The 123,892-nt window shown below is 50.0% G+C and overlaps 6 protein-coding genes and 1 long non-coding RNA gene across 15 annotated transcripts; 3 read left to right on the top strand and 4 right to left on the bottom strand.

Annotated features, from left to right (window-relative positions):
* Nucleotides 1-13,979: 13,979 nt before the first annotated feature.
* Nucleotides 13,980-19,698, bottom strand: CRABP2 (cellular retinoic acid binding protein 2). The gene is made up of 4 exons (XM_033197223.1): nucleotides 19,413-19,698; nucleotides 15,254-15,432; nucleotides 14,921-15,037; nucleotides 13,980-14,450 (listed from the first exon to the last, which is right to left on the bottom strand). The coding sequence occupies exons 1-4, from the start codon at nucleotides 19,480-19,482 to the stop codon at nucleotides 14,400-14,402; spliced, it is 417 nt and encodes a 138-aa protein (XP_033053114.1). The 5' UTR covers nucleotides 19,483-19,698; the 3' UTR covers nucleotides 13,980-14,399.
* A 16,978-nt stretch (nucleotides 19,699-36,676) lies between these two features.
* ISG20L2 (interferon stimulated exonuclease gene 20 like 2) lies at nucleotides 36,677-43,713 on the bottom strand. 4 transcript variants are annotated; one of them, XM_033200668.1, is made up of 4 exons: nucleotides 43,356-43,713; nucleotides 41,853-42,758; nucleotides 39,239-39,439; nucleotides 36,677-38,218 (listed from the first exon to the last, which is right to left on the bottom strand). In XM_033200668.1, exons 2-4 carry the CDS (start codon nucleotides 42,600-42,602, stop codon nucleotides 38,105-38,107), a joined length of 1,065 nt encoding a protein of 354 aa, XP_033056559.1. In that variant the 5' UTR covers nucleotides 42,603-42,758; nucleotides 43,356-43,713; the 3' UTR covers nucleotides 36,677-38,104. The 4 variants fall into 4 exon arrangements, with proteins under 4 accessions (XP_033056559.1, XP_033056564.1, XP_033056562.1 ...); XM_033200673.1 differs by having other exon boundaries at nucleotides 41,853-42,719; XM_033200671.1 differs by having other exon boundaries at nucleotides 43,260-43,410.
* Nucleotides 43,714-44,051: 338 nt separating this feature from the next.
* RRNAD1 (ribosomal RNA adenine dimethylase domain containing 1) lies at nucleotides 44,052-52,516 on the top strand. The gene is given in 9 exon segments (XM_033200667.1): nucleotides 44,052-44,112; nucleotides 44,115-44,161; nucleotides 47,454-47,578; nucleotides 47,744-47,936; nucleotides 48,449-48,511; nucleotides 48,856-48,999; nucleotides 49,503-49,984; nucleotides 51,286-51,470; nucleotides 52,199-52,516. Coding segments are annotated over 9 exon segments (1,422 nt in total). The 3' UTR covers nucleotides 52,321-52,516.
* A 351-nt stretch (nucleotides 52,517-52,867) lies between these two features.
* Nucleotides 52,868-56,818, bottom strand: MRPL24 (mitochondrial ribosomal protein L24). 3 transcript variants are annotated; one of them, XM_033200680.1, is made up of 6 exons: nucleotides 56,489-56,818; nucleotides 54,084-54,327; nucleotides 53,905-54,000; nucleotides 53,595-53,698; nucleotides 53,208-53,338; nucleotides 52,868-53,099 (listed from the first exon to the last, which is right to left on the bottom strand). In XM_033200680.1, the coding sequence occupies exons 2-6, from the start codon at nucleotides 54,264-54,266 to the stop codon at nucleotides 52,963-52,965; spliced, it is 651 nt and encodes a 216-aa protein (XP_033056571.1). In that variant the 5' UTR covers nucleotides 54,267-54,327; nucleotides 56,489-56,818; the 3' UTR covers nucleotides 52,868-52,962. The 3 variants fall into 3 exon arrangements, with proteins under 3 accessions (XP_033056571.1, XP_033056570.1, XP_033056569.1); XM_033200679.1 differs by having other exon boundaries at nucleotides 56,570-56,818; XM_033200678.1 differs by having other exon boundaries at nucleotides 56,611-56,815.
* An 852-nt stretch (nucleotides 56,819-57,670) lies between these two features.
* On the bottom strand, nucleotides 57,671-82,915 carry HDGF (heparin binding growth factor). 4 transcript variants are annotated; one of them, XM_033200676.1, is made up of 7 exons: nucleotides 82,790-82,915; nucleotides 71,145-71,273; nucleotides 60,860-60,936; nucleotides 60,571-60,709; nucleotides 59,726-59,911; nucleotides 59,218-59,444; nucleotides 57,671-59,021 (listed from the first exon to the last, which is right to left on the bottom strand). In XM_033200676.1, exons 2-7 carry the CDS (start codon nucleotides 71,154-71,156, stop codon nucleotides 59,015-59,017), a joined length of 648 nt encoding a protein of 215 aa, XP_033056567.1. In that variant the 5' UTR covers nucleotides 71,157-71,273; nucleotides 82,790-82,915; the 3' UTR covers nucleotides 57,671-59,014. The 4 variants fall into 4 exon arrangements, with proteins under 4 accessions (XP_033056567.1, XP_033056568.1, XP_033056565.1 ...); XM_033200677.1 differs by lacking the exon at nucleotides 82,790-82,915 and adding an exon at nucleotides 73,986-74,217; XM_033200674.1 differs by lacking the exons at nucleotides 71,145-71,273; nucleotides 82,790-82,915 and adding an exon at nucleotides 66,864-67,362.
* Nucleotides 67,535-76,349, top strand: LOC117076796. The gene is made up of 3 exons (XR_004434477.1): nucleotides 67,535-67,672; nucleotides 73,242-73,398; nucleotides 75,073-76,349. It is a non-coding gene; the product is annotated as an uncharacterized LOC117076796 (long non-coding RNA).
* Nucleotides 82,916-82,986: 71 nt separating the features above from the next.
* PRCC (proline rich mitotic checkpoint control factor) lies at nucleotides 82,987-118,761 on the top strand. The gene is made up of 7 exons (XM_033200666.1): nucleotides 82,987-83,689; nucleotides 98,822-98,869; nucleotides 102,833-103,399; nucleotides 109,149-109,244; nucleotides 112,429-112,572; nucleotides 115,056-115,121; nucleotides 118,318-118,761. The coding sequence occupies exons 1-7, from the start codon at nucleotides 83,222-83,224 to the stop codon at nucleotides 118,402-118,404; spliced, it is 1,476 nt and encodes a 491-aa protein (XP_033056557.1). The 5' UTR covers nucleotides 82,987-83,221; the 3' UTR covers nucleotides 118,405-118,761.
* Nucleotides 118,762-123,892: the final 5,131 nt, after the last annotated feature.

Genomic DNA, 123,892 nt, shown 5'->3' with positions numbered 1-123,892 from the left:
GTTCCAGGATGAGTTAGATGTGGGGATGGAGGGAGGGGACAGGGAAGACTCCCAGGTATGTGGTTAAACCCTGGGGAAGGGGAGAGATAGTGGCATGGGGGAGATACAGCAACTTCCAGATGTGCAGCTCTAAGGTTGAGGGCTGGGATAGAGATTTAGAAGGATGATGCCTGGTTAGGGTGGATAAAGGGCCACTGTGAACATGGATGAGGTCGCAGAGGGTAAGGGTAAGGGTACAAAACAACAAGCTGTTCCCTTCTAACCCTAACTCTCTGAGTCTGTGGGGTTTTTTGTTTGTTTTGTTTTTGAGACAGAGTCTCACTCTGTTACCCAGGCTGGAGTGCAGTGGCGCAATCTTGGCTCACTACAACCTCCGCCTCCTGGGTTCAAACAATTCTCCTGCCTCAGCCTCCCAACTAGCTGGGATTACAGGTGCGTACCACCATGCCTGGCTAATTTTTGTATTTTTAGTAGAGACGGGATTTCACCATGTTGATCAGACTGGTCTTGAAGTCCTGCCCTCAGGTGATCCGCCTGCTCGACCTCCCAGAAGTGCTGGGATTACAGGCATGAGCCACCACTCCCAACCTGGGTCTGTGGTTTTGATGAGCAACTTCAGAGAGGCAACCTGCCCACTTCCTCACTCAGCGCAGGTCTCTGTTTGGCAGAAGGTAGTGGGGTCTGCTGGGGCATGGCCACCAGGGGCCATTATTGCCTCAAGAAAAGTTACATTCCGTGGGAAACAATTTTTGAAAACCTTAAGATTTGCATAGTGAGACAGGTAATACCATCATCATTATCATCCAGTTTTCTACCTGAGGAAACAACTCAGAGAGATTGAGTAACCTATCCAGAATCACACAGCTAGAACTTGAACTTCACTTCTGACTCAGCCTGTACCTCCCCCTTTCTGGGAAAGAAGACGCTGTTGGGGGATCAGAGGATGAATCAGAGAGGAACTAGTAGGGAGCCTTCAGTATCTTTGCCATCCCTCATGCTCCTCCTACCATCTCACTCAGGGCCAGCTTAGCCCCGCTGGAGCTAGGAAATGGCCAGCTCTGGATTCAAAACCCTCTCCCTAGGTTAAAATCTAGTCTTCCTATTCCATCACCACCCACCTACCTGGTTTTTGGGAGAAGTAAATAGAGAACTAAAGGCCAGGTGGGGCTGGGTTGGAGCTGAGATTAGGGGGCTAAGGTTAGGCTGGGCTGGGCTGGGCCGCCAGGAGAGGCGGAAGCTGAGGTCTATGTTTGGCAGTACCTCAGTGCCCTCCCACACTAAGCTCCCATTAGGGAGCTGACTGAATGTCCACCCTTATGCTAGCCTGATCACATCTCCAGGACTGAGTGTGGCTCTGAACACCCCACTGAAGGAGGGCACAGATACCACAGTGTGCCGACGAGTGAAAGATGCATTATCCAGAAGCAGTGTGGCAAAGCTATTAAGAGTACAGGCGCTCGCCAGGAGTGGTGGCTCACGCCTGTAATCCCAGCATTTTGGGAGGCCGAGGTGGGCAGATCACCTGAAGTCAGGAGTTTGAGACCAGCCTGGCCGATATAGCGATACCCCGTCTCTACTAAAAATACAAGAAATTAGCCGGGTGTGGTGGTGGGCGCCTGTAATCCCAGCACTTTTGGAGGCCGAGGCAGGAGAATTGCTTGAACCTGGGAGGCAGTTTGCAGTGAGCCAAGATCGAGCTGTTGCACTCTAGTCTGGGCAACAAGAGCAAAACTCTGCCTAAAAAAAAAAAAAAAAATGAGCACAGGTGCTGGAGGCAAACCTGAGTTTGAGTTCTGCTGAGGCACATAATCTTTCTGAGTCTCAGCTTCCTTATCTATAAAATGGGACAATAATACCCACCTCATCTGAGCAGAGAGCAATCACCCCGTAAGGGGCTGTCTATCTTATTCAAATTCCCCGTGCCTGATCCTCCAAGGTACTCCATGTATGCTTGTGAAATGAATACATGAATGAATAAAGGGGTGTCTGGGTTGTTACCGACTGTGCTGCTGTGAACGCTCCTGCCTGTGCTCCTGGGCAGATGCACATGCCCATTTCTCAGGTGCGACCTGGGAGGGAATTGCTGGTCGTAGGGAAAGCACATCTTCAGCTTCACCTCATAATGCCACATTGATTTGTGTTTGTTTGTTTGAGATGGAGTCTCGCTCTGTCACCCAGGCTGGAGTACAATGGCACGATCTTGGCTCACTGCATTCTCCACCACCTGGGTTCCAGTGATTCTCCTGCCTCAGCCTTCTAAGTAGCTGACAATACAGGCCCCCGCCACCATGCCCAGCTAATTTTTGTATTTTTTAGTAGAGACGGGGTTTCACTATATTGGCTAGGCTGATCTCGAACTCCTGACCTCAGGTGATCCACCCGCCTCGGCCTCTCAAAGTGCTGGAATTACAGGCATGAGCCACCATGCCTGGCCTTAAAATGTTTTTTGTTTTTTTGTTTTTGAGATAGAGTTTCACTCTTGTGGCCCAGACTGGAATGCAATGGCGTCATCTCGGCTCACTGCAACCTCCACCTCCCAGGTTCAAGTGATTCTCCTGCCTCAGCCTCCCAAGTAGCTGGGATTACAGGCGTGCACCACCATGCCCAACTAATTTTTGTATTTTTAGTAGAGATGGGGTTTCACCATATTGGTTAGGCTGGTCTCAAACTCCTGACCTCAGGTGATCCGCCTGCCTCAGCCTCCCAAAGTGCTGGGATTACAGGCATGAGACACCACACCCAGCTTAAAATGTTTTTTAAAATAGAGAGAGGTCTCGCCACTATGTTACCCAGGCTGGCTGGTCTCAAATTCCTGGACTCAAGTGATCTTCTCTCCTCAGTCTCCTACAGTGCTGGGATTACAGGTATGAGCCACCATGCCCAACATGCAAAAATATAGTCAAAAGGCAAAATAACAATAAAGAGAATGGAGAGGATAGTGGCTCTGACTTGGGAGGAAGAAAGAGATGCCAGCAGGGGCCAGGTGCAGTGGCTCACACCTGTAATCCCATCACTTTGGGAGGCCAAAGCGGTCAGATCACTTGAGGTCAGGAGTTCAGACCAGCCTGGCCAACGTGGTGAAACCCCATTTCTACAAAAAAATACAAAAATCAGCTGGGCGTGATGGCAGGCGCCTTTGCCTGTAGTTTCAGTTACTCGGGAGGCTGAGGCAGGAGAATCGTGTGAACCCAGGAAGCAGATGTTGCAGTAAGCCGAGATCGTGCCACTGCATGCCAGTCTGGACCACAGAACGAGACTCCATCAGAAAAATAATAATAATAATAATAATAATAATAATAATAATAACAACGAAAAGAGAGAGAGAAGCCAGCAGGGAATTGATGCTTGGGAGCTGTGGGGGCTTGCGAGGCACACCACCATCTGGAATGTGATTATTGATCGAGTACATGAACTATTTCAAAATAAATAAAACCTAGAGTGGGGCCATCTTAAGTGTCTAAAAGGCTCTTGGGTAAAAGAGTTCAGACTTTTCTTATATGGTTCCAGGAGGCAGAACCAGGTCTGAAGGATGGAAGCTACAGGCACCAATTCCAGCCCAAAGGAGCCAGTCACAATACTTGTCTCTGTCCTGGAACAAACTGCCACCAGAGGGAGTGAGTACCCTGTTCCTGGGTGTTCAAGCACAGACCAGATAACCACTCTTGGGAGATTCATTTTGAGATCTGTTCTAGAGGCCTGCTGGCTTCTTGAATCCCAGGAACTCTAACAAGCTGGGAGTGAACAACAGTCCATCTTGATCTCCGGGCTCCCCTTCTGTCCTCTCTGGAGAGCTGCAGTTTCCGCCCTTAACTATTTCCAGAGGCCTGGAAATGAATTCCAAGAACCTCCCTGGATTGTGGGATCTAACAGAATGGTGTGGAATCACAGAGAGGAAGAGGCAGTGGGCTCTAGACCACCAACCCCTCGCCTGGCCAAGTGGGAGAGGGGTCTCAGGGCCCAGACTCAACCTGGAGGCTCAACCACCAGCAGAAGCAACTTCTGCTCAGCGCCTCCTCCCGGCAGTGTTCTGAAGTCCTGCCCCAGCCAGGTGACATCAAGGCTAGGCTCCCGCTCGACCCCTTGGCTAGGTGTGGTGTCTTGAGAAGCCACTAGGTGGAGCCAAGACACTGAGGCTCTCCTCCCATCCCTTTTCTGAGATTGGGGGTCAAGCTGTCTTTCTGCAGGGAGTCCAGGGTCTAGAGGGATCGACTAGGAGAGAATGTGAGCAGAAGACATTCAGGTGAGTCAACTCTGAGGTGAGTGGATGAACAGTAGGAGAGGGAGTGAATTGGGAAGGGATGTGTTACTCTGCCCAGGACAGCTGGGGCGAGGGGGAGGTATATTTATCTCCTGAGCTGGTGGCATTAAAAATAACCAGGGGCCTGGGTAACTCAAGCTCCCCAGCCTCTTATGCTGGGTGGGGGCCATGAATGGGGACTGGAAAGGCAGAGTGAGGAGGAGGCAGAAGATGGGGCAGGAAAGGTCTTGCATGCTGCCCTGCCCCCCAGCCGAGGCTATTGCATGCCAGGGACTGGGCTGGCTGGAGGGGGGTGCACAGAGAGAAGGAGAAGGGGAGAGGGGAGCCAGGCAGGAACAATTCTGGCTCCCAGCCAGCTGCTGAGAGTTGAGTGGGAGACTAAAGAGAGAGGAGGGAAGGGGAGAGAATGAGGTGTAGAGAAGAGAGAAAAGAAAGCTGAGAGAGGTGGAGAAAGTTTTCCCACTTGTGCGCCCACAGCACTCCCCACCCCAGTCCCTGAGCCCCTTGAGAAAAGAAGCCTATCTTCTGGGTTTCATCCCCTTGAGAAGTTACAGTGACAGCAGGAGGCACTTAAATTAGCCTCCAGGAAGGACTTCTCTGGAGGAATATGGGCAAACCCTGGGGAGAAGTGAACCAAAGAAGGTTGTGGGAGGGTGGACTCTCTCTTTCTGAGACTCAGCTGGGGTGTGGAACGTGTTCTTGCCCTGAGACTGGGTGCTCGACGGGATGACCTCACCTTTCTGCTTCTGTGTTTCCACAGCTCCTTGGTTGGTTTCTGCATCAGGGGCTGTGATGACAGAAGGACAATTGCAGGAAAGCTTCGATGAAAGATTGAGCCTTTATTTGCAGCTGTGAGGATGGGGACTGGGGCTGAGACCCAGGCAGCCTGCAGGCAGCAGAGGCTGGTGATGGCCGAAGTGGGTTCTTCTGGACACCCGTCCCACAGTGCTTGCTCTGGAGGTCCCGTTCTGGCTCCAGAACTTGCAGGGAGGTGCGGGAATGGATGCGCTTGGCAGACAGTAGGAGCTTGGAAAATACTCCTCAAGGGATGGAAGGCTGAATGAAAGCTCTGGAGTGGGAGAGTGCATAGGTCCTGCTCACTAGTGTCTGACATGGAGCTGATGCTCAGCAAATGTTTGTCAAGGGACTACATGCTGCCAGCCTGCCCAAGGCCAGGCTAACAGGCCTGGGTCCTTCTTTGCACGCACCCCAAGTGAATATGAAAATAGTCATGACACCTGTGCCTGTGTCTTGGGTCTCCTTCTACTCAGGCACGTCCTGGGATGGGCTGGGATGGACTTAGGGGCTGGTTGGGCGGCTGAGGAATCTTCTGGGTTCCCCCTTCCGGCTGCAACCTGCATCAGGCAAGGTGTCTCCTCCTCCCCATGCAGCTCTCGCTAAGACCTGGGTGTCCTGCTCTCAGGATCCTCCTGAAACCTTAGTTCATAACCCCTCACCTGAGCCTAGAGGACCCCACACCTGTTCTGGCCTCATCATCTGCAGCGGGGAAGGACAGGAGAGAGGCCCAGCACGGGGGCAGGGGCTTGCCCACTCCAGGATGAGAGGTGGGAATGTAGGCTGTGGGAAAGACTGACATTTCTTTCCACACCGAAGAACCCAGGCCCCTCGCTGGAGAGGAAGAGGGTGCGGGGGCTCTAGCTGACACCAGTTGGGACCAAGCTGGTTTGTACTGAACCCAAGCAGCCCCTCTTCTGTGACTAATGATTCCCCTGACACCTGGGTGACCCCCAAGCTGGCCGCACCCCTTTGTGGTCCTCCAGTTCGTTTCCTCTAACACAAAGGCGAGGCAGGATCCCTGAGATCCCTTCCTTCTGGGACTCTGCTCTCTGGTTCTAGAATTCCCAGCTTCTAAGATTCCACCTTGGGGCGGTGGAAGGGAGGACTCCTTGCTGAGGACTGTGCAGCTGTCAGGTTTGAGTCACCAGCTTGAGTCCCTGCCTGGCCTGACACACCCGCTCACCTCAAGCAGCGGGGGTGGGAGCTGAGGCTCAAGTCTAGACTCCTCCAGACGCCCCCAGATCTGCCCTGACAGCTTCCAGAATTGCCCTCCTCTCTGCCTCTGCCATTGGGTCTCCCCACCACCCCCAGCGAGCGGCTGGATGCATGGAGGAAGCTGGAGAGGCTGACCAGCGCTGCAGTGGGCCAGGACAGGAACAAGGAGCAGCCCGCTGTTTCTGGGGTGCAGGGCAGGGACAGAGGGCAGCAGACACGTGATGAGGAGGGAGAAGAACAGAGGAGATGACCTTTTAAAGTCCCTTCCCATTGGAGGAGCGGGGGCTGCATCTCCAAAGGATGAAAAAGGGACCAAATGTCATGGGAAATGAATGATGGGCCAAGAAGAGACCCGGTGCTGGGGTTAAGTGGGGTCAACCCTGTCTCACCCGACACCCTTCAGTGCCAGTGACCCTGCCTTTGAGAGCGATTGATGAGAGCAGCTGCAGGGAGCCTGTGAGGAGTGGGGAGGGGGCTCAGGAAGGGGAAGTGGGGGGAAAGGAGCAGCCCAGCTTCTGGGACACCCAAGGAAAAAGCAGGGAGGGACCCTGACTCCTACAAGGGTGTTCTGAGGAGCTCTTCTCTTTGAGTGTAAGTGGGGATGGGCAAGACGCTCTAGAGAGCCAAGTGTCATGGGAAGAGAAGTAAGTTAGACAGGAGAGGAGGGGGAGGGCGCTCCTAGGTCCCATCCTTCCATAAAGAGCCATGGGTCTGACCCCGATGCAGGGGAAACCAAGTGTAGGCAGCAAGGATGTGTCCTCGGGGCTGCAGGAAAGTGGCACTGGACCCTGGGAAAGATGGTAGGAAGGGGCTGCCTGCAGCTGGGTGGGCCTGCAATGGGGAGATCTGGCCCTGGCTAGGGGCGGGGGTGCTGTCTTCCTGCCAGGTTTCTGCCGCTGCCTGGGAAGAGCCCAGCCCAGAGATTCTTATCCAGGGCAGGAACAGAACTGGTTTCTCGACTGGCAGCGCCAAGGGGGACAGGGCAGGAGGAAGCCAAAAGGTCGGGAGGGCAGTGCCAGGCCCAAAGGAGAGAGGTGGGACGCCCTGGCCAGGGGACCTCTTATGGTCACTAGAACAGCAGCTTCGACCCCCTCTGCTGGGGCCCCATCGACCTGGCCCATCCAACTTATTTGCCTGTGACTGATTCACTTTCTACAAAGACTCAGGGAGCCCCTCCCAGGCCCCCCACTGCCCCTCAGCCCTGTCCTCCTTTTTCCTCAGGTGCGACTGGCCCAGCCAGGAGAAACACCTGGTTGGACTCAGCTCCTCCCCTCCCCACCTCCCACCACACTTGAAGGCTCGAGAGGTCATTGGGGGAGGGGCAGGGGAGCCTCAGCGGTGGGGAGCTCTGAAGACTGTCCTCAGAGCCTGCCGCCTTTCATCCCCCGCCACAAAGGGGCCAGCGGCCACATGCCCATCCATCTTGCGCCTGTGGCCATCCTTAAGCAGCTTTTTGTTGGGACTTGGGGTCAGAGGTCCTGGCCAGTACGCCCTGTCTCCTGGGACCACCGCCCCTGGGGCCCTTTCGTCCCCCTCCTCCCCTCCTTCCGAGTGTCTCAGGATCTCCCCACTTTCTCCTGTGTCACCTCTCCAGTCTCCTCCCTTTCCTCTTCTCCCACCCAGTCTCCTCTCTCTCTCTCTTTTTTTTTTTTTTTTGCCTCTCTCTTCTCTCATTTTCTCTCTGTGTGTCTTTCACTCTGTCTGTGTCTCTCATTCTGCCTCTCTTTGTCTCTGTCAGGGCTTCCATCTCTGGTTCTGCGTCCCTCCTTTGGCGACCCCTGTAACTCGGCCCTTCCTGCCACACGTAGGCATGAAGTTGTCCTCTGGTGCTGGGGTCTCAGAGGCCCCACTGGGCCCTGGGCTCCTTCTGGGCTTTGTCCTCTCTGGTCTCAGCTGTGCCCTGAGCATCACTGGGTTTTGATATCACTGGGCCTTTCTATCAGCTCCATACTCCCGTCTCTTTTGGGGGAAGAAGAGGGATCGGCCCTGCCTCAGTTTCCCTAAGATGTAGGTGCAGACTCTCCCAGTGCCTGTCAGGATCTGCCATGTATGTCAGCCTCCCAACCCCAAGGGAGAGTCATTCTCTTCCTGCACCCCGCTCCCCTCCCCGCTTGCCTTGCCCTTCCACCTTCTCTGGGCCCCCTTGCTCCAGCTGTGGCAGGACTGGAACCATGTTTTGGCCTCTCCTGTGGTTGGGCTCTGAGAAGCTTGGACTTCAGAGGAAAGAAGCCTCTCTGCCCACAAAGATCTCACAGAATTTGGGGGCACAGGCAGGAGGTGAGAGCTGCTGTGCCTTTTCTCCCAAACGCATTGCTGAGTAACAAAGGCCCAGGTAATGACTGAGGAGCCCAAGAGGGCCTGGGGTGGAAGGGGAAGCTGGAGGGACTTTCTCATGGCTGGGGCCAGGCTGAGCCAGCAAGGTGAGGTAGCCCCTCCCTGATCCAATCTCCCAGTCCATAACTGTAACTGTAACTTGTAACTTCCCTGTCATCTCAGGCTGGCAGGCAGGAAAGTAACTGGAGAAGCAGAGCCAGGAAAGGGAGCAGTGCCCGCTCTGCACTCAGGGAGTCTCCCATCTCAGGGATGAGACATAGCCTCTGCCTTCAGGGAGCCCCCAGTCTGAGGAATGAGCCCCAGCTCCTGCTCTCAGGATCTCCTGGGAAAAAGAAAGAGGGCTCCTCTCTCTGCCTTTCTCAATAACTTTGTTCTAGAAAGAGACAAACTAGGCAGAGAAATAAGAGCACGTGCTCCAGACAAACAGAAAGAGAGAGTTTTAGCCTCCAGAGTCTAAGGACGTGGGGAGTAGGGAGCCAAGCTGAGGTGGGAAGGGGTAGGGGGAGCTGGGTGACCTGGATATTGATGAGATGGAGCAGGGAATCTGGAAGGAGGTGAGATGGGAGGCGGTGATGCAGAAAGGAGGAGAGGAAACAAACAAACAGGCCGGAGCGCGGTGGCTCACGCCTGGAATCCCAGCACTTTGAGAGGCTGAGGCGGGCAGATCGCTTGAGGCCAGGAATTTACCAGCCTCACCAACATGGCAAAACCCCTGTCTCTACTAAAAATACAAAAATTAACTGGGCGTGATGGTGCACGCTTATATTCCCAGCTACTCAGGAGGCTGAAGCAGGAGAGTTGCTTGAACCTGGGAGGCGGAGGTTGCAGTGAGCCTAGATAGCACCCCTGCAGTCCAATCTGGGCGACAGAGGGAGACGCTATCTAGCTATCTAACTTTTTCTTTTTTGAAATGGAGTCTTGCTCTGTCTCCCAGCTGCAGTGCAGTGGCGCGATCTTGGCTCACAGCAACCTCCACCTCCACCTCCCGGTTTCAAGCGATTCTTCTACCTCAGCCTCCTGAGTAGCTAGGACTATAGGCGTGCGCCACCACGCCCAGCTTATTTTTTATTTTTTTATTTTTTTGAGATGGAGTCCTGCTCTGTTGCCCAGGCTGGAGTGCAGTGGTGCGATCTTGGCTCACCACAACCTCCGCCTCCCAAGTTCAAGCAACTCTCCTGCTTCAGCCTCCCAAGTAGCTGGGACTACAGGCACGTGCCAACATGCCCACCTAATCTTTATATTTTTGGTAGAGGCAGGGTTTCATTGTTGGCCAGGCTGGTCTCGAACTCCTGACCTCGTGATGCGCCCGCCTTGGCCTCCCAAAGTGCTGGGGTTCCAGGCGTGAGCCACCGCGCCTGGCATTTTTTTGTATTTTTAGTAGAGACAGGGTTTTACCATGTTGGCCAGGCTGGTCTCGACCTCCTGACCTCAGGTGATCTGCCCGCCTCAGCCTCCCAAAGTGCTGAGATTACAGGTGTGAGCCACCATACCCAGCCCACTTTTTTTTTTAGATGGAGTCTTACTCGGTCTGCCAGGCTGGAGTGCAATGATGTGATCTCAGCTCACTGAAACTTCCACCTCCCAGGTTCAAACGATTCTCCTGCCTCAGCCTCCGAGTAGCTGGGATTACAGGAGTGTACCACCACACCTGGCTAATTTTTTTTTTTTTTTCTTTTGAGACGGTGTCTTGCTCTGTCACCCAGGCTGGAGTGCAATGGTACCATCTCAGCTCACTGCAACCTCTGCCTCCCGGGTTCAAGTGAGTCTCCTGCCTCAGCCTCCAGGGTATCTGGGACTACAGGCACCCACCATCACACCCAGCCCATTTTTTGTAGTTTTAGTAGAGATGGGGCTTTACCCTGCTAACCAGGATGGTCTCGATCTCCGGACCTCGTGATCCACCCGCCTTGGACTCCCAAGGTGCTGGGATTATGGGCGTGAGCAGCCGCACCTGGCCCTTTTTTCATATTTTTAGTAGAGAGGGTTTCACCATGTTGTCCAGGCTGGTCTCGAACTCCTGACCTCAAGTGATCCTCCCATCTTGGCCTCCCAAAGTGCCAGGATTACAGTTGTGAGTGCCCAGCCCGGGAGAGTCTATCTAAAAACAAACAAACACAAACAAACAAACAAAAAGCAGGCATCCAGAAAGACTCTCAGCAGCCAGCTCAGCGGGCTTCATGTTTTCATTTCTGAAAACAGCCCCGCCAGCCACCCAGTGACCAAAACCAGAAGCCGCAGAACCATTTTTCACACCTCTCTTTCTCTCATCCTCTCACCTCCCGGCTACACATCACTGTGCCCTGCACCCGACTCTTTCTACCTTCTGCCTGTACACTTCACCAGCCTCCTGCTGGCTCTTCCTTCACCCATTTCTCTAGCCCCTCTCCACCTCAGTGCCAGAGGGAACTCCTAAAAACACACATGCAACGCTACCCCCTTCAAAAATCCTTTGATGGCTTCTCATTGCTCTTAGAATAAAGAAGTACTTGGCGTGGCCTTCAGGTTATGCAAGATGGGGCGCTGGCCACCCCTCCAGCCTCCCTGCACTCCAGTCAAGCCTCCGATGCTTGGCTGCCTCCAGGCTTTTAGCCTGTGGTTTCTGCTCCCCAGAGCACCTTCCCCTCTAGTTTTACTCCTCTACACACCTCCTCTCTTGCCGCCTCTGCCCATACCCAGTCTACCTGAGGTCTGCTTTATTATTCTCTCCCTCGTCCTGCTTTTTCTTATAGCCCTTACCACAATATGCAATTATGTATTTATTGGTACACTTATTTTTAAATTATCTTTCCCGACTAAAGCTCTGTTTTCCCTTACAGGCCCCATGAGGGTGGAGAGCTTGTCTGTTTGATTCATTTCCGTGTTCCTAGTACCTAGCAGGTGCCCAGCTCCTACCTAGGAGGCTCTCAGGAAACAATATTGGATGAGTACATGAAAAAGCCCCTCACCTCCCCCATCCCACAGTCAGAGAGGGGACTTACTTGCCCAAGGGCTCTGGACACTGTCTCCCTACTCCCTGACCTTGGCCCTCTGCCCTCAGCGGTAGTGTGTGGCTTCTCATAGGGCGGGAGTGGGAGGCCCTGGCCCCAGGGCACCCTGGTACTGCAGGGAGAGGAGGCTCATAGGCTATGAAGCGTGACCACTGACTGTCAGCACTGATGGAGAGAGAGGCTGCTTAGGGCTACACAAGGAGCTAAGCGTTGGAGAAGCGCTGGGTGCCAATGGGCAGAGGATGACAAACCACGCAGTGGGTCCTTCTCAGAGGAGCAGATGTGGCAAGGGGAGGGGCCATGGCTTAAAGAGGCTCCAATACTGCTTTGGATTTTATTCGGGGCAAAAGAAAGGGCTGCAGTTAAGGTGAGTTTTTATTTGGTTGTTTTTTAAACAGGGCACTGACATAATGAAAGTTTTGTTTTAGAAGAATCCCGTGGCAGAACTGTAGAGGGTGGGTGAGAGACAGGACCATCACTCTCTGAGGGCTTCCTGTAGCTAAGTGCTATGTGCTGAATGTGACTTATTTTACTTAACTCTTGTAACAACCCAGCGAGGTATTACTTAGAATTGCTGATATGGATTAGAAACCTGAGACTCATGGTGACCCTCTTCACTGGAAAACTGTCCCTTCCCATTCCTTAGGATTGAGGGATTGTCACAGTGCCCCACCTGTCCCAACAGCACCTAGTCCAAGGGATGGTCATGTGACCAAAGCAGAACAGAGTTGAGTCTTGGAATGTAGAAAATAGGGACCCTGGGTCTCTCTCTTTTTTTTTTTTTTGGATCTCAAACTGTAACTATGTAAGCTTAGGGCATCTGAAGGCAATTTCCCATGACTTGGAGAAAACCATGTGATAGGATTGAATGTGACTGATACACAAAAGAAATAGATGAGGTCGGACGCAGTGACTCACGCCTGTAATCCCAGCATTTTGGGAGGCCGAGGCGAGTGGATCACCTGTGGTCAGGAGTTCAAGACCAGCCTGGCCAACATGGTGAAACCTTGTCTCTACTAAAAATACAAAAATTAGTTGGATGTGGTGGTTCGTGCCTGTAATCCCAGCCACTTGGGAGGCTGAGGCAGAAGAATCACTTGAACCTGGGAGGCAGAGGTTGCAGCGAGCCAAGATTGCACCATTGCTCTCCAGCCTGGGTGACAGAGTGAGGCTCCATTTCAAAAAAAGAAAAAGGCCGGGTGCGGTGGCTCACGCCTGTAATCCCAGCACTTTGGGAGACTGAGGCAGGTGGATTACGAGGTCAGGAGATCAAGACCATCCTGGCTAACAAAGTGAAACCCGTCTCTACTAAAAATACAAAAATTAGCTGGGTGTGGTGGCGGGCACCTGTAGTCTCAGCTACTCAGGAGGCTGAGTCAGGAGAATGGCGTGAACCCGGAAGGTGGAGCTTGCAGTGAGCCGAGATTCCACCACTGCACTCCAGCCTGGGCAACAGAGAGACTCTGTCTCAAAACAAAAAGAGAGAGAGAGAAAGAAACAGATGAGCAGGATGTATGGACAGGGAGAGGTTGATGACCATCATTGAAACTATGGATCCAGCCATACCTGAAGCCAGATCCAGCTGGAGCTTCCTAGTACATAAGCCATTAAATTATATTACTTTGTGTTTTAAAAACACAAAACAACTGGCTGAGTACAGTGGCTTGCAATCCAAGCATTTTGAGAGGTTGAGGCAGGAGGATCGCTTGAGCCCGGGAGTTTGAGACCTGGTGTAGACCTGAGTGTGGAGGCTCAGGGAGAGGGTTGGAGGAGGATCCAAGGGACCTGGAAGATTTAGAAGCCAGAGGCAGAAGGGCATGTGGGATATTGAGGCAGGGAGGAAGGATGGTAGCAGAGATGGCTTGTCTCGGACACAAAGGGCTGACAGGCAGGATGAGACCTCTCACCCAAAGGCCCAGGCAGCTGCAAGGCCAGCTTGTGGGTGTTGATGAGCTCATCTGGAACTATGTGGGAGGCCAAGGCCAAGCCTGGGGTCACCCATGGGCTGAAGTTGGAGAGGGAAGCAAGAGCTGGAGGAGGAGGAGGAAACTGTCACCATAATAGAAAACATGGGAGAAGGTGGGAGTCAGCTCCTCAGAGCCCAGTGCCCCAGCTGAGAAGTCAGGAGGAGGAGGCCCTGGTGACCTTGGAGGCCAGAGCAGGACACCAAGGAGGGACCTTGGAGGAGGGAATGTGGAGGTGAGGCTTGTGGATTCAGCAGCAAATGAAGGGGTGGTGGTTAGCAGGGTGACCAGAAGAACTGTTCCCTCCTGTCGTGTAACTCAGTTCCATGCTATAGAAACATAAGTCTTTCCCACACTACATTTCAGAGGCAAGGTTGAACTCAGGTGACTTATCTACCCCCTGCCCAATGAGCCAGAGACAGGTTTTATTTTTTTAAAACATTTTAATAAAATTAACAAATAAATATTCTAAACTGTATAGGCTACAGGGACAAAGGGTAGAAGCCAGAGGGCCAGTCTTTCCTGCTCAGGCCCTTAGGTCCCCTTTCGAGAGACCCTGGTCTGGCCTGGTTTGGGGCTAGGACTGCTGACTTGGGGAGGCAGGGAGTGAACCCGGAATGGGTGATCTGGGCTCTTGCAAGCCATTCCTCTTTGTTGGTGTATACGGGAGGAGAGAAGAGGTCAAAGAAAGCAAGACCTTGCAAGAGGCATCCCAGTGACCCCTAGAAGTGACTGGGGTAAGGGGAGCACTATCCTAGAAGGGAGTGGGAGGGAGGGGGCAGTGAAGCAGGGCGGTGAGCCTGGCCAGTGGTGGGCTCTGGCCGCCATTCTACCCGTGGTCACTCACTCTCGGACGTAGACCCTGGTGCACACAACATCATCCGCCGTCATGGTCTGGAAGGACAGAAGTAGTTGTTAGCCTGAGAGGCCCCTGGGGTCCTGTGGCTTTGGAGGGGAGGGTTGAATGGAGGTACTCTGCTCAGCCTCCAGGTCCAAACCTGCTTCTTGGCTCAAGACCAATAGACAGGAGCTGGTCCCAGAATACCCAGGTATCACTGGAGGGAGGATGGTAATAGAGCCCCCGCGGACTGTCCTCCTCCTCAAGCCAGGAAGATCTCCCTGGAGAACTGCTGGGACGCCTCAGTACATGCCCTTTGCTTTGCATAAAAGGAACACCAACCATTTCTAATTCACACAGGGCACTGTATGGCATAGGGACACGTTAGTTCTGTCCAAGCAGTCCCATCAGGAGGGTGCGGAGTCAAGCCATGGCTGTTCTTGAGTCTCCTGCACCCTGGGGTCTCCCAGAGAATCTCGGAAGGTAGGGCTGGGTTTGCTATTAGTGGGGAGGAGGCAGGACTTACCAGGATCAGCTCCCCATCATTGGTCAGTTCTCTGGTCCACGAGGTCTTGGGGCCCTCTCCCTTCAGGAGCTTCTGCTCACAGACCATTTTATTCTCGCTCTCCCATTTCACCAGGCTCTGCAAGAGACAGGTGGCCAAGTGAGCTGGGCCCATAGCAGGCGCAATGCAGTGACAGGGATAAGGGAGAGAGCCCTTTTCTAGCCCCCACCACTACCTAGGGATTTTCCCTAGTGGGAACAGAGAGAAGCTAGGAGTTAACTGCTAGCCTGGAAAAAGGTAGATTGAGAGGCAGGGCAATGATGCCATGACCGTGGAGCCCCTCTTGGCACTCACCTTACAGGGCCTCCCATCCACAGTCTGCTCCTCAAACTCCTCCCCAACCTTGAAGTTAATCTCTGTGGTGCGCACGGTGGTGGAGGTTTTGATGTAGAAAGTGTCTCCCTCCTGTTTGATCTCCACTGCTGGCTTGGACGCTGCAGCCACAGCAATCTTCCTCAGCATCACATTCACCCCTGTGGGGAGAGTGGAGAGGCTCACCTTTTGGGGGGCTTTGGGCACCTCTCTCCCACCCTCCCCATGAGACAGTTGGAGCAGGCTGATTTGTGACTTGCTTGGGGTGGGTGTGTTGGGGGGTGCATCTGCCTGGTGCCTGGGTGTCTAGGAAAGTGCCTTGAAGGAGATGGCAGGCGGTGCAGCCCTGAAAGATGAGGGGGTTTAGGGAGGAGAGGGAGAGAGGCAGTGGCCTGCCCCTGGGGGTCCTGTTCCCAGCTGTGGCCCCACCTTGTTGAGTCAGCAGGCCTGGATTGGGCTCCCCAAGTCTCAGCTCTTCAGTCCCGGAATGTCCAGGGGCAGCTTCTCCCCAGTCCCCTACCCAACAAACATCCTGCTACTGGCTCTGGTTGTCTCTGTTTACTTCACTTTTGGCCTTTTGTCTACCCTGTTGACAGCTCATCGGAGTCACTGGTCTGTACTCCTGGCCAAGCACAGGCCAGGCCCCATCACTCATGTCCTGGGAAGTAGGAGCCATTTCCCTCTCTGCCCTATCTACCCACCGTATCTAGTGCTAGATAGGTCTTCATTTGCCCAATTTCTGTCCCATTCAAAAATGAGGAGCAGAGATTCCCAGCAATGAAAGAGGGCAGGGGCAGCCGCTTCCCTCTACAGAATGGTCAGCAGCCTGGGAAGACAGAGGCTTTGGAATAAGGTCATTAGGCTGTGATTTCCTCCTGGCTCAGCCCCCTTGCAGGCTGGGTGACCCTGAGCAAATGGCTTAACCACCCTGAGCCTTAGATTCCTCAATTGTAAAATGGAAATAACAGCTTCTTAAAAAGCCGGTCAAGATTGGGTACAGTGGCTCAAATCCCAGGACTTTTTGAGGCCAAGGCAGGTGGATTGTTTGAGCTCAGGATACCAGCCTGGGCAACATGCTGAAACCCTGACTCTACCAAAAAAAAAAAAAAAAAAGCCAGGGCTGGGTGCGGTGGCTCATACCTGTAATCCCAGCTACTCAGAAGGCTGAGCCAGGAGAATTGCTTGAACCTGGGAGGCGGAGGTTGTAGTGAACCGAGATCATGCCACTGCACACCAGCCTGGGCGACAGAGTAAGACTCTGTCTCAAAAACAAAACAAAACAAAACAAAAAATGTCCAGGCGCAGTGGCTCACGCCTGTAATCCCAACACTTTGGGAGGCCAAGGTGGGTGGATCATCTGGGGTTGGGAGTTTGAGACCAGCCTGACCAATGTGGAGAAACCCCATCTCTACTAAAAACACAAAATTAGCTGGGCATGGAGGCACATGCCTGTAATCCCAGCTACTCAGGAGGCTGAGGCAGGAGAATCACTTGAATCTAGGAGGCAGAGGTTGTGGTGAGTCAAGATCGTGCCACTGCACTCCAGCCTGGGCAAAAAGAGCAAAACTCTGTCTCAAAAAAAAAAAAAAAAAAAAAAAGGCCAATTGGAATGGTATGTGTTTAGGACTCAGCACACACAGTGCTAGGCATATGCTTAAGTTTTCAGGAAACGGTAGCTATTATTGTTGGTATTATTTTTACTGATAAAAGGAAGGCAAAGGGTCAGGTGCCATGGCTCATGCCTGTAATCCCAGCACTTTGGGAGGCCAAGGCAGGAGAATTGCTTAAGCCCAGAAGTTTGAGACCAGATTGGGCAATGTAATGAGATCCCACCACTAATAAAAAATAAAAAATAAAAATAAAAATAAAGGAAAGCAAAAAGCTGGGGTTCAGACAAAGCTCCCTTCATTAGGCACCGTGCTCATCTGCCCTTCTGGAAGACTCCCATATCCCTGTCCCCTCAAGGGAACCCCCTCTGCCATGAGAAGAAGGGATAGAAAAGGAGCCTGCCCTTCCTGCTCTGTGTGATGTGTCCCCTACTCCAGGACCCCCCTTTCCCCTCACAGGGTCTGGCTATCTCATTCAGCCTCTGTGAATTCAGACTCTGTGTGCACCTCCATATCCCAGCCCAGATTGGACCCTTCTCTCTGCTCCCCCGTTATTAACCGAAGTGGGGGAGGTAGGAGACAGCGTCCCTCTGAAAGGAAGATGTGCAGAGCAGGGGGCCTCTCTGGATGGGCTCCAGGTCTAAGCTCTACACACCCACCTCACCTGGCCTGATCTGCCGCGCTGTCCTGGAGTACAGCCAGGGATGCACTAGGTGGGGGTGAAAGGGCCCTCCACCAGGCAGCAGGATTTCCCTACCCCTGATCGGGCCAACTCCCTGGCCCTCCTCCAGACCTGGGTTCCTAGAGAAACAAATCCCCTTTCCCCTCAGCGCCAAAGCATACCTACCCTACTCCAAATAGAAGAGAGAGGGAGAGAGGAAGCCTTGTCCCTGGGGAGCCCAGGACCCCCATAGTTGGCTGCTGAACTCTTGGGTCTAGGGAGAAATGACTGAAGTCCCCAAGTCTTATTGAGATGGACCCTTGACTAGAGCTAAGAGGGGTGTGCCAGGACCGAAGTTCCTGCAGAGGCAAGGCTGGGTTCGGAGGAGACATCCCTTCAGCGAGCCCCTGGTGCCTGTGGAGCTGGGGGCCCAGCTCAGCCGGCCTTGACTGGCTCAGGACTGTGTTTGTGTAATGGATCTGTTTTTAATCTCCCCCCTGCAGGGCCTGAGGAGGGCACGTGGCTCAGAGAGACCCCGCAGAGAGGACAAACAGACTGAAGAGGGACAGCAGGATTGGGGCCTTGATTCTTACTCTTCAGCTGGGACCTGGGGGTGTGCCAGGCCACCACCTCATCCACTGGGGACAGGAGCCAGAATCCAGAGAAGATGAGGAGGGAGTAGCATCTAGGCTTTCCAAAGAGAAAACTTCTATCTTTTCGTCTTTAAGTTCAGCAAGGACAGAGCGAGAAAGACTGATATGACTCCAAGAAGTATTGTGGTTAGATCGCAGGAAGAACCAACAGCAAGGAATGATGGAGATTCCTGCTCTCTCTGCAACATTCCAGACCGTTCTTAGATCCAGACTCACTCCTATAGTCCAGGGTGCCCTCCCTCCCTACCCCCTCGCCCAGCCCAGCCCAACTAACCTCTCTCTGTTCAGTGCAGGAATTGAAGGCAGCAGGCCTGTCCTTACGCTCCCAGTGACTGGGGTCCTTAACTATCGTCCATCTCTCCCCCAGAGCCCCAGATGTCTAGCCCAGTTGGCCCAGAGAGCACACAGAAAGTGGGCTGGGAAAGTGGGAAGGGCAGTCTGGACTGACTTTGTTTTCCCCACCTTTGACCAACACACCCAGTTGGGCTGCAGCTGATCTAAGATGTGGGGAGGGAGGTGGGAACCTAGATTTTTGGAAATGTGGGATTGGGGTTTCACACGAAACCATTTGTTGAAATCCAAGAAAGTGATAATTATCCCTAGCGATTTTAGAACTCTGGAGCTGCTCGCTGTAGTAAAATACTTGTCTCACAGATGGGGGGTAGGGAGAGCAGAGTGGAAAGTGCAGACCCAGAGGAAAGGGGAGCTCAGGGGGCGCTGGGGCGGCAGATCACCTGGTAGGCAGAGCTGGACGCCTAGGGGTAATGAGCCTGCTCTGGGGATTGGGTTACCGAGGGGGGCACCGGGAAGGAGATTGGAATGTCTCCGGGTGGCTGGGCAGGTTAGGGAACCGGGGTCCCAGTCTGGATGCAGGGTTCGTGGCTCCACCAGCCCGCAGCTTCCGAACTGCGGACAGCCAGGTGCCTCGGCCCGCCGAGTCCGGCCGCTGAGGCCAGCCTCCACTTCCCCCAGAGGCCAACCTCGCGCTTCTGGTTTCTACGTGATTCACAGGCTGTGAGTCACCGCAATGCTGGCACCGTAGGAGAAAGCGGGATTTAGGCGTCGTGCCCAGCGCCCTGGGACCCGGACGCCTGGCACGTTTTTCAGGGATGCAGGCGCCCAGTGTCTCACGCCCTGTGGTCCCGCTTTCTTTTTCATCCCCACCTTCGAGGACTCCAGAGCCCCCCTTGCCCCACCTGGGTCCTCGAACATTTCCTTACCCAGCACTTTGAGCAAATCCTCGAAGTTTTCCGATCGGATGATTTTCCAATTGCCAGAGAAGTTGGGCATGGTGGCGGCGCGGGTGGCGGTCCCCTTAGACCCCTAGGCTGGAGCACTGGACACTGTCTTTTAGTCAAAAGAGACGTCGCCGTCGCCGGGTCGTGAGGTTCAGGAACCAAGTTACGACCAGGGACAACCCCAAAGCTGGCCTGGGCTCCAGCGCGGACAGCTTTTATACCCTGTGCGGAACCGCCCCTGCCCAGGATTGAAGTGGCCCCGCCTTCCGCTCCGCCCCCTCCCCCACTCGGGGGGGCCCTGCGCCCCCGCCACCAACCTCTGGATCTAGCCGGTGTGTGGGTCCAGGCTTCTCTGGGGACCGAGATAGCCTTCTCCTGCGCTAGTGAGTGGATGGGGAAGCGGACGCAAAGCCTGCACTTGAATTGCGCTGTCCGCCTAGGCGCTGGGAGCCAGCTTCGGGCGCAGATGCTCAGGGTTCGTGTATGGCTGTCCCCCACCCGAGTTCCTCACGTCTCGCCTGTTCGCCACTCATCCCCAACCTGACTTGGTGCATTCAACTCCTTGGCGCTGGACACCTGGCGACCCCACCCACCGGCGGATCCCAGATCTTGAGCCGTAGCTGACCGGGGGAAATGGGCAACTGAGCCCTGGCTCCATTGAAGCCTGAACTGGATCCAGTGGGACCACTTCGAACTCAGAGAGGGGCGGGGGAGCTCCGGGGTTCTGGGGGATTAGGGAGCTAAGTGAGGCAACGGCGCCCCCTGCTGGAACAACTCGGAGAGGCTGGACGGGGGTGGCACGGTCCCCCCACCCCTCCACCCTGCTTCGGGCTCACGTAGTGCCTGGGGACTCTGGAAGTAGTCGCCAGGTGACTCGCTCCCCTTAATGCGCTGGGCGGACACTGAAGGGTTAAGCAGGAGCCCAGGGAGCGAGGCTGGGAGGGCAGAGGTCACAGGCAATCACTTGATGCGAGGTCTTTATTAAAGCTCTTTCTCTGTCGCTTACTCCCCAGACCCCGAGGGGGTCTCCGTAGGCGGAAGGGAGGGAGGCGGGGACAGAGGCGCGGAGCCCTGGCGAGCTGCGCCGCCACCTAGATAGGAGGGAGGATGGGTGCCCGGGGAGAAGGCGGAGCAGGGTCTCAGGTGTCACCATCCTGAGCTGTAAAACGGGCGGAAGGAGTTACCTCCCCTCCCTTGGCGAGCGGCTTTGAAACGGGAGATCAAAGAGGGTGGGAGGAGGGCAAGGCTTCCTGCGGAGACCCGAGTGGGAGTGGGCGAGACCCCAGTGGAGATGGCAGGGAGACGGAGAAACAAAAACTGAGGTCAGGCAGGGAGCCTCGGAGACAGGCCTGGGACCTGAGGCCGGAAACCGCAGAGGAGCGGAGTCTGGCGGGATGCAGTGATTGGAGCCAAAGGAACCGTCTCGGCGTGTCCAACGCGGGGGGCCCTTCGGACCGGTGGCCCTGGGCGAACCGACGCACGTGGTCCTGCTGCATCCCATCCCCCACCCTCCCCGGACTCTCCCTCCCAGCTCCTTCTGAGGCGGGAAGGAAAACCCCACATCTGGTCCCAGCCCTGGGTCCCTGCCCCGGCCCCTCCTCGCCAGCGTGGCCAAGGGTGGAGCAGGCAGTCTCTCTCAGATCTCTGAGCCCTTATGCTTAGAACCTAGGAGGGATCTAGGGAGTTGGGGGCTTTGGTGGGAGCTGGGGAAGAGTCCGGAGGAAGATGACCAAAGGAGAGGGGCCAGAGTGACCTCAGCATTGAGAACTGAAGGCTGGAGAATGTACTGGGGGGGTCGGGCCTCCGGGTTGCAGAGAGGGAAATCTGCAGAAATGGGTGGGTGAGAAAATAAAGCAGCTCGGCTGACTCCGCAGCAGGAGGGATGGAGATTCCACTGCAGAAAGGACTTCTCTATGGGGCCCTGCCTGCAGTAGCCAACAAACTGAGATTTGAAGAAGGGAGCTGAATACTTCAGCCTGGGTTTAGGGGTCCAGGTTTTGTGTGGGAGAGCTTATTTGGGGGTGTTTGGGGGGCCTGGGCTTCTGGAAGGAAGAGGGCAGCAGGTCAAGGAGCTCTCTGAGGAAGGACAGACAAAAGCAGAGGTGGTGGAAGGAAGTGGGGTTGGGGGGGTCCCTGGAAAGTGCTTAGGACCTGGGGTTGCAGGCACAGCCTGAGCTCCTCCCCCATCCTCCCTGCTCAGCAATGCTGTAGGTAAAGGAGGGGGATTAGGCTCTGACAGTGAAATCAGGCTCCTGGCCAAAGGGATGAGGAGAGGCTAGAGGAGGGAACATGGTGGAAACCAGACTCCTGCTGCTCCTCCTTCCCTTCACTGCCCCCTGCCTCCCCCACCCAGGTCATTATGTCCGTCTCCACACCACCAGCCCTCTCGAGCCCCCAGCCAGAAGCGCCCAGCCTCCTGCTCAATAGGCATCCCTCCTCCCACACGACCAAAGGACCAGTGCACTCTCCCCCACAGCCTTGTCAGTGACTAAGGATGTTAAAACCTCACCCAAAAGATGGTCACCAGGATGCAGGAACAGAGTTCATAGGAGGGGGTGATTGGCTCCTCGATGCTAGAGCAGGGGAGCACAGACTGAATGGCTTGGCTGAGGCTGTTGGGGAGGCTAGAGCCAGGGAGTGGGGCTCCCTGGGGTGGGGGCAGGGAGACCTGGGCCCACTCTCCTCTCCTCACTTCCCCACTCCCCCCACCAGCCCACCAGCCATGATTTCCAAAGAGACATAAGTAAGACAAAGGGAAGTCGGGCTGGGAGAGGAATTCTTTCCAGATGTTAGCATTTGCGGTTTGGCAGCTCTGGGCCTGAGTTGCAGCTCCAGCCCTAGCATCCCAACCCTGGCTGAGGGAGGTAGGTAGGGGGTCTAAGCAGGATGCTGAATAGCTGAGGCTGAGGTCTCACCTTCTAGCAGCCCTGTTACCCCAGAGAGCAGCAGGCGTGGAGGGTCCTTAGGAAAGATGCTGGGGAAGGGAACTTGGGGAGGCTGAGGGGTGGGAGATGAGAGAGTGGAGGGGCTTGGGGGAGGGGACTAACCAAGGAGGATGGAGATGCCTAGAGGCAAGGAGCAGGGGCTAGGACCCTGGAAGCAGGCAATGGGGAGGAGCTGCAGCCCTCATCAGCCACTCAGTCACAAACAACTGGCTTTAATTTCCCGCTGGGATCAATAAGGAGAAGGAATTTCCCAGTGCCTCTGGCCTTTTAATTATGACCAAATCTGCTACAGATCTGCCCAGCGTGACCCTTTGCAGGAGCTTTAGTCATAACCCTCTTGGGCCCCCCCAGGAATCTGGAGACTCAGTGAGGGGAGGGTGCAAACTTGATGAGAAAAGCTGGGGGTGGGGCAGAGGTGGGATAGGTAGGGGTGGAGTGAGGAGGAAACAAGCTTAGAGACTTAGGAGAGCAACATTCTGGGGCTTTGTTCCATGGTGGTGTGGCTAAAAGGAAGGTGGCTGGTCTTACACCTGAAGGAACAGAGATGGCCAGGACAGGGCTCCTGGATGGTGAAGAGTGTGAGTGGCTGTAGATGTGTGTATAACTCAGGGGTCTAGGACTTGCGGAGAGGAGACCCCCCTCCCCTCTCCATTACTTCCTTGAGGCTAGCAGGGAGAAGGAGTGACCACCCAGCCCAGCCGCTGGAGAGGGAAGAGTTGACTGGGGATGGGAAGTGTGGGAGAGTGATTAAGCCCCCACCCTCACCCCCAACCGGGGCCATGAAGATTCTCTGGCCAAATTCAGCATTTGGAGAAGAACCTCACCCTGGGCAGTGTTATTTCATCTGCTGGGTCAGAGAGTTTGTTGGCTGGAACGCATGTAGAAATTAAACCCAGGTGGGGCTAGACACCTGGGTCTCTGCTACTCAGCGTAGGGGCAGCAATGAATTCGGGACTTCTACAGAATGCAGGGAAGTCTGAGAGTAGGAGAGAGGGGCTGGGAGCAGCTGGGGCAAGAGAGTTCTGTCTCCTGGCCACCCTGAGCCCTCAGGATTCCACTTAGCACAGAGCACAGACTCAGGCAGGCTGCCTCCCAGTCTGGCCTGATCCTTGGTACAGAGCAGAGTGCTGCTTTCTTATCTCTCTGGGTTCAGGAGCTCAGCCCTTTTCAAGTCTGAGAAGGCCAGGCTCTGATTTGCCCCAAATGAAATTGTCCTCGCAGCAGTATACATAGGAGTTAGGCCTGAAAAAAGTTTCCAGCAAACTGAAGTGCAAGCAGGGAGAAGGGTCAGAAATCTAGAAAGGAGGCAACTCATTTCCCAGAAACATTTGGATGCAGGAGATCATGAAAACTAGGGATGGTTAGGGTAGAGAATCCTGAGTGACCTGGGGAAAGGGGTAACTGGACCCAAAGGCAGGGGATGATAGTAACCTCCAGGGCCAGCCCTGAGGCCTGGCAAAGAGAGGCAGGTGTGGCCAGGTAGGGTCAGGACCATAGACTGGGAGGAGGGGGCTGACCAGTATGACAGTCAGATAAGGAGAGGGTCTGTGCAGCACCCAGGTGGCCAGGTGGTGCCTCTGACTTTGACAAGAGGCATTGTGGGCAGACCAGGGAGGATCTGCACAGCGCCCAGGCGGTGCCTCTGTTGTTCTTGGCTCTGCCACCTCATTCCCAGCTCCAGCTGCCAACGCTCTTCTCAGGGCTGGGCTGGGCTGCTGAGCCGCGGGAAGGGAGAGGGAGGAGGTGGGGATGCACTGGTTGAGGGCTTGTCCAGACTGGGTTTCAGTTCCCTGGATGGAGAAGTCAGTCCACGCAGTGACTTGACCTGCAGTTAAACTCCTCTTGGCTTTTAAGATCCAGTTTCTAGGGCCGGACCCCTCCACCACTCCCACCCTTCACCCTGCACTGGCCTCTTAACCCCTGGCAGCCCAGGGCAGGAGGCCAAAGGTGTAGCCATGGCAAGTTTGGCAAGCTGAACACATGGGTTCATGTGGCACCTAGAAGTGGCCAGCCATAGACAAGGTGCACAACCAGCTTGCCGCCTTCGACCCTGCCAGGGTGCTAGACCTGGGGAACACAGGCCACGTCTCAGACGCCTCCTCTCCCACCCTCTGAGGATGGGAAATAGAAGATCCAGGGTCTAGGCACCTTCACCTTCCCCCCACCCCCTGGCACTGAGATGATCTGGAGTTTCTGGAGGAAGAAGGAAAAGGTTGGGTGGGGAGTGTGCTGCAAGCGGGGTGGGCACTGGGCCAGATAACTGGATTCTGGGATTCAAGAGGAAAGAGGCAAGAGGAGAGGAGAAAGGCAAGGTCCCAGAGAAGAGGAGACTGAGAGGGGTGCAGGTCTGGGTTTTGAGGTTCTATGTGGGGACAGAAAGAGGATATTGGACTCACTGTCCCTAGGAGGCAGGGTAGGAGGAGCTAATGGCTCAGCGTCAGGACGGTGGTCAGCCAGCTTGTGCAGAACTCCTCTCCAAGGCTCCTTGGGGCTCCCATTTCCCTCCTCTCAAGTCCCCAAATGCAGCTCTTGTCTCCAGACAGTGGCACCCAGCAGCCATCCCCCAGCCTACTTCCTAGGGACCTGTGGAAATCAGATTTCCTAGGGGTTCCAGGGAGGAGGCTGGGGTCCCAGAAGTTGGGAAATAAGGACCAGCTTCCGGCCGGGCGCGGTGGCTCAAGCCTGTAATCCTAGCACTTTGGGAGGCCGAGACGGGCGGATCACGAGGTCAGGAGATCGAGACCATGCTGACTAACACGGTGAAACCCCGTCTCTACTAAAAACTACAAAAAACTAGCCGGGCGAGGTGGCGGCGCCTGTAGTCCCAGCTACTCGGGAGGCTGAGGCAGGAGAATGGCGTGAACCCGGGAGGCGGAGCTTGCAGTGAGCTGAGATCCGGCCACAGCACTCCAGCCTGGGTGACAGCGCGAGACTCCGTCTCAAAAAAAAAAAAAAAAAAAAAAAAAAAAGGACCAGCTTCCCCAACCTCTGGGCCTTCCTGCTGCAGACCAGACCCAGGACTGGCAGCCAGGCAGGCCCTTTCCTTGGGGCCAGTGAGTCAGACTCCAGGGAGATAGTCAGAGGTGTTGGGGGATTTGAGCAGAATAAAGGAGGGCCCCAGGAGCCCAGACTCCTGGTCCCCGCCCCCACCCTCCCATCTTGAACTAGCAGGGAATTAAGAAGGGATACAAGAGTTCAGAGTCTGGTCTCTTAGCCAGGCTAGGGCCTTGTCCTTCCAGTGACCCCCCCACCCCCACCCCTCCTTATAGCAGGGCTGAGAGATAGGCGGGCGGGGGAGGCCCCAAACTGACCTAGCCCTAATGGTTTTCTCTGGGCAGCATGAACAAAATGGGAAAAAGATGTGTGAGGTGGGAAGCTCTGATTTCCTTTCCCCTGCAGGCGCCAGCTCTGGAAAATGTTAGCTGTCAAAGAAAGAGAGACTGAACAGTCTCCCACCTCCCCCTGCCCAGTACTCCTACCCCATCCCATCCGCCAGGGCCCCCCAGCCTGCCTGGATTCCCAAAGGGCACTGAGCTAAGGCCTGTGAATGTCAGAGTTAGCCAGGCTGAGGATGCAAACCCCCCCTCAGGAAGCCCCCAACCTCTCCCTGCCTGTGATTCCTCTAACAACCTGGAGCTAGGCATCCCAAGTGGGTGCTTTGGAACTTGAGGATCCGCAGGGACACGTCCCTGGGGGATCAGAGGAGCCAGCAGCTCCTGAATTTCACAGCTGCCAAACTCCTGCCACAGTCTCAGCCTCCTAAATCCCAGAGCTCAGGGACTGTCAGTGCCAGGTTTCCAGGTTTTCAGATGATCTGGGTATTTGTTTGTTTGTTTATTTTTTTGAGACAGTCTCACTCTGTTGCCCAGGTTGGAATGCAGTGGCACAATCGTAGCTCACTGCAGCCTCGAACTCCTAGGCTCAAGTGATCCTCCCACCTTAGCCTCCTGAGTAGTTGGGACTACAGGCATGCACCACCATGTCCAGCTAACTTAAAAATTTTGGTTTTTTGTAGAGATGGGGGTCTCGCTATGTTGCCCAGGCTGGTCTCAAACCCCTGGCCTCAAGCAATCCTCCCACCTCGGCCTCTCAAACCGTTGAGATTACAGGCAGATGTGAGCCACTGCACCTGGCCTGATCTGGCTATTTGGTGGATCAGTCTTCCCACTGAGCCCACAGTAACTATCCTAGAGAGGGAGCCCGCCAGTTCCAGGACACTCACTGGGTGCATCTTTCTTGTTACTTGAAGGCACTTATGGTCTCTGTGGGCCAAATCTCCTCATAAGGTCTCTGACCCTCAGGTGCTGGTCTCCCAGGAGTCCCAGGGAATTGATTCCAAAGCTGGGAAGAGGCAGTTCCTGCAGTAGAGTGGAGGGGGAGAGAGAGAGAGAGAGAGAGAGAGAGAGAGAGAGAGAGAGAGAGAGAGAGAGAGAGAGCATGCTTGTGCACAAAATACTATGCCCTTACCCCAGTCCTGGCCCCCTTCATTCTCACCTGAACTCCACCCTCCTACAATTCAGGAAACCTCTCCAAGAACTACCCATTCTGCCAGCCCAGCTAGGAGGAGAGCCAGCCACAGCCTTGGGTCTAGAACTGCAGGCTGGATTGTCTGCCTCTGCCTCCCTATCGGCCCTGGTGTGGGCTCCCTCTCCCTCCCCAGATCCCAGGGCAGGGACAGTCAGTTGCCTTCTTCCTCCTTCAGTTATGGTTTGGATCCCTTTCATGAAATCTTTCCAAAGAAGCGACCAAGCAAGATTCCACCGGGTGCAAGGGAGTAAAAGACCTGACTTTTAAGGAAGCTGCCTCTGGCTTCGGGGAACCAGATGATTGATGATTTACATTTCTGGTGCTGCTATGTGCTCTGGCAGGCAGGGTCAGGGTCACAGACTCGGGCCTGGGAAATGAGTGGCACTTACTCTGGGCCCAGTACTGTGAAAGAGTTTCCATGTGGTGTCCTGGGTGTGTCTGATTCCAAAGTTTTGCTTTTAAACACTTCAGAATGGAATTTGGTTGAGCCTGGAAGAGGATTAAGGTGTGCTTGTCTTTCCATGCCAAATTCTTAAAAACACCTTCTCTCTCCACACTTCCCCACCTCTCCAAATCCTATGCATTATATGTACTCTTTGAAAGAAAGCATAGAGGCTGCACACGGTGGCTCACGCCTATAATCCCAGCACTCTGGGAGGCCGAAGGGGGTGGATCATCTGAGGTCGGGAGTTCGAGACCAGCCTGAGCAACATGGAGAAACCCCATCTCTATTAAAAAATACAAAATTAGCTGGGCATGGTGGCACATGCCTGTAATCCCAGCTACTCGGGAGGCGGAGGCAAGAGAATCATTTGAGCCCAGGAGGTGGAGGTTGCAGTGAGCCCAGATTGCGCCACTGTACTCTAGCCTAGGTGACAGAGTAAGACTCTGTCTCAAAATAAATAAATAAGTACCTAAAATAAAATAAAATAAAAATTAAAAGGAGAGGCCAGCTAGGTGCGTTGATTCACGCCTGTAATCCCAGCACTTTGGGAAGCTGAGGCGGGTGAATCACTAGGTCAGGAGTTCAAGACCCAGCTGGCCAACATGGTGAAACCCCGTCTCTACTAAAAATATAAAAATTAGCTGAGTGTGATGGTGCGTGCCTGTAATCCCAGCGACTCGGGAGGCTGAGGCAGGGGAATCACTTGAATCTGGGAGGCAGAGGTCGCAGTGAGCCAAGATTGCACCACTGCACTCTAGCCTGGGCAACAAGAGCAAAACTCTGTCTCAAAAAAAAAAAAAAAAAAAAGCCGTTGTGCGGTAGCTCCCGCCTGTAACCCCAGCACTTTGGGAGGCTGGGGCAGGCGGATCACCTGAGGTCAGGAGTCTGAGATCAGCCTGGCCAACATGGTGAAACCCTGTCTCTACTAAAAATGCAAAAATTAGCTGGGCGTGGTAGCGGATGCATGTAATCTCAGCTATTTGGGAGGCTGAAAGCAGGAGAATCACTTGAACCTGGGAGGCTGAGGTTGCAGTGAGCAGAGATCACGCCATTGCACTCTAGCCTGGGCGACAGAGCAAGACTCTGTATCAAAAATAAATAAATAAATAAATAAATAAATAAATAAATAAATAAATAGGAGAGTGACACAGCCCTGGTTGAGGCAATTATCTCTGGCCGGGAGAGCTCAGAACTCTTTAGTCTTCTCAATTCTTCCTATACCTCGGTTGTCCTCTTAGAAATCCCTTCCCCAAATTCTATTTTTTTTTTTTTTTGAGATGGAGTCTTACTCTGTCACCTAGACCGGAGTGCAGTGGTGTGATCTTGGCTCACTGCAACCTCCGCCTCCCGTGGTCAAGCGAATCTCCTGCCTCAACTTCCCAAGTAGCTGAGATCACAGGAGTGTGCCACCATGACCGGCTAATTTTTGTATTTTTAATAGAGATAGGGTTTTGACCTGTTGGCCAGGCTGGTCTGGAACTCCCAACCTCAGGCGATCCGCCTGCCTCGGCCTCCCAAAGTTATTGGATTACAGGCAGGAGCCACCAGGCCCAGCCACCTACCCCAGATTATTTTTTATTTTGTATTTTTTTCAAGACAGAGTCTCACTCCCGTCGCCCAGACTGGAGTACAGTGGCGCGATCTCAGCTCACTGCAACCTCCGCCTCCCAGGTTCAAGCGATTCTCCTGCCTCAGCCTCCCGAGTAGCTGGGATTACAGGCACACGCCACCACACCCAGCTAATTTTTAATTTTAATTTTAATTAATTAATTTATTTATTTTGAGACGGAGTCTCGCTCTGTCGCCCAGGCTGGAGTGCAGTGGTGTGATCTCTGCTCACTGCAAGCTCTGCTGCCTCCCGGGTTCACGCCATTCTCCTGCCTCAGCCTCCCAAGAAGCTGGGACTACAGGCGCCTGCCACCACACCCGGCTAATATTTTTGTATTTTTAGTAGAGACTGGGTTTCACTGTGTTAGCTAGGATGATCTCGATCTCCTGACCTCGTGATCTGCCTGCCTTGGCCTCCCAAAGTACTGGGATTACAGGCATGAGCCACCGCGGCTGGCCTCCCCCAAATTCTTTAAGGGTCATGCCATGTGCTCATTGTGTCTTCTCCTTTGCTGCATCTGCGCAGCTCCAGGTCACTGCGTGTCTACTTCAGCTCCCAATCTTTCTCTGCTTCTAATCCTGCAACCACCAATGGACCTTCAATGCTTACTCAACATGGATGTCAACTACTTTGTCTCCATTCTGTTTGACGCTGGCCTCTGGACCCGCACCCTGTCCTTCCATTGTAGCCTACATAGCCCAATCATGTAAACTCTCCCTTTCTACAGCTAGGCTGACAAGTGATGCTTAAAAAAAAAAAAAAAATCACGATCAACTTGCAGTGCCCCTGCAAATTCAGTTTCTGACAAATCAGGAATTCAACATTGTTCGGCAGCCTTTCCTTAAGTTCTTGGTCAGCTCACTCTCCTGTTCTTCTTGAAGCCCTCTCCAAGCTGTCTTTATTCTTCTCAGTTCATGACCCATTGGCTTTCTCCTCACTCAGCAGACCACTCTGCCTCCAACTGAATGCGGTCAAGGTCACTAGGTGATAATCACTTTATTCCACCACCACCCAGAAATATATGTATCTGCCCTTACCCTTTCCTCTTTCCTTTCTTTCCCAGAAGATAAGGTGTCCTTACTGCTGGCCAAGGCTAAGCCTGGGATCCTTCCTGTCTACTCTTTCAGGATCTACTGTAGCATTCATTCACCTGCCCCTTGCCCAGCCACATTATGATCCACTGGCTCCATCCCTAAGTATCTTCAGGTCTTTGCTCCTATAGCAACCCTCACCTGCTTCCCTCCAGAGCCAAGAAAGAGCAGTCCACACCCACTTCTCTCCTTCCCCACTTCCAGTTTATCCCCCAACCCACTGCAATTGAGCTTTTTGCTACCTTCCCAACTCCCACCCCAGACATTGTACAGAGGAGGGGCTACAACAGACCCCTTTGTTTGTTCTTACCTTACCTTACTGACTTCTCCATGAAGTCTGATCTCCTTCGTCCTGGAAAGTCTCCTTCTTGGTTGTCCTCTTACCTGTCTGCTAGCTCTCTCTTAGGCCTCCCTACTTCCAGAAGCTTGTAAGTCCAGGTGTCCCCCAAAACTCTGATTTTGACCTTCTGCCCTTTTTTTTTTTGAGGTGGATGGAGTCTTGCTCTGTCACCCACGCTGGAGTTCAATGGTGCCATCTCGGCTCACTGCAACTTCTGCCCCCCGGGTTCAAGTGATCCTTCTGCCTCAGCCTCCTGAATAGCTGGGTTTACAGGTGTGCACCACCATGCCCAGCTATTTGTGTTTTTAGTGGAGACCATGTTAGCCAGGCTGGTCTCGAACTCTTGACTTCAAGTGATCTGCTTGCCTCAGCCTCCCAAAGTGCTGGGATTACAGGTGTAAGCTACTGCACCAGGCCAACCTTCTGGTCTTTTTTTTTTTTTTTTTGAGAAGGAGTCTCGCTCTGTCGCCCAGGCTGGAGTGCAGTGGCCGGATCTCAGCTCACGGCAAGCTCCGCCTCCCGGGTTCACGCCATTCTCCTGCCTCAGCCTCCCGAGTAGCTGGGACTACAGGCGCCCGCCATCTCGCCCGGCTAGTTTTTTGTATTTTAGTAGAGACGGGGTTTCACCGTGTTAGCCAGGATGGTCTCGATCTCCTGACCTTGTGATCCGCCCATCTCGGCCTCCCAAAGTGCTGGGATTACAGGCTTGAGCCACCGCGCCTGGCCTGGTCTTCTTTATATACCTTTCCTGGAAGGCTTCATCCCAATCCAAGTCTTCCATCCCCCTGCTACCCTGTTGTCTTTGAGCCTTAGTTTCTAGCCCCAGATCTCTTTGCTATGCTAAGCTCCAGTCTAGTTATCCAGCTGCTGACTGGATATCTTCAGACAGCTCAAAGTCAACCCAGTAGAATACCCAACACATCTTCAAAATCTGCAGTTCTCTCCAGCATATTCTCTATGTTGGTGAATGGCACCACTACTGTTTACTCACCCTCATTCAGAAATATCAAGTCAACTTTTTTTTTTTTTGAGATGGAGTTGTGCTTTTGCTGCCCAGGCTAGAGTGCAATGATGTGATCTCCACTCACTGCATCCTCCGCCTCCCGGATTCAAGTGATTATCCTGCCTCAGCCTCCTGGGTAGCTGAGATTACAGGCATGTGCCACCATGCCTGGCTAATTTTGTATTTTTAGTAGATATGGGGTTTCTCCATGTTGATCAGGCTGGTCTTGAACTCCCAACCTCAGGTGATCCACCCGCCTTGGTCTCCCAAAGTGCTGGGAGACCATGAGCCACTGTGCTTGGCTCAAGTCAACCTTTTATCTCTTGCCTTGATCTCTGTCTTATTTTTATTTTTATTTTGAGACGGAGTCTCGTTCTGTCGCCCAGGCTGGAGTGCAGTGGCGCGATCTTGGCTCACTGGAAGCTCCGCCTCCCGGGTTCCCACCATTCTCCTGCCTCAGTCTCCTGAGTAGCTGGGACTACAGGCGCCTGCCACCACACCTGACTAATTTTTTGTATTTTTTAGTAGAGCCGGGGTTTCACCGTGTTAGCCAGGATGGTCTTGATCTCCTGACCTCGTGATCCACCCGCCTCAGCCTCCCAAAGTGCTGGGATTATAGGCGTGAGCCACCGTGCCTGGTTGATCTCTGTCTTATTGATTCTACCTCCTCAGTGACGCTCAGATGCATCCTCTTGCTTTATTGATTGAGGCCTCCATCATTGCTTATAAAAATTATCCCAACAGAATTCATCTCCCGGGCCTTCCTCAATCCAGCTTCCATTTGGTTGCCAGCATCATCTTCCAAAAAAACACAGATCGGATCAGATCACTGCCCTGCTTGAAATCCTTCAAAGTCTTGGGATGGCACTTGCCACAGTGCACTGAAAATAGTTTACTAGTTTCTCTTCTTCAGGTTGCTATAAGCAACTCAGGGGCAAAGACAATGCCCATTTCCCTAGTGCCTAGCACAATGCCTAACACATAGCAGGTGCTTAATAAATATTTCAGTGGCAAGATTTCAAGTCTTGTGTTAACAGAAGAGCAGGGCAGTGGTTAAGAGCAGAGACTTCAGATTGGCAGACCTGGGAAGTCTGAGTGCCAGCATTGCGAACCTCCAGCTATTTGGCCTGGGAAAGATTTCTTATCTTTTGTCAACCTGTTTCCTCAACTGTTAAATTACAATACCACCTACTTTACAGAGACTGAGATAACGCATCTTTTTATTTATTTTTATTTTTGAGACAGTCTTGCTCTGTCGCCCAGGCTGGAGTGCAGCGGCGTGATCTTGGCTCACTGAGCCTCCGCCTCCCGGGTTCAAGTGATTCTCGTGTCTCAGCCTCTCAAGTAGCTGGGTTACAGCATGCACCACCACACCTGACTAATTTTTTTGTATTTTTAGTAGAGATGGGTTTCTCCACGTTGGCCAGGCTGGTGTTGAACTCCTGGTCTCAACCATCCACCTGTCTTGGCCTCTCAAAGTGCTGGGATTACATGTGTGAGCCACTGCACTGGACTGAGATATTGCATCTAAAGGGGTTAGCACAGTGGCTGGCACAGAGAAGCACTCAATAAATGGTTGCCATTATTATTATTATTGATGATAGCAACCATCAGTTAAATATCAAGGTTAGAAAAAAATCCCAGGATTTTGGCACTAGAACCATTAACACTCCAAAAATTAAAGTGACTTATTCGTGTCACAAATTTAGCAAGTGGCAAAATCAAGTTTGGAACCCATTATCAATGCAAAGTAACTTTTTTTTTTTTTTTTTTGAGATGGAGTCTTGCTCTGTCGCCCAGGCTGGAGTGCAGTGGTGCGATCTCGGCTCACTGCAAGCTCCGCCTCCCGGGTTCAAGCCATTCTCCTGCCTCAGCCTCCTGAGTAGCTGGGACCACAGGCGCCCGCCACCGCGCCCGGCTAATTTTTTTTTTGTATTTTTAGTAGAGACAGGGTTTCACCGTGGTCTCGATCTCCTGACCTTGTGATTCGCCCGCCTCGGCCTCCCAAAGTGCTGGGATTACAGGCCTGAGCCACCGCACCCGGCAGCAAAGTAACTTCTTTAAGCTGTCAGCTCTTTGGTGAAAGTGCTTTGTGACCTACATTACACCCAGACTGTGGATTCAGGATATTCATAGAGGTACCTGGCACATCGCATTCTTAGGTGTTTGTCTCTCTAAACTTGCACTTGGGCTAATGTGCCTTGGGGCAAGGTCATAATTACAGTACTGTTGATCTTTCCTATTGTTGTCCACTGTAATTATCTATTAAACTAGTAATCAACTGATTCCTCCTTGGAGCCTTCCCTAGATAACTTTTTTTTTTTTGAGACGGAGTCTTGCTCGGTTGCCCAGGGTAGAGTGCAGTGACACGATCTCGGCTCACTGCAACCTTCGCCTCTTGAGTTCAGGGGATTCTCCTGCCTCAGCCTCCCGAGTATCTGGGATTATAGGCAGGCGCCACCATGCCTGGCTAATTTTTTTATTTTTTAGTACAGACGGGGTTTCACCATGCTGGCCAGGCTGGTCTTGAACTCCTGACCTTGTGATCCGCCGGCCTCAGCCTCCCAAAGTGCTAGGATTACAGGCGTGAGCCACCGCACCTGGCCTTTTTTTTTTTTTTTTTTGAGACGGAGTCTCGCTGTGTTGCCCAGGCTGGAATGTAGTGGCTCGATCTTGGGTCACCGCAGGGCGATTCTCCTGCCTCAGCCTCCTGAGTAGCTGGGACTACAGGCGCCTGCCACCACGCCCGGCTAATGTTTTGTTTTTCTAATAAAGACGGTGTTTCACTATGTTGACCAGGCTGGTCTCAAACTTGAGACCTTGAGATCCACCTGCCTTGGCCTCCCAAAGTACTGGGATTACAGGCATCAGCCACTGTGCCTGGCCAATCACTGGTTCTTAAGGGTAGAGAGATGAGTAGTGCTAATACCTAAAATCTCAAAATACATGCTCCCTTCCCCGTTTGAGAACTGCTTTGTTATGTGAAGTTTTAGACTATCACAAGTATGTTCAGCAGGATATGTTCTTACACTCTTGTCTTTTCCTAGTCTTACTTGTAGCAGAGGGTCTTTTAGTATTAGAAAACTTCATTATGCCATGAAAAAAATATTACTAACAAAAGCTTACATGCTGTCATGCATTTGCTCCACGCTGAAAGACCTTAGATTTGTTTTAATTACTTTTTTTTTGAGACGGAGTCCTCACTCTGTCACCCAGGCTGCAGTGGGGTTCAGTGGCATGATCTTGGCTCACAGCAACCTCTGCCTCTCAGGTTCAAGCTATCCTCCTGCCTCAGCATCCCGAGTAGCTGGGAATACAGGCATGTGCCCCATGTGCCGGGGATGTTTTTGTAGTTTTGTATTTTTAGTAGAGATGGGGTTTCATGTTGTCCAGTCTGGTCTCAATCTCCTGATCTCTGATCTGCCTGTCTTGGTCTCTCAGCATTGGGATTACGGGCGTGAGCCACCGCATCCAACAAGACCTTAGATTTAAGGCAAAACAGGACTTGCTGACTGGGGTTCAGGCAGCAATCTACAATAGGGTTTGTCCACTATCAACTGAAGTCAGGACAGAGACAGAACAGGAAGGGGATTGAGGTACAGGGGATTCCAGGCACCCTTGCTAGGTAAGCTGGGCTCTGACAAGGAAGTGTGATGACGGTAGACAGTTAAGGAGTTGCCTGCAAGGTCTTCTGGTCTCCCAGGTTTCTCTTGGTGAGCAAAAGTAAGAATGAGTTTTTTTTTTTTTTGAGATGGAGTCTCGCTCTGTCGCCCAGGCTGGAGTGCAGTGGCACAATCTCGGCTCACTTCAAGCTCTGCCTCTCAGGGTTGACACCATTCTCCAGCCTCAGCCTCCTGAGTAGCTGGGAGTACAGGTGCCCACCACCACGCCTGGCTAACTTTTTGTTTTTTTTTAGTAGAGACAGGGTTTCACCATGTTAGCTAGGATGGTCTTGATCTCCTGACATCATGATCTGCCTGCCTCGGCTTCCCAAAGTGCTGGGATCACAGGTGTGAGCCACCGCGCCTGGCAGAATGAGCTCTTTTCAACATTGGACTGAGATCAGGTACTTTTGTTTTGAGGCTGTAGCAGAGTCATGTGCCTTTTTAGACATGGGGTGTGGGAGTAGGTGGATCATAAAAGCCAGTTGCTACTTCACCAAGACACATTCAAAGCCAGGTTTTTTTTTTTTTTTTGGTAGAGATGGGTCTCACTATGTTGCCCAGACTGGTCTCAAACTTCTGGGCTCAAGCCGTCCTCCTGCCTCCGCCTCCCCAAAGTGCTGGTATTACAGGTGTGAGCCACTGCACCCGGCCTGACAAAGCTAGTTGTTTCAGCTAAGAAGTACCCTAATGAGAATATCACAGTTATCTTCATTTACTGATTACAATGTAGTTAAGAATTGCTTCCATGTGTGTATTCCTACCAGTTTCTGTTGTGGCCTCCTTGCACTATTCTCACTTCTTGCTGTGCAAGGGTACCTGGCACCCTTTTGTGAAGTCATGGACATTAAATATGTTGGGCCCCACAGGAACCAATTTGCTCAGAGCATAATGGCTGTCTGTGCAACAGACCCCACAGTGCAGGCCACAAGACCACGTCTGGGTCTGGTCTGGTTGCAGGAAATTCCCTTCTATAGGCAGCTGTGACTGTGACTCTGGCCCCTGGAACCAGACCAGCCACTCAAAATGCAAAAGTCCTGGTGCAGACATGGAGTCTGCATTCTCTCAAGAAAGTGCAGATAATGATCCTGGACACAAGGTCAGACTGGCGACTCTTTCCCAAGATGGGGTGTGTACCACCAAGAGCTGGCAGCAGGACCAGGGTGTCGTCACCAAGCACCCTTTCTCCCCTGCTCTGCCCCTCCTTCATGCCCACTCTCTCTACCTCACTCTCCTGGTCACATACCCTGTGTGTGGGGGGCCAGGAGTTGCATGGCTTGGGGTGTCATTCTAGGTGTGCTTGTTAATTTTTTAAAAAATTGAGATGGGGTCTATTTTGCCTAGACTGGATTTAAATTCCTGGGCTCAAGGAATCCTCATGCCTCAGCCTGCAGGGTAGCTGGGATTACAGGCATGAGCTGCCATGCCCAGCTCTGATGTGTCGTAGGGATGAGGACAAGGCACCGTATGTGTCACATGTGTTTGTGGCTTGGTCAGTTCTCAGTGACTTCCAGGAAGGGCCCCAGTAGTGTCATCCAGTGACCCTGGAAATCCCCTAAGGAAACTACAGCCCCACGATACTTTGTGATAGAGCTATTTAACATAAAGAAGAAACCATACATAATTGCTTTTCCATTATAAAAATTTATCAAGGGAATAATTTGAGTTTTTAGAGGCTTGGTTTAGCAAGGTAAAAAAGACAACCAAATTATTAAAACACTTTATAAATTATTTTAAAACCTACCAATTGGGGCCTAAATGAAATAAACCCCCTATTACCTTAGGAAAGAGACAGCTTTCCTAAATCACAAAAGTTGATTTCCAAGCTACACTCTTACTTTTCATGCCGTGGAACCCTAAGGAGAACTAAAGCTCACCAGCGATGGCTGCTCTGGAAGTCAAGGTGGGAAGAACAGGCAATATCCTGACACAGGCTAGATACAGACTCTGAGCCAAAAGCAGAGTTTGTGACATGGAAAGGGACCACACAATTTTTTTTTGTTTTTGAGATGGAGTCTTGCTCTGTGGACCAGGCTGGAGGGCAGTGGCACAATCTCGGCTCACTGCAAGCTCTGCCTCCTGGGTGCACGCCATTCTCCTGCCCCAGCCTCCCGAGTAGCTGCGACTACAGGAGCCTGCCACCACGCCCGGCTAATTTTTTGTATTTTTAGTAGAGACGGGATTTCACTGTGTTAGCCAGGATGGTCTCGATCTCCTGACCTCGTGATCCGCCACCTCGGCCTCCCAAAGTGTTGGGATTACAGGCGTGAGCCACCGTGCCCAAGAGGGACCACATAATTTATTATCCAACAGGACACTTTTTTTTTTTTTTCTTGGAGACAGAGTCTCACTCTTGTCACCCAGGCTGGAGTGCAGTGACGCAATCTGGGCTCGCTGCAATCTCCGCCTCCTGGGCTCAAGCAATTCTCCCGCCTCAACCTCCTGAGTAGCTAGGATTACAGGCGCCCCACTAATTTTTTGTATTTTTAGTAGAGAACGGGATTTTGCCATGTTGGCCAGGCTGGTCTTGAACTCCTGACCTCAGGTGATCCACCTGCCTTGGCCTCCCTAAGTGTTGGGATTACAGGCGTGAGCTACCACACCTGGCCCCAACCAGAACACTTCTGAGTGTGGAAGAGGATGCTGTTAATTACTCAAACCAAAAGGCATAAAAGGAGACATATGTCCACCCAAGTGATAAGGCAGTTTGGGAAACTACATTTCCCAGTATGCCCTGCCCCTTGAAAGTTAAAAATCTTAACTGGCACAGAGCACGCTGGGACACCTGTGGTTAGCACCATTTAAGAAGTAAACGGTACAGGGCTGGGTTCTGACGTGAAGGCCTCCCCCTTCCATGGGAAACTTAACCAGACACAGGACACAACACCTGAGGTGAAATTTCAATGGGTATTAAGTCTGGGGTAGAGCTTTTCTCTCTCCACAAATCTAGCTTCCAAAGATGTGGAGCTGGTGGAGCTGTCCATTGGTCCGCTGCCCTGTTTCTCCTGGGCGCTGCCTCTGCCTCCCCATGTCACCAGTATCCCCACTGTCACTAGTCTTTAGGGGGATTCTGGGCTAGGTGCTCTTCCCACTCGACTTCAACCAACTTGTACAGCTCCATGGTGGCCTGGGCATCTTCCACAGAGGAATGTCCGCTCTTCCCAACCTGAGCAAGCAAGGAAGACAAGAGTATGAAGCAACAAGAAACCGTTTCTTCCTTTCCAGTGGACTCTGCACTCCTCTTTCCCCTGCCTCCGCTACACCGTTTCTTCCGCAGACAGAAGGCTACAAAGACAGAACTCTGGTGGGGCCCTACTCCTTATGTAATTTCAGGGGTTCAACTCCTAGAAGTCTTTTTTTTTTTTTTTTTTTGAGACGGAGTCTCACTCTGCCCCCAGGCTGGAGAGCAGTGGCGCGATCTCGGCTCGCTGCAAGCTCCGCCTCCCGGGTTCACGCCATTCTCCTGCCTCAGCCTCCCGAGTAGCTGGGACTACAAGCGCCCGCCGCTACGCCCGGCTAATTTTTTTGTATTTTTAGTAGAGATAGGGTTTCACTGTGTTAGCCAGGATGGTCTCGATCTCCTGACCTCGTGATCCGCCCACCTCGGCCTCCCTAAGTGCTGGGATTACAGGCGTGAGCCACCGCGCCCGGCAACTCCTAGAAGTCTTTACCACTGTCTACTTCAGTCCTTTCTGTGGCAGTATGTATAAACCGTATTAGGTTCTGTAGAGCCAGAACATACCAGGTCAAAGACAGGTCTTCTGAGTCTTCCACTTTCCCTAGTTCCTTAACTGCTCTATGTGATATATGTCCACACCTTCCCGCCAGATGGGCCACCCTTTGCTAAATGATAGCATGTAAAATATGAGCAGTCCTTGCATCCACTACATGGTCTCTTAGACCACCACTGCTACCTGCTTTCTTCCTTACTTAGGGTTTTATATCTACTTATGACTTTTTCCCTTTTCCAAAGCACACTTAGAAACATTCTATGAGGTAGACAACAGGAATTATTATCCTGTGTACAGATGGAGAGACACTACTGGGCCCTTCATCCAAAGCTCTTCCCATCACAGCAGCCCATCTGGAGCTCTACAACTACAGGACTTCTGGGATCAGAGTCTTGCTAGGGACATCAATGAGAGCCATGTCCAAGATGGGGACGGGGGATGTGGGGAGATGCTACCTGGATATCCCGGTTTAGCAGCTTCTTGGTGAGATGCTTCAGAGACATGGTGGCATTCTCCGGGCAGTCAGCCTTCCGGTTGAGGGGGGGTATATGGGAGGTGTCACGGGTGAGGGACTTGGGGTGAAAGTACTGAAGGGCTTTGAAGTCGTTGTGGATGGCATGTCCCACCACTATCTTCCCTGTGAGTATCTTCAAGATCTGGAACAAGTGCGGAAGAGAGTGGTGAGAAGCAAGACTGCAGTGGAACCCCTGCATTCTGAAAGCCCAACGGGACCATCAAACCCTTCTGGATTCTTTCACCAACTGCCCACCTCTCTATCCTTGAAATGCTCACTCCCACAAGTTTTCTTTCTTCTGGAATCCACTTCCTCTTCCACAGGTGATTTCCATGGTATACCCTGTTTGGACTCATACTGCCAGTGGCTCTTTACCTTCTTATTGATCTCCACCCCATGACATTAATTTGCCTTCAGTCCTAAATGACACTCATATTTGAGATGTCCATGTATTTAGTTCGGTTCTGGCTTGCTACATGAAGTCCTTTAACTATTACCATTATGCTGGCCTTAGACACATGGCTGGGACCATGGCCCCAGGGAGGCTAACAAAAGCCCAAAATTACATGCAATTAGATGTGTATGGGTACTAGCGGAAGAGAATCTGTGGCTTTCATCAAATTCTCAGAGTCTACAAAGCACAAAAAATTAAGAATCACGTACAAACTAAAGTTGCAGAAGGAACTTTATTCACACTAGTTTTGGAACCAAGTAAAATAACTTCTCAATATTTCAGGAAACTTTTTTTTTTTGAGACAGAGTCTTACTCTGTTGCCCACGCTGGAGTGTGCTGGTGCGATCTTGGCTCACTACAACCTCTGCCTCCCAGGTAGCTGAGACTACTGGCATCCACCATCACGCCCGGCTAATTTTTGTATTTTTAGTAGAGACGGAGTTTCACTATATGGGCCAGGCTGGTCTCGAACTCCTGATCTCAGGTGATCTGCTCGCCTGGGCCTCCCAAAGTGCTGGGATTACAGCTGTGAGCCACCACACCTGGTCTTCAGGAAACTACACGTCACTACACCTAGCCATTTTAGGCTCTTAAAGCAGGAGGACATGCTACCAATGAGGACCACCAAAGAACATGCCACAGGCTCTGAAGGTCATTCTCAAAATGAGGTTCCAAACAGGTTTTCAACAAAAGTGACAGATCTGCATAGCCTCCCAAAGGGACCCCCTTTGAAGGGGCTAGGCTCATCTGGACATACCTTAGTCCCATAACCCCAGCTTGGCACTGGGGAAGTGCTTTATGATGAAAACCTGACGTAGTCCCGTGAACTAGATATTTAGTTACTCCTGACTTCACCTACTTACTGTCCACCACCACCTTCATTTCTTATTAACCTCGACATATAGCCCTCATCAAAGCTGGGCAGATTTGCTGTCTCAGACCCGTCCCATCTTCCGCCTCTCCTATGCCTTTGCTCGGCTGTGCCCCTTTGTGCCCAGGATGTTTAACTCTTCTTTCCGTCTTTTCTAAAATAGTCAGTCACCTCACCTCTAACGAACCTTCTCCAACTGACCGCACATAAGGCACTATGGGAACAGCGTGTCCAGAGAAGGCAGAGTGTGGACCTGAAACTGCAAAGACGTGGACCAAGGGCGCCCTCCGGCGGCCTCCTGAGACCAGCAGGCGCCCCTCTTGCTCTCCCTTCACTTCCTCCTTTCACCCCTCCTAGCTCACTCTCCTTTCCTGTTTATGCCTTGTGCTCCCAATAACCAGCACAGGGCTAGAAGTTAGATGACAACCCGAAGTGCTGGCCCTCTGCTGTTTATGCCCTTCACTGGTTACCTATTCCAGTTGGACAAATATACCCCAGCTCCTCCTGTCAACTTTCTGCCCTCTCTTACCACCACCACTTTCCGCACTTGCCCCAAGTTACTTTTTGCTTGGGAAGAGCTCTCCACCTTTCCTCTCTAAAGCTTAGGCTCCAATTCACAAGGTTTTTCCAAATCAAGCCCTTTCTCCTGACACTGATGTCTGTAGCTCTGTCCAGTTACATTATTTGCTGTTATTTCTCTATGCAGATTCTCAGTTCCCCAGACCCAATTTGGAACCTAAAATTGTTTGTTTGTTTGTTTGAGACAGGCTCTCACTCTGTCGCTCAGGCTGGAGTGCAGTGGCAGTGGTGTGATCTAAGGCTCACTGCAGCCTTGACCACCTGAGTAGCTGGCACTACAGGCATGCGCCACCACACTTAGCTAACTTTTTTGTAGACGAGTCTCGCTTTGTTACCCAGACAGATCTTGAGTTCCTGGGCTTGAGCGACTCTCCTGCCTCAGCCTCTCAAAGTGCTGGGATTATAGGCAAGTGCCACTGCGCCCGGCTAAAATAGGTCTTGACCAATGAAGTCTGTGACACCAGCTAATTGTACCTTCCTGACTTTCACGGCTCCTTCCACCGACAGGGGGCCTTCTTCAATAACTGATAGATTCTCCTCCCTCCCTCCACAAACCTTTGGTGTCTTCCCATAGTGATATCCTTTGCTGAAAAATGATTTACACCTCTCTCCATCCACCTCCCTGCCACCATCAAGCCCCATGCTTCTTACCTGGCCTCGAGCAATCTTGAAGGGTGTGGCATTCACCATGTGCTGCTTTCGGATACCACTCCATCTGGTTCGGTAGTCCACAATGTGGCAGGGGGGAAGAACGTACTCATCATAAAGCACATCTCCGTTATAGTTGACAATGCTACATCGAGCTAAGGAACTAACATGCCCCTTTGGTCCTGTGCCCACCATCTCACAGTCAATTGCCACCATCTTCTGTGGCAACTTCTGGGATATTCCGGAGCATTTATTCTCTGAATGAGCTTGGGTGGAGTTCTGTGGGGCATTCTTCTGAGGATGGTTCTTCTTAGAGGATTTCTTCTGGAAGCCCTTCTTCTGAGAGCGGGTTGGGTGGCTATTGATCTTTGGAAGGGCACTCTGGAATTCCCCCAGCAAATCTACTTTAGCAGCAACAGAATCAGCCTTTTTTGAAGGGGCAGGGGTCAGCCAAGACACTGCAGCTTTCTTGTCCAGGGGCTGTCCTGACCCATTGCTGCAGGCAGCTGTCTTCTTCTTTTTTGGGAAGGAAGGGGTCTTCCAAGTGCCATCCACCATAGGAGTTTCCCCTTTCTTTGGAGATTCAGAGTGCAACTTAGGTGCCTTGCTAGGGGGTTGGTTCTTTTTACTCAGAAAGCCTCTCCGTTCTAAGAGCCTCCGCTTCTTGACAAAATTTCGGTGCTTGGCATTTCCTTCTAATGCCTTTTTGGGAGGTGGTTCCCCAAAATCCAGATTGAGCAGTAAAGTAGACATAGGGACAGTGGGAGGTGGAAGAGCAGTTGGGAAGAGTGGCTTATGGATGAAAAGAGGATGTTGGACTCATTCTCTGCTGAATCCTACTGTCCAACATGTGGAGGTCTGTAGTACACCCTGGGGAAGAAAGTGATCCTGGTGATTGAGCTCCTAGGCCTGGGAGAAAAATGAGGTAAGATCGATCGATCTCCGTAGGACTTATGGAAGGAAAGACATCAGAGCAATCTCTCAGACAGAGGGGAAATGAAAACATAATGGAGGGAGCATTGGTGTTAGCCAGCAAGCCTGGATTCTAGTGAAGCCCAATTCACCAGCCGTTTGGTCTTAGTAAGGTCATTACCGCGCTCTAGGTTTGAATCTCATTTGTAAAATGAAGGGACTGGAGGGGCCCATAGAGCTCGAACCCTCTATGAATCTAAGAGGCCAGAACACGTTAGCTCTATACTCCGCCTAGGAAGGGAACATCTAGGTATGCTCGAAAACAGTGAGAAGTATGGCGTAGATAACCTCTGGGCTACCCAGGCATCCGCAGCGTGACCCACGAATAGAGACACAAATCCAGGTATCCCTTTCCCTTGGCTCCAGGACGGAATTGGGGACAATCTCCACATGCACCTCACCCAAGTCCTCCCAAGCAAGGACCGTGACACCACCTACCAGCGGGGGCGTGGGATCGAGGCTCGAGGCAGCCCACCTGGATAAGCATACTTCGGTCCCCCGGTACAGATCGTCCTCTCACGCTCACAAACCTACCTCCCAGATGGGTTTAGCTAAGGCCGGAAGCGTCCAGAGCCGGATGCGGAAATCGGTGCGCGTCGACGAAGCCCGGGAAGGCAGGCGCGCGGGTTAGAACGCGCCAGAGGTCGGCGCGCGCGCACCCGCACAGCCCCGACCTCAGGTAGCGAGGCCAGTGATTCGGGGTGTGTGAGGAACGGCAGTGGCGGCGGAGGAGGGGGCGGCGTGGGTGGGGGCGGGGGCGGGGGCGGGATGCGCTCCCCGGCCCCTCTAGCCCCGTGGTGATACAACGCGAAGGTGTGGGAAGGCCGCGATAAACCGGAACTGCAGCCAGCCGGACACCTCCGGCTTCACTTCCGGAAAAGGAGAGGCGTGTACGGGAAGGGGCGGGAACTGGAACTTGGCCCGCCTCGTTGTGAGCTGACCTCCGCGGGACGCTTTTGTGGCGTCATTGCACTGTTACCCCGCCCTACGTGTCTCCGACGCTGACACCTTCGCACTGTGAAACGTCGCAACCTGTGACCTCTTGGGGGCGCCTCAAGTCTTCAACTGCAGCATGGGATCCCGGAAAGGCAGCGTCGGAGACTGGACCCAAAACTCTTCCTGTTTTGCCTGCAGAGCTGAGCCCCGTCCGGGTCCTGCACCCGCGTGGTACTGACCCTGGATCCCTGTTCACTGCGTTCTCGCTTCCCGCGCTGCCTTCTGGACCGCGGGATGCCGGGCATCTCCGCCCGAGGCCTCTCTCATGAGGGGAGGAGGCAGCTAGCTGTTAACCTTACCGTGTCCTGGCGCTCTACCGTTCCATCCTGGATGCCTACATCATCGTGAGGCCACAGGGCGTGGGTGGGGTGTCTCTGGTCGTGTGGTTGGCTAGGTGTCCACGTCAGGGAGAGAATCTGGAGAATTAGCCTCTGATCTCTTTCCTTCTATGAGTTTCAGTCTTTTGTCTGTACAAGGAGTGGTTAAAACTGGAGTGATCCCTCCTTTTTATTCAGCTGGCATAAATAATATTTTTTTTTTTTTTTTTTTTTTGAGACGGAGTCTCGCTCTGTCGCCCAGGCTGGAGTGCAGTGGCCGGATCTCAGCTCACTGCAAGCTCCGCCTCCCGAGTTTACGCCATTCTCCTGCCTCAGCCTCCCGAGTAGGTGGGACTACAGGCGCCCGCCACCTCCCCTGGCTAGTTTTTTGTATTTTTTAGTAAAGACGGGGTTTCACCGTGTTAGCCAGGATGGTCTCGATCTCCTGACCTCGTGATCCGCCCGTCTCGGCCTCCCAAAGTGCTGGGATTACAGGCTTGAGCCACCGCACCCGGCCTATATTTCTAATACCTTCCTAGATTATTTTTGTAATCTTCCCAGATCCAAGGTAATAAAATGCGTGGACATTGGAACCATGCCGCAACTATGTTCAACTCTTCTTGGAGCATGTGAGGTGTTCCAAGAACACACATGTTATTCATCCAAGCTTTGAATAAATTCGTGGTTTTCTGGTATAGTAGACAGGCCTGCCTCTGGAATCAAAAAGGCTTGGTCTGGAATCCTGCCTCCCCTATGATGTTAACCTTAGGCCTCCCTAACCCCCAACTTGTCCTAGCCTGGGTTTCCTCAGCTATACAATGGATCCCAGTCTGAAGGATCATTGTGAAGAGTAAATGAGAGAATGTGTAAATGGCACCACCATCCACTGAATTGTTTAGACCGCAAACCCAGAGGCCATCCTTGATTCAGCGCTGTCCTTCATTGATCCACAATCCAGTCCTTCAACAAGTCCTCTTGGCTCTTGTCTTCGGAATAGATCCCAAATTCATCTATTTGTCCCCACCTCCATTGCTGCCACCCTAAGCCAAGCCACCATCACCTCTCTTCTGAACTACTTCCTAACCGATCTCGCTGTGTGCTTACCTCTGCCCTGCCATAACCAATTCTTCACTGAGCAGCTAGATCGATAGCATTGAAATGTAAATCTGATTACGACAATCCCTTGCTTCCTAGATACTTTTATGAAATCCTGATTCCTTACTATTATCTATAAAGCCCATGATCTGACTCCTACTGTCTCTTCAACTCTATCCCATTTTATTGTCTCACACATTTCACTGTGCTATACCTCTGCTGGCCTGATTTCTGCTCTGCCAATATGGCAGGCATCTGGACCTTTGCACTCACTGATCTGCCTCCACAGAAAGGCAATCGCAGAATGGTTAAGAGCAAGGACTCTAGAGTAAAATTGGTTTCAAATCCCAGCTCAGGCTGGGTGTGATGGCTCATGCCTATAATCCTAGCACTCTGGGAGGCAGGTGGATTGCTTGAGCTCAGGAGTTCGAGACCAGCCTGGGCAACACTGTGAAACCCCGTCTCTACTAAAATCCAAGAAAAAAAAAAAAGCTGGGCTTGGCAGCACACGCCTGTAGTCCAAGCTACTCAGGAGGCTGAGGCAGGAGAATTGATAGAACCAGGGAGGCGGAGGTTGCAGTGAGCTGAGATTGCACCACTGCACTCCCGCCTGGGTGGCAGAGTGAGACTCCATCTCTAAAAATAAATAAATAAATAAATAATCCCAGCTCAGCTATTTGCTAGCTTTTGGACGTGGGCAAGTTACTTAAGTGCTGTGCCTGTTTCTACATCTGTAAAATGGGGGATACAAAATAATACCTACCTCAAAGTGTTGTTTAAAGGATCAGATGTGTTAATACATGTCAAATGTTTACAATGGTGTCTGGCAGAGGTGTTAAATAAGTGTTTGCTATTACCTGTATTTTTTTTTTTTTTTTTTGAGACGGAGTCTCACTCTGTCGCCGGGGCTGGAGTGCAGTGGCCGGATCTCAGCTCACTGCAAGCTCCGCCTCCCGGGTTTACGCCATTCTCCTGCCTCAGCCTCCCGAGTAGCTGGGACTACAGGTGCCCGCTGCCTCACCTGGCTAGTTTTTTGTATTTTTTAGTAGAGACGGGGTTTCACCGTGTTAGCCAGGATGGTCTCAATCTTCTGACCTCGTGATCCGCCCGTCTCGGCCTCCCAAAGTGCTGGGATTACAGGCTTGAGCCACTGCGCCCGGCCGCTATTACCTGTATTTTTCTTTACGTTCCTAGCACCTATTCATCATTCAAGTCTCAGCTCAAATGTCAACTCGTCAGACAAGTCTTCCCTCATCATCCTATCTAAAGTAGTCCTTGCCCAAACTCTCCATTACATTACTGTTTCATTAGTGTTTTGTCTATGTGACATATGATGTTGTCTGAAGTTTTGTTTGTTTGTTTTGGTTTGGTTTTTTTGAGGCGGAGTCTTGCTCTGTTGACCAGGCTAGAGTGCAGTGGCGCGATCTAGGCTCACTGCAGCCTCTGCCTCCCAGGTTCCAGCAATTCTCCTGCCTCAGCCTACTGGGTAGCTGGAATTACAGGCGCATGCCAACATGCCAGCAAATTTTTGTAATTTTAGTAGAGATGGGGTTTCACCATATTGACCAGGCTGGTCTCGAACTCCTGATCTCAGGTGATCTGCCCACCTTGGTCTCCCAAAGTGCTGGGATTACAGGCGTGAACCACCATGCCCGGCCAAAGTTATTTTTTTAATGTAAACTCTGCAGGAGCCAGAATCTTGTCTCAGGTTCACTGTTGTAGTCCCTGAGCCCACAGTAGAGCTTGATGTATAACCAAAACACAGCCCCAGAATTTGTGGTGGACAAATGAATGAATAAAAAGACACCAGTGTCTGGCACATATAATGGCAGGTTACTAAGTGTTAATGTACTCATACTGTGTGTCAGTCACTCTGGTAAGTGTTAGGGATGCAGATGGGAAGATTCCATCCCATCCCTCCTCTTAAGAAATTCAGTTTAATAGAGAAAACAGACATACATAAGTGCAGAAATTGCTAAAAGAAGTGTGTCCAGAATGCAATCTGGACTCCAAGGAAACAGAGTTAAGCCACTAGAGTCGGGAGGCTGGAGCAGACTTCAGAGAAGAACTGACTTGGCTGAGTAGGAGGTACCTGCCAGTTACAGTGGCCCTATGTGGCAGCAGTGCTGGGAAGAGGCAGGCGGTGAGGTGTGGAGTTGAGAGTGGGGTGGGAAAGAATGGAAGTGGTAGTAGCTTGCTGATTGCTTCTCCCCTTCCTCTGTAGGAATTTTTCACAGACAACCTATGGGACACACTCCCTTGCTCATGGCAGGAAGCACTGGATGGACTGAACCCACCACAGCTGGCCACAATGCTGCTGGGGATGCCTGGGGAAGGGGAGGTCGTCAGGTATGGGCTAGAAGGGCCCTGTGCTGGGGAACTCAAGGCTTTGAGCCCTGCAGTGAGCGTATTGCTCAGAGTGTCTCATAAGGTCTTCCTGGGCCTTGGGTTGTAAACTGGTGCACTCAGATGCGATGGGACTATTCACTGGAGGCCTGGGCTGGACTATCTCAGGTACAGGTCAGTGTGGCCACTCACCCTGCTGGCCCTGAAGTCCACAGCCTGTGCCCTGGCCTTTACCCGGACGCCTGGCTTTCAGACCGCCTCAGAGTTCCTGGAGAACCCCAGCCAGAGCTCCCGACTAACAGCTCCATTCCGGAAGCATGTCAGGCCCAAGAAGCAGCATGAGATCCGGAGGCTGGGAGAGGTGAGGAGATGGCTGGAGCATGGGTGGTGTCTGGGAACCCAGGGACTCCTTAAGCGTGGCTTACAAAGATGTGTGCCCTTTCCTTGACATGCAAGGCCAGAGGCCCTAGACATTCCTTTACCTCAAAAGATATAACTATAATCATATTTTGATCCTGCGGTTCTTTTTCATCCTTTTGTGGGGTTAGTTGGTAGCTAGGTCTGAATCACAGTCTCTTTCCTTTTCTCAAATCTCCATAATCTGCTCGTGGCTTAACACAGGGTTCTTGTTCTGTGGGGGAGATTGAATCACTGACCTGTAAGGCAAGGAGAGTGGGCCTGAACCTGGATCAGGTCCACTCTCCTTGCTTCCACCCTCACCCCTATATCTTTCTTTCCAAATCTGTCATCACATCCGGGGCACCCTGTGTCCATCTTTCTCTGTCATCTTTGTCTCCTCCACTCTCCCTCTGGGTGTTTGCCCCAGGAGTCAAGAACGAGTGGCCAGGAGACCTTTGTTCCCTCCTCTTTCAGTTGGTGAAGAAGCTGAGTGATTTTACAGGCTGCACCCAGGTTGTAGACGTGGGCTCAGGCCAGGTGAGCCAGAGACTTGATGTACTGTTTTTTTGAGTCATGGGGAGATAGAACACCTGGAAGGCAGGTTTTTGGGCCACAGGCCCAGCGAGGCAGGTGTCAAGAAGCGGTGGAACCAAGCAGGGTAGATTTTTTTTTCTCTTTGCATAATTTTTTTTAAGCCAGTCAGATTTAAATGGGGGAGTTATATACCAACTTAAGCCACACTGATGTTAGTAAGTTCTGTAGGGTAAAATTTAAGCCTTCTGTCGGGCCTGGGACCCAGGTGTCGAGGTTACCCCTGGGGAGGGTGACAATGGATACAGCACTGAACAGGGCTGTCTCCATCTTCCTCCTCGTGACTCCAGGGCCATCTCTCCCGCTTCATGGCTCTTGGCCTGGGGTTGATGGTGAAGAGCATCGAAGGGGATCAGAGACTGGTGGAGAGGGCCCAGCGCCTGGACCAGGAGCTTCTGCAGGCTCTGGAGAAAGAGGAGAAGAGGAACCCACAGGTAGGCCACCCCTTCCTGCGACCTGGACTGTGGGAGGAGGGGCTGCTTGGCTGGAATTGAGCACAGAGGCTGGATTCCATCTTTCAAGTTTCTCAGCTTGAAGTGGTGTGGTCCCTAATTTCTATTACCTCTTTCCCAAGGTCCCCCCTTCCCCAGTGCCTCCCTGTATCTCAAAGTTACTTTCTATTTACAAAGTGCTTTCCACACCAATGTATACTTCTCCACACCAATGTATACAACCTGTGAAGTGGCCACTCAGGTTTTAGACTCATTACAAATCAGAAAACTGGGTCTCAGAGATGAAAAGATGTACATGGTGAATGATAGGTCCAGGATTTATTCCATCTCCTGACTTGTGGTCCAGCCCTCTCCCACACCCAGCTTATCTCCCACGTTCCTCCTTGGGGAATAACATGGAGGACAGATCCCTTCTTGTGGCCTGAGGTGGCCTAGGGACAGCAAACAGACTTCCCATCTGCCTTTGTCCTTTCCTGCCTCCACAGGTGGTCCAAACCAGCCCTCGTCACTCCCCACACCATGTGGTTAGGTGGGTAGACCCCACAGCCCTGTGTGAGGAGCTTCTGCTTCCACTGGAGAACCCGTGTCAGGGCAGGGCCCGCTTGCTGCTCACAGGCCTCCATGCCTGTGGGGATCTGAGTGTTGCCTTGCTGAGGCACTTCTGCTGTCCTGAGGTGGTGGCCCTGGCCTCAGTGGGCTGCTGCTACATGAAGCTGAGTGACCCTGGCGGCTACCCACTGAGTCAGTGGGTGGCTGGGCTGCCTGGCTATGAACTGCCCTACAGGCTTCGGGAGGGGGCCTGCCATGCCCTGGAGGAGTATGCTGAGCGGCTACAGAAAGCTGGCCCTGGCCTCCGAACTCACTGCTACCGTGCAGCACTGGAGACAGTCATCCGACGGGCCCGGCCCGAGCTCCGTCGGCCAGGCGTGCAGGGTATCCCCAGGGTCCACGAGCTCAAGATTGAAGAGTGAGGTTGGGGTACGGGGGTGGTGGGCAGTGGAGGGGAGATTTCTAACTGGAGATCTTCCGCCCTCACTTTCAGCATAGCCTAAAGAAAATCTAAGTATACCCAGAGGAGTGATTTGGAGTTCTCTGACCAGGGTACCTTCTCAAAATTTAAGACAGTTGTCCCTCTTTTATCAGGAGACTAACAAAGAAACATGAAGTTTTGGCTGGGCATGGTGGCTCACGCCTGTAATCCCAGCACTTTGGGAGGCTGATGCGGCCAGATCACCTGAGGTCAGGAGTTTGAGACCAGCCTGGCCAACATGGCGAAACCCCGTCTCTACTAAAAATACAAAAATTAGCCAGGCGTGGAGGCACGCGCCTGTAATCCCAGCTACTCGGGAGGCTGAGGCAGGAGAATAGTTTGAACCCAGGAGGCGGAGGTTGCAGTGAACTGAGATTGTGTCACTGAACTCTAGCTTGGGCAACAAAGGAAGACTGTCTCAAAAAAAAAAAAAAAAAGGTTTTTAAATGCTAAAAATATGGCTAGTTGGACAGAACTGGCTGAAAATGTTTAAATCAATTTACTGTTGGACAGACAGCTCACAGCCAGAGAAACATTCAAAAATACACAGCCAGGTGTGGTGGCTCATGCCTGTAATCCCAGCTCTTTGGGATGCCAAGGCAGGAGGACTGCTTGGGGCTGGGAGTTAGGGGCCAGCTTGGGCTACGTAGAGAGATACCTCTGTACAAAAAAACATAGACAGGCATGGTAGCTCATACCTGTAGACCCAGCTACTTGGGAGGCTGATGTGGGAGGATTGAGGTGTTTGAGACTACAGTGAGCTATGATTGCACTGCTGCTCTCCAGCCTGGGTGACAGCAAGACCCTGTCTTAAAAAATATATATTTGGGAGGCTGAGGCGGGCAGATCACAAGGTCAGGAGATCGAGACCATCCTGGCTAACACGGTGAAATCCCATCTCTACTAAAAAATACAAAAAATTAGCTGGGCGTGGTGGCGGGTGCTTGTAGTCCCAGCTACTATGGAGGCTGAGGCAGGAGAATGGCGTGAACATGGAAGGCGGAGCTTGCAGTAAGCGGAGATCATGCAACTGCACTCCAGCCTGGGTGACAGTTTTTGACACTCCATCTCAAAAAAAAAATGTGTATGTGTATGTGTGTGTATATCTATATATACATATTCATGAAAACGCATATTAGGGTAGAAAATAAAGCAAAGTTGGAATTAGGAACAAAGTTTAAGTGTGAGGTGACAGTTCTTAAAACCAAACTGAGTGCTGAATGTGACTGATCCCACAGATATGTGCAGCGGGGGCTACAGCGAGTGGGGCTGGACCCCCAGCTGCCACTGAATCTGGCTGCCCTTCAGGCCCACCAGGCCCAGGAGAACCGTGTGGTGGCCTTCTTCAGCCTGGCTCTACTGCTTGCCCCACTGGTGGAGACGCTTATTCTACTGGACCGGCTGCTGTACCTTCAGGAGCAGGGTGAGGGTGGCCTACAGCAGGGACCCAAGGACTATAGTGACTGGGGTTCTGGGGCTCCTTCTCCAAGTCCCAGCTCCAACGTCTCCTGGGCCCAGCTAATCACTATTGTGATCCTTGGACCCCACCTTTGAGTCACTAGTGGATTGGGAGTAGGGGATTTGTTAAAAAATTAAGAATCCAGGCTGGGTGCGGTAGCTCATGCTTATAATCCCAGCACTTTGGGAGGCCAAGGTGGGTAGATCACTTGAGGTCAGGAGTTCAAGACCAGCCACGGTGAAACCCCATCTCTACTAAAAATACAAAAAGTAGCCGGGTATGGTGGTACACGCCTGTACTCTCAGCTATTTGGGTGGCTGAGGCAAAAAAATTGCTTGAAGCCAGGAGACAGAGGTTGCAGTGAGCCAAGATTGCACCACTGTACTCTAGCCTGGGTGACAGAGACTCCATCTCGAAAAAAAAACCCTGAGATTCCTATGAAATCAGCCTCTGGTGAACCTCCCTAAGGTGCATGTTAAGCAAGCTTCCCAGGCATCGAGAACCTACAATGCAAGAGGACTGTCTCCCAAGTCAGTGCCTTGGGAACCTGTGTTCCTTATGGAGAATGGGGTCTCCTTAGCCCCACTGGATCCTCCCCCATGGGGAAAAGGGGCTATGCTTACAGGCCTGGGCAGAAGAGGCTGAGTGAGTTTGGTTCATTCTTCCCCTTATGATTAAGCCCTTTCTTCCAGGTTTCCATGCTGAGCTCCTGCCCATCTTCAGTCCTGAACTCTCTCCCAGAAACCTGGTTCTGGTGGCCACCAAGATGCCCCTGGGTCAGGCTCTTTCTATTCTGGAGACCGAAGACAGCTAATGCAGCCTGAGGACACATCTCAGACCCCATCATCTGAAAGTGCCCAGATAGCACAGTGGCAGAGTACACCTCATACAGAGAAGCAGCATCCTGCATCCTCCTGAGTCGTGGTTCCTTCAGTTTCATCCCCTTTCTCTCCCTCCATGGATTATGTAATACAGTGTAAAGTTTTAATTTATTAAAAATTAGAAATGTTTGTTTCCTTCCCATTTCTGTAGGTAGATAAAAGGAGACGCGCACCCTCCCTGTGGCACTGCTGCAAGGGTGCTACAGTTAGGACTCACACGCCACTCCCCACTGGCCTTTCTAGCAGGTGGTGTAGGTGACAGCTTCTGTTACTCACAGATCTCCATGGAGGGGACTTCTCTACCCCACTTTGGCCTCCAACTCAGAATCTGCAGGCCCTGCCCCTTGGGAGGGCTGCCTTAAGGCCAGCTAACTTCCATCCAGGTTCTGTCATAAACTCAGGGAAGAAGCTCCTTTCCTTCAGTCCCTGAGAGTGTGCTGGGATAAGGGGTGCCATTCTATCTCACAGCAGCCGTAAACAGGACTCATAAACTGCTCTTTATTGGCATCTGAAAAAGAGGTGCCTCAGCCTTCAAGGCTGGGACAGAAGTTGGGGAGGAGCTGTTCTCCCCGGGCTCAATACCAATAGACCTTCTTGTATTTCCGAGTCTCCTTGATCCCCATGGCCTCCATCACCTCCTCCTGTAGTGTCTTTAGACGGGGCACGTAGGTTCTTTCTAAAGCATCTTCCACTGATGTGTCTTTGGGGCCATCTGTTAAGCCAGAGGAAAGGACATGGGTGAGAGGGCTTGCCAACTTTGATTAATGTCCCCTACTCTCACTCCTAGCACCCACCCCTGACCTTCCTGCCCCTCACTCACCAATCCACGTTTCAGGGACGATGCCATCAGCTCTGGGAAATTCGGGTTTAGGGATAATTCTCCCTGATCGTGTGGAGACTCGTACCCGCTCTCCTGCTTCAGTATATCTCCACTCAATCTCAGTGGGTTTCCTGGTGGATAGAAGAGGTGAGCCTGGCCTATGAGCCGGTTTCCTGCCACCCTCCAACCCAAAAGCAGAGTCGAGGGTTCAAAACACCAGGGTTACCACCGTGTTTCTCCACCTCTGTGTTGGGGTTACCCGCAGGCAATCATGTCCATGAGATGGTCCCTCTCAACCTCCAGAGCATCCAACCCATCATTCCCATTGGACAGCACTTTGTGGACCCAGAGGGTGAGAAACCCTCTGCCCAGAGCCCTGTCGCTTGCCTGTCCATAGGATCCACAAGTTTGACCTGGCGGTGGAGCAAGGGGGCTTCACTAGGGATCATGGTTCCTCGGTAATCCATGGTCTTGCCAATGTAGCGGTAATGCTGTCCAAGAGGGGAGTGTCAGAAAACAAGGAGTGTGAAAGGGGTTTGCCCTTGCTACTCAGTGCATTCAGCCCCAGTTGAAAAGTAGAAGGTTCAGTAATGCCACCATCCCTTCAGCCAGTCTCCTGCCACCCTGCGCTGCTCGGAATGGAGAGGGACAGATGAGACGGGCTTCCCAAGCATCCCCATCCTCTCTCTCCACTTACTGTGTTCAGCCCTCCCACGACCACCCAGTTTCGCTGCCGGATAACTTGAACCACTTTGCCCTGCTTTCCGGCATCCTTGCCTTCTAGGATCTCCACCTGTGGGAAGACACGAAGGTTAGGGAGGGGGATCCTTGCCCAGGAGATTCCCCATCACTCTATGCCCTGTATGAGGCTCTCACCGTGTCCCCACGGAACAGATACCAGTCTTCATCAGAGATGGGTTCCACAACTACTGGGCGCCGCCTGAGCCATGGGGGGTTCTTCCTCTTGTCTGCCAAGGAGCCTGGGGGGCTCATCCCATAGCGGTAATTGGGGGGCAGAGTGACCTTGGATGCCAAGGCCAGCAGGGCAGAAAGACGCATGCCTGGAGGCTGTAAGAAATCCCTTTGCCAGCAAAACGCTCAGAAACCTTCCTTGTCAGCTCTGGGTAGATGGATAGAAACGGGAGCAAAGAGGCAAGGGAAGGAACATTTTTTAAAGCACTTACTGTGTTGCTCAATGGACCTCATCACATTGAATATTCACAAGAAGTTATCATCTTTATAGATGAGGAAATAGAAAGGTCAAGTAACTTATTTATGATTACAAAGCTACTACATTGGAGAATCAGCATTCAAACCCACATATGTCTATCTGACTTCAAAGTCCAAAAAATTCATTAAGCACAAGGGCCATGTTATCTATCTCAAGTTCATGAATCCAGAGCTTGGCACCTAGTAGGTGCTTAACAAATACTAAATCAATGTATGAACAGCAGGATAGGAAGAAAACAGATGGAACGCTGGCATACAGCCAAAAGGTAGGCAGTTGTAAGTCAGTGAAATGAACAAATAGGTAGCAGAAATAAAAACGGGGGTTAAAATGTCCCTATCCCACTTACAATTCTTGTCCTTAAACAGGAAATAACCACTCCTCCCTAAGATAGCTCCTTTTCTAAAGGAAAAAGACCCAAGGCCAGACTCTAGAATTACTGAGTCCTAAACTTCCCAACTAAGTATGTGCTCTAAACCACTCAATTCTCAACTAACGAGGTAGTGAATGAACTGAAGACATAAATGGTAAGTGCTTCAGTTTACTGAATACTTGCAACTTCCCAGGTGCAATGCTAGGTGCTTTCCTGTATCTCATTTAAGCCTAAGGACAACCAAATGAAGAAGTCACCATTAACCTCATTTTATAGATAAAAATGAACCTTAACTTCAAAGACAAATAAAGATACTACAATGGCATAAAGAGCCCTGGACAGGGAAGTCAGATCACCTGGGTTCTACTCCCTGCTCTACCATCATCTTACTGTATGACACTAGGCAACTTTATTTATTTATTTTTTGAGACGGAGTCTTGTTCTGTCACCCAGGCTGGAGTGCAGTGGCATGATCTCAGCTCACCGCAACCTCTGCCCCTCAGGTTCAAGTGATTCTCCTCCCTCAGCCTCCTTAATAGCTAGGATTACAGGTATGTGCCACCACGACCCGCTAATTTTTTTCTTTGTATTTTTAGTAAAGACAGGGTTTTACCATGTTGGCCAGGCTGGTCTCCAACTCCTGAAATCAGGTGATCCACCCGCCTTGGCCTCCCAGAGTACTGGGATTACAGGCACAAGCCACCACGCCCAGCCGGCAATTTAACTTTTGAACTTCAGTTTCATCATCCACAAAATTTACAGGGTTGTAGGTGTCATTTAGATTATTTAAAATATTTTAACAAAGCAAGGTGCAAAGTAATGTGAGTAGTAGTATCCCTTTGGGGTAAATATATGAATATATATTCCAGCACAGTTATATTTATGGAAAGGAAACAAGAAACCAAAGTACTTGTTTTAGGGGAGAGGAACTGTTTGGGAGGTCTGTTAATTCCATTTTGTTTCTTCCCATAATAACGTTTGCATTTTCTAACCAGGTGCACTTAAAAATATGTATTAACGGGTTATCTGAACAGTGAGATATTGGGTCATTTTTCTTCTTTATACTTCTCAGTATAAAGCCCTGATGTTATTTTCGGAAAAAGAAACAAAAACAAACAAACAAAAAAAACCCTGTTATTTTCAATTAATGCTGATGGGCCTAGTGTTCCTGTGAGTATTCAACAAATGCTTAGAGAGGACTACTATATGACAAACCTAATGCTGGGAATTTCATTGCTGGCATTTGGTCTTCACATTGCCCAGTGAGGGAGGTGAGGTTGCCAGATGCATCATAAAGTCCCTTTTACAGATAAGGAAATCAAGGCCTGAAAGCCGGAGTGACTACCCTGGTTCATACAGTTTGACAGGAGCAGGGCCAATCTTAAGACCCAAGCCTCCCGCGTGATTGCTGCAGGGAGTCCCTTCACCTCAGTCATTCCAGGTCTGAACCACCCCAGCCCAGAGCAGCTTGCATGCCCCCGATATCCTTCCCTTCTTTCCCTCCACAATCTGGAGATGCTGCTGGTAAGCGTCCCGCAGTGGGGCTTTCCCTGCATGTTCTGGAGGCGCCGTGCAATATAGCGGGGACGAAGGTCTGCCCTCTCAGGTCACGGCTCCAAAGGCTTCCCCCACCAGCCTCATCCCAGACAACGTCAAGGCCTAGCTATCTTCAGCACCCACCCGCTCCAAACTTCCGGTGCAAAGAAACCCTGGGGAGGCGACTGAGCCATGGGCAGGGAAAAGATTAGGCTCTTCCCGCACCTGCCTCTCGGAAGAGCACCTCCGGGGCGGGCGGCCCTCACCTCCACTTTCCGCGGCACTTCGGATGCTCAGCACATGGGCCCTCAGCGTCCCCTCCCCTGCCACGCCCGTCGACTTTGTGGGAGATGTAGTCCAAGTGTAAAACGGCGGCTCAACCACGAATCTGATCTCTCAGCATGCTGGGAGTTGTAGTCCGCCGCTAGAAAGCTGAAAACAGGAAGTTTGGCGGGGTAGGAAATCAAGGAAACCAAAACACACCATGAAGCATGTTGGGAATCGAAAGGCAAGCTGGTTAGGGCGGCCCGCCTGGCACATTCCCGCGCATGCTCTGCGTGGAGGCCGCTGGGAATTGTAGTTTCTAGAGAAGAAGGCTCCATTTTCTAGGTGGTTCTGGCTTCCTGTTCAAGGCGAAGGGCCGCCCTTTCCAGACAGGGTTACAGCCAATGCTCTCCCTTACTTTCTCTGCTGGAGTGGGGGCAGGGCAGATTCAAAAACTGCCGGTAGGCTTTCTAGAGAAAGGGATGAAACGTGGGCCCTTCCAATGCTAGTAGCCGATCTAGTTACAAAATGTCAGATCTGGAAGGAAACAGAAATGATCTAAGCCAGTCATTCCACCTAACTCGGGGAGTACTATCGGGATTTCACCCTACCAACCCCCTCCCCCTACCACCCCATCACCAGCTAAGGGTGGCAGGTGCCCCTAGCATTAGCAAGGAGAAAGGGTTATCCTATTATTTGACTTGACCTTTGGGGTCAAAGTTGTTTATACAATCAGCCTCCAAACTCCCACTTCATCTTGGGCTGTGGCCCTTACTGGCATCCTCCCACACCCCACTTCTTGTGCAAACCCTTTAAAAAAAAAAAAAAAAAAACTCTCCCAGGTGCGTTAAACAGTGGCTGGGCAGGAAAGGCAGAATGAATGGTGTGGTTTATTCTAGGACTCTACCCACAAGAAGTTTGGATTTCCAAATGCCTAAGAATGGAGGAAGCTGACACCCTCTACCTCAATCTGAGATGATCTGGAAACCATTTGCATTCCCTTACCCCACTTTCTGTCTTCAGTTAACCAATACGCCCCAAAGAATCAGTCAGAATCCAATATAGTAATCAACGGGTTTTATTTTCCTAGAACTCAAATCATCTACGGTTCTCAGAGCTAAACTTCCAAAGCTACAGTCAGCAATTTTTCATCAGAGCCCAAGGGAGAGGGGCCAGGGTAAAAGAGACGAGACTGTAGAGAGGCATAGAGAGAACAGTAGGAAGAGGGTGGGAGAGGGCACTTATTTCTCTCTGTCCTCTCAGTGGGTTACAAATCAGATCTGGTGACAACACTGAGGGGGCCAGGTCAGGGTATGTAGATGAGAAATGACACTGGAAGGAACACCAAAGCCCCAGCTACAAAAAGAAAGTCATCAAGCCCCAAATAGAAGGGGAGCCTCCCAGTGCACCTCAGAAATGGGGGCAACAATGGGGAAGGAAGGAGCAGAATGGGGAGCACACAAAGGGTTAGGGGTCTTTAAAATTTTTTTTTGTAGTTTTCTTTTATTAAAAACATTTCCTAAAAAATGTGTCTTTTCTTTTATGTCTGGGTGATATATATGACTATGAGCTGGCCTTGAGCACTGTGCGGAGAGGGAAAAGGACAGCTAGGGGTCTTCCCAAGCATCCCATTTCTGGCTTCAGAGATCTAAAGGGGGACAGATGCTCAATACTCACACCCAAATGGGTAAAGTCAACCCTTCAGGTCTCAGGTCCTTGGCCCAAACAACTAGGAAGCCCCAAAGTCTTTTGATGATTAACTACAACTCCCAAAACTCTTGGGTCGGCAAAAGGAAAAAATGGGTGTTGTTAATCATCAAGGATTTATGGAAAGGAGCCCCTCCCCTACAAGCTGTTCCACTTTCCCTGAATCTAGGCAGCTGGGATAATAGGTGTAGCAGGGGACAGGAGCTCAGGAGGAGGCTGCCCTCCTGTGCTGTCCCTATGCCCCATTTGAGGATTGCCCCTCCCAGGCCCCACAAGCCCACCCTGCTGTTTATGCTCCATCTTTTCCATTCCTACCCCTGATCCAAACCCAGAGTTCCAGAATGCCTAGGAGAGTGGGAGAAGGGTGTCAGGAGGTGGGAAGAGTTGTCTCAGGCCCCAGCAGAAGCCTGGAAAATAGCTCCAAGCGGAAGGAACACAATGGCCTCATCTCATTCCAGGGAGAAGACATGGCTCTGACTCAGATCATAGGAGAATGGGGACCTAGAGGTGAGGGCCAGGTGGTCCGCCCCATCCAGGTCAATCTCCATGGGCTGGGCTTGGAGTGGGAAAAGTGAGTGGAAGAGGAGAGCAGGTTGGGGTGGGAAAGGGGTTCCCAGTTTGCAGGCCATGGCCAGTTTCCCCAGTAGCACCCAGACAGCAGCAGGAACAGGGTGGGGGCTCCTCTTGAAACATTGGTGGCTACAGGCTGTGAGGGAGGGTTGGAGGGGAGAAGGGTTAATGGTGTGGCCTTGGCCTGGCCTTGCCCCAGCCAGTGCCCGTCTCCTAGGAGAGCCCACCCCACCTCCCCAGAGGCTGGCCACTGCAGGCCCTCTTCATCCTCCTCTCCGAGAGTGACCGGCCGTCACTAGTCCAGCTGCCAACGGGTCAGGGGGCTCACTCACCTCTCATGATCTCTGATGCCTGGGGCCTCAGCATCTTCCTTGGCAGCCTCTTCCTCTTCCTCCTCCTCTTCTTCTTCCTCTTGGGGAAGCCCCCGGCCAGAGCCGGGCTCAGAGGGGGTGCTATTCTTTTCCACCTCCATAGGAAGGGGCCTCTCGCCCTCTAAGGTGGCTGCCTCCTTCTCCTCTCCTTCAGGGTTTTCTGCCTCCTTGGGACGTTTAGGAGAGTCCTAGGCAGGATCGACAGAGGAAGCGGGCTGAGGCTGGAGAGGGAGGCCACCAGCCACCCACTCCTCTCCTCCAGGGCTCCTTCCCAGGCTGACACCCAGTCCTTCCCTAGCCTTACTAGCTGAAATGACTTCCGTGTCCCATCTCGTCAGCTGGGGACTCCCCAAGCTAGAGGCTGGATCTACCTCTCAGACTGGACACCCCTGAGGTAAAGCCCTGCTCTTGTGGGATACCCCATGGGGAATGCTGAGGGGGGCCCAGGCCCTAGGCAGGCAGCAGTTACCTCCAGCAAGTCCCCTGCTCTCCTCTTTAGCGCTCCCTTCTCGTTCTTCTCCTTGGCTGGCTCATCAATGACCAGCTTCCCTTCCTCGTCGCTGCTGCCCTCTGCATTCCCCTTCTTATCACCGTCACCCTCTGTGGCTTCGGGCTCGGGTTCAGGCTCTTCCACACAGCTCTTTTTCTGGGAGGACTGCAGCAGAGACAGCACAGGCTGAGTGGCACCAGTCGCTGCCATGCTGGGCCCCCTCCCCAGACCCTCCCTCGGCCACTCACTCCTTCCTTTTCCCGCCTCTCCCCCACCCCCACCCAGGTGCCCAGTCTCACGAGTGATTTGAGACCCACCTCTGTCGGATTAGCCCCGGGGTAAACCCACTGGCCGGGCAGGCAGGGCTCTGTGCAGGAGGGGGGAGGGCTGGAGCAGGAGGCAAAACCTCGGGTCAACTTCTCCCAAAGGGAGCTAGGACCCTTTCCCCGCCAACCCCCGCCCCCCACCCTCCCGCCTCGTCCTGCCCGGCTCACAAGCACCTCCTCCTGGAAGCCTTCGTGGAAAGAGTTAAGGCCGTGTCCTATACTCACACTGGGCCCAACAAAGGCCTGTCCCCACTTACCGCCTCCATCCTGTTCTTGCCCCCCAGACTGCTGCCTCACAGTTGTCCCTAATCACAACTACGCCACACAGCCCAACCCTATCCCCTCTTGCAGGAAGCCCCCTTCCCACCACCCCGATTAGCTCCTACCCTGAAAGCCCTGGAGTTTCTGAAGACTAAGCATCATCTGTGGGCCAGGGGCTGCCAGAGCCCATGGCCACATCTGCTTTCCAGGGGGTCTCTGGGGCAGGCGGTGGCTCACCTGATAGCCGGAAGCCTTGACGGTAGGGTTGTTCTCGATCTCCCACAGCCCCTCGCTGAACCCTTTCCTCTTGTTGGGCTTGCCAAACTTCTCCTTGGATTCCTCGTAAGGGAAGAGGTCTTTGGGGCCCAGGAATGCCCTGGTGAGAGATGGGAGACTGTGCTCTCAAGCCCCTCACTGCCCCTGAGCTGCACAGCCCGACATGAAAGGGGTACCAACACCACCTCTCCTTCCCCAAAGTAGTCCGCCCGGGGCTCTCCCGACCGATACCCCTTTGGCCTCCACTCACGTCTCGTGGGTCCCGAAAAAAAAGACTTGGTATTTGTTGGCTGTTGATTTCATGGCAGCCTCGGGCATCTCGTCAATCTGGGGTGAGATGAGGGGGTGAGGTCAGCTAGAGTCCTGAGGTTTTGAGTCTGAGGCAGGGGTACTGACCTCCAAGGCACATTTATATAAAATCAGACTGAGAGGGACCCAGGATAGTCAGCCAGATGGCTTTTGGACCATTTCTAGCAGACACTTTATTCAAATGTCAGACATGAACACCCAACAGAAACCCAGGAATCCCTCCCTCTCCTTCACCAGCCAGACAGCACCCATTTTGCCTCCCAACATGTCTCGCCACAAAGCCCCCTGACTTTGCCATCACCTTGGTCCAACTACTGTCATCTCTTGCCTGGACGAAAACCACTGCCTCTAACTCTTCTCACAATCTCCATTTTCCACAATCTATTCTCCACAATGCAGCCAGAGTGGGCCTTTGGGAATGTTGGTCCAAGGATTTTGTCCCCTTGCTTCAAAACCCTTCAATACCTTTTAAGGACTCTAGGGCCCACTTGTTCACCCCTTCTGCACAATGGCAAGATCTGAATCCCAACTCTGCCCCCACCTGTATGACTTTGGGCAACTTACTGAACCTCTCTCTGCCTCAGTTTCCTCATCTGTAAAAGGGAGACAGTCATAGTACTAAAGCTATAGGGCTGTGAGAATGATATGACCATAACTTGGCACATGGTACATCCTACACATCATCAGCCTTTCCCAGTACACTGTCCTTTCCGCTCTGACCATGGTTCTTGCAGCCTCTAATACTCACTCACTCCTGATCATCCTTCCAGCCTCAGCTCCGCCATTACTTCCTCCAGAAAGCTTCCCTATCACTCCTGGCCTGGCTGACTCGCTAGGTAAAACTCTTTCCTAAGACCTCCCCTTTACAGTGCTTTCCCAGTTCTAATTTTACACTGATTCGTATTATTATTTGACATCTATGTAAACTACCTGGACTAGACCAGGCCCAAGGTCAGAGACCAGTTCTGCTTTTATCTGCAGCACGGTGCTTAGCATAAAGTAGGTATACAATTATTTACTGAATGAATTTATCAAACAGATAAAAGCAAGCTGCTCTCGCTGAAGTGGAGGGGTGAGGTTAAAGAGCTGGCTATCCAACACCCGCCGAAAGGCTTCTAGGGAACTCTGAAAGGCACACAAACTCTCATTTTACAGATGAGGAAACAACCCAGAAAACAAGTGATTTGCCCAAAATAACACAGCAAGTTGTTGAGGACCAGGTCTTGGACTTAGATCACCTGACTAAATCCCCTGCCCCACGTGTGCCCGTGGTGAGGAGTGCTGTGGTGAAGGTGAGAGGTGCAGAAGTCTGAGGTCAGGGAATCCAGAGGCAGTGGCCTCACCAGCCTCTCCCAGATCAGGCCTGGAAGCCCAGGACAAGCTGAGCCAGGGGTGGGTGGGGGGAAGATGGGGCGGGTGGGGACTACAACTCCCAGCAGCACTTGCAGCAGCCCCAGCAGCCAGGCTTCCCGCCGGACAGAAGCCAGGTGGCCATGATGACTGGGGCCCCAGGCGCAAACAGGAGGGACAGAAAGGCCAAGGCAGTGATTAACACACAGAGACAGGGACAGAGGGCCCAACTGGGGGCCTGGGGAGACAGGGTGGATGGGAATGAGCTGAGACACACCCAGGAGAGGGGGTGGGGGCCTGGGCATGAATCTGAGGGGCATCTTGCCCCAGACTTGGAATCTTCAGACTTTTGGGCACCTCCCTGCTTGCCCCGTGGCCTCTGGGGACAGAGGTCCAGCCCTTCCCCCCAGGAAGGCCCAGCACAAACTGGGCCCTTCCCACAACCAGGAGACACCGGGTGTGAGAGCAGGGGGTGGAAAGGCACGCAGCTCCCCCCACAAACACGATCCCCATCGCCATGACAACCCAACCCCGCCCCTGGGGCCACTCAGCAACAAGGAATGTGACTGCCCCTCCCCCCTCCCCGGGCCTTCTCTCCGGATTGGGGAGGAGGGGACACTAACACACACCCCACCCCCAAGCCTGCAGTCTGGCACCTGGGTCCCCGGCTGTGCTGGAAACCACAGCTAGGGCTGGATTACCGCTGCAGGGGGTGCGGAGAGGAGGCGGGCGTCCTTCTCAGGAAGCCAGACCTGGAGCAGGGGCAGAGGAGCCAGTCCTCAGCCAGGACACCTGGGTCCTGTTACCAGCTAGCTCCCACCCTCCTCTTAACAGGGGGAAGCAAAAAACAAAACGAGCGCCCCTAAGGCTTAGAGATCCCATGAGGCAGGCATAGGACAATAATAGCAAACGCTTTCCCTAGGCCTTTCTTCTGTGGATCTGTGTGCACCCAGAACCAGAGGTGGAGGTGGGGACTGAAGGGTCTAAGACTAGGAGTCCAGCAGGGGACTTAGAGCTCTGCATTTTCAGCACCCACACCTGAGCCAGGGCATTAAGATGCCCACAGTAAATGTGTGATGCAAGAGGAGAAACTGAGGCTTCGCAAGAGGGAGTGGGTGGGTGAAGGGTCAGAAATAAGGAGAAATGAAGTTCTTTGCAGACGCACAGACTGCAAAGCGGCTACCTGGCCATGGTCTCGTGCCATCCGAGCTTCCCATGGAAAGCAAACTCAGAGGCAGATAGCTGAATAGTGTGGCAGGGGACCCAGGAGGCCACCAGCTGCCTAGCCCCAGCAGTGGGGGAGAAACAAAAGAACCAAAGGGATTAAAAATAGCATGAGGCACACCAGATATGCCAGCCCTGCTGACTTCTAGCTACATAAAGGATGGGTCTAGAGGGAAGAGAGAGGAAGACGGACCCGAGCAGATAGGCACCTCCCGCAAAGCATCATCCCACCTGGCTCCCTCACCTAGAGTGTAGGCACTTGTGAGGGAAGGGCCAGAGGAGGTGTGCTCTTTTCACTTAATGGAATTCCTAACCCTTCAACCAAAAGGGGAAAAATCCCTTCTACAGTGGCACCTCTATTCCTCAAGCTACAAAGGAAATGTCCTTTCTTACATTTGGAAGTGGAGGATGGTTCTTCCTAGATGTAGAGGATATGAGGTCTCGGGGGAGCCCTGTACCCCAGTACAGACATCTGTCTTCCAGGCGGTGCCTTTATATCCAGGCTGTGACTCAGAACAAGTGAGTCAAAGCTAACTGGGTCAGGGTGGCGCCAAATAGTGCTGGGGACCCCACTGTACCCCCTTCACTAGCCAGTAATAGGGGAACTCGGCTACCTCTTAACCATTCCAGATTCAGGCAAGTTGCTCCTTCTCAGGCCTTGCATTTGCCGGATTCCATCAGACAGGCTTGAACACATAAAATACCAGCCTCCCAAGCCACAGACACTCTCTGAGGTCCAAAGAGGAATCTGAAGTTTTCAGGTAGAGTGGGGAAAGAGAACTGAACACCTCTCCCCCAGCCTCAAACTAAAAACAGACTCAACACTTAGGAAGGCAGCAGGGAAGGCTAAGCACACACTGGCTGCCAACCAGGGTTCTGACCACCACACCCAGGGCTGAGGCCCAACCTGACCCAGGAACCGGAAAATCTGGGGCAGGAGACAGTTGGGGCCAGGAAAATGTGGCAAGCCCAAGAGGCAGAAAAGAGAAGGTACAGGGGGAAGGGGCACGGGGAGGAAAGACGGGTGACCTGGTGCCCAGGTTTTCTGGGACTGTGAAACAGGAAGCAGCCAAAGGAGAAAGGGACGGGGGGGGGGGGGGGGGGGGGGGGGGGGGGGGGGGGGGGAATCTCTGAAGTATTGCAGGTTGTTAAGTACTTGGAGATCCCCCAGGAAGTTAGGCAGGCGGAAGAGGGAAAGGAGAAGGTTAAGATGGAGTCACACCATCCTTTCAGGCAGGTCCTGCCTATCATGTGGCCCCTCTGGCCGTGCTCTCTCTCAAGCACTGGGCCCTTCTAGTTTCACCCAGAATCACCCATCCTCCTCAGCAGAGGGGATTGAAGAAGGAAAATCCATGCACGGGCATTCTTTATGGCTGAAGATTCGGGCTTCCTATGAGATGGGGGAGTCAGTGAGGTTCCCTCTTCTCATCCATCTCAGGAAGGGCCCCTCAGGCTCTGCCTCTCTAGGGACTAAGACACGGTCCAAGGAATGGTGAGGAGACTTGAGGTCTGTTCTTTTGGAGTACAAGGGGACTGTGTCTGTGAGGTAACAGCCTTGGGTGTAGCCCTCCCTGCAAGTATCACAATCAAGAGCCGGAGACAGGCAAAGTGTGGGGTCCTATTGCTTTGAGATCCAGTCTGATCTCCCTACCCCAGTTCTAACTTTATCTAAAAGGTCCAGGCCTCAACAGAGGAAGAAACGCTGCCTCCCCTGTCCTTCCCTTCTGTCCTGGAGGCCCAAAGTGGAGAGGAAAAGGATGGGATCCCTAGTCCCAAGGACTGCCCTTACTCCAAAGGCCACCAGAAACTTGAGGTCTTCCTCACAGGCGCCAGTGTGGGTCCTTCTGTGTCCCTACCCCTTTTCTCTCTTACCGGATGCAGAAGGGGTTCCCTGCAACCTACATTCCAGCTAACACCCCCTCCCCAGGGCTTATCCAGCTTCTGGACTTTGTCCCACCCTCAGGAGGTAGGAACAGTAGAGACCTGGGTTCAGTTCTTGTCCTGCCCACCAGGGCCTTGGCATCTGGGCCAAGAAGCCAGTGGGGTCAAAGGGTGCAGGGTAAAGTACACGAGAGTTCGCACACGGAGAGTCTCACTTCTCTTTGTACTTCACTCCCATTAGCAGAAGCTGGTCCTCATTTGATCCATCTGAAAGTTTCAGGGAACCAGGAGCTGAAGGCACGTGGGATTAGGCACACTACTAAGGAGTGGGTATAGAGCGAGGAAGGGTCTCTGAGTTTTCTGAGTGGCCCCAAAGTTGGCCTGATACCCTGAATGAGCCTGGGCCAGACAGACACAGACTTACACTGAGAAGAGCACCCCAAAGCCATGTAGTCCTTCTGCCCTTGGATTTCACTCTACAGCAGTCCTGCTCTCTAGGATACTGAGTCATGCCCTCGCCCAAAACCAAAGGCCCCTCTACACCAACTTTAAGTGCCAAGTGCACTGCCCCCACCCTCACCCCCACTCCTTTCCTCCAGCAACTGGCAACCTCCCATCCTCCTTACTTAACCTGTCTCAGTCCTTAGGGGAAACATGATGAGCACACCAGGTTCGGCTGCAGGGCCCCACCCTCCCACCTGGCCAGGTGATGGGGTTGTGGGGGAGCTCATACTGGCGGGCTGAATCAACCACATGGCAGAGACTGCGCCGTTCTGGCGGAAGATCTTCACATCTGAGCCAGGGAAGGAACTTGGGCTCCCCCAACCCCTACTAAGAGGCAGTCTGTGCTGGATTTCCTAATACCACAAGGGAACCTGTCACCTCAATCCTAAATTTGAGTTAGCAACATATGGAGGAATATTTCTGTGGAGCTGAGGGCTGATGGGTTCTGACGGATAATTTCCAAGCCAGGTAGATCCCCTTACGCCGCCCCCAACGATCCTTCGACCTTCTCAACTTTAGACCTCTTACAGATGCCCCAAACCAAAGTTTCCTAGAAACGAACTCCGCCTTCATCTAGCCCTCTCCGGGTTGGGATCCTTCTTAACCATTTATCCAGGAAGATAAGCGTTTGAACTGGGGGCGACAATCAACGAACAAACTGGGGGGTCTCTAAGGGGGTCTTAAGAGGGGTGGTGGCGGCGCCTGGGGTCGGGGGAAGGAATAACACGACTGGTCCAAAGCCAGACTTCGCGCTCGAAACCTCTGGGAGTATGGGGGCTGGGGGCGGAACTGAGCACGCGGAGCCGGGGGCCGGGAAGTGACCGGCGCCCTCGGATCCCCACGCCGTGCACACGCCACTACGCGCGGACACCGTGCCCGCCAGGTGTCTACCCCCACCCCCGCCCGCCTCCACCATTATATAACCGGCGGGTGGGCTTGGAAGCTACAGGGAAAGAGTCGGAGACCCACAACACCCCTGCCCCCACCTCTGCCCGCGCCGCGCGGAGCGCTCGTGCCCTTCCCGGTGTTATGCAACCCAAGCCCGCAGGGGGTTGGGGGCGGCGGGCCGCGCAGCTCACCCGGGCCGGCCAGTGTGGGTAGCCCTTCATCTTGGCGAACACCAGGTCCCCGCATTTGTACTCCTTCTGCCGGTTGGATCGCGACATGGCGGGGCTCCGGGCGCCCCGGGCTCCGCGCCGGGCCGGGAAGCGCGAGCCCAAGTTTGCGCGTGCGGCGGTGGCGGCGCCGCTCCGCTCCGGCCCTCGCGCGGCCCCCGCCTCGATGGTGGCCCCCGGCCCGAGCTCCGGCGCTGCCACGGCGTCTCCGCCCGCGCGCCACACGGACGGGGCGGGCGTGGATCGGGTCAAAGCTCCGGCGCGGTGGGTGCGCGCTCGTGCAGTTGTTTGTGTTTGAAATTCAATTGCTCCCTCCTCTGCGCGAGGCCTCTTCCTCCACCCCCCGCCCGGTCCCCACTCCTCCTCCTCCTCCCTCCTCCCGGGCCCACTCCTCCTCCTCCCCCCGCCCCCCCGCCTCGCGCTCCCTCCCGCGGCGGTTTGATGCGTGCAGCTTCTTGACGCCCAGGGCCTGCCACGGCCCAACGCCCAACCTGGAGCCGCCTGACGGCGCGTGGCGGCACAGGCATAAGGAGCCGATCGCCGAGCTCACCGAGCAGGCTTTGTGTCCCCGCTGTCGGTGGGTGCCCGCCCGCCCGGGAGGAGCTGGCGCCCGGCTGGACGGAGCGGCCCCCGCCCTTCCCCTGACTCCGCGGAGTGCTCACCACCGCGGCCCCAGCGCAGTTAAGTGTGGACGTCTATACGCGGTTTCCGCCTGCCCTCTGCTCCATCTCAATCCACGAATATATTTACTGGGCACCCTCGGTTCTTGGCAGTGTGCTAGGCGCCCAGGGCGAGAGGAGTGGGCACCGTGTCGCTCCGCGCACTGGGGTCTTCCCTGGACCCCGCGGTGCTTACCGTATGTGGGGTGGCCCTGGAAACGTCGGGGATTTGAGCCCTACGTCCGCCTTTGCTAAGGAGGAAAGGCTTGAATTTGGTAGCCAGGAGATGGCCAAGGAGTTGAGGCACAAATTGGCCACCTTCCGGGTGCATTCGATCTCGTTTCTCTACGCTACTGTCTTGACCAGGAGACTTGGACTCAATGGCCAGTTAACCCCGCAAAGATGAGCTCAGTTCTAGTGGGTTACAGTATAATGCCAATAAACCCAACCCTTTCAGTAAACTGTGAAGACTGAGGGGCCAGGTGCTACCTCTTTTAGGAGGTAGGGAGGGGGGTCTGGGAAGGCTTCACAAAGGTGGTGACTGAACTGGGCATTAAAGAATGAGTAGAATTCTGCCAAATTCTGAGAGACTACATTTTGGCCTAGGTGATATGCTAAGAAGTGATAGAACCAAAACTTTAACTTAGGTCTCTTCCATTACGCTAAATAAGACTTTATTGTAATTACGTCTTTGATTTGCTGTCACTATATTTGCCCACATTCCAGACACCTATGTTCCCTTAGAAATAAGATATTTGGATCTTATGTTACAGCATTTACATGTCCTTAAAATTTAGCAACAAAATATGCTAGGTTTGAATAGGTAAAATATGCACGTTTTTCTTCCCACGTTTCCTGATCCTATTTCAAAGCATATGCAAAGTCTCCCTGCAAGGAAGTCCAGGATGTAGCCAAAAGTTCCAAATCCACATCCTACCCTACTGTTCATCAGTCCTGAGAACTTGGACAACCTCCTGGACTCTGAGCCTCAGTTTCCTCTGCTGTAAGATGGGATAACATGACTGCCCTGGTAACTAACATCAGAGGCGTAGAATGGCTGCTTGTCATTAGGGGATGCCTGCAGTTGTTCCCGGAGTCCTGCATGACACTTGGCTGTCCTTATGTCCATGGCAATATGTTTCATAACTTTTGCCTTTATAACAGTGTGGCCTCTCAACCATAGTTCCCCTTGTGATAAGAGGCACACCAGGCTGCCGGCACAGGAGGGGCATTCTGGAAGGTCCTATTGCAAGAAAACAGCCAAGCAGGCCCTCAGCCACAAGCTTGTCGATTTGTTTCCATAGCACATTCAAACTTGTTGCAACAGAGCAACTAGGTTCTAGTTGGTGTTTACAATGCATTCCATTTTGAAATGCAGTCAGTGTAATAGTCCAGATTCTATCAGGCTAATCTTTTTGTTAGCAGAGAATCTTGTCACAAGTTCTTGAAGATGTTTCCAGATTAAGTCCAGCATCAGGACAGGTTTCCTTTAACTGTCTAAGTGATTATTTTATTCTATCTATCTATCTATCTATCTATCTAGGACAGAATCTCGCTCTGTTGCCCAGGCTGGAGTGCAGTGGCGCAATCTTGGCTCACTGCAACCTCTGCCTCCCGGGTTCAAGCAATTTTCCTGCCTCAGCCTCCTGAGTAGCTGGGATTACAGGTGTGTGCCACCACGCCCAGCTAATTTTTGTATTTTTAGTAGAGACGGGGTTTCACCATGTCAGCCTGGTTTCGAACTCCTGACCTCGTGATCTGCCCACCTGGGCCTCCCAGAGTGCTGGGATTACAGGCGTGAGCCACCATGCCCGGCCTAGGTCATTATTATAAATATGCACAATTTCAATTCAACAAACATGGTTTGTTTGTTTAATTGTTGTTGTTTTGTTTTGTTGAGACGGAGTCTCGCTCTGTTGCCTGAGCTGAAGTGCAATGGTACAATCTTGGCTCACTGTAAATTCTGCCTCCCAGGTTCAAGCAATTTTCCGGCCTCAGCCTCCTGAGTAGCTGGGATTACAGGCATGTGTCACCACGCCAGGCTAATTTTTGTATTTTTAGTAGAGATGGGGTTTCACCATGTTAGTTAGGCTGGTCTCAAACTCCTGACCTTGTGATCTACCTGCCTTGGCCTCCCAAACTGCTAGGATTACAGGCGTAAGCAACTGTTGCGCCCGGCCAACAAACATGCTTTTAAACTATTTTCCAATTTGGTACACTCAATTTAGTAAAAAGCAAGAGCCCTTCCCATTTCTCCATTTGTTGCATTATAATAGCCGGTTTGGAAGTGGAAATAGGCTTCTAAATTCTTGTTGCAGCAAAATCTCTTGGGCCTCTCATTCAGTTCACCATGCAGATGCTGGTTGCAATAATACAACCAGGGTTCCCTTTGTTGCAGTAATCTCCCAGGCCTTGGTTGCAATTTAATATCCAAGTTCTCCTTACAGTAACATCATCAACCAACTCGCAGCTGCCCCTAACAACTAAGCCAAGAGCTGCAGAGGGTCAGTTACACAGGAGGGCATAAGCCTGCTTCCCCTGGGATTCACATCTAACCTAGTGCTTTGCAGACGTTAACGTGCAATCAAATCACCTGGGAATCTCTTTTTAAAAGAGTAGATTCTATGCCGGGCACGGTGGCTCACGCCTGTAATCCCAACACTTTGGGAGGCCAAGGCAGATGGATCACCTGAGGTCAGGAGTTCAAGATCAGCCTGGCCAACATGGTAAAACCCCGTCTCTACTAAAAATACAAAATAAAAATTAGCTGGGTGTGGTGGCAGGAGCCTGTAATCCCAGCTACTTGGGAGGCTGAGGCAGGAGAATCACTTGAACCCGGGAGGCAGAGGTTGCAGTGAGCTGAGATGGCACCATTGCACTCCAGCCTGGGCAACAAGAGTGAACCTCCATCTCAAAAACAAAACAAAAAGTAGATTCTAATTCAGGAGGTTTGGAGTGTGTGCATTTCTAACGTGCTCCAAGGTGCTGTTGCTGCTGCTTAGAACCATCATTTGAGTAGTAAGGGTCTAAAACAACACAACTCACAAGCCCTCAACCCACCAGCCCAGGTTGGAACTAGTTTACAAATGTCTCAGTGAAATGATTCTGTTGATGCTGGTGCGCACTTCTATATTTATGTGGGGAAAGAGGTCAGGACAGAAGTTGAGGGACTTGGGGCCCCAAAGCAGATAAGGTTGTGGGGTGCAGATCTGGCTCTAGGATCCTGAAGCGAGTCTCTGGATGAGGTCAGGCAAAATGGTGGCAAACTTATTTCTGTACGGATCAGGAAGTTGCTGACAGGAGCAGAGAGGTGGAGTTTACTGTAATGGGGGAAGGGGTGGTGTAGTGAAAAGAAGCTGGTTTGGCATGTCAAGGGACTTGGTTTGAATCCTGCTGGCCGTTTACTCACGTTAGGGCTTTGGGTAAATTACTTAACTAGAATTTCTAAACAAAATTTTCTTCCACTGTGAAAAATGAGAATATAAAACCTCACCTGCTCATTCATAGGTTCAAAGGAAATGTCCACTTCCTTCCCTTTAACTCCCAACGGAGTCGAGGGGTTTGGCCCTCAACACTGTATGACCTGCTCACATCACGAACTTCTTGGCCCAAGTTACACCCTCTGTAAAATGAAGAAGAGAAGAATGGTTAGATTAGACCAGTGGCTTTGAAAACTGTGCCTCCATTGCCTACTTCCACCCACGCCACCCAAAATAACAGAGCAGCCCTGCCTTTGTGCATTCTATGTGGAGTCAGAGTGGTTGAGAGTATGGGCTGTAGAGGTAACAGCCTGAGTACTGCCACCACCACAGACACTTTGTGTGTAACTTTAGGAAAGACACTTAACTACCCTGAGCCTCAGTTTCATTTCCAGAAAACGGGTTGTAATTAGGATTGAATGAATGAATACACTGAAGTTCTTTAGGCCCGGGTGAGGTGGCTCACGCTTATAATCCCAGCACTTTGAGAGGCCAAGGTGGGTGGATCACTTGAGGTCAGGAGTTTGAGACCAGCCTGGCCAACATGGGGAAACCCCATCTCTACTAAAAAATACAAAAATTAGCTAGGTGTGGTGGCAGGCCACCTGTAATCCCAGCTACTCAGAAGGCTGAGGGGAGAATCGCTTGAACCTAGGAGGTGGAGATTGCAGTGAGCTGAGATCATGCCACTGCACTCCAGCGTGGATGACAGAGTGAGACTAGGTCTCAATACATAAATAAATAAATAAATAAATAAATAAATGAAGTTATTTGCATAGAGCCTGAGACATAATGAGTGCTTAATAAAATTGGTTATCACTGTATTTATTGTTATATTAGATTTTGTGTAATATTTGGTTTGAAAAAAATGGATTCCTTCGCAGTAAGCTTCTGAGGTACTGGCATTATGCCCTGACAAAGCTGGCAGTACCACAGTGGGTGAGGGTGTTTAGGATGGAGTTGGGAGTCAGCTTACTTGGGTTTGAATCCCAGCTATACCACTTGCCAGCTGTGTGACCTGCAGCAAGTTACTCAACCGTTCTGTTTCTCAGTTTTCTCATCTGTAAAGGGGGATGCTGCTAAACCAGTTAATATATATGATATATGTAAAATGCCTGGAGCAGTGCCTGGCCCATGGCAGATACTATTAGTTACCATGTGTTAGCTATAAGCTGTTAGTATTATAGTATTAGCTATTTTTCTTTAAAATGCCTATGTTTTCTAACTCCTCTGTATATAGATACAACATAATTAAAAAGTTTTTTTTTTTTTAAAAGATGGTCCTTTTTTTTTTTTTTGCCTGTTGCCCAGGCTAGAGTGCAGTGGTGCAATCTCATCTCACTGCAATCTCCATCTCCCATGTTTAAGCAATTCTCCCACCTCAGCCTCCTGAGTAGCTGGGATTACAGTTGTGCTGGGATTACAGTTACACGCCCAGCTAATTTCTGTATTTTTAGTAGAGACAGAGTTTTGCCATGTTGGCCAGGCTGGTCTTGAACTCTTGATCTCAGGTGATCCACCTCCCTCAGCCTCCCAAAGTGCTGGGATTACAGGAGTGAGCCACTGCGCCTGGCCGGATTCTGTTTTTTAGAAAAGGGAAAATTGGAAGAGTTATTCTCTAAGTCTCTACTGGCCAACACGTGTGGCCATTTACATTTAAATTAAAGGCCAGGCAAAGTGCTGTAATCCCAGCACTTTGGGAAGCCAAGGCGGGTGGATCACTTGAGGCCAGGAGTTCAAGACCAGCCTGGCCAACATGGTGAAACCCCATGTCTACTAAAAATACGAAAATTAGCTGGGTGTGGTTGAGCACAACTATAGTCCCAGCTACTTGGGAGGCTGAGGCATGAGAATCACTTGAGCCCGACAGGCAGAGGTTGCAACGAGCCAAGATCATGACACTGCACTCCAGCCTGGGAGCAAGACTCTGTCTCAGAAAAAAAAAAAGAAAGTTAAATTTAATTTGACTAAAATTAAGTCCAGTTAAATATTCAGTTCCTTACTTGTACTGGCCACATTGCAAGTGTTCAGTGGCCTCATATGACTAGTATAGCGTATATACAGAACATTTCCATCACTGCAGTAAGTTCTATTAGACACCTTTGTTCCAGGGCAGTGGCTGTCGACTGGAGCTGCACATTGGAGTCACTTGAAGAATGAAAAGATATGGCCGGGCACAGTGGTTCATGCCTGTAATCCCAGCACTTTGGGAGGCCGAGGCGGGGGATCACCTGAGGTCAGGAGTTCGAGACCAGCCTGACCAACATGGTGAAACCCTATCTCTACTAAAAATACAAAAATTAGCTGAGTGTGGTGGTGTGCATCTGTAGTCCTAGCTAGTCAGAAGGCTGAGGCAGGAGAATCACTTGAATCCAGGAAGCAGAGGTTGCAGTGAGCCGAGATCGTGCCACTGCGCTCCAGCTTGGGCGACAGAGTGAGAGTCTGTCTCAAAACAAACAAACAAAAAACCCAGAGAAATAAATAAATAAAAATAAATAAGGTTAAATAATTAGCTGGGTGTGGTGGTGGGTGCCTGTAATCCCAGCTACTCAGGAGGCTGAGGCAGGAGAATCACTTGAACCCAGGAAGCAGAGGTTGCAGTGAGCCGAGATCGCGCCACTGCACTCCAGCCTGGGCGACAGAGTGAGACTCTATCTCAAAAAAAAAAAAAAGTGCCTGAGTCAGACACCCCAGAGTTAGATTTAATTGCCATAAAAGGATTTGGCCAGGAGAAAGACATGAGTAGAGGTGAATTTCTAGTAGTTTTATCTGGCAGCAGTACAGAGGTGGAAGGGCCTGAAGTTGCTAAGCCAGGAGAGGGAGGACAGCAGCAGTCCTGGCTGAGTAACGTGTACCTGCATGGGGAAGGGACTGTGGAGGCTCCTGAGGAGTTGTATTCCTGGGTTCTTTTTTCAGCTCTTTTCAAGAATTGTGGTGACAATGAATGGCTCCTTGGCCCTCAAAGGAGAGATCTTCACCCTTAGTAGGGCAGGAAGTGGTCAAAGCACCTGAAGATCTTCATGAGTTCCAGGCCACCATCTTTAAAATCTGGTTTAATGTTTTGGGTAGGTAATACATGCCAATGATGCAAACTTTAGGAGGTAAAGGGAGTGATTTACTGAAAAGTCATCTCCATGTTACCCCTCTCCCTTACAACCCAGTTTTCTCCTTAGAGGCAGAAATATTACTAATTTTGTGTATATTCTTCCAGTAATATTATTTCTAATTTTCAAGCAAATGCAGAGTATCTATTTCCTTTACACAAATTGTGACACACCATATACACTTTGCTCTTTTTTACTCAGCAATATATTTTGAGACTCCATATTAGTACATAAAGATCCACCCCATACTCCATTCTTTTTTTGTTTTATTTTTTGAGAAGGAGTCTCGCTCTGTCACCCAGGCTGGAGTGCAGTGGCACGGTCTCCGCTCACTGCAGCCTCCACCTCCCAGGTTCAAGTGATTCTCCTGTCTCAGCCTCCCGAGTAGCTGGGATTACAGGTGCATGCCACCATGCCCGGCTAATTTTTGTACTTTTAGTAGAAACGGGGTTTCACCATGTTGGTCAGGCTGGTCTGAAACTCCTGACCTTGTGATCTGCCCACCTCAGTGTCCCAAAGTGCTGGGATTACAGGCGTGAGCCACCACACCCCACTGTGCCCTGCCACCCCATTCATTTTAATGGTAATAGTTTATAATCTTTCTGTATCATAAATTGTTACTTTACTTGCATCCCAGGACTGGAACTATTACACATTATTTAACCAGTCCCCTCTTGATGGGCATTTAGGTTGTTTCTTTTGGTAACACAGACAATGCAGTAGTAAATAATACTGCATACATTTCATCTTATTCAGGAATGAGGATCTCTCACCATTTTTCTTTCCACTTTGCAAAGTGAAAAAGATATACGGCCATTCATAGCAATATTGTTTGCAGGAGTTTGCTGACAAGCAGTACTGGAAGTAACTTTGCTGCCTATAGACAGGGGTGCCATATGTTAGATGAGAAGCCCACCATTCTGTACAGCCACAGCCCCCAGGTATGTCTGCATTCCTGTGGTCCCTGGAGATTAAAGTAATGTGATGTGCAGCCAGAGTCAGGCCAACAGATTTGCCATGGCTCTGAGCATGCCTGGTCATACTCTTCAGCCCTTTCCCACAAGGGTGTTGCTGGTGAGATACTGGGGACAGAGGCCTGGGGAGGAGAGGACTCAGGAAGGCATGTGAGTGAGGAGGGGCCAAGTCCTCTTTTCTGGACTAATAAGATTGAGCCCTCTCTCTCAGGGTAGAGGTAGCCTCCCCACATGCTGGGCAGTAGCTCTGGCCAGGCTGGTGGAGGCTGATTGTGGTTCTGTAGAGGACAGATGGCAGGGTGGGGGCTGAAAGGCCATTTCTGCCACCACATTGCCTATGGGCTCCGGGCTTCACTCATTCACCCGGTCATTCATTTATTCACTCTCACATATATTCCTTGGGCATTGTTAGGTGTGTGCCAGGCCCTGGATGAGTGTTGGGGGATGGGAGTAGTTCTAAAGATGACAATGACAGGTGGCTGGCCAGGACGAGAAAGAGGCTCATCCATGAATCCTTTGCTCTTCAGCCCTGGGGCCTGTCAGTCACCCTGACACACCCTGATCCTGGTCTGACTTCATCGTTCCTGTTTGTGAGGTTTTATTTTTCTCCAAATTTTATCCTTCCCTGATCTCTCCTTGCTTTTTGCCCCCCAGCTTTTTTTTTTTTTTCCACAGTATCTTTAAAATTCAAAGTATACATGGAAACCAAAATAAGATTATATCAAGAGGCCAGGCGCAGTGGTGCATGCCTATAATCCCAGCACTTTGAGTGGTTGAGGCAGGCAGATCGCTTGAGCTCAGGAGTTCAAGACCTGGGCTACATGACAAAAATGTTTCTACAAAAAAATACAGGCAGGGCGCAGTGGCTCACACCTGTAATCCCAGCACACTGAGAAGCGGAGGTAGGGGGATCAGCTGAGGTCGGGTTTGAGACCAGCCTGGCCAACATAAACCCTGTCTCTACTAAAAATACAAAAATTAACTGGGTGTGGTGGAACATGCCTGTAATCCCAGCTACTCGAGAGGCTGAGGCAGGAGAATCACTTGAACCCAGGAGGCGGAGGTTGCAGTGAGCTGAGATTGTGCCACTGTACTCCAGACTGGGCAACAGAGTGAGACTCTGTCTCCAAAAAATAAAAAATAATAAAAAGCCCAGACGCGGTGGCTCACACCTGTAATCCCAGCACTTTCGGAGGCCGAGGCGGGCGGATCTCGAGGTCAAGAGATCGAGACCATCCTGGCCAACATGGTGAAACCCCGGCTCTACTAAAAATACAAAAATTAGCGGGATGTGGTGGCACGTGCCTATAGTCCCAGCTACTCGGGAGGCTGAGGCAGGAGAATTGCTTGAACCCAGGAGGTGGAGGTTGCAGTGAGACGAAATCGTGCCATCGCACTCCAGCCTGGCGACAGAGTCTCTGTCTCAAAAAAAAAAAAAATTATTAAAAAAAATAAAAAATACAAAAATTAGCCGGGCTTGGTGGCAATGGGTCTGTAAGGTCCCAGCTACTCCTGAGGCTGAGGTGGGAGGATTGCTTGAGCTGGGGAGGTCAAGGCTGCAGTGAGCCCAGATAGCGCCACTGCACTCCCACCTGGATGTCACAGTGAGATCCTGAAGGAAAAAAAAAAATATATATATATATCTCAAGACACTAAAAAAACTCTTACAAATCAATAAAGAAAAGGACAAACAATAGGAAAACAAATAATTACATGAACAACAGTTTCATATAAGGAAAAAGAAAACAGGTCGAGCATGGTGGCTCATGCCTGTAATCCTGTAATCCCAGCATTTTGGGAGGCTGAGGCAGGAGGATTGCTTGACCTCAGGAGCTCAAGATAAGCCCCGTCAAGAGGCTGGTAGCCTCTTTAGTGAGACCTTGTCTCTACTAAAAATAAAAAAATTTAGCTGGGCAGAGTAGCCTGTTTGTTTTATCTCTATTATTTTTATTAGAGGCTTTCCTCAATATATAACCCTTGATTCCTGCTCATGTATAACAGCAGTGGGCTAGAAAAGCCACTTTGTACCTCTGAGTACCTGGCTGGGGCTTGTCATACTAAAAACTTTACATCATGGCCAGGTGTGGTGGCTCATGCCTGTAATCCCAGCACTTTGGGAGGCTGAGGTGGTCGGATCACCTGAGGTCGGGAGTTCGAGACCAGCCAGACCAACATGGAGAAACTCCGTCTCTACTAAAAATACGAAAAATTGGCCGGACGCTGTGGCTCATGTCTGTAATCCTGGCATTTTGGGAGGCCAAGGTGGGCGGATCACGAGGTCAGGTAATTGAGACCATCCTGGCTAATATGGTGAAACCCCGTCTCTACTGAAAATACAAAAAATTAGCCAGGCGTGGTGGCGGGTGCCTGTAGTCCCAGCTACTCAGGAAGCTGAGGCAGGAGAATGGTGAACCTGGGAGGCGGAGCTTGCAGTGAGCTGAGATCGCGCCACTGCACTCCAGCCTGGGCGACAGAGCAAGACTGTCTCAAAAAAAAAGAAAAACCAAAAATTAGCCGGACGTGGTGGCACATACCTGTAATCCCAGCTACTTGGGAGGCTGAGGCAGGAGAATCATTTGAACGTGGAAGGCAGAGGTTGTGGTGAGCCAAGATCGCGCCATTGTACTCCAGCCTGGGCAACGAGCGAAACTCTGTCTCAAAAAAAATAAAAGAAAAACCTTTCTATCAGGGTGATCTGGTTGGGAGTTTGTAGGGGGAGTCCCTGGTATCAGACTCTAAACATTGATTCTCAGCATTTCCCAAGGCCACCTTGGTTCTCAGCTCTCTTGGATGTGCCCAATTACCTCTGGTGCATCTCTTTTCCACCTTCCAAAATGTTGTTACTGTGTTGTCTTCTCTTCTGAACTCTCCATCTTTGTGGGTTTAAGTTTTTCAAAATGATCTTTAATGCCTTTTCAAAAAAATCTTTTTTTTTTTTTTTTTTTTTTTGAGAGGGAGTCTTGCTCTGTCGCCCAGGTTGGAGTGCAGTGGCGCGATCTCGGCTCACTGCAAGCTCCGCCTCCCGGGTTTACGCCATTCCTCTGCCTCAGCCTCCCGAGTAGCTGGGACTACAGGCGCCCGCCACCACTCCCGGCTAGTTTTTTGTTTTTTGTTTTTTTTTTTTTTGAGGCGGAGTCTCGCTCTGTCGCCCGGACTGGAGTGCAGTGGCCGGATCTCAGCTCACTGGAAGCTCCGCCTCCCGGGTTTACGCCATTCTCCTGCCTCAGCCTCCCGAGTAGCTGGGACTACAGGCGCCCGCCGCCTCGCCCGGCTAGTTTTTTTTGTATTTTTAGTAGAGACGGGGTTTCACTGTGTTAGCCAGGATGGTCTCGATCTCCTGACCTCGTGATCCGCCCGTCTCGGCCTCCCAAAGTGCTGGGATTACAGGCTTGAGCCACCGCGCCCGGCCCCGGCTAGTTTTTTTGTATTTTTTAGTAGAGACGGGGTTTCACTGTGTTAGCCAGGATGGTCTCGATCTCCTGACCTCGTGATCCGCCCGTCTCGGCCTCCCAAAGTGCTGGGATTACAGGCTTGAGCCACCGCGCCCGGCCCCAAAAAATCTTTACTGATGTTTCAGTAGGGTTTTAGGAGGGAAACATATATGTTTGTTCATTTCATTCTCTTTTACTGGAAAACTTTTATTATGATTACTTTCGAAAGGGTCATAGACGTACCAGTTACAAATTTCTATTCTTTTTTTTTTTTTCTTTTTTTTTTTTTTTTTTTTTGAGTCGGAGTCTTGCTCTGCCACCCAGGCTGGAGTGCAGTGGCCGGCTCTCAGCTCACTGCAAGCTCCGCCTCCCGGGTTCACGCCATTCTCCTGTCTCAGCCTCCCGAGTAGCTGGGACTACAGGAGCCCGCCTCGTCGCCGGCTAGTTTTTTGTATTTTTAGTAGAGACGGGGTTTCGCCGTATTAGCCAGGATGGTCTCGATCTCCTGACCTCGTGATCCGCCCATCTCAGCCTCCCAAGTGCTGGGATTACAGGCTTGAGCCACCGCGCCCGGCCCCAAAAAATCTTTACTGATGTTTCAGTAGGGTTTTAGGAGGGAAACATATATGTTTGTTCATTTCATTCTCTTTTACTGGAAAACTTTTATTATGATTACTTTCGAAAGGGTCATAGACGTACCAGTTACAAATTTCTATTCTTTTTTTTTTTCTTTTTTTTTTTTTTTTTTTTGAGTCGGAGTCTTGCTCTGCCACCCAGGCTGGAGTGCAGTGGCCGGCTCTCAGCTCACTGCAAGCTCCGCCTCCCGGGTTCACGCCATTCTCCTGTCTCAGCCTCCCGAGTAGCTGGGACTACAGGAGCCCGCCTCGTCGCCCGGCTAGTTTTTTGTATTTTTTAGTAGAGACGGGGTTTCGCCGTATTAGCCAGGATGGTCTCGATCTCCTGACCTCGTGATCCGCCCATCTCAGCCTCCCAAAGTGCTGGGATTACAGGCTTGAGCCACCGCGCCCGGCTTTTTTTTTTCTTTTTGAGACAGAGGCTTGCTCCGTTGTCCAGGCTGGAGTGCAGTGGCGTGATCTTGGCTGACTGCAGCCTCCGCCTCCCAGGTTCAAGCAATTCTCCTGCCTTAGCCTCCCAAGTAGCTGGGACTACAGGCGCATGCCGCCACGCCCAGCTAACTTTTTTGTATTTTTAGTAGAGACGGGGTTTCACTGTGTTGCCCAGGCTGGTCTCGAACTCCTGAGCTCAGGCAATCTGCCCGCCTCGGCCTCCCAAAGTGTTAGGGTTACAGGCATGAGCTACCACGCCCGGCCTAAATTTCTATCCTTTAAAATTTTTATTGAGACAGGGTCATGCTCTGTCACCCAGGCTGGAGTGCAGTGGTGCGATCTCAGCTCACTGCAAACTGCAGTCTCAACCTCCCAGGCTCAAGCGATCCTCCTGTTTCAGCCCTCCCCAACGAGGTGAGACTACAGGTGCGTACCACCAAGCCCATGCCCGGCTTTTTTTTTCCTGGTTTTTTTTTTTTTTGTAGAGACAAGGTTTTACCACGCCTGGTCTCTAACTCTTAAGACTCAAAGGATTCTCCCACCTTGGCCTCCTAAAGAGCTTGAAGCTGGGCGGCGGAGGTTGCGGTGAGCCAAGATTGCGCCACTGCACTCCAGCATGGGCGACAGTACAAGACTCTATCTCCAAAAAAAAAAAAAAAGAAAACATTTGAGACAGATCCCTGTCCCTTAGGGGCTTCTCTGCAAGGTGGCAAGATGTGTTGACAAACAACAAGGACAATCATTTCTCTTAGCTCTAAATCATTTCACTGTGTGTTAATATCAGGCATTTCTCACAGAAGTAGGACAGGGCTCCGTAATACTTCATTCTTTTTTTTTTTTTTTTTGAGACTGAATTTCGCTCTTGTTGCCCAGGCTGGAGTGCAATGGTGTGATCTCGGCTCACCACAACCTCCACCTCCCAAAGTGATTCTCCTGCCTCAGCCTCCTGAGTAGCTGGGATTACAGGCGCCCACCACTGCACCCGGTTAATTTTTGTATTTTTAGTAGAGATGGGGCTTCTCCATGTTGGTCACTTTGGTCTCGAACTCCCAACCTCAGGAGATCTGCCCGCCTCGGCCTCCCAAAGTGCTGGGATACAGGCATGAGCTGATGAGCTGGCACGCCTGACCTACTTTATCCATTTTTCTTTCTCTCTCTCTCTCTTTCTTTCTTTCTTTCTTTTTTTTTTTTTTTGAGACGGAACGGAGTCTTGCACTGTTGGCCGGGCTGGAGTGCAGTGGTGCCATCTTGGCTTACTGCAACCTCCGCCTCCCGGGTTCAAGCAATTCTCCTGCCTCAGCTTCCCGAGTAGCTGGGCTTATAGGCGCCTGCCACCGAACCCGGCTAATTTTTGTATTTTTAGTAGAGACGGGGTTTCACCATCTTGGCCAGGCTGGTCTCGAACTCCTGACCTCATGATCTACCCGCCTTGGCCTCTCAAAGTGCTGGGATTACAAGCGTGAGCCACCACGCCCGGCCTACTTTATCCAGTTTTCAAAGGAGGAAAGTGAGACTCAGAGAAGTGACGGCACAAAGTCACCAGAGTACATTGGGGAACCTATATTTGAAAGCAGGTTTTAGAAATCAGCATTGTGCAAGGCATACTAGCTGTGAGGTAGGACTTGATGGTCTAGTTTCTCAATGTGGTCCTCAGTGCCTGGTTTGCAACCAACTGAGGAGTTTCTTACAGACCCAGGCTTCCAGGCCCCACCCACATCTACTGAATAGGAATCTCTTAGGCTAGATTTCAGGAATTTATATTTTTCAGAAGCTTTCCTAGTGATGCTTATGCACATCAAAGTTTGAGCACAGGTGCACACACACGCAAAAATGCTCTGGCATCCAGAGCAGGGAGGAGATAGCTCTAAGGAGCCTTCATGGAGAAGGCAGCATGGAGTTTTGTCTCTGAAGGCTGGAGAGACTGGGGAGGAGGGGCCCCATATCAGGCTCGTCTGCTAAGAGGATTCAAGCTTGGGCCTTTCACTATCTCTCTGCATTGTGGTCATCATTGTCCTTCCTCATCAACCTTTCCAATTTTCTCTTCAGCCTCCTCCCAAAACTTCAACAGCCTTTTCTCTGACTTTGCTCAGTATAATTTTCTGCAATCTGGGAACAGGGAGATGGTGCCCACACAGAGATGGATTAGCATGTAAAGGACACACACATATAGGGCAGACAAGTAGAGGGCACTCAGTCACAGGCAGACAGGAAGGGGCAGAGATGGGTAAACAAGAAAGGGATACAAAATGACAAGCGGACAGGGAAGGACAGGCGCACAGCAGATCATTACAAGCAGACATAAATGGGCTGGAAAAGGACACCTATAAACATGGATGGAAAGGAAGAGCACTTACAGAGACAGATGTAACAAGGTCACACCCAAAGTCATAAGAGACAAAACTCACAGACGTAAAGGAATGCAAAGGACCCCTGCAAATGGATAGGTGGGAGGCACACCCAGGTAGGACGGACTCAAGTGATTCCTCAGAACGGTAGCCCTTTACCCCACTGAGCTGAGAAGGGATTAACCTCAAGTACCTGGCCGGGGCTGCCAGGGCCTTGCCCATCTTTGTCTCACTGGTTGTTGCAGAGGGAGGCCAGGCCCCAGGCTCCAGGGTAAGGTGTGGTCCTGGATGTGCACCCCAATCCTGGTGAGGGAGATCACCTCCTCCTTCTTACATCACATTTATTTCAAATCTTAGATACTTATTATTGGGCCTGCAGCCTCGCTTCTTTCTGGCTTGCAGCCCAATTTCGTACGGGTCCCTTGGGCCCTTGCTCTTTTTGGGATGTTTTATTCTAATTACCAGCCCCAGCCGGGAAGCTTCACCAGTTCATTTACAGATCAGTTTCCCTTTAAGCAATTTTCCCCAATCCGCCAGCTTCCCAGACTCCCTTTCGTTCCCGACATCACTTGCAGTCTCTAAGAGCACCACATCTCCCAGAAATCTTAGTGGCCAAGGGGCTACCCTAGGGAACTTCAAGTACCGAAATGCTCTCTTATCCGTCTCGGTGACTGCCGTAGTGACCGGTGGGGCTTGTAGTCACCTCGGAATTGTTAGGCGACGAAAAAAACTACTCACCCCAAGTGTCCCTGCGTCAGAGGCGGGTTTCTCTTCTGTCTCTCTCTGCTCTCGCCTAAATCCTTCCTCGGACTGCAACTCCCGCCGTGTCTTGCGCTGAGATCCCTGCGGCAAATAATCGGGCTGTGGCCAAAGTGTTCTCTGGGAGTTGTAGTTCCTCTATTGGTGAGGCAAGGAGGAGGCGGAGTGACCCGGCGGCCATTAGCTGTGTGTAGTTGCCCGGGACTAGGAGCTTAAGTGAAGAGGGACGCCTTGTCGGTGGAAATCAGCCGTAGCCATGAGCTTCTGCCGCGGCTAGCCCTAGAGTACGGAGCAGGTGGACTTTTCGATTCCCCGCCCCGCCGGGTGGCGGGGCCTACTAGGCCTCCGGGCATCCCCGGTCTCAAGTAGGCCTCATCTGCCGGCAAGGGCGCCCCAAACGCGGGAGGCGCCATGTCGCTGGTTGCTTACGCCAGCAGCGATGAGAGCGAGCCGGATGAGGCTGAGCCCGAGCCGGAGGAAGAGGAGGCGGTGGCCCCTACATCTGGGCCCGCTTTAGGGGGCTTGTTCGCTTCTCTCCCTGCGCCCAAGGGCCCGGCCTTGCTGCCTCCGCCCCCTCAGATGCTGGCCCCAGCCTTTCCCCCGCCGCTGTTGCTTCCCCCACCCACCGCAGACCCCAGGCTTCAGCCTCCTCCCCCCTTGCCCTTCGGCCTGGGAGGCTTCCCCCCACCTCCAGGCGTGAGCCCGGCTGAAGCGGCGGGAGTTGGGGAGGGACTGGGATTGGGGTTGCCCTCGCCCCGAGGCCCTGGCCTCAGTCTGCCCCCTCCAATTGGCGGTGCCGGTCCCCCGCTGGGGCTTCCCAAGCCAAAGAAGAGGAAAGAGCCCGTGAAGATCGCGGCGCCGGAGTTGCATAAGGGAGATGTGAGTATCCGGGGAAGGCACCCCCAAACTGTCCATCGGGTTTGAGTCGGCATGGACATCGGGTTTGAGTAGGAGGGACATGTGGAGATTTCGGAACTCCTTCCCACAAACGCATCCGTGGATTCAAGGCCACTGGAATCCTCTTATAATGTGATTAATTGAGCTGAAGTTGGTCAACTTCGGGGAGTTTGGGTGTTTGCCCATGTGGGTTTCCTGAAGCTGGGCTTGCCTGCGGAAGGCCACATGTCATCATCACCTGGTACTGACCGGCCTAGGGACACTTGGATCCGCTCCCCCTCTTTGCATCTTCACCTCAGTCCGGCTTTTTCCCCTTTCCTCCTACTGAGAACAGGATGAAATCTGGCACCTGAAGAATGACAGGAGACAGGGCTCCTGAACCTTTGCCGAACATCTGGGACAAATCTTTTCCTTGTCTCTGAACTCAAAAACATCAGGCCTGGAGGAAAATAATAGTAATCTTGGATTCTATTTTTGAGGGGAGTTAGAGGAGAAATCGAATATTTGTTGAGTGCAGATCATTTGCCGTTCATTGGTCCCTTCTTTCAATTATTACAGAGCTCTGGGAGGTAACATATTATTGTTTTACAGATGGGAAACAGGTGTCCAACATGCACGATTTTACCTGGTAAAGGGCAGAGTGAAGATTAAGGTTCAGTCTCTCTGAACCTCAGATCTGTGCCTCATTTTCACCATTTAGCCATAGTCAAAGCTAGGTGAATTAGGATGCTTGGGTACTGTTTCTAGAAGAGGCAGCGAGTCTTACCTGTTTCTATATGTGACAGTGGAAAAATACAAGGCTTCTTCTGGAGTGAGGGCTTTGGAGATAAAGGAGAGATTTAAGCCTGGGAGCAGGTACTGCTTAGAATTACTTACCAGAGAGAAATTCATTGCCTTTGCTTTTCTTCAGACTCCCAGCTCTGCCTAGGAGCCATTTTCATTCTTACCTGCTGTTCCTTAAATTCCTTCCCTCAGATATTCTAATATTCTCTCCCTCACCTCACTTGGCCTAAAAGGCCTGTTTTCTGTGAGGACTTCCCTAGCCTGCTATGTATGTATGTATGCATGTATGTATGTATTTATTTTTTTGAGACGGAGTCTCGCTGTGTCGCCCAGGCTGGAGTGCAGTGGCGGGATCTCTGCTCACTGCAAGCTCCACCTTCCGGGTTCACGCCATTCTCCTGCCTCAGCCTCCCGAGTAGCTGGGACTACAGGCGCCCGCCGCCACACCCGGCTAGTTTTTCTCTATTTTTAGTAGAGACGGGGTTTCACTGTGTTAGCCAGGATGGTCTCGATCTCCTGACCTCGTGATCCGCCCGCCTTGGCCTCCCAAAGTGCTGGGATTACAGGCGTGAGCCACTGCGCCTGGTCACTTTCTTCCATTTTATTTTCCTCTTCTTTCACACCTAAGAGTCTGTCATCCTAAGTCTAGGATCCAAAAAAAAAGCCTTTTATTGCTCCATGGAAACTTACCTTGGCTTTGATTTAACCTGGAACAAGGAAAGATCCCTGAATGAGACAAATAAAAACAGTCTACACGGACATGGAAAGGCTCATTTCTAGCGCTGTGAAGGTAGCATTATAGAAAGTTGGGAGAGGATGTAGAACCTGCCATTTAGGTTGGCTGAGGTGGCAGAAAACTCTGAAGACTCCTTTGTAATGCTTACCCTCCTTTGTAAGCATTCACTAAATTTCTGAAGTGAACAGTGACGTGGCTAATTAAAGTCCTAGCCCTTGCTGGTTGAGTTTCCCATTTTTGTTCTGTTCAAGTTGGTCTTTTTGTTCTTGGAACAGGTAATTCCTGCAGAAAGGTAGCCTAAGAATGTTCAAGATGGTCAGGTGAGGGTAACCTTTGTCTTTATTTATCTTTTGAGATGTAGTTTCACTTATTGCCCAGGCTGGGGTGCAATGGCACAATCTCGGCTCACCGCAACCTCTGCCTCCAGGGTTCAAGCGATTCTGCAGCCTCAGCCTCCGGAGTAGAGTAGCTGGGATTACAGGCATGCGCCACCACGCCTAGCTAATTTTGTATTTTTGGTAGAGACTGGGATTTCTCCTTGTTGGTCAGGCAGGTCTTGAGCTCCCGACCTCAGGTGATCTGACCACCTTGGCCTTCCAAAGTGGTGGGATTACAGGCGTGAGCCACTGCGCCAGCCAACCATTGTCTTTAAAAGAGCTGTGCCCCCTCCAGTTCTAAGGCCCTCCGGTTCTGAGCTCTATGTCTTACACTTAGTAGGCTCTTAGTACGCAGTTGAAAGAATGAATTAGGTTTCCTTAAGTAAATAATTTCCCTTTAGAGTTTGGTGGTGAAGTAGAAGTAATTAGAAGTAATTAACTCTCAGCCATTTCATTCAATTGATATGGAGCTCTTTCTTTGTACCTGGAGCTAAGAATGTGAACATGATACCCCCAGCCCAAAAGGAGCTTATGATCTACTGGAGAAAACAAAAGGAAATAGATTTTAGATAAAGGCAGAGAAGGACCGGGATAAGCTGGTGCCATTGGAGTACACCTAGTGGGCATTAGTCCAGTCTTGGGAGGTTGGGGAGCCCTCTAGGGGGAGATGTCTAAGCAGAGATAAGGCTGATGAAAGGGTAGTATGGGAGCAGCACAGCAGAGGAAACAATGTATAAAAGCTTGGAGGACAAAGAGCGAGAATGCTTTCAGGGAACCTCAGGTGAGTTAAGCTCAGTGGCTGGAGCATTTGAGAGGGTGGGGAGAGAGGCTGAGGCCAGATAATGGGCCTTGGATGCCATGCTAGGGTCATTCTACCTTATTTGGGGGTAGTGAAGACCCCTTAAAGGCAAGAAATCTCTGATCACAGAGTGGTGAGGAACTTGGAGAGAGCAAGACTGGCAGAATGTGAGAGGCTGGTGGCCTGGATGATGAACTAGGGGATGGAGCGAACTGGAGCATCGAGATACATTTAGGAGGGGGAAGTGATAAGACTAGAGGATTGATTAGATGTTACACTAAGGAGAGGATTCAAGGTTGACCCCCACTGCATTTTGCCTCAGGCAGCTGGGGGGTGGTGTTGCTATTTATTGAGGGAATACAGAAGGCAGAGCAGATTGGGGGTTAGATTTCATTTGTTGCAAGTGTTAGAAGCCAACTCAAGCTAGTTTAAATTTTTTTTTTTTCTTTTCTTTTTTAAATAAATGGAGATGTTGTCTCGCTATGTTGCCCAGGCTGGTCTTGAACTCTTGAGCCCAAGCAGCCCTTCTGCCTTGGCCTCTCGTAGTGCTGGGATTACAGATGTGAGCCACCATGCCTGGCCTTAAATGGCAATGCATCATAAATATACTGTGGTACCTCAGAAGGAACCTGCATCAGGAACCTGAGATCTGTTGGGGATCTCTACACAGCTGTTCTTTGCACATTTGATTCATTTTTTTAAAAAAACTTATTTTATTTTAAAATTTTAATATATTTATTTATTTATTTTGAGACCAGATTATGAGACTGGTTAATTTTTGTATTTTTAGTAGAGATGGAGTTTCACCATGTTGCCAAGGCTGGTCTCAAACTCCTGGGCTCAACTGATCTGCCTGCCTTGGCCTCCCAAAGTGCTGGGGTTACAGGTGTGAGCCACTGCTCCTGGCCTTGATTCATTATATCTCTGCGGATTAGCTTCTTAACCTTTGTTGTAGGTGAAAGATGGCCACCCACACCTTGGTTTTTATTTCTTTCCTTTTAGAGATTGGTCCCGATTGAACTACGATGGTAGTCTCAATTCTGGTTTTCTTGGAGTGAGAATTTGGTTGCTTTGATTTGGGTCATATTACCCAATCATCTGCAATCAGCGTAGTACCAAATTCTCCCTCCAGGTGTATTCCAAAATTAAATTCAGTCAGTTTTTGATTTTTGTGAGGAATTAGGAATGATCCATAGAATGGATAATCATCCCTTCTTTTGTCCATCTTGCTGTGACCCAAGCTACATTGGTTGATTTCATAGGCTCAGGGTAGGCAGACTTCCCCTAGCATATGAAAAACCAAAATCAGAAGAATAAGTCTGCTGGAAGAGTTTTCTATCATATAATGCGTATTCCAAAGCACACAGAAATTTTAGGGTTATCTGGGTTAGTATTTATCACCACTTTCAGATTGTTTACCCAGATAGTAGAAAATTTGAAGCTCTGAGACAGATTTCACTAATTTTTGTCACTTCTAGTAGCCAAATAAGAATTGCCTGCAGTGGATTTAGCTAAGTTTTAGCACTAGCTAAAGGGAAGGGAGAGTTGCTTATATGTGTAGGGCACCTGCTTAATGTCTGACACTTACCTTTAGTTTATAAAGAAGAAATCAGGAGTTTAGAGAACAGAGGTGATTTGCCTGAAAACACAGTCTGTGGGTAGCTGCGATTGTATTTGAACCTGGATGAGATTTGTTGTGTTTATCAGGGTGTCTATTGAAAACATAGAAGGAAGAGCCTGGGGCAACCAGAAAGCAGAAAGCAATACAAATGAGGAGTGCAAAAATGGGAGTGAAAACGGTATCCTAGCAGCAGGTACTTGAGACTTAAGAGTAAAAAAGGTTGCCGGTCGCTGTGGCTCACGCCTGTAATCCCGCACTTTGGGAGGCTGAGGTGGGCCGATCACGAGGTCAGGAGATCCAGACCATCCTGGCTAACACGGTGAAACCCCATCTCTACTAAAAATACAAAAACTTAGCCGGGCGTGGTGGCGGGCGCCTGTAGTCCCAGGTATTCGGAGGCTGAGGCAGGAGAATGTCGTGAACCCAGGAGGCGGAGCTTGCAGTGAGCCGAGATGGTGCCACTGCACTCCAGCCTGGGCGACAAAGCGAGATTCCGTCTCAAAAAAACAAAAACAAAAACAAAAGAGTAAAAAAGGTTGATGAATCTAGCAAATGGGGATAATAGTAATGATTAGGGTTTGGAGCCCCCAGGTGTGGGGCATAGGGGGCGTCTGTTCTTGGGTTATTTCTTCCTTGGCTTTTAGTCCTGGCAGCTAGTGATTGCTTTTTGGAGAGGGAGTGTCTCAGAGCCAGAGCCTGGGAAGATAAGAGAGAGGCTGCCATGGGGAATGAGGCTCTGATAGATTAGCAGATCCCACAGGACCTAGCTTAATGGAAAATGTCTGTTTCCGTTCTTGCTCAGCAATCTCAGGGTATGTGTGTCTCGTCACTCTTGGCAGCTGGAACAGAGAGGACAGTGGTGGCCATTGAGGCTCAGGTTCTCATGAGGCCAAGAAGAAATACAGTACTTTCTTATTAACAAACTCAGCAGTTTGTTCCTCAAAACCAATGTGTGCCTGTTGTGGCCGAGGACACTCTCACCCCTGGATGCTTTGGTGTTTCTAGCATTGCCCTTCTTCCTTGATCTAATGGCACAGACCCACTCAGATGGCCATTTGCTGGTCTTTAGCACTCTCTGGAAGTTGACTCCACAACCTCCATTTAATATACTCCTGAGGAAAACAGGTTGGCAGTTCCTCAAAAGGTTAAACAAACAAAATGATGATCCACCAATTTCACTCCTAGGTGAAAAGAATCAAAAGTGGAGATTCAAACAGATACTTGTTTTTTTTTTTTTTTTTTTTTATTGAGACGGAGTCTTGCTCTGCCGCCCAGGCTGGAGTGCAGTGGCCGGCTCTCAGCTCACTGCAAGCTCCGCCTCCCGGGTTCACGCCATTCTCCTGTCTCAGCCTCCCGAGTAGCTGGGACTACAGGCGCCCGCCTCGTCGCCCGGCTAGTTTTTTGTATTTTTTAGTAGAGACGGGGTTTCACCGTATTAGCCAGGATGGTCTCGATCTCCTGACCTCGTGATCCGCCCGTCTCGGCCTCCCAAAGTGCTGGGATTACAGGCTTGAGCCACCGCGCCCGGCCTCAAACAGATACTTGTACGCCAGTGTTCATAGCAGTAATACTCCCAGTAGCCAAAGGTGGCAACAACCCAAGTGTTCATCAACAGTAGATAAAATGTGGTATGTGCACACGTTAGGATATTATTCAGCCTTGAAAAGGAATGAAATTCTGATAGGTGCTACAACATGGATGGACCTTGAAGACATTATGCTAAGTAAAGTAAGCCAGTCACAAAAGGACAAATATTGTATACTTCCACTTATATGAGGTACCTAGAAAAGTCAAATTCATAGAGACAGAAAGTGGAATAGCAGTTACCAGGGGCTGGGGGTAGGTGAGGATAAAGAGTTACTGTTTAATGGGTGCAGAGTTTCTTTCTTTCTTTCTTTCTTTCTTTTTTTTTTTTAAATGAGACAGGGTCTCAGTCTGTTGCCCAGGCTGGAATGTAGTGGCTTAATTATGGCTCACTGCAGCCTCTACCTCCTGGGTTCAAGCAACCCTCCTGCCTCAGTCTCCCTAGCAGCTGGGACCACAGTAATGTGCCACTGTACCTGGCTATGTTTTTAAAAAATTTTTTTGCGGGGCATGGTGGCTCATGCCTTTAAATCCCACACTTTGGGAGGCCGAGGCGGGTGGATCACGAGGTCAAGAGTTCAAGACCAGCCTGGCCAAGATGATGAAACCCTGTCTCTACTAAAAATATAAAAATTAGCTGGGCGTGGTGGCACATGCCTGTAATCCCAGCTACTCGGGAGGTTGAGGTAGAGAATTGCTTGAACCCGGGAGACAGAGGTTGCAGTGAGCCAAGATCGTGCCACTGCACTCCAGCCTGGGTGACAGAGTGAGACTCCATCTCAAAAAAAAAAAAAAAGCCAGGTGCGGTGGCTCACACCTGTAATCCCAGCACTTTGGGAGGCCGAGGTGGGCGGATCACAAGGTCAGGAGATCGAGACCATCCTGGCTAACACGGTGAAACCCCATCTCTACTAAAAATACAAAAAATTAGCCGGGCGTGGTGGTGGACACCTGTAGTCCCAGCTTCTTGGGAGGCTGAGGCAGGAGAATGGTGTGAACCCAGGAGGCGGAGCTTGCAGTGAGCTGAGATTGCACCACTGCACTCCAGCCTGGGCGACAGAGCGAGACTCTGTCTCACAAAAAAAAAAAAAAAAGAAAAAATTTTTTGTTTGTGGAGATGGGGGTCTTATGATGTTCTCCGGGCTGGCCTCAAACCCCTGGGGCTCAAGTGATCCTCCTGCTTCATTTTTCTTTCCTTTTTTTTTTTTTTTTTTTTGAGACAGGATCCTGCTCTGTTGCCCAGCCTGGAGTGTAGTGGCACAATCTTAGCTTACTTCAGCCTTGACCTCCTTGGCTCAAGCAGTCCTCCCACCTCAGCCTTCTGAGTGGCTGGGAGTATAGGCACATGGCTGATTTAAATTTTTTATTTTTTTATTTTTTGAGACATAGTCTCATCTGTCACCCAGGCTGGAATGCAGTGGCATGATCTTGGCTCACTGCAACCTCCACTTCCCGGGTTCAAGCGATTCTCCTGCCTCAGCCTCCTGAGTAGCTGGGACTACAGGTGCCTGTCACCATCCCCGACTAATTTTTGTATTTTTAGTAGAGATGGGGTTTCACCATATTGGCCAGGCTGGTCTCGAACTCCTGACCTTGTGATCTGCCCACCTCGGCCTCCCAAAGTGCTGAGATTACAGGCAAGAGCCACCATGTCCGGCTAATTTTTAAAATTTTTTGGTAGAGATGAGGTCTGTCTACAGTGCCCAGACTTGTCTCAAACTCCTGGGCTCAAGCAATCCTCCCATCTGGGCCTCTCCAAATGCTGGGATTATAGGGGTAAACCACTGTGCCTGGCCATCCCTGCCTTGCCTCATTTTTGAAGTTGTTATTTTAGTGTTCTGTTTAAGGGAGTCTGTTGTTTATGGTGTGTCATGAGATGATTTATAATAGGGGTCAGTAGAAGTTTTATATAAAATGTTTGGGCTGGGTGCAGTGGCTCATGCCTGCAATCCCAACACTTTGGGAGGCCAAGGCAGGTAAATTGCTTGAGGACAGGAGTTTGAGACCAGCCTGGGCAACAGAGTGAGACCCCACCTTTTATCTCTACAAAAAAATTTAAAAAATAAAATAGCTGAGCATGGTGGGCAAATGTCTGTAGTCCCAGCTGCCTGGGAGGCTGAGGCAGGAAGATTGCTTGAGACCAGGAGTTTGAGGTTACGGTGAGCTATAATTGTGCCACTCTACTCCAGCCTGGGCACAGCAGAGCTAGACCATGTCTCAAGGGAAAAAGGTGTTCAAAGAGAAGAGTGATTGTGAGTAGCCATAGCAATCCTCTAAATCTAGAAATAGACTGTTCCGAAGTCTTTGTACAGGTTTTTTGTGTGTGTGTGCTTTTAAACCATAGACTCAGGTTGTCAGTATAATGGAAACGATCTGTGACATTTACAGAGAAATTGAATTTTCTTTCCACCTTGGATCTGGCCTTCAATTCTATTAGCTGTGGGACATTTTGCCTGCTACAGTCTCACAGTAGCCACTTTTTGTTTTTCAAAGGATCTGAAAAATAAGAATATGCTTGTATAGTTTTATAAATGTAATCATCTTAAATTTGGATGAAATTTGTTTATTTCAGATTGTTGCCATTGGACCTGTTGCCTAAGGATGTCAAAGTTAAAACGTATTTGGGGACTCCATGAAAACCTTGTATACCCCATAGTGAGGTGGTTCTGTGTGGTCTGCCAGAAAGGAGATCAGTCTTTATGGTCAAAAGACAAGAGAGATGGTCAGGAGTCTATAAGGGGCAGTGAGAGTTAGTTTAGAACAGAGAGAAAATGTAGAAAATGCTTAGGTGCCAGGTGCTTAAGTCTTTTCTTGGGTGAGTTTAATATCTTGGCAAACCAGAGAAAATAATACTTTTTGAACTTTGTTTAGAATTTTAGTTTGTATCATTTTCACTGACAGTAGCTCCTGTGGTTGTGACATGGGTAAGTATTATTTGCACCTTAGGCTTGGGGAAGTTAAATAGCGGGATCCCTCAGCCAGTAAGGGGCAGAGCTGAGACTCAAAGCAGTGCTTCTGATTTTGTGCCTCATGCTCTCTCAGCTGTGTTGTGTGGGATCTAGTGACTGTGAATCTCAGACCTGGACAGCAGACAGCTCAGTGTGGTGTTCCCGTAAAAGCACGGGCACCGGAACTGGTTCTGATCCTGGTTCTGCCCCATCCTATTTTATCTCTGAGCCTTACTTTCTTTACCATAAAGTTGAGATGATAATAATGCCTACTTTGAAATGTTATAAGGATTAAATGAAAAATGAGTAAATTGCCTGATACATAGGAAGCACTTGGTAGATGGTTGTGCTTTCCTTTGCCACCCTTTCCTTTATCCCCCACATTTAGATACCAAGGTGGATTTCCCTTACAGGTTTAAAATATATATATATATATATATATATATTTGATAGCAGTTCGTAATTAAACTCATTGTGTACTGACTACTGGCAGGAAGTATTCAACTATAAGAAATACCCTTTGCTGGGCCGGGCCCGGTGGCTCACGCCTGTAATCCCAGCACTTTGGGAGGCCGAGGAGGGGGATCCCCTGAGGTCAGGAGTTCGAGACCAGCCTGACCAATATGGAGAAACCCCGTCTCTACTAAAAATACAAAATTAGCTGGACATGGTGGCACATGCCTGTGATCCCAGCTACTAGGGAGGCTGAGGCAGGAGAATCGCTTGAACCTGGGAGGCAGAGGTTGCAGTGAGCCGAGATCACACCATTGCACTCCAGCCTGGGCAACAAGAGCAAAACTCTGTCTCAAAAAAAAAAAACAGAAAGAAAAAAAAAGAAATACCCTTTGCCATCAGAGTAAAGGCAAGCATATATGTGAAAAACATAATGTTTACAGAGCAGGCACAAATGAACCCGAATTAATATGATGCCACTCTAAACAAATGAGTGATGTAGGGACACCTAGTGAAAAGGAGCAAGGTGAGATTCATCAGAGAGACTTCTCAGGAGTTTTGAGTCAGGAAGTACAGAACGCAGATTGATAACAGAATGAGAGGTGGCAGTGATATGGGAGGGGTGGGAGTGACAAGGGGAAGGACTTACATGAAAGGAAGCACAAATACAAACAGGAGATTCTTTAAGGGGATGCAACATTTTTATTGTAAGTTGACAATTTATCATTGTATCTGTAGGATACACCATGTTAAGAATTATGAATACTGTAGAATAATTAAATCAAACTAACATAGCTGTCACTTCAAATGCTTATTTTTTTTTTTTTTGTGGTGAGACCATTCGAAATTCACTCTCAGCAGTTTTGAAATGTGTAATACACTATTATTAGCTATATTCACCATATTGTGCAATAGATCTCAAAAATACTCTCAGACTTATTCTTCCTGTCTGAGATTTTGTACCCTTTGACCATCATCTCCTCAGTGGTAACCACCATTGTACTCTGCTTCTATGAAGTGCATTCTTTTTTTTTTTCTTTTGAGACGGAGTCTCGCTCTGTCTCCCAGGCTGGAGTACAGTGGCGCGATCTCGGCTCACTGCAAGCTCCGCCTCCCCGGTTCACGCCATTCTCCTGCCTCAGCCTCCCTAGTAGCTGGGACTACAGGCGCCCGCCACCTCGCCTGGCTAGTTTTTTGTATTTTTTTAGTAGAGACGGGGTTTCACCGTGTTAGCCAGGATGGTCTCGATCTCCTGACCTCGTGATCCGCCCGTCTCGGCCTCCCAAAGTGCTGGGATTACAGGCTTGAGCCACCGTGCCCGGCCACGAAGTACATTCTTTTAGATTCTACATGTAAGTGAGAACATGTGCTATTTGTATACTTTGTCTGTTTGGCTTATTTCACTTAGCATAACATTCTCCAGTTCTATCCATGTTGCTGCAAATGACAGAATTTCCTTTTTTAAGGCTGAATACTATTCCGCTGTGTATAAATACCACATTTTCTTCATCCATTCATCTGTTGGTGGACACTTAGGTTGCTTCCGTAACTTGGTACTGTGAATAATGCTGTAGTGAACATGGGAGTGCAGACACCTCTTTGGCAAACTGATTTCAAATCTTTTGGGTAAACACCTAGAGAAGTGGAATTATTGGATCATATAGTCATTCTTTTTTGTGTGTGTGTGTCAAGGTCTCACTCTGTTGCCCAGGCTGGAGTGCAGTGGCATAATCACAGCTCACTGCAGCCTCGACTTCCTGGGCTTAAGTGATCCTTCCACCTCAGCCCCCCGAGTATCTGGTACAACAGGCACATGCCACCACACTCAGCTAATTTTTGTATTTTTTGTAGAGACAGAGTTTCACCATATTGCCCAGGCTGTCCTATGGTAATTTTTTTTGACATGGAGTTTTGCGCTTGTTGCCCAGGCTGGAGTGCAATGGCGCAATCTCGGCTCACGGCAACTTCCGCCTCCTGGATTCAAGCGATTCTCCTGCCTCAGCCTCCCGAGTAGCTGGTATTATAGGCACCTGCCACCATGCCTGGCTAATTTTTATATTTTTAGTAGAGACGGGATTTCATCATATTGCTCAGGCTGGTCTGGAACTCCTGACCTCAGGTGATCTGACCGCCTCAGCCTCCCAAAGTGCTGGGATTACAGGCATGAGCCACCGTGCCCGACCGGGTTACGTGTGTGTATATATATATATCCGTGCCCGACCGGGTTACGTGTGTGTGTGTGTGTGTATATATATATATTTTTTTTTTTTTTCTGAGCTAGGGTCTTACTCTATCACCCAGACTGGGGTGCAGCGGCCTGATTTTGGCTCACTATAACTTCCACTTCCCAGGATCAAGCGATCCTCTCACCTCAGCCTCCCTAGTAGCTAGGACTACAGATGTACACCACCATGCCCAGCTAATTTTAATTTTAAAAATTAAAAAATTTGTATTATTACTATTACTATTGAGACCAAGTCTCGCTCTGTCACCCAGGCTGGAGTGCAGTGGCGCAAGCTTGGTGCTCACTGTAACCTTCGCTTCCTGGGTTCAAGCAATTCTCCTGCCTCAGTCACCCGAGTAACTGGGACTGCAGACAAAGGCGCCCGCCATCATTCCCAGCTAATTTTTGTATTTTTCGTAGAGCTGAGGTTTCACCATGTTGGCCAGGCTGGTCTCGAACTCCTGACCTCAAGTGATCTGCCTTCATTGGCCTCCCAAAGTGCTGGGATTACAAGTGTAAGCCACCGGACTGGGCCTATTTTAAAGTTTTTTTTTTTTTTTTTTTTTGAGACGGAGTCTGGCTCTGTCTCCCAGGCTGCAGTGCAGTGGCCAGATCAAGCTCCGCCTGCCGGGTTTACACCATTCTCCTGCCTCAGCCTCCGGAGTAGCTGGGACTACAGGCGCCCGCCACCTCGCCTGGCTAGTTTTTTGTATTTTTAGTAGAGACGGGGTTTCACCGTGTTAGCCAGGATGTTAAAGTTTTATTTATTTTTATTTTGTAAAAAATTTCTGAGTGAGGTCTCTCTTTTATTTTCTATTTCATCTTAAAAAAAAAAAAAATTAGAGGTGGGGGTCTCACTGTGTTGACCAGGCTGGTCTTAAACTCCTGGCCTCAAGTGATTCTCCCATTTTGGCCTCCCAAAGTGCTAGGATTACAGGTGTGAGCCACCATGCCTGGTCTATTTTTTTTTTTTTTTTTTTTTGAGACAGAGTCTGCTGTGTCACCCAGGCTGGAGTCCAGTGGCACAATCTCGGCTCACTGCAACCTCCGCCTCCTGGGTTCAAGCAATTCTTGTACCTCAGCCTCCTGAGAAGCACGTGCCACCACGCCTGGCTAACTTTTGCATTTTTATTTATGTATATTTTTGAGACAGAGTTTCACTCTGTCACCTGGGCTGGAGTGCAGTGGCATGATCTCGGCTCACTGCAACCTCCGCCTCCCAGTTTCAAGCGATTCTCCTGCCTCAGCCTCCCGAGTAGCTGGGATTACAGGCATGTGCCACCACACCCAGCTAGTCTTTTGTATTTTTAGTAGAGACGGGGTTTCACCATGTTATCTGGGCTGGTCTCAAACTCCTGGGCTCAAGCAATCCTCCCGCCTTGGCCTCCCAAAGTGCTGGGTTTACAGGCGCGAGCCACCATGCCACACTGTCACATGGTAAATTCTATTGTTAATTTTTAAAAAATTTTTATTATTTTTATTTATTTTTAGTATTTGAGACAAGGTCTCAGTGACATGATCAGGGCTCGCTGCAGCCTTGACTTCCTAGGCTCAGGTGACCCACCTCAGCCTTCTGAGTAGCTGGGACTACAGGCGTGTACTACCACGCCTGACTAAATTTATATTCTTAGTTTTCTTAAGGCACCTCCATACACTTTTCCTTAATGGTAGTACTAATTGAGGGGATGTTTGAACCATACTTCGTGCTCTTATCTTATACTGCCCTTTATTTTTATTTTATTTTGTTTTTTGAGGCAGAGTCTTGCTCTGTCACCTAGACTGGATTGTAAGATCTTGGCTTATTGTAACCTCTGCTTCCCTGGTTCAAGCATTTCTCCTGCCTCAGCCTCCCGAGTAGCTGGGATTACAGGCGCCCACCACCTAATTTTTGTCCAGCTAATTTTTGTATTTTTAGTAGAGACAGGGTTTCACCGCGTTGGCCAGGGTGGTCTCAAACTCCTGACCTCAGGTGATCCGCCTGTCTTGGCCTCTCAAAGTGCTGAGTTACAGGTGTGAGACACTGCACGGCCTTATACTGCCTTTTATTACAGTGATTTGGGTACCTGTTATTCTTACTGGATTGTAAATTCTTTGAGGGCAGGTACTTTTTTCATATCATGGCACACATAGGGAATATTTTTTTTTTTTTTGAGATGAAGTCTCACTCTGTCCCCCAGGCTGGAGTGCAGTGGCCGGATCTCAGCTCACTGCAAGCTCCGCCTCCCGGGTTCACGCCATTCTCCTGCCTCAGCCTCCCGAGTAGCTGGGGCTATAGGCGCCCGCCACCTCGCCCGGCTAGTTTTTTATATGTTTCAGTAGAGATGGGGTTTCACCACGTTAGCCAGGATAGTCTCCATCTCCTGACCCAGTGATCCGCCCGTCTCGGCCTCCCAAAGTGCTGGGATTACAGGCTTGAGCCGCTGCGCTCGGCCCACACAGGGAATCTTTGAAGCACACTGAGGGAAATGGTCCAGAGTGAGACTAGTGGTCTAGGACTCTAGCTGGCCAAGCCCTGCCTGGGACACTGGTTAGGAAATGCTATGTACAGTACTTAGCACAGTGTCTTGAATAGCATAGGTAATTATGATTGAAAGATCCTTGGAACAGGTAAATTCGAAAAGAAACTTGTGAGATATGAGAGCAAGTATAGATCAGCAGTGGATTTGAGTTCTCACAGAATCTTGGAGATGAATGGGATCTGAAATTCTTGCCTAATCACTTTTTTATTTACAGATATCCAAACCAAGGCCCAGGGAACAAATGGAAAGCTTTAAGTTTCATGTCTGGGGGAATAATTTTTTAAAATAAAGTTAAAGCTTGCTATTCGTATGCCTTGTGGTTCTCCTTGACTTGAAGATGCCAAGGAACTGAGATTGAGCTAAAAGTTTAGCTATTTTTCAGCATGAGAGCTTGTCTTAGAAACAATCCTGATGAGTCAGAAGGATAACACAGATGACTTTCTGTCTTGCCCCGGATCCTTACGGTCATCATTTGCCTGCTTTCTTCCTGGGCATGAACAACTGTGTCAGACAATAGATCATACTTGGAGAGGGAATGGATTTCTCCAATGGCTTTGACCTATAATGCCTCATAGAGGAGTAGTTAACACACCACTCAATCCCACTGGAGTTACCCAGCTTTGTGGTTATGTAGTCTATATAAGTGGTTTTAAAAGTGAAGCTGAGATTGGGTGAGATTGTAGGCCAATTCCCATTCATCTTCTAGTGGACAGAATTATAGGAAGAAGAATGGGTATAGTTTTTCCTTTCCACCAAGGACCAAATGGGAGGAGATAGTCTTAATTTAACAGAAAAGAAATTGATGCCAAAAAGGCTGTGCAACAGGTCTGCGAGGGCAGGGGAATTGAGTAATCAAGGGAGGCCAAGGCATACCCGATTTCTCTGAAGCTGTTTGAGATCAGGAAGGGAGCTGTGTTGTTTGACTGGGCCTGGGATGAGTGTACCTCTGACAGAGGTGGGGCACAGACAAGATGGCCTCTGTTGTCCAACCCTTCATATGTGCTTTATTTAATGTGTTTCCTTTACTGTCCTGAAACAGTGAGGCCTTACGTCATTTCTTTTTCTCTTAGTCAGATTCTGAGGAAGATGAACCCACAAAGAAGAAAACTATCCTTCAGGTAAGCATTGTGACATAAACCTTTTTTTTTTCTCTTCCTGTATTATTTTCTCAAAGACAGGACTTACAGTACTCAGCAGTTTTCAAATTAGGTTTAGAGCAAACACAGATATTTGAGGACTATTTAGGTTTGGCTTTGTTTTTCTTTATAACTTCAGACCTTGTGTATCTCTACCCTCTCTACTCTGTTCCTGGCTTTAACATGCTGGTATTACCTTTCCTGGAAGACAGGCAGTGGTAGGGAGATGAATTGTAACTCAATTCAGTTCATTACATAGAGTGTAAAAGGATTATTTAGGGAGGGTAGAATAAGTGGATTAGTCAAAATGATGTTAAAATTGTCTATCTTCTCTCTATCTTATTTTTAACCTGGAAAATAAGCATTTAAATAGCACTTACTGTGTACTAGGCACTGTTCTAAGTGCTTTACTAGCATTTAATTGATTTCATCCTCATGATAGTGCCTAAGTCATAGTATTATCATCCCTGTTTTACATACGAGGAATTTGCCTAAGATCAGACAACTAGTATGGGCAGAGCTGGGATTCAGACTCAGGCAATCTGACAATTTTTTTTTTTTTTTTTTTGAGACGGAGTTTCTCTCTTGTTGCCCAGGCTGGAGTGCAATGGTGTGATCTCGGTTCACCACATCCTCCTCCTTCTAGTTCAAGTGATTCTCCTGCCTCAGCCTCCTGAGTAGCTGGGTTTACAGGCATGCGCCACCACACCTGGCTAATTTTGCATTTTTAGTAGAGACGGGGTTTCTCCGTGTTGGTCAGGCTGGTCTCAAACTCCCGACCTCAGGTGATCTGCCCACCTCAGCCTCCCCAAAGCGCTGGGATTACAGGTGTGAGCCACCGCGCCTGACCAGTCTGTTGAGTCCAAGCTCTTAATTGCTGCACTTAGCTCCTTGTAATTGAAACCAGAAGTCCTCAACAAGACAGTGCTAGTAGATGATTTCCCTGCTGTTTGCTTCTGTTTCCCCTCATCTCAGTACCATTATCCTGGCCCCCAGGAGTTTCTTCCCATTCCTTCCACACTTGGTGATTTATATATTCTAACCTGATGTTGATCGTGTGTCTCAGGAAAAAGCAGAAGTGGTCCTGCTTTTGTAAAGTGGCTGACTTGCCTGGCACGGTGGCTCACACCTGTAATCCCAACACTGGGAGGTCCAGGCAGGCAGATCACCTGAGGTCAGGAGTTTGAGACCAGCCTGACCAACATGGTCTCTACTAAAAGTACAAAAATTAGCTGGCCGTGGTGGCGGGTGCTTGTTGTCCCAGCTACTCGGGAGGTTGAGGCAGGAGAATCGCTTGAACCCAGGAGACGGAAGTTGCAGTGAGCTGAGATTGTGTCACTGCACTTCAGCCTGGGCAACAGAGCAAGACTCTGTCAAAAATAAATAAATAAATAAATAAATAAAATAAAATTAAATTAAATTAAAAATAATAAAATAAAATAGTGGCTGTCTTGTGATTCAAGTATATGGTACGAAGCTGCCCCTTCTCCTGACTCGGTTAAATGTTGCTTCCACCTCTGAGCAGTCTTAGAAGGACGTATTTGTGTGGAAGTTGGAAAGATTACTGGTGAGGCTGGTGTTTGTATTTATAGTGGATGAAAACGGAGTCATGGACGACGCTGGCGTGCTGAGACTGAGCAAAGGCAGTCCTGTTACCAGGATAGCTTCCTGGAGGAGGTGGACTGGCTCAGAAGGTGCCCTCACTGTAAGACTAAAGACTGTAAAGAACAGTCTTCCAGGTGGTAGGAAGAAATGAGTAGACAGAGGAATTGTGACCTCTTAAGGCAAAGTGGGGACCTAGGACTGCAAAGTGTTGTAGCCATGACCCCACATATCTGATAAGTCAGACACTTCAAAGGTAGCCTGAGGGTGTGCTCCGCCCCATACCTCAGTCTGGTTCCTATGAACCGGCGCCTCTGGGCGCCGCCAGGCTGGACTAACCCAAATTTGTGAACACACACACAGCAAGAAGAGCACACTCTCCAGATGAGCAGTTGTGTGTGGCTTGACTCAAATGTCTTATTCACTCTGGGCATTTCTTGGCTGAGAAGGCTGGAGTACACAGGTACTCTAAGACAGTGACACAGTGACCGTATCCGTTCTCTTTTTCCAATGGTCATTTCCCTCAGCTCTACAGTTAGGCCAAGCTGGCCTTTTAACATAGAGAAAGCAGAATCTGAGAGATTCTTTTGGGTAATAGGAACTCTGAATGGGCTGGGCCAATTAGCTTACAGATCAAAAGTTAAATGCTTGATTCTGGCATTAACAAGCTAATATGCCACATCTATAGGGCCTTCCTTGGGTAGAGTAGGGGACTTTCTTCAGATTAAAAAAATGCAGCATATATATACTAATTTCTGGCTGACAAAACTTCCTCTGTTTGTATGATAGCACTAAACATGCTAAAATTACATAGTTTTGTAAAAAGCAGTAATGTCTTAGTTAGGGAAATTTGCAAGCTGAAATAAGCTGAAAAGAACTGAAGATGATCTTATAAAAACCCTTTCAGTCAGCTAATGTAGGATTCTATGGTCGTAACTAAAAAATACCCTTAGGCCAGGCGCTGTGGCTCATGCCTGTAATCCCAGCACTTTGGGAGGCTGAGGCGGGTGGATCACAGGTCAGGTGTTCAAGACGAGCTTGGCCAAGATGGTAAAACCCCGTCTCTACTAAAAATACAAAAATTAGCCAGGCATGCATGGTGGTGGGCCCCTGTAATCCCAGCTACTCGGGAGGCTGAGGCAGAGAATTGCTTGAACCTGGGAGGCAGAGGTTGCAGTAAGCCGAGATCATGTCACTGCACACCAGCCTGGGTGATAGAGCAAGACTCCGACTAAAAAAAAAAAAATACCCTTAGCCCTTGAGTCCTGAGGGAGCTGCTCCATCCACACCAAGGCTTCAGGTTCCTATCTAAGGGGGGAAAGAAAAGAGAAAGGAAATCCTGTTTCCTGTGCTCTGGGGATGGTGACAAGGAGAGCAATTTAAAGGGTTGGAAAAAGCTGTGTGAGGCACCTTGCAGTCTCTGGACTCACTGCTTCCTTGTTGAGCATGCTGGGTCTCCAGTCTTTCCTAGGCACCATTAGCACTGCCGAGGGGTCTCGCTCAGGGTTAGCTTTCTCCCTTGATTAGGCAAAGGGACTATTATTTATTTATTTATTTATTTATTTGAGACGGAGTCTCACTCTGTCACCCAGGCTGGAGTTCAGTAGTATGATATTGGCTCATTGCAACCTCCGCCTCCTGGGTTCAGCGCAATTCTCCTGCCTCAGCCTCCCAAGTAGCTGGGATTATAGGCACCCGCCACCATGCCTGGCTAATTTTTGTATTTTTAGTAGAGACGGGCCTTCAGTATGTTGGCCAGGCTGGTCTGGAGCTCCTGACCTCATGATCTGCCCACCTTAGCCTCCCAAAGTGCTGGGATTACAGGCATGAGCCACTGCGCCTGGCCGGGAGGGAACTTCTGGCAGCAGTATGAATGTCTCTTTTGGACAGAACCTTGTTCCTGATTTTGGGTAGTGTTTCGAAGGAAGGCGAGGGCTCTTGTGTTGAGAGGTCCTTCAGGACATGGAGAGAAGTTGAGTGATGAGCTGGAGAGACCTGGGCTTTTTGGGAGGAAGGATGATGTGAGGTTAAGAGCATCATATTTGTTGAAGACACAGAGTTGAGGAAGGCTCGCTCTGTGGAAGAGGGCAGTGGAGCTGGGTTGGGATGGAAGAGAAGAAGAATGATACCTCACCTTGGGAGAAGCAGCCCGCAGCAAGGTCTGAGGTAGCAGGAGTCAAGCCCAGATTGGGTGGCCTGAGTGGATGGAAGTAAGGAGGAAACAAGGGCTGGTAAGACTTTAGGCTAGAGAACTTATCTGTAATTGTTGTTTTTGGTGTTGCTAGTACATAAAATCTCACTTGTCATCTTTCTTTCCTCCTACCCCAAACCTGGGCTCACCAGGGATCCGGCGAGGGGACTGGTTTGTCTGCCTTGCTTCCCCAACCTAAAAACCTGACTGTGAAAGAGACTAACAGGTTGCTCCTGCCCCATGCCTTCTCCCGCAAACCCTCGGATGGCTCCCCTGATACTAAGCCCTCCAGACTGGCTTCTAAGACCAAGACTTCCTCTCTTGCCCCTGTTGTGGGCACCACAACCACCACTCCGTCGCCCTCTGCTATCAAGGCTGCTGCCAAGAGTGCTGCCCTGCAGGTGACAAAGCAGATCACGCAGGAGGAAGATGACAGTGATGAGGAAGTAGCCCCCGAAAACTTTTTCTCCCTCCCTGAAAAGGCCGAGCCACCTGGAGTTGAGCCATACCCTTACCCCATCCCCACTGTCCCTGAAGAGCTGCCTCCAGGCACGGAACCAGAGCCGGCTTTCCAGGACGATGCAGCCAACGCCCCCCTTGAATTCAAGATGGCAGCAGGCTCAAGTGGGGCCCCTTGGATGCCTAAGCCTGGGGATGACTACAGCTACAATCAGTTTTCCACGTATGGCGATGCCAATGCTGCTGGTGCTTATTATCAGGTGGGTAGGAGGCACAGAGGGCAGGTGAGGGAATATTGGAACATGGTGGTCAAGGAGAGCTTTGAGCTAGTGATACAGCCTCTGTGGTGTCACTTTGGCTCAATTTATTAGGCCGCAGAACATACCTGTATTCTGAACCATATTAATCTAAATTGCCCAAGTCTTGAAGTCTGACAGGGTGAACCACATAAATGACACCTTTATTCTGAAAACAATCTATTTATTGTTTATTGATCCATAATATTTGTACATATTTGTGATTGATATATATATATCTGTTTTTTTCTTCCTAACCTTTATTTTAGGTTCAGAAGGTACATATACAGGTTTGTTACATGGGTAACATGTTTTATTTTTTGTATTTGTACATGGGTAAATTGCATGATACAGGGGTTTGGTGTACAGATTATTTTGTCACCCAGGTAATGAGCATAGTACCCGATAGGTATAGTGCCTGATAGGTAGGTTTTGGCTTTTTTTTTTTTTTTTTTTGGAGAGAGAATCTATGTCGCCCAGGCTGGAGTGCAGTGGTGCAATCTTGGCTCAACTGCAACCTCTGCCTCCTGAGTTCAAGTGATTCTCCTGCCTCAGCCTCCCAAGTAGCTGGGACTACAGGTGTGTGCCACCACTACCACGCCCCACTGATTTTTGTATTTGTATTTTATATTTTTTGAGATGGAGTCTTGTTCTGTTGCCCAGGCTGGAGTGCAGTGGCACGACCTTGACTCACTGCAACCTCCACCTCCCAGGTTCAAGCAACTCTCCCTCCTCAGCCTCCCTAATAGCTGGGACTACAGGCACATTCCACCATGCCTGCTAATTTAATTTTTGTATTTTTAGTAGAGACGGGTTTCACCATGTTGACCAGGTTGGTCTCAAACTTCTGGCCTTAAGTGATCTGCCCGTTTCAGCCTCCTAAAGTGATAGGATTATCGTGTGAGCCACCACACTTGGCTGTAATAGGTAGTTTTTGATCCTCACCCTCCATACTCAAGTGGGTCCTGGTGTCTGTTGTTCCCTTCCTCGCGTCCATGTGTACTCAGTATTTAGTTCCCATTTATAAGTGAAAATGTGGTATTTGGTTTTCTGTTTCTGTGTTAATTTGCTTAATGGCTTCCAGCTCCATCCATGCTGCTGCAAAGGACATGATTTTGTTCTTTTTTTATGGCTGTGTAGTATTCCATGGTATATAGGTACCACATTTTCTTTTTTCAGTCTACTGTTGATGGGCGTGTAGGTTGATTCTGTGTCTTTGCTGTTGCGCATAGTGCTGTGATGAACATGTGTGCATGTGTCTTTACAGTAGAATAATTTGTATTCCTTTGGGTATATACCCAGTAATGGAGTTGCTAGGTTGAATGGTAGCTCTGTTTTAAGTTCTCTGAGAAATCTCCAAACTGCTTTCCATGGTGGCTGAACTAATTTACATTCCCATCCCCAGTGTATAAGTGTTCTCGTTTTCTCCACAACCTTGCCAGCATCTGTTATTTTTTTACTTTGCAATAATAGCCATTCTGACTGGTGTGAGATGGTATCTCATTGTGGTTTTGATTTGTATTCCCTGATAATTAGTGATGTTGAGCATTTAAAAACATAGATATTGGCCATTTCTTTTTTTTTTTTTTTTTTTGAGACGGAGTCTCGCTCTGTCGCCCGGACTGGAGTGCAGTGGCCGGATCTCAGCTCACTGCAAGCTCCGCCTCCCGGGTTTATGCCATTCTCCTGCCTCAGCCTCCCGAGTAGCTGGGACTACAGGCGCCCGCCACCTCACCCGGCTAGTTTTTTTTGTATTTTTAGTAGAGACGGGGTTTCACCGTGTTAGCCAGGATGGTCTCGATCTCCTGACCTCGTGATCCGCCCGTCTCGGCCTCCCAAAGTGCTGGGATTACAGGCTTGAGCCACTGCGCCCGGCCTGATATTGGCCATTTCTATTACTTGTTTTGAGAAGTGTCTATTCAGATCCTTTGCCCACTTTTTCATGAAATTATTATTTTAATTGTTGAGTTTTTTGTATATTCCACAATATAGTCCCTTGTCAGATGGATAGTTTGTAAATATTTTCTCCCGTTCTACATGTTGTCTCTTCATTCTGTTGTTTCCTTTGCTATGCAGAAGCTTTTTGGTTTAATATAGTGCCATTTGTCGAAGTTTGGTTGTGTGTGTTTTTTTGTTTTGTTTTGTTTTTTTCCCCAAGATGGAATCTCGCTCTGTCGCCTAGGCTGGAGTGCAGTGGTGTAATCTCGGCTCACTGCATCCTCTGCCTCCCAGGTTCAAGAGATTCTCTTGCCTCAGCCTTGAGTAGCTGGGATTACAAGTGCCTGCCACCACACCCAGCTAATTTTTGTATTTTTATTTATTTATTTATTTAGAGACGGAGTTTTGCTCTTGTTGCCCAGGCTGGAGTGCGATGGCACAATCTCGGTTCACTGCAACCTCCGCCTCCCATGTTCAAGTGATTATCCTGCCTCAGCCTCCTGAGTAGCTTGGATTACAGGCATGCGCCACCACACCTGGCTAATTTTTTGTATTTTTAGTAGAGGCGGGTTTCTCTATCTTGGTCAGGCTGGTCTCGAACTCCTGACCTCAGGTGATCCGCCCATTTCAGCCTCCCAAAGTACTGGGGTTACAGGCGAGAGCCACCGCGCCTGGGCATTGTTTTTATTTAATTAATTAATTAATTAATTAATTTTTTTATTGAGACAGGGTCTTGCTCTATCGCCCAGGCTGGAGTGCAGTGGTGCAATCCCAGCTCACTACAACCTCGGCCTCCCGGGTTCAAGCGATTCTCCTGCCTCAGTCTCCTGGGTAGCTGGGATTACAGGCATGTGCCACCACGCCTGGCTAATTTTTTTTGTATTTTTAGTAGAGACGGGGTTTCACCATGTTGGCCAGGCTAGACCCAAACTCCTAACCTCAAATGATCTGCCCACCTGGGCCTCCCGAAGTGCTGGGATTACAGACGTGAGCTACCGCGCCCTGCCTATTTTTAATTTTTCATTTTTTTACTTTTGAGATGGAGTCTTGCTCTGCCACGCAGGCTGGAGTGCAGTGGTGCAATCCCGGCTCACTGCAACCTCCACCTCCCGGATTCAAGCGATTCTCCTGCCTCAGGCCTCTCGAGTAACTGGGATTATACACGCCTGCCACCATGCCTGGCTAATTTTTCTATTTTTAGTAGAGACTGGGTTTCACCGTGTTGGTCAGGCTGGTCTGGAACTCCTGATCTCAGGTGATCTGCTCGCCTTGGACTCCCAAAGTGATGGGATTACAGGTGTGAGCCACCGTACCCCGCCGACTTTTGGTTTTATTGCCTGTGCTTTTGAGGTTTTTAGCTGTAAAATTTTTGCCTAGACCAATGTCCTGGAGCACTTCCCCTGTGTTGAAAACAAAATCTGATTGTGGGAGCTGATGAGAGGTATGAAGGGAAGGCGGAAGAGGACTGATATCTAATCTTGGAGTTACAAGATAGCTTCCTCAAATGTGGATGATGAGGATAAGGGAATCTATGGCATAGACTTCTAGATAGCAGTTAGTCTTAAGAAGAGTTTCTAGAGGTGAGGAGTATTGAGAAAAACAGGAAGGGACAGTTGGGGCTGAAGAGGAAAGAAGGGAATCTGGAGGGTTGAGTGCAAAATAAGAATAAAGAGAATCCCCTCACCATCATCTCCCCCCCCCCGCCAAAAAAAAGAAGAATAAAGAGAATCATGAGCATGATTTGAGGTTTGAATCTCAAGCTGAGTTTGGGCAAGTTACTTAACCACCTCTCTCAGTCTCAGGTTCTTCAGGTTAAAATGGGATATCAGAGCAACTCAAAGCATTGCTAAAATAATTACATTAGTTTAGTGTGGTGGTTCCTGGAAAATAGTCAATGTTTAATAAATGCTGATTTTAACTTTTTATTCACGTTGTATTCATCTGCTGTTTGGAAGAGATATTTAGATTTGATCTGTATGGCCTCAGAGAGTAAAAGTATAGAATGCCAGGTTGTAAGTAGGTTTAAGAGATAATTCCTAGCAGTCAGAGCTTCCCAAGATGTAGAGGGCTCCTAGGAGCAGGAGCTGGGGGACCTGGCACCAGTGGTGGAGTTGAACAGAGGCAGCTGGCTGGCCCCATAACTGGGCAGCTTCAGCAAGTTTAAAAACTGCTGGCCTGGGATGGTTGGAAGACTTAAGTCCCTTCAACCACTGTCATTCTCTGAATGGTCAGCGTTATTGTTTTCAATCCGGGCATGAGTGAAGAGGGAGGGCTTTGTGGAGAACCTGTTCTGACCAAATACTTTGAAAACAATTGTGTTTCCTAAATCTTTGCTGTTAAGCCTTGTTGTTTCATATAGGCTGAGCAGAGTTAGTATATCTGCCCTTAAGGTTGTTGTTAGAAGGATGGAGGAAGATAGGCTGGGCGCGGTGGCTCACACCTGTAATCCCAGCACTGTGGGAGGCCAAGGTGGGTGGATCACCTGAGGTCAGCAGTTCGAGACCAGCCTGACCAATATGATGAAACTCCGTCTCTAGTAAAAATACAAAAATTAGCTGAGCGTGGTGGCATGCACCTATAATCCCAGCTACATGGGAGACTGAGACAGGAGAATCACTTGAACCCTGGAGGCAGAGGTTGCAGTGAGCCAAGGTGGCACCATGGCACTCCAGCCTAGGCAACAAGAGCCAAACTCCATCTCAAAAAGAAAGGAGGATGGAGAAAGATAGTGTTTTTAACTCTTTAGCAGAAAAAAAAAGATGCTATTTAAATTGAATAACAAATTAGAATTCTATGTGCAGTTATAAACACCATTGAGATAATCTATGTAAATTAAAGCACTTTAAATATACTAGGGGACTCTGAAATTTAAATGTATCTTATTGTGAATACCATTATAAAAAAATCCATACTCTAATTGCTCTAGATTTTTATATATTATTTTTATGTAGTGAATATTAAACCTATTTTCATTTAGCTCATCATAAAATGAATATTCTTAGAGGGGCATTTCTTGGAGTTTAAGACAAAGCGGAAGAATTAGGAAAAAGTGTAGGCCCTTGGAGGAAACAGTTTATTGGCCCTGTGGCTGCCTGACTTGGCCAAGCAGGGGCCTTGCCCTTGCCTTCACCCTCCTCTTCTCTAGGATCTGCAACAACATCTGGGCCACTCACCTCTAAGGGGAATCATGAGATTCCTGAACTAAAAATCTGGTAAATAAACCTGCTTTGTTTCCAGCTTTGTAAGTTTCATTGTATCCTAATAGTGGTTATTTTAAATCAGAGAGCTATAGCCTCCCCACCCCGTTTAGACTATTTCCCTGTATCCATGGGACCAAACTAGAATGAGGAGCAGGAATGGCATGACATATGCCTTCTTGTCCCTGCTCGCATTGTAGCTCATTGGGGTCTTATGAGCAGGAGGAGCAGGGCTGAAGGCATGGTAGAGGTAAGGGGTGAGAGTTGCTCTTAGGAGGTAGCTGAGGGAGCAAGGTATAGACTGAAGCAGGAGAGAGAGTTTTTATTTCTTGTTACCCTTTCCTAAAAAATATCCATCTGTCTGGATAGTGTAGGTGAGAAAAGCTGTAGGGACTGTTCTTGAGTTATAGGTAGGTCTTTGGGATCTGTGCCTTTAACTGGTCTGTGTGAGGAAGCTGTAGTGTGGGTATCTCACCACTGCCTCTTTGATGATGATTTTCCATTTCTGGACAGACCTTACCTTCCCCTCTCCAACTGTGCCCTCAGTTGGTGTGTTTTTCTTCCCTGTTTGGCTGCAGGATTATTACAGTGGTGGCTACTATCCTACACAGGACTCGGCCCTGGTCCCACCCCAGGAAATTGCCCCAGATGCCTCCTTCATCGATGACGAAGCAGTAAGTTAACAAAGCACAAGTGACCATCTTTGACCCCTGGGCACCATGTTTCAAATCTGAAGCCAAAGAAAATTTAAAAAAAAACACACACAAAAGACAACACTGTATCAGGATTAGGTTGGCAACATGTAACGGAGAAACTCTAATAGTGGCTTATATAAAGCAAGTTAGTTTTTTTCTTCATAGAAGAAGGATACAGGGGTGCTTTGGAAGCTCCACAGAATCAGGGATCTAGTCTCCTTCTTTCTTTTGGGTAGAGACGGGGTCTTGCTTATTGCCCAGGCTGCACTTGAACTCCTGGGCTCAAGCAATCCTTCTGCCTTGGTCTCCCAAAGTGGTGGGATTACAGGTGTGATTTACCATGCCTGGCCTCAGTCTCTTTCTGATCATTGCTTTGCCATCCCTAGGCTGTGGCCTTTATTCTTATGGTCCATGATAGCAGTTAAAGCTACAGCTATCACACTGGCATTGAAGATGCAGCAGGGTAGAGAAAGAAAGAGGAGGAACACTTCACCTCCCTTTCTAGGAGACTTCCTGAAAGTTCCTAAGAGCACCTCCATTTTGATCTCACTGACTAGAATCCGCTCAAGTGGCCATAGCTAGTTGTTTGGTTTTTTTTGCTTTCTGTTTGTTTGTTTTGAGCAGAGTCTTGCTGTGTTGCCCAGGCTGGAGTACGGTGGCACGATCTCAGCTCACTGCAACCTCTGCCTCCCAGGCTCAAGCGATTCTTGTGCCTCAGCCTCCTGAGTAGGAGTAGCTGGGATTACAGGCATGTGCCACCATGCCCAGCTAATTTTTGTATTTTTAGTAAAGATGGGGTTTCACCACGTTGGCTCAGGCTAGTCTTAAACTCCTGGCCTCAAGTGATCAGCCCATCTCGGCCTCCCAAAGTGCTGGGATTATAGGCGTGAGCCATCGCATCTAGCTGGCCATATCTAGTTGTAAGGGGGTATAGGAAATGTAGTGTTTTATTAGTTGTGTGGTAATATGCCTAGCAAAAATTTTGGATTCTTTCACACTAAAGAAGAGGAGAATGGATTTGGGGAGGCGCCAAGCAGCTATGTTAAATAACCCTTGTGTTTTACACAATGGTCTCTCCCTGCTGCTAGCTTTCCCAAGCTTCAGCAAAAGGAAAGGTAAAAGCACAATGTCCTGTGACTTTCAGGCCCTTATTCGGGATATAAAGTACTGCTCTATCTTACCTGCAGGGAAGTCAGAGCCTAATAGGAGGGATCTGCAGAAATAGGGGGTGCTACCTTTCCATGGAGGTTCTTATAAAAAATAATTCTTCTCTGCTTACCTTTTCCCAGAAAGGTATCCATCCCTTTGCATACTTCTGCGTGTGCTTGATACTGTTCATCCACTTCCCTATGGATCTCCTTCTTGGCAGGTTTGATAGTTGGTTTCTTTGGGAGCCGACTAAGCCTAGGAGACAGCTGAGAACCCACTTAGTAGCAAAAGTCAGTTTCTTATAGGTAGAGTGAGTATAGAAGGCCTCACTAATGTTGAGATCAGGACCTGGATCTCACTGAATCTTCTGAGTTTTAAAATTCTATTCTATTCTTCACCCACATTCCCTTTGAGGCACACCTCTGGATGACTTGTGTGGTTTGCATTTTGTTTTTTTAGGAAGAGGAAAGAGTAGCAGTCTCCTAGAAAGTTTACTGGGCTTTCTTTTTTCTTTACCCTTAAAAACTTTTGAAGTTAAAGCTAAGCCTCTGTGTGTGTGAGGCTCCTTTTCTATGCAGCCCCACGTTCTTTGTCTCTGATGTCCACTCTGGTGTGGGGTTTGTTGATTTGGTGATACTGAACAATTAGAAGGAACAGAGATGGACAAAGAACTGATTTTTATTTATTTATTTATTTTTTATTTATTTATTTATTTATTTTTTTTGAGACGGAGTCTCGCTCTGTCGCCCGGGCTGGAGTGCAGTGGCCGGATCTCAGCTCACTGCAAGCTCCGCCTCCCGGGTTTACGCCATTCTCCTGCCTCAGCCTCCCGAGTAGCTGGGACTACAGGCGCCCGCCACCACGCCCGGCTAGTTTTTTGTATTTTTTAGTAGAGACGGGGTTTCACAGTGTTAGCCAGGAGGGTCTCGATCTCCTGACCTCGTGATCCGCCTGTCTCGGCCTCCCAAAGTGCTGGGATTACAGGCTTGAGCCACCGCGTCCGGCCAGAACTGATTTTTAAAGGAGAAATCCTGGAGTTCTGTGTTTTTTTGGGGCTTGGAATTTTAGTTTTTTAGAGGCGAGGTCTTGCTGTGTTTCCCAGGGACCACAGGCACACACCACCACACTCGCCTAATTTTTTAATTTTTTTATAGAGATGGGGTCTCACTTTATTGCCCAGGCTTGTCTCAAACTCCTGGGCTCAAGTGATCCTCCCACCTTTGCCTCCCAAAATACTGGTATTAGAGGTGTGAGTCACCCTGCCTGGCCTGCTCTGAATTCTTCTTCTTTTTTTTTTTTTTTGAGTCTCAAAACTCTTTTGAGACAGAGTTTCACTCTCCTTACCCAGGCCGGAGTGCAATGGTGCAATTTCGGCTCTCTGCAACCTCTGCCTCCCTGGTTCAAGCAGTTCTCCTGACTCAGCCTCCTAAGTAGCTGGGATTACAAGTATGCACCACTACGCCTAGTTGATTTTATATTTTTAGTAGAGACAGGGTTTCTCCATGTTGGTCAGGCTGGTATTAAACTCCCGACCTCAGGTGATCCACCTGCCTCGGCCTCCCAAAGTGCTGGGATTATAGTTGTGAGCCACCATTCCCGGCCTGCTCTGAATTCTTAATTTGAAAATTGTATGCAGTCCTTTTAGGCAGATACCATTAAAAATAAAATTGATTCAGGGGTACATGTGCCAGTTTGTTACATGGATATATTGCATAGTGGTAGGCAGATACTGTTTGAGTACAAATTCATACCACTGGTTCTCTGTTGTCATTCATGTTTGGAGATACCTCTTAGCTTCCCTTTTCCTGGGTTCAAGAGACGTTCTGAGTAGAAGTAGCCTTTCATCTGGCATCAAGGGAATTTGGTAGGTGGCAGGGTAAAAGGACATAGAGAAGAACTGAGGGTGCCTTGGGATTGGTGAGTCACAAAATCATTCCATAAACTCTGGCTCTTTAGTGACATCTGCTGACCCCCTTGCCCAGATTCCTGACCCCTGTATTTTTTTCTTTTCTAGTTTAAGCGGCTGCAGGGCAAGAGAAACCGAGGGAGAGAAGAAATCAACTTTGTGGAGATCAAAGGTGATGACCAGCTCAGTGGGGCCCAGCAATGGATGACTAAGTCATTGACAGAAGAGAAAACCATGAAGTCATTCAGCAAAGTAAGTGGGAACGGTCTATTGAGTGGTCAACTTGGGAGGCTGCAAAGCAAAATCTTGTCTTACTCCCCGTCTTGACCCCACACCCCATTGTTATTGTCATAGCACCTTTAGTAAACACATTTTGCCTGTGGTACTTGAGTGTGCAGCAAACCTCACAGATACAGCAGCTCCTTCCCTCTAGAACTTTGCAGGACTTGAACAGCTCTCCAGCTGGATGGGGGGTCTGGTTGCTGAGACTGAGTAGTTGCAGAGGACTCCAGCCTGTGGCTGTGGCTCCTTCCCAGGCTGCACAGAATCCACAGCTGCTCTACTCTTTCCCTATAGTCAGATCCTTCTTTCCTTTTTTTGATTTAAAGTTTTTTGCTTTTTTTGTTTTAATTTTTATTCTTTTAAAATACTATCTTCTTCATTTCCTTCCCTCCTTCCCTCCCTTCTTCCTTTTCTCCTTTCTTCGTTCCAATTGTTTTCATTTTTTGGTGGTAGTTTTGTTTTGTTTTGTTTTGTTTTTCAGAGTCTCACTCTGTTGCCCAGTCTGGCATGCACTGGCTCAGTCACAGCTCATTGCAACCTCTGCCTCCCAGGCTCAAGTGATCCTCCCACCTCAGCCTCCTGAGTTGCTGGGACTACAGGTGCATGCCACCATACCCATCCAATTTTTGTACTTTTTTGTAGAGTTGGAGTTTCACCATATTGTCCAGGCTGGTCTTGAACTCCTGGCCTCAAGTGATCCACCCACCTTGGCCTTGACCTCCCAAAGTGCTGGGATTACAGGCGTGAGCCACTATACCCGGCCCCAGTTAGTTCCTTGTTTCAAGCTGGGACCTGGCTCAGCACATCTTTGAGGTGTGAGCACAACAGAACCTCAGAAATCCTGGAGTCCTTAGATTCTGAGTGTGCAACTCTTCTGTGTTCTCTTCATTATTGATTGTAGCCAGCTGTAGTCTTTCCAGTGCCTTTATTCATCACATTTCCCACACTATACTCCTGCCTTCTCTGTCCTAGTTTTCTTTAGTCAGTATGATGAACGTTTCTTCACCTAGTAGCTGAGAACAGCAAATGTGGACATTTATGAGCCTGCCACAGGAGGGAAAATGTGGGAAAGCCCTGGACTTGAGCCCAGCACCAGCAAGGCCAAGGTCGAGGATTTTGTTCCCTTTTCCTCCCCCCATTTGCTTTGCTTTGTTCTATGGCCACAGATGGCCATACAAGCTCCAGCCGTTTGTTTTAACTGAATGCTGGCGGTCATACAGGACAGAGCAAAGGATTGTGGTTAGATCAGCATAGATCCATCACTGTTTACTGGAAAAACCACTTAGGAGAGCATGCTGTACCAACTGTGGGTCGAGAAGCATAGTCACATAGTAATAGCTACTGTTGTTAATGCTCACTGTGGGCCAGGAATGGAGCTGAATGTTTTATGTATGTCATCTTTAACTGTCACATTAAATGACATTAAATAGCAGCAAGCAATTCGTATTTGCTCTTTTCCTATCTCCAAGTTTTCTTGCCACCGTCTCATTCCATTGAACTAGATATTGTTAAAAGGAGAAAAAGATATGGTCCTTGTCCTTGAGGAGTTGACAGCATAGTTGGGAAGAAGAGATTTAAGGACACTTGAGTGTAAATGATTACAGTGCAAATTGATTACATAAGTGCTGAGGAGACTCTAGAGAGGAGTTTTGGGAGTTGGGTGGAGATGATTAGGAAGCTTCTAGTCTGAGACAACTCTGGCAGAGGACAGAAAAACCACAGAATGAAAGCCCAGACCAATATAGACTTTGACAGTAAATCATTTGCATCAAAGTTTGGTTACGGGTTCAGTGCAGTTACGGGCGGAGGCTGGAAGACTGGGGAGAGGTAGAGTGATTGTGAAATTTCTAATTCCAGGGAAACTGCTGGCACTTACTAGAATGGGGAAGGTGGGGGTTTTAGCCAGAGGTGATTGATGGGAGCGAGCTTGATAAGCAGTAGATGGGAGACAGGCTAGACATCTGGCTTGACTGGGTAGAAGAGGACAGAGATGAAGAGGGTTTGAAGGGAGATGGGCACAGGGATTATGGGAGGACCTGGCAGGGGGGCAGAAGGTCACCTGTGCCCTGGCCCACAAACTGTTTCAGACTGATTGCAGGCAGTAAAACTGGTCTCAGATGTCCATAGCCGACAGAACCCCATGCTGGATGCTAGGGGTAGGGTGGGATTACCAAAGATGCAGAAGGCAGTCCTGACCTCAAAGTATTTCCAGTCTAGTGGGGGATATTAGCAGGCTATTTCAGGCAAGTGTTCTGAGCTGGTTTTTTTGTATAATGGCTTTAATAAAAATAAAGCCTTTGTAAGTATATAGAGGTAAAAACAGCTCCAACTTTTCTCCCCCAGGATCTGGGCTGCGGAATTGGCTTTTAGTCCCTAATACCACACCCTCTGGGCACGTGAGAGACTTCTGCTTTCATCCTGTGGGTTAATGAGTATGTTTTCTTCTCTTGCAGAAGAAAGGTGAGCAGCCAACAGGCCAGCAGCGGCGGAAACACCAGATCACATATCTTATTCATCAGGTGAGAGAGAGCTGAGGGCTCTGGCTCAGGCAGGATCTCTGTAAATCTGGGAATTTGAAGGCTGAATTTGAGTTAGAAACCCAGATGCCAGGGACCATCTTTTAGCAGGCATCCTCTGCTGTTCTCAGAGTGGCCACTAGGAGGGGATACATCCTTCAGAATTATCCTGCTCTACTTCAGTCTCGATGCAGATAAGATTCAGGTGCAGGTGCTTAGAATAAAAGTCTTTTTTTTTTTTTTTTGAGATGGAGTCTTGCTCTGTCGCACAGGCTGGAGTGCAGTGGCGCGGTCTCAGCTCACTGCAAGCTCCGCCTCCCGGGTTCACGCCATTCTCCTGCCTCAGCCTCCCGAGTAGCTGGGACTACAGGCGCCCACCACCACGCCTGGCTAATTTTTTGTATTTTTAGTAGAGACGGGGTTTCACCGTGTTAGCCAGGATGATCTCCATCTCCTGATCTCGTGATCTGCCCGCCTTGGCCTCCCAAAGTGCTGGGATTACAGGCGTGAGCCACCGCTCCCAGCCAGAATAAAACTCTTTTAAGTGAAAATCCAGATATCTAAAACATAATGTAAGAGAAGAGTGAAATGGTTTATCATAGAGTTCTTTTAAATAGCAAGTTTCTCTAGTAATTTTAAAAACTTAAAAAAAATATAGTTGATTCACCAACTTAGCCAAACATCCACCTGATGAAGAGGTTGGTTTTATATTCTCCACTTCTGTGGCAGGGAACATCAACACAAATAATTCAGAATTACAGGTAATCTAAAAATGTCTTTGGAAACTAGAATATGTCTTGGTATTTATTTAATATGACTGGGCAGCTTTCAAATACAGTTGACCCTTGACCAACAGAGGGTTAGGGATGCCAACACCCTAAACAGTCAAAAATCTGCATCCAACTTTTTTTTTTTTTTTTTTTTCCGTTTTGGAGACAGGGTCTTACTCTGTCACTCAGGCTGGAGTGCAGTGGTACAATCACGGCTCACTGCAGCTGCCATCTCCTGGGCTCAAATGATCCTCCTACCTCAGTCTCCTAAGTAGCTGGGACCACAGATGTGTGCCATCAGACCAGCTAATTTTAAAATATTTTTGTAGAGATAGGATCTTTCTGTGTAGCCCAGGCTATGTGTATAGTTTTCGATTCTCCTGAAAGCTAACTACTAATTGCCTACTGTTGACTAGAATTCTTACCGATAACATATATTTTGTGTTTTGCAAAATGTGCTGGGTTGTCACACCTGCTGGCATAGCTGTAGCGATAGCAACAACTTCACAAATTTCTTTTTTTTTTTTGAAACGGAGTCTTGCTGTGTTGACAGGCTGGAGTGCAGTGGTGCAATTCCTTTTCTTTTTTCACAGTGGTCTTTATGCTGGATTCATTTATCTTGAAGTGTCAGGCAACTGCAGCTGTAGACCCCAATCTACGGAACATACCAAACAAGTCAACTTTTTCTTGTAATGTCATGCCTTTTCTCTGCTGCTTGGGAGCACTTCAGCATGACTAGTAGCACTTCGTATGGGTTCCATGGTGTTATTTAAGATTTATGGACTGGGTGCGGTGACTCACGCCTGTAATCCCAGCACTTTGGGAGGCTGAGTCGGGCGGATCACGAGGTCAGGAGTTCAAGACCAGCCTGACCAACATGGTGAACCCCCGTCTCTACTAAAAAACCAAAAAATTAGCTGGGCATGGTGCCTGTCATCCCAGCTACTCAGGAGGCTGAAGCAGGAGAATCGCTTGAACCCAAGAGGCGGAGGTTGCAGTGAGCTGAGATTGCGCCACTGCACCCCAGCCTGGACGAGACTCCATCTCAAAGAAAAAAAAAAAGAGATTTATGGTATTGTACGCAATGAAAAATGAGAACTGAGCTCACTGCAATAGCAATAAGAGGTGGCTATGAAATTATGACATTAGTGCAGTGTGTACTACAGTGAATTTTATGCAGTTAGGGTTTAATGCTGCACCTTTATGTTTCTCTTGACTACAAATGGCACCATGCATGATCTGTATTTGTGTGTGTACATTTTGATAAATTTTAACTTTCTATAGACTTGTGTATATTTTATGGTAGTAATAAAATAGACTAGTACCTACATATGCATTCACAACATACCTTTTTCTTAATTTTTTTAGTATTTCTAAGTTACAGTTTGTGTTTTCAAATTGTCAACGAATTTCCAAAAACAGTTCTAATATATTAAATATTTATTAGAAAAAAATCCACATATGAGTGGACCTGTGCAGCTCAAACTCGTGTTAAGGGTCAACTGTATTTAGTCATTAAATATATTTTTTAAGACTTATTGAACTAAATGGTGTCAAAGATACAGACATGAATAAGACCCTTTCCTGGCCCCTTTCTTGGGAAGTGTACATTCTAGTTGGTGATTTCATGGCAAATCTTGCTTTCATTGTTTTTGTCATATTTTCACCTTCCTTTCAGGAACTCCTTTATACTCTTTCCCTATCTTGTGGTTTGTAGGGAAAAGATTTGAGAGTAGGATATTATTTAAACTCAATCTCTTAACCCCCACCCCAAATTCCAAAGGAAATGGGCAGGCATCAGATAACTTTTGAGGGGTCTTAAGAACCCCCTTTCTAGGGTGGTACTTCTACATTCCAGAATGCAGTATAGAGCCAGGAGTTGTTGAGATCAGAAGAAAGAAGTCATTCTTGTACCTCTCAGTTTTTCACAGCTTCAGTCATTACTTTAAAATCGTTTGAATTTCTAAGGTACCACACGCTGTATTCAACACAACCGCAAAACTGCATCTCCAGGCTAAGCAATTGTTGGTGTTCTGTTTTGACTGGTCCAAGCCTTTGAGGCTGTCCTCTCCTACTCTGCCAGTTGGGTGTCTAAGGCAGCTGATTTTCTTCCTTTTAGATGCTAAATTCTAGTTTTCATTTGCCCATTTCCCACTTCAGCTTTTGAGTTTTAATTCTACTAGAGGAAGCACCAGGATTCTTGAGTCTTTATTCTGCTTAAACCTTGATAACTCTCCAAAGAAATGATTTTTCTTTGCTTTCTTGGGGTCTTCCCCTTTTACTTCAATAAGTCTTTCAAGGAATTTGCAGTTTCCCCATAATCGTTTTGATAGGAGAAAGATTTTACATTGGGAAGCTCACAGAGGCAAGAGGACAGCGTTTCTCAGAATTCCAGTTTGACCCTCCCCTCCCCTTCTTCCTTGCCACAGGCCAAGGAGCGGGAGCTGGAACTGAAGAACACCTGGTCGGAGAACAAGCTCAGCCGCCGTCAGACCCAAGCCAAATATGGATTCTAGGGCTCTGGAACTGATTGCTCCCAGGATCTCCTGCCAGCCCAGCTGGCCTGGCCCCCAGCTTCACCTCTGGGACCCCAGCTGCTCTAAGCCCAGGATCTCTTTCCCCAAGGACCCAGCCCTCGCCTCTGCGAGAATGAACATATTTGATAGATTTTTCTTAACAAGTTAGAAAATTCAGCTCCTGTCTGTCCTGGAGCTAGCAAAGACTTGTGTGATGCCTCTGAAGGGGCTGAGTTCTGGGATGGGAGTTTTGCTCCCTGTCAGGTGTGATGAAATGTTGAACCCTCCCCACCACCACTTTTTTTTTTTTTTAAACCAGGGATGTCTGTTGAAATAAAACATTCAGTCTGACAAACATTGCCTGCCCTGTCTCTGGATTTGTGTTTACCTTGTGTAAAGCACCTTCCAAATGATCTTGAGCTGCCTGATTGCTTTGCTATTTTTTCTCTCTATCCACCGTCTAGCTGTGTTTGTGGCCATTGAAAACCCTAGAAATGGTATGCAAAACTTTATATGAGGTGGGATGATTTTCAGAGAGACCTGTGGTCCCAAATATGTATTGCTTATCTCAGGTACCTCTGGAGACTGGGTGAAGTCAGGAGGGTTTTTCAGTAGCACAAAATAGTTGTCAGACATAAAAATCCTATCCAGCAAGAGGTAAAGTGGCAAAATCCCTAAAGATGATTCAGATTGACCCTGGTAGTCCATTGGTCTGGATCGGTTTGGAAGCTTCACATTGAACTTGGGTGCTAGAGATACCCTTAGAGACATCCAGAGCCCTAGCCTTTGTTGAAGAAAGGAGGTACAGGGTCTATAGACTCCAATTATCTGTAATGCACGGTGATGCTCAGAAGTGACAAGACAGATGGCATAATTCCAAAAACAATGTGCAACTCATACTGCAAACCACCACTGAAAAATATGGCTAAGGGTATCAGGATTCCAGTAGGGCTTAGCTGCTGTGGTTTCCTGCAGGAAAGAAGCATTGAGGAAACTCCTACAAGAGAGCCTTGGATGTCAGGTGGAGGAGCTGTTGACCAGAAATAGACGCTTGAGTGTACTGTTGCTGGAAAATACTGGGAAGAATTAGTGTTTGGCAGTCCTGGTGACAGAGAGGGGAGGCTAAGGCCATTGGGGCATTTGAGGTATGTGGTGGAGACCTGGGGATGGGAAGGAAGAGGCAGAAGTTAGAAACCTCACCAAGCTTCTGGTTTTGTGTGCTGGGGTAAGTTGAGGAGTCTGTTTCTCATTAAGTACAGAGAGGGTTTCATCACTTACAGGAAAACCACCCGCTTATCTGAAATCTGACCTACTTCGGGCTGGAGCCAGACAGGGCTCCTGCATCCCACAGGGACACTCAGGCTGTAGTTGTCCAGATCTGTGCATCCAGTTAAGACCAGCAAGGAGCTTCAGCCCTACCATGCTCCCAGTGTTCACAGAGGCACTGGAGGTCAGGGCTGAGATCTGCCAGGCACTGGAGGTCAGGGCTGAGATCTGCCCCTCTGGGGTGTCACAGGTGGTGAGGTGTGCTCAGCAGGGCCTGAAATCTTAGGTTCGAATGAATCCAGTGCTTGCTTGCTTATATCCAGTATGCTACAGATGCAGCCCTAACCATATGAGTCACCACGCTCCTGGGATTCAGTAATTCAACTTTCTCATTTTAGGGGCTGTGTCATGATGTAGCTGGAAGTGCTCTGGGCTGGGAGGCAGAAGATGGTGAGAGGGAGACTCCCTGGTCTTCTGGAAATGGACAGAATTGGGCTAGATATCTGTAAGGGTCCTCTTGCCTCCCACTTCCTTCAGTTCCCTCAAGAAGCTTAAGCCACATTTTTTTTAAAGCCACTTTTTAGTCCTACCAAAGATGGCATTTTATTTGGTGGTTGGAATTTCCTGGTCACTGAGAAATAACTAACGATTAGAAAACGGATAGACTTCATTTGGGAGGGCTTCCTGGAGGTGGTAGCCTCAAGTTCTGATGAACAGAAGACAGAGACAGAATGAGGGAGAAATAAGAGTGATAACTTGGTTGAAATTAGCATGGCAGCAACAGCCAAGGGGCAGAAGGAGAAAGGTGTGAAGGCCTTGGTCAGAAATGGATCCAGTTAGCCCTGGAAGATGTTGGTGGGGCCGGGGCAAAGCTGGATGTGCAGTGTCACATTGACCAGGACAGTAGAGCTGGAGAAGCTGAGGTCTGCAAGGATCAGACTTAGAACCCTCACAGAGATGATGTGGTTGTCATAATGAGGGTGTTTTAGTGCCTCTGCAACACCGCTGTCCCCTTCGGAGGGGCCCAGCCACATCTGCACTCTAGCTGGGGTGCTGAGCTCGCTGTCCAAGAAGCCCCAATGTACGGAGGAGTGGTTAAAGTTCAGTGGGGCCTGGGGGAAGTGGTAAGGATGCTGGAAGATTCTGGGCTGTGTGCTCCCGTCTGCCCCTTTTTACCCCTTTCCCTCTAGGTTCAGCTTTCTTTTTCTTTTTTCTTTTTCTGAGGTGGAGTCTCTCTGTGTCGCCCAGGCTGGAGTGCAGTGGTGCAATCTTGGCTTACTGCAACCTCTGCCTTCCGGTTTCAAGTGATTCTCCTGAGTAGCTGGGATCACAGGCGCATGCCACCATGCTCGGCTAATTTTTTTGTATTTTTAGTAGAGACTGGGTTTCACCATGTTGGCCAGACTGGTCTCGAATTCCTGACCTCAGGTGATCCACCTGCCTCGGCCTCCCAAAGTGTTGGGATTATAGGCATGGGCCACCGCGCCCAGCGCGCCCGGCCTAAGTTTAGCTTTCTTTCAGGTGAGGACTCAGTGATGACCAGCCCCACCCCTCCCTGAGTGGGTTCATGGGATGTGATGAACCCACTTCTCTTCAGTCTCCCTGAGAAGCCCCTGAGCCAGTCACAGATCACCTTACTGAGACTGTGCTGCATTAGTTGAGGGAGCAGATAGGATGAAAGGGGCAGCTCAGGGGAGGCTGGAGCAGGAAAGAGCCATCAGGATAAGGCATGGAACTGAAGGGGCAGGGGCTGGAGGACAAAGCTGGACCCTGTAATGGGAGCAGTGCTCTCTGCTCACAGCAAGGTCTTCCATGTGCTGTGACAGGGTGAGAGGTTGCCCTTTCACAGATAAAACAGTGGGCTCAGCCAGAGAGGCTCTACCTGGAGGAGGCAGGAGGAGAGATGGAATGACCATGGGAAGACTGTCGGTGAGAAATGCCCTCCCCCTCTTGGCACGTGGAGTCTCACTCAGCATAATCGCCCCAGTTCGCTTTTCCTGTACAAGTTACTCAACTTCTCCCTCCTGAGGTCTCACCGCAGCCCCAGGCCTCAGCTTGGAGTAAAGTCAGCGGGATCGTGCAGGGGTGCCCCTCGTGAAGGGGAGGGAGGTTCCACCACCTTGGTCTTCAGGGCTGGGCCTGCAGCTGTGGCCCTCAGCAGGACTGGGACCTTATCCTTTAGCCTAGGAGGGGCCCCGTGGTATTAAGAGGAACCCTGGGTTGGGACGACAAGATCTGGGCCCTGGGCCTTACTGCCTTTGGCTCCCTGTCACCTCCCCTCTCTAGACCTCAGTTTCCTCTTTAGTTGAGCCAAAAACTCTGTCATTAAGGGTCTCTGAAGTCCCTTCTAGACCCAGCAGTACTGCTTTTCAAAGCCCTTCACTTGCATGGTCTCATCTGTGTGCAATGAGACCCTGTGTGCAAATGAGGCACTATCTCCATGCATAAAGAATGGAGGGAGCGGTGGCACAGAAAAAGGGTTCCCCTGCTGAAGATTGCACAACTGGTTAGCACAGCGCCACAACAGACCCAGGGCTCGTGATGCCATAGGTTCATCTGAGCTCCACCACCCCTTTGGTGTGTCCACCACATGCTCTGTGGAGTCACAGAAGGAAGAAGAGGGTCCCTAGGTCCTGCTCTGCCCCTGGCTTTGCTCCTGCCCCTGTTCTGCCCCAGGCTTTCTCCTCTAGAAACACCAAGTGGGTCACTAGGCATTTCTGGCCCCTCCCCACACCTGCCCATTCTGTTACACCCCAAAGTCTGGGGAAATCTATTTTCTGACTTTCTGATTTCTGTCTCTTGCTGTACAACAAATATGCCACTCTTTTCTGCCTCCTCCCCTGCCCCAAGGAATCAGCCACCAGGTAACTGACTCCCTGCGTCTAATCTGAGACCTTTCTGGCACTTTCAGCCTCCTCTCTGATTTCAGCAAAGTCCTCTGCTCCTCCCTCCCTGCCCCTCTGCCTCTCTCCCCACCTCTCCTCTTGCTCAGGAGGGCATTTAGATCTGAGGTCTAAGCAAAGGGAAGTGGAACCCCAACTCTGTTGAGTCAGCAACCATATTTCTCCTTAAGCTGATGAGCACTGGAGTGGAAAGGAGGGGAATTGGCCAGTCACTGGAGCTGGCACCTGGGCCAGGCTGGGGGTGGTGTGGTGGTGGCAGTGCCCAGGCCTAGGGACTGTGGCTTAAGAAAATGGTCTGGAAGATTCCTGTGCCTCAGGTAGGTACAGGGGCCCTGACAGGTGCTGATTGCCTGGACTAGACTCTTATAGGAATGAGTGTGAAAAGAACAGGCTGCACAGATGGGACCACAGGAGTCCCCAGGCCTGGGCAGCTATGGAGGGGCTGTCTCTGCTCTGAGCCCTGAGGATGATCCAGGGGCAGACACCGCCCTGCCTTAGAAAGCCCCCTGTCTGGCTGGGCATGGTGGCTCATGCCTTTAATCCCAGCATTTCGGGAGGCTGTGACAGGAATATAGCTTGAGGCCAGGGGTTTGAGACCAGCTCTGGCAATATAGTGAGACCCTCTCTCTATAATATTTATTTATTTATTTATTTATTTTTATTTTTCCCCCAAGACGGAGTCTTTCTCTGTCACCTAGGCTGGAGTACAGTGGTGCAATCTTGGCTCACTGCAACCTCTGCCTCCCAGGTTCAAGCAATTCTCCTGCCTCAGCCTCTTGAGTAGCTGGGATGACAGGCATGTGCCATCACGCCTGACTGACTTTTGTATTTTTAGTAGAGATGGGTGGGGTTTCACCAAATTGGCCAGGCTGGTCTCAAACTCCTGACCTCAGGTGATCTGCCCACCTCGGCCTCCCAAAGTGCTGGGATTACAGGCGTGAGCCACCATGCCCAGCCGGGCTTGGTGGTGGGCACCTGTAGTCCCAGCAACTTGGGAGGCTAAGGCAGGAGGATCCCTTGAGCCCAGGAGTTCAAGGCTGCAGTGAGCTATGATCATGCCACTATACTCCAGTCTGGGCGACGAGCGAGACCCTGTCTTTAAAAAAAACAAAAACAAAAAAAAGGAAGTCCGCAGTCTGAGACAAAAGTAAGGCCCAGGGCATATGCCAGAGCCCCAGAGCTTTGCATGGGAACAGGAGGCTGGCTCTGAAGTGGTTCTGAGCAGAGAAGGGGGGAAGCAAGAGGGATGCGGGAGAGAATGGGGTCCTGATTGAGGCAAAGGGCCTAAGCCCAAGAGGCTAGGAAGATGAGAGGCCTGG

Source organism: Trachypithecus francoisi, unplaced genomic scaffold (genome assembly GCF_009764315.1).
Source record: "Trachypithecus francoisi isolate TF-2019V2 unplaced genomic scaffold, Tfra_2.0 Lachesis_group5, whole genome shotgun sequence".
Classification (NCBI taxonomy): Eukaryota; Metazoa; Chordata; class Mammalia; order Primates; family Cercopithecidae; genus Trachypithecus; species Trachypithecus francoisi.
This window is presented reverse-complemented; position numbering and strand designations above follow the sequence as displayed.

Bases quoted from the DNA above. Each gene is read 5' to 3' on its own strand.
- CRABP2 (XM_033197223.1), bottom strand. From the start codon at position 19,482: ATGCCCAACTTCTCTGGCAATTGGAAAATCATCCGATCGGAAAACTTC. The intron at 15,433-19,412 runs GTAAGGAAATGT...CTCTCCCCACAG, and splicing joins GGATTTGCTCAAAGTGCTGG to GGGTGAATGTGATGCTGAGG. The intron at 14,451-14,920 runs GTAAGTCCTGCC...CTGTCCTTCCAG, and splicing joins ATGATGGGGAGCTGATCCTG to ACCATGACGGCGGATGATGT.
- ISG20L2 (XM_033200668.1), bottom strand. From the start codon at position 42,602: ATGTCTACTTTACTGCTCAATCTGGATTTTGGGGAACCACCTCCCAAA. The intron at 39,440-41,852 runs GTAAGAAGCATG...CACTTGTTCCAG, and splicing joins TCAAGATTGCTCGAGGCCAG to ATCTTGAAGATACTCACAGG. The intron at 38,219-39,238 runs GTAGCATCTCCC...TTGCTTGCTCAG, and splicing joins TGCTAAACCGGGATATCCAG to GTTGGGAAGAGCGGACATTC.
- MRPL24 (XM_033200680.1), bottom strand. From the start codon at position 54,266: ATGCGTCTTTCTGCCCTGCTGGCCTTGGCATCCAAGGTCACTCTGCCC. The intron at 53,339-53,594 runs GCAAGCGACAGG...TCTATCCACCAG, and splicing joins CTTGTGGATCCTATGGACAG to GAAACCCACTGAGATTGAGT. The intron at 53,100-53,207 runs GTGAGTGAGGGG...CTGGCTTAACAG, and splicing joins CGTCCCTGAAACGTGGATTG to ATGGCCCCAAAGACACATCA.
- HDGF (XM_033200674.1), bottom strand. From the start codon at position 67,043: ATGTCGCGATCCAACCGGCAGAAGGAGTACAAATGCGGGGACCTGGTG. The intron at 60,937-66,863 runs GTGGGGGCAGGG...ATCTCACCCCAG, and splicing joins TCCGCGCGGCGCGGGCAGAG to ATTGACGAGATGCCCGAGGC. The intron at 59,445-59,725 runs GTAACTGCTGCC...GATCCTGCCTAG, and splicing joins GAGCAGGGGACTTGCTGGAG to GACTCTCCTAAACGTCCCAA.
- PRCC (XM_033200666.1), top strand. From the start codon at position 83,222: ATGTCGCTGGTTGCTTACGCCAGCAGCGATGAGAGCGAGCCGGATGAG. The intron at 83,690-98,821 runs GTGAGTATCCGG...TTTTTCTCTTAG, and splicing joins CGGAGTTGCATAAGGGAGAT to TCAGATTCTGAGGAAGATGA. The intron at 112,573-115,055 runs GTAAGTGGGAAC...CTTCTCTTGCAG, and splicing joins CCATGAAGTCATTCAGCAAA to AAGAAAGGTGAGCAGCCAAC.